Raw genomic sequence first — 144,179 nt, forward strand, 5'->3', positions numbered from 1 at the left:
AATAGCTTTTCAAAAGGCTCTTCAGAAAACTGTGTATTGTCACCACTGTGGACGGTCTCAAAGCATCAGGACGAAAGATGATTTGCTGTCATCTTACAGGAAATATCACATTACAATTCAGTTCTGTTCAGCACATTCTCTGTTCCCCATATGTGTTGCATTTGTTCTACAACACAAGCTTAGGTTATTTTCTTCCTCCTCATCTGATTTCTGCAAATTTACCCATTCATAATGCTGTGAATCCATAGTAGAGACATTAAAAAATTTTTTTAAAAAAAGGTGAAAATGCTTGAAGAGAGTGCAAGAGAACCCCCTCCCCCCAAGCTCTGTAGTTGGGGGCTGATGAGGATCCCAGAAATCAAGATGGTCAAGATGGGAATATTGCAGCTGTCACACAGATTTAGAGAGGACCAATAAACACCTTAGGAGTCATCTTCAGTCATCAGGGATGGGAGTGTTGCAGTTGCCGTGGTAGATGTGTACTGTGTCTTCGCAGCGGTAGTAAGACTCAAAGATGTCGCCGTAGCCATGCTCCCTCCACCAGGTGCACAGCTGTCGATTCCAGCCACAGGAGAGCGGATGAAACAGGTCCGGGTGCTCCATGCCGATCATGGTGAAGAAGTCCTGGTCGCCTAAGTGGCCTCGGAAGTGATACTGTTCCGCCAGCTCAGCCACTCGCTTTGGCTCCAGAAGCTGGTTGTAGAGCGCAGAGTGGCGCATGGCCTCTAGGTGTAGAAGCATGACCCCGCTGTTGAAGCCAGGCTTGCCATCTGGAGGAGGGTCACCCACTTTTGACTTGGGGTTCTCCTTGCGGTATTGCCAAAACGTGTGCCTGCAACACAAGTGCACATTGAAAGCGGAAATAATATGCCAAACACAAGCCTACCATTCCACACTATTCACCACACATTTTCGTTTCTCCGTTCTCAAGGCAACAGCAAGAAGCTCCTCTTCAGATTTAAAAAAAAAAAAAAAAAAAAAGAGACTCTTTAGGGACCTGAAGTCATCCCTTTGTGCTCCAAGGTTACAAGAAAGGATAGCAGGCTCGCTCAGCCTAAATCTCCTCCTATTTTTTTTCCAGTAAATTTAATTTCAAATATTCCCATTTAGGCTTTTGACAAAGTTAGCATCCAACAGGTATAAATAAAGAGGGGTCACAAGGGTTAATACACCTCACCAAGGTAGTACCACACAGGAGAAAACAAAATCTCTCTACAAGACCCTGGTACAAATATATACTCTACAGTGTTGCTAGAAAGTATGTGAACCCCATTATTCATCTATAAAGTATTAAAATAAACTTGTAAAATCTAAACCATATAAACACAGAATGAAGTAATGATGGATTTACAGTCATTACCTTACAGTCAGTCTTTACCTCTACCCACACATGGAACCGGTCATTACAAACCTATTACGTCACGTGAGGTTCACATACTTCCACGCAGCACTATACATTATATATACACACCACAGAGAGTTTACCCCCCATTAAAGGTCCTAATTCTTTCCTGAAAACTGTCTGGGAAGTGCTTTATAATCACATGCCCAGGTGTGGTAGCAAACATGAGCCTGTATCTAAAAAGGTTCCTGACCATACCTGACCTACACTCAGAAGCGATAAGCAACATATGATAAATGTTCCTGTTGTAACTTTTGAAATGCCAGTGTCTGTAAGGTTCCATCTTTCATACTCTCACATGAAGTGAAATACAGTGGCATATAACCTTCAACAAAAATTTGTCTTCTTAAGTTTGTGCCTCTAGTCTATGGGTTTTGCTAATTTTCCTTCTCTGCTTCCTGAAGAGGTTATCTTGTTTAAGCTTCTAATTTTTTCTGCTTTGTTTCTTGGCAGACGTTATCTGGTTTTTGTGTTATCCCAGTCCCACGCTGACTTCCAAGTACCACGGTGAGGGTGCTGGAGATGAAGCACTCTGGAGCACACACATTCTAACAGATCAATGCCCTTTCCTGCTGTCGATTCCAACACAGCTGGAACTCCCTGGACTGGAGAAAAGCACCACATCTGACTGCCTTCTGAAGCCTCCCAGATCAAACCTCCTTAATTTTGCATTCCACGGAAGCCGCAGCATCCTCGCAGACGCTCCACGCAACATCAGCACACTCCTGCGTTTCTTTCCGCTGCCCTAAAGAACCACCTTAAAGAAAAAGTGTGCTAAGGGTAATCATGCGTCCTACTTTCCATTACATTTCACAATTTGACAGAAGCTGCAGAAAGACTAGTCATGACCTCTGCTCAGCTGTGTGTGAGGGTGTCCTCCGTGAGCCCCTGTAACTGCACATTACTGTACAATGGCTCCTCACCTTACAAACACAACTGGGACTAGAAATCTGTTCATAACTAATGCCTTCTAACACCAAAGTCACTGTTAAAACCAAGTCAAAGTCAAACACAGATGTATCCTTTACTTTTTCCACAGATGTTCTGTAAAAACTTCAGATAAAGTTGTCTGTTGATAATGTTAATGTTGTCCTTTCATCCTCATCTTACTGTGACCTCTGATGTGCACTGGAGTGGTTCACCACCACCAAATGTGAAGTGGCTGGTATGAAAACCATCACCTCCAAGTCTGAGGTCATGGTCCTCTCCCAGAACAGAGTGGGTTGCTTTCTCCAGGTGAGGAGGGGGGGAGTCTTGCTCATAAGTGATGATAAAATGGGGCGGGAGACTGAAGATGGATCAGTGCAGTGCGAACAGTTCTTTGCGCACTGTGCCGATCAGTGGTGGTGAAGCAGGAGCTGAGCCTATGGACAAATCTACATCTCCATTCTCAGTTATGGTCACGAGCTTAGAGGACTGACTGAAAGAACAAGACTACAGATACAAGTGGCCCAAAGGAGGTTGTTCTGGAAGATCACTGGGCTCACTCTCGGACACTGGCGGAGGAGTTCAGTGAGCATGTCAGCACAGTTACTACTCCTCTGGACTGACAGGAGTCAGTTAAAGTGGTACGGGGATGTCAGAAAAATCCTGTCCTGGCCGGCTCAAACTGGAGTCTTTCCGGACATGTACCACTGGGAGGGGACACATTAACTCCATTTCCCCTGAACAAGAAGAATGTATCATCCATCCATTCATCCATTTTCTTGCCCGCTTGTCCTTCTAGGGTCACGGTGGCAACAGCGAGAAAGTATCATTTTGATGTGAATTGTTTGCTACCATATTTCACATTGTTTTCACATGCAAGCTGTATCACTACATTTTGAAGAATTACTGCAATAATAAAAATAATGAAAACCTAGTTTAATAAACTAAATGAATAAATGTTAATTCACCTTTGTGACACACGTGAGTCAAGTGCAAAAATTAAGAAAAATTCTTAAAGGCCTTAGAGAAAAGCCACACATTCCTATGTTTACATTCTTTTAGTTCTTTCCTTAGCTGGGAAATGTGCTTTTGGGTGCGGTTGCAAAACAGCAAAATTGAAAAGCAGTGATTCGTCAATAAATAAGCAGCCAGCCAGGCATGAATAGATTACTTTTCCTTTCCAGGAATAAATTGCAGGTCAGTTCCAGCTAAATATCTACAGAGTCAAATGATGACCAAAGCAGGCCATCCAACCTTTACCTTTTTTTTTTAAAAACAGAACCTAAACTCTAATGACCGTAACAGAATGACTTTTAGATAGAATGGATTAATGCTGAGAATTATTCACTATTCATTTACCACTGTGCTAGAGACAAAAGTGTTACGAGACAAAATAGTCGTGAGCAGCTTAAAGTTCTGTAAGCATGCTACCAAAAGTCGTAACTATAAGAGACAAGGATGCGCAGTTTTAAAACTTTCAGTAGCAGCGGTACCTGTCCGTTGGGTTCTTGCAATACTGTGCCGATCTAGGGCAATTCATTATACTGTTAATCAAGTTCAAAGTTATTTGGAAAACTTAAAGAATGTCACCTCCCCAGGGTATATGGATGTGTTCTACATTCACTGCAACTCACAAACACATAAATACCAGGTTTCAGGAAGGGATGCATTTGTTACTGGCTTTAGACAGAAGCACTGGATAAGCAGTAGAAAGTACATTTAAAATAAAATAGTAGCAGTAAAAAAAAAGCAAAATTATAAAGCTTTTAAACACATATGGTACTTGATGTAGAATTCATGGGATGGCAGATGGCCATGTAAAAAAGTGAAGAAAATTTGAACTGCAATCCACACCTCTGGACTGCTCTCGGCCAATCACACGCTTTAATGCTTTTTCAACACTTTTCCAATCTGATGTGCAAATTCAGTTCCTGCAAATAGCTTCCAGCAAAATCAGCACATCTATTCCAACTGTGGCACTGCCAAAGCCTCTGGCAGATACATTGGTAGATGGAGACCGAACTGCTCCTCTGCGAGATGCCCCTCTGCATCACGGCTGCAGCGCAACAACTATGTGGCCACCTGCTAGGATGCACTGCTCTGATGCCACCTGGCCGCAGATGCCCTGGAACATTTTCTCCCGGGATCTTCCTCGCCCTGATGGCACCCTCACCCCACCCGGGACATTAACTCACGGAGCTTTTTGGACACAAAATTGTGGACAGTGTGTGTCAACAACAGGTGGCGAGCACCACATGTCCTTCTCGGCACCTCCAAGCAGATCCAATTCAAAGGCAGCACCATCTGCATGGCTGGATGCGAACGCTTCACTCCCTCCAAGCAGTGGAAGGGGAAGCAATTGGAAAAAAGTAATTTCTCCTAAGTGAAGAGAAAATATACAGTATTTTCTATTATACTTGCTTGTGGCAAATGCCAAAATCAAGTTTTACTGAATGATACATACTTACTGATTTCCTTACTTATGATGGCAGAACAATAACTTCAGATTAACTGAACAAAAAAAATTCATACGAACAATAATTTCATTTTCATGCCATGCTTATTTTCACTTTCATTTCTAAGCCTTTTGTCTCCTGCTTCTTCCTTTTCAGACCCTCCAAAACTCACTTTTTCCACTTGATAATCTGTCCTCACCATGCATAAGTGAACAACCCGAAAAGAATGTCAACATAAAATAATTCATACGGAATCACAGAGTGGGGATCTGCTGTTATACAGGTGACTGCAGACATGAGCAACGCTAATGGTGTGCCACTTTTTAGAAGGTTCATCGCATCTCCAAAGATTGTATCCCTGGAATGTCAGGCACTTTCTTACTTGGTGTCAGCCAGAAACAACCTGACAGGTGATGGTTTGCAGTCCCTGTGCAAGACAAAATTTTCCTGCTCTAACTAATACGTGCATGTGGTTTGTACGAAACAGTACGTCACGCAGCAAAATAAAATGCTGCAGTCAGTATATTTCCCTGGTTACACTGTCTGTGAGAATGAAAGCCAAAATTGTATTCATTTTTGCATGGAGGAGGGATGAAATATTTTTGGCAGAAGAATAAAGGCTGATCTTGGAAGCACTGTGACTCCATGATGGAACTTGACCAATAATGGACAAGTGAAGCCATCTAACACCTTTCTTCTGCTCCCCTTCACAAGAGTACAGTTACCCAAAGATCTAAATTAATACTAGAATTGTCTGTGTATAAAATGCTCTTTATTAAAATCATTTAGAAAAAGCATTTCTCTCCTGTGAGGCCACTCTGGGTACTTCGATGCAAGACCTTCAATAAGAAGCTTCATCTGTCCCTACTGATCCACCCTGTAGGCTACCTTCACAAATACGTGATTGACTTGAAATATGCGGTCAATATAAAAGTTAAATACTCAACCTGCAGTGCAAGCTGAATGAGCTCTGGAAGATTAGGTCATGTTTTTGGATTTTCTTACATAGGGCTTCATGACCACCCTGCAAAAGAGAGTAACCTTTTGCCTTCGAGTTTGAGTACCATTATGCATTTAGCAGTATCAATTCTTTCTCCATATTGTTCTAACCCAGTTCTGTTTACTTGCAAAACAAATGGAGAGAGATTTTTTGTGCATGTGTATGCAAAGCATTTTCTTTAAAAATCATTTTTGTGCATGTACATGAAATGATCATGCAGCAAAGCATAATGCAGCATTTATTAATAAATAATAATGAAGAACTTGAACATCCTGCACTGTGTCACACGTTTGAGCTGTTGAAAATCCTGTATACATCCTTTGTGGAAGGCATTAACAGATTTTAAACTAATCAAAAAAAGGTGTCATCGATATCAAATTGAAAGGTCCAAAAGACAAAATAGTAATAACAATTCTCCAGCAGCTATCCCTGGGGTCAAGACTTTTAGGTTATAATGTACAAGTGTCAGCGGAATGGCTAAAGCAAACCTGGTTGAGGAAAGACTGCAATTTCTGGGGTGTGAAAACACACACAGAGAGACACACATACAATTTAAATTTGAATATCCAGAGGAGAGACCTTGGGACAGTTTATGCTAGCAATCCCCACTGGGCTGTACCAAGATGCATTCCAGCCAGGAAGCAGAAACTTGGTGTCTGGTTCTAATTATCTCATATCCTCCAAATATGAGCAAGGGACAGGATGAACTTATTTCTCAGAAGGCCTGACCTACCTCAGACTCTGGGATCTCATGCACTCTGCACACGAGCCCATCACAAATTTGCCCCGCAACAGAAGCACCTTCACAAGCTTCTATCTGATCGTACCTAAAAACTACAACTTGGTAAACAGTTTTTGTTGGTCACTCGTGACAAAACTCATGAAGCACATGAAGGTAAAAGCGAGAGCCATTCCAATATTAACAGATATATACTTAGAAAGTAATCATGAACACTGATAAGTGGAAGCTGCTCTGTGTGTGTGACTCTCACTGTTCAGGGCAGTGAATAGTTTTATTTAAAAAAAAATAAAAAAAAATAAATAAAATGAAATTCAAATACATTACACGTACAAAACTGAACACTAAAATAAAATGTTTCCAACATGTCCTACATGTTTACTACATGTAAATATCTGGTAGTTACAACAACTATTTTACATTTGAAAACATACAATTCTGATAGTTGGCCTTTTTAATTTGATAAATTCTTAAGTAGAATCTGGTAGCGTAGCAGTTAGAGCTACTACCTTTAGGCCCAAAAGGCTGCAGGTTTGAATCCCACCTCCAGCTATAGTATTCTTGACCAAAAGTACTTGCCCTACAATACACAAGTAAAATTACTCAGCCGAATAAATGGGTAAATAATTGTGAGTAGCTTAACATTGTAAGTTGCTTTGGAGAAAAGTATCAGCTACATGAATAAATGTAAATTTCTGTTGGTCAAGCATCTCCATCGTTACCAGCTAGAGGCACACAGAGTACAAAATATTCATTGCTGAGCTTGAGAACCAGATCTACTCAAACACAAACTCACACGGTGTGACAATCCACAACTCGTGGGCTCCCTGCCTACCTATAAGCTTTCACTTCTGAATGTTTTGGAACAGAACTTCAGAGTCAACAGTGTATTCCGGTTCTTGCAAAGCACTACTTACAATAACATCCATCTCTATCCCCATCTAGCGGTCACAAGAAAAAGGCCACTATCAATGAACCGACAAAGAAGCTCAGTTGATACTCAGTGAGTCACAAGTGTACTAAAGGAATGTATCTTTGTTGCATCTACCTTCTGGAAGTCTTCACAAAGCAAACAAACCTTGTGCCCAAGCAGGAGGTGGTGTACAGTTACAGCTGCTGTCTACCACCAGAACCCAGGTTTGAACCCCCCACCTCCTGCTATAATACCCTTGACCAAAGTATTCAAAATTCATACAGGAAATTTTTCTCTGCTGTATAAATGAGTAAAGTTGCTTAACACTGCAAGTTCCTTTAAAAAAAAAAAAAAAAAAAAAAAGCCTTCAAATCAATAAATAATGCAAGGCATGTAAATGAAACCATTCCTTTCTCTTTCATTGGACTCTAAAAACTAGCTCCTTCCAAAGATGTGCTTGCACGCCTCTTTCCATATGTAGCCGCAGCATTCTCACTTTTTTTTGCGCCCGGAGTCCCGGAGGAGGACAGGCTGCCAACAGACTGAAGCATAGAGGCGACGCAGGGCATCCTGTTTTTGCAGCCAAAACACTGTGACCTTCAGGAAATGAAATGTCTCACAGAGCAGTTTCCTGAGTTGCTCACTCAAAACTGTGTGGTACAAACAGAATCATCAGCACCCCACCCCCACTGCCACTGCCAACCAGGCCAATGGGACACACTGATCCAATGTAAGTGTTGTCCACATCCACTTTAGAGGAGAGAAAGGACAGCAAAACACATCTCTCATGGTAGCACTCTGCTTTCTCAGAAAATCGTGACCAGAAATAACAGACAAGTGCCACTGTTTCTATCCTAAATACGAAAGCTAATTAATATTTTTCTCCTCTGAAATAAAAGGTCCCTGATACAGAAACTTCGAGGGCTTGTGAGCAAGTGTTAAAAGGTGCAATAAGCATTGCTGGTACACCAGTATAACCCAGGACTTGGCATCTAAAACCATACAATTTCAAACTCTCGTATTTATGTCATTTAACAGCTCATCTGTGAACTGAGGTCCTGCCAGCTGGTATGTGTCAAATGTACCTGTACACAGGCTGCATCTCTCTGACAATCCCGATCACGGCGCCGGACGGAAAACTGTCAAACTCCTGAAACAGGTCCCTGATGTTACTCCTGAACTGTAGGTCCAAATCGAGCTGCAAGATGCACTTCAGGTCTGCAGAGAAATGTTAAAAACAGAGACCGATCAAGACTGGTACAACAAACAGATATATATATGCAAGCACTGCCAGCAACAACGTACCGTTGCTTGTCTATGACAATAAGTAAAATGAGCAGAAGCAGAAATAGCAGCAGGAACAAACAAACAGATGCAGTTACATTAATAATCTACAAATTCATTCTGTTGTTCTTTACACTTATTTAGCAGCTGTTGACCCCTAATAACTAGACTCCACTTGAAATAAATAAACTGGCCTACAGTGAGAAGTCATGCACTTTAAGTTTGTTTGTGAGTTTAAAAAAAACCCTACTTCTTATTTTAATCCAATAGACACCTCAATCAAGTGGGGCATTCATAATGGTGGTAAAAAGTGACCTTGGCGACTTTACCAAAGCAGACCAGACAAAAAAACAGATGAACTCAACTAATCTGCTTAACTAAGAACAATAGGACTGACTCGCAGATGGGACCCAGCCATTGCGTGCAGCTCAACATAAACCATGTGCTGTAAAAATAAACCATACCGAGATGCATGTACAGTGCGATTCAAAGTGATCCACACAATGCCTGAAAACTCGACAGTGCATAGCGAAAAAAGCAGAACTGTATTGGATTTTTTCGGTTGACTTTTCAACACTACACGTGTATCATGTCTCTGTGAATAGGAAGTGTTCCCATTTCAGCAGTTATTAAGGTAGCAAAGAGGCAAGCTGTTTGCCTAGACTGTGGCCAGGAGTAACACATGGCTCAGCAGGCCTTGAAAACCCTAGTCCTGATGACTCACAGGAAGAGGCAGACTCTGTAGTGAGATCCTGGATGTGATTCTTTCACCCACGTGGAGCAAGGAAAAACATTGCCAGTGCTGACCCAAACACTCACACACACACACACACACACACACACACACACACACACACACACACACACACAACTATACACCAATTAGCCAAAACATTAAAACCACCTGCCTAATATTCTGTAGGTCCCCTTCATGCCGCCAAAACAGCTCTGACCCATCGAGGCATGGACTCCAAGACCTGCGAAGGTGCCCTGGCGTATATGGCAGCAAGACATTAGCAGCAGATCCTTTAAGTCCTGTTAGTTGCAAAGTGGGGTCTCCATGGATCGGACTTGTTTTTTCCAGCACATCCCACAGATGATCGATCGGATTGAGATTTGGGGAATCTGAAGGCCAAGTCAACACCTTGAACTCTTTGTCGTGTTCCTCAAACCATTCCTGAACAATTTTTGCAGTGTGGCAGGGCATATTACCCTGCTCAAAGAGGTTACTGCCATCAGGGAATACCATTCCCATGAAGGGGTGTACGTGGTCTGCAACAATCTTTAGGTAGACGGTACATGTCAAAGTAACATCCACATGAATGCCAGGACCCAAGGTTTCCCAGCAAAACATTGTCCAGGTCATCACACTGCCTCCGCCGGCTTGGCTTTTTCCTACTGCATCCTGCTGCCACCTCTTCTCCAGGTACACGATGCACATGCACCTAGCCATCTACGTGATCTAAAAGAAAACGTGATTCATCAGACCAGGCCACCTTCTTCCATCACTCCATGGTCCATTTCTGACGCTCACGTGCCCATCGTAGGCATTTTTGGCAGCGGACAGGGTCAGCATGGGCATTCTGACCAGTCTACGGCTATGCAGCACCATACACAGCCAGCTGCGATGCACTGTGTGTTCTGAAACCTTTCTGTCACGGCCAGCATTAAGGTTTTCAGCAATTTATGCCACAGTATCTCTTCTGTGGAACTGGACAAGAAGGGCCATCCTTCGCTCCACACGCACATCATTGAGCCTTGGGCGCCCATGACCCTGTCACCGGTTCACCGGTTGTCCTTCCTTGGACTACTTTTGGTAGGCATTAGCCACTGCATACCAGGAACTCCCCACAAGACCTGCTATTTTGGAGATGCTCCAACCCAGTCGTCTAGCCATCGCAATTTGGCCCTTGTCAGAGTCGCTCAGATCCTTACGTTTGCCCATTTTTCCTATGTCTAACACATCAAATTCAAAAACTGACTGTTCACTTGCTGCCTAATATAGCTCACCCCTTGACACGTGCCATTGTAATGAGATAATCAATGTTATTCACTTCACCTGTCAGCGGTTTTAATGTTTTGGCTGATCGGTGTATGTATTTCAGCACTAATGTATAAAGGTTATATTTGTATAAATAGTTATTCTATTTAGTACCCAGCTGCAATAAAAAAAAACAATTTTCTTAGTAGGGATTTAAGAGTTTTTGTATTCATGTTGACTGGAAATGATGTATAATTAGCACTTCAAAAATGGGAGAGTATCTTCCACATACTGCTCTCGTAAACTTTTCTCAAAAAAGGCTATAAATGAGTTTCTCTGCCTCGCTGCTGTTTGGGGGGGGTGAGTAACTTTATAACCTGAAACTGACAGTTATAATTTTTACAACAGAACAGCACAAACTAACTTTCATGGCACAAAACATAAGGATTTTTCATTTACAGAGTTTGTGGTGGGGGGGCAGCTTCAGGGATCTGCACTTGAAACACTGTTTTTGACATTTAGGAACAGTTAAGTATCATAATTTAAATGCATTATAGTGATTGGGAAGCTGAATCCAACAAAAATCAGCTCACAAATAAAATCTACAACATTTCATTTTATTTAAATGAAATATCTTTACTAATGGTATTTTTCGTATGAAAGGAATTTAATCAACTCAATGTGAGCTTAAGACTCTAGAAAACAAAACGAAAAGCTCTCTCAGTACAGACAATGCAACTGAAGCAGCTTTCAGCAAGAATATCATGTAACTAGGACAGATCAGAGATTTCATGTATATTTCATGTAAAACTGAGTGTGCAGTATAGTCTTCATAATGCCAAAAACTGCAAACTAAAATTTCAAAGAAAAATAATGTGCAGTGATTTTACCAAAGTGCATTTTTTTTTAAAGTTCTGACATTTTGTTTTCATTCAATTTAAAAAGTTTGAAATGTACTATTAAAAGAGTACAAAATGTATAAACCAACAAGAACTTGACCAATGCAGGACACAAAGTCCCGCTGGCTGAATGAACAGGGGTGTGTGGGAGGAAGGAGTTTGAGCTCATAACAGGACAATTCGATACCCCCCGGAGGGACGGCATTGTGCCACGTGTCTGACCTACATCCGATTCGGCTACCGCCAGCCCTGTAGTTACTTTATGTGACCTGGCTGAATACAGAAAGTAGTACATCATCGTATGTTTTCATATTTATTTTTGTTAGTAGACTGAAGTTGCTTAACAAATGCTTCAAGCAAAATCCGTCTAAAAATTAGCTTCTTTAACATGTTGACAACAGTTGGGTATTTTGAATGAAGCAATTCACATCATGCACCTTTTCAAATATCCAACAGCAAAGCCCTGAGGGAATTGTGATCAGGACCTGACCCAGACAAGTTCTGGGCCTTAAGTCTAGTTGTTTACCCATTGTGCCCCATGGTGCACTATGTGTGAATGAGTGCGAGTCTATAAATAGCTATCAGAACTCTTACTGTATCTACAAAGAAGTGGTATTTAAAGTGCCAAAAAATACCTGTACCCCATTTAACAATGGCGGAGCTCACCTGAAGACATGATGCGGTGCATGGCCACAGACAGGAAGAAAATGGCATCGCTGTAGTAGGCCCCAGATCCAGCACTAAAGTGTTTCTGCATGGCCTCGACAATGGGGAAGAGCTTCTCGGTCAGAAGGGCCACATCGTGGAACACCACCTGCAAGAGCAGAAAGGCAGGAGCTCAGAAAATGTCACAAATTCCTCTTAATCACTTCTCCAGGAATGGCCTTGAAATGCTTGACACAAAGGATGCTGGGACATCTCCACAATGGGAACTCTCTAGGCAGCCCAGGATTCTACACTAACAAAGAAGTAAGTTACGACATATCACTGCCCACTAATCATGTAAACAGGAGCATTCAGTATTTTTTACATGGATCAAAATACCTTTATTTATTTAGCTGACACGTCTCTCCAAAGTAACTTACAACGATTTTCCCCATTTATACAAAAGGGTAATTTTTCAGTGTAAAAGTTCAGAGTACCTCAAGTCCTCCAGGGTAGAACAGCAAGAAATGAAGTTTCAAACCTATATCTTTTGAACCCAACATTGGTGACTACCCACTATCCTACCTGCTGCCCTATTTGAAAAAGCTTTATGCTAGACATTCAAATTTTTTATTTTTTTTTGAAAGAAATCAGAACAGCACATATATACATAGCCTCACTAAGTGTAAGTCTCTAGAGGGAATTTTTAAAGAAAAATTTAAAAAGAGAATTCCACTTTGCCAAAGGAGCACTCCTTCACCCGTTATAAAACACCATAAACAATGGAGTAATACTGGACAGGGAGGGAAATAATTTTCTCACGACTTTCTCCAAAGGTCAAAATGTCCAAAGCAGCAGCACATCTGGTAAACAGCCTGAGAAGAGTGAATTTGGACACAGCAGCTCCAGTGCAGAAGTGAATCCATGCCGAGCAAAGGCCCCCCGGCAATGTGGGCGCTTGGCAGAGGGTCACACTAGCCAGACGTCCCCCAGAGCGACAGGGAGCCCAAGAACAGCTGAAAGGAACAAACTGGTTTGCTGAAACCGGACTAGACCAGATTCTGACAGTTCTCCAACTGCTGTAAGACCAAAATTGACTGCTCTCATATGATCTGTACTCCTCACCCCTCTCAAAAGCAGTTCAGTCAACATCACAGATGTTAGGAGATAAACTAGTGCGCTCTGCTATACTCGGGCCATCGACTTCAATACTTCTATTAAACCAGTACCAACCGCAGCCCTCTCATATGATGGCTGGATTATCTGTCAGTGCAGTGCGTCACGGAATCTGCAGGACAAACTACAGTCCCAATCAAATAATGTGCTTCATTCAGAAGATTAGTACAAGACAACAACACAATACAGTAATCAAACATTACCAGTTAATCTGATTTGTTTAGGAAAAAATACTGTCAAGCACATTTTTTTGAACTATGCCACGTGAGTTTTCCAGCAGCACCACTATTTTTCTAGGGCAGCTGAAGATAATGCCCAATATTGTTAAGTGAACACGATAAACGTGTAAAGAAAGGTGCCTGAATGTTAATAAAGTCCAATAAAACAGTTGGACCAAGACACATACTGCCAACATTAACTGGCCTCTTCTGAGCTTCATGGATATGGTCATTCAGCTCCACGCAGCATCTGTATAACACATGCGTATGGTCTCAACATCTGCAGAAACAGCTCGCAACAGATCAAGGTCAGCTCAGGTAAGACAACCTAAGACATTGATACAGAATATAGCAGATGAAATCTATTTGCACGTGTCTGTAGTTAACATCAAGCCTAACCAAAGTAAAAATTCCTGAAATTTCACATGCAATACAAAATTTACAGAAAAGGGATAAAGTCTCTGGCATGTAAATAACTCAAAAAATAATACCTGGCACATTATTAAATTAGGAAGCCGCGTATCCTATGAAATATATTACCTTCTGTAAACAGAGGAAGCAGTTCACTTTTTCCAGAGAAAAGCGATAAATCTCTGTATATTCGGTTAAATAAAAGCAAAAGGATCTCCTTGTGCTCACACACCCCCCCCCCCCATGCTGGTCCTTGCTGCATATTAAAATTAAACACATTCATAAATGGAATATGATCTATAAACTGAATGTGTTAAAGAACTGCTGAAGGTGCACCATTTCAGTGCTTGATTGATTTGGTATTTTCCTGAAACAGATTAGGATTAAACCTCATCTGGATTAATAAAGGTCTTAATTTAATTGAGAAATACATAATGGCTCTAACAACCATTCAGCTGAAACAATGCAATGCAGACAGACAAACTGATCTTATTCATCTTCAAAAAAATTTCATCAAACACCAAAAAGAGCCCTCAGCCAACATATTCACACACACACATTTTCAGAACCGCTTGTCCCCTACGGGGCCACGGGGAACCGGAGCCTACCCGGCAACACAGGGCGTAAGGCCAGAGGGGGAAGGGGACACACCCAGGACGGGACGCCAGTCCGCCGCAAGGCACCCCAAGTGGGACTTGAACCCCAGACCCACCGGACAGCAGGACTGCGGTCCAACCCACTGCGCCACCGCACCCCCTCCCAACATATTCACTTAAACATTATTCAAATCTACAACGGGTTAGGGTTAGAGCTGCAGCCTTATACTCTAAGGACCCAGGCTGGTACCATAAAAACTACTGAGCTGTATAAATGGGTAAATCAGCCTAAGTAGCTTGACGGATGTAAACTGCTTTCGAGAAAAGCATGAGATAATAAATACATCTAAATGCATGTGCCGTGCATTCAATCAAAAGCCTATTAAACTATAATCAATTAAGAGATAGTCTGCAATAAAGACGACAAGCATATACAGGGGTACATGGGAACCAGTGCTGAAGAGCCAGGGTGAGTGAGTTTTCATGAGTTTGCTTCCTGATATTGGCTCCAGAATGGGGGAGGCTCATAAACAACAAGGACTCCTTATCCTGACTAAACGTGAAAAATCTGACAGGGTAAAGTGGGTTTTACGCTTCTGCACGTTAAGGGTTCTACCTTATCCAAGCACGATGAGCAATCTGTACTGCCTTCCATCTGTGCATGTTTGCATTACAAGCTGCTCTGAAACACATGCTTACCTACACATTATCAGAGGTTCTGTACCGAGTGGAAGTTAGAACGGCAGTTTCTCCCCTCTGTTATACTGTCATTCAGATTCTTTAATCGATTCCTTAACCATGAGAGTAGCTGCATCCCCCATACATGCATATGTTGAACATCTTGCTGAGAAGTAGATCGACTGGCCGTTGCCCACGTGCAGATCACACCCAAACCCTGAGCTCCGCCTCTGAAAACTCCTCCTCGCTATTCCATCATCTGTGGTCTCAGACACCTGTTTATATGAAAAATTCTGGCATTTATGAACAAGTCAACAATCACAAACCACTGCCTAACATGCCTTTCAACTGTAAGCTTAATTTTAGCAATACTGCAAAGAAAATACTTTTGGTTCAGCATTTTTTTTGCTAAACCGCACTAATACAAGAAATAAATTTAACGTACAGGAGATGCACCATACTTGGTAATTATACCATGGGCCATATTTATGTTTCCATTTAAGGCGACCATGTGACAGTCTGTGTGATTAGAGGAAAGAGACTGCAGTCAGGCCAGGCTGACTGTAACCATCTGGAGGGGTCTGCAGTTCTCACCATCCAACTGTAAAATTATCACCGGTCACCTCCCATATGTTCCGCTGCCCAAATCATGGAATTTTTATCTATGAAAGACACACTGCAACAGATATAAATCGTGGAGGTATACACCCCCTCTTCTGTGAATTATGATCTCACAAAGTATCCTTTACCCTCGTTGATAAAGGACAACTATCTTGCAAAAAATTACAAAGTGCCACCAGCAATAAACACTGAAAATATACAGTATAAGTACACTTCAGATCACTGAAGCAATGTTTAATATATCTGATGCAACCCTGAAATGTCAATTACATGTTCATTTCAAATCAGTTACACATCATTTTTTGTTGCGTAGATCAAGTATTTACGTGTTTACATATACTGCCTGAAAATAAGGAAATTTTTTTAAGCCAGACTTTAACACTGTCACCCCACCCCTCCATAAAAATAAAGATTCATGTTTCAATAACAGGAAACATTGCAACATTAATTTTTTCAAAGCAATGTGCTGGCTCCTGGAAACTGTGGTGTAAATATTTCTTGCAATAAAAGATATGATTTTTACTCCACTGTTACAATCGTAAAATATGTTTCACATTTACTTAATGGCAGCAAAACAGACATATGGATGGCTTGATTTTAACTCTCAAACAATGCAAAATGAGACTGAAAGGAGTGACAAAAAAAAGCCTGCTCAAGTCTTTCAACAGCAGGATGAAAGAACTCTTTCTTTTCAATATATTTTCCACTTTCTGCAAGCTTTTACGGTGAACCAAAGGTCATTTTTCCACTTTTGGTCCCTTCACTAGCATTACTATGTTAGAGATACTCAAGTTTCCAGATGCCCTACAGCATTTAAGAACAGATAACCCCTACAGCTGAGAGGACAGAGACGTTGCAAAACCGCCTATATGAAAATGGTCCTCATGCCCAACAGTCAATTATCAGCTTGAGGGCATAACGATTATGGATCTGGACTAATGACCAACAGACTGCAATTTCACATTTTTTAAGTACCCCTTTGAAAAGTACTTAACATTCAGAAAATGTTAACTATATAAACCATTAAAGTGGACAAAGCAAGGCACTTCTGATTCACTGTTGTTCATTCTACGAGCGTACAGCAAAAACCATGCTGCCATGGGTCCAGAGTGTGCTCTAAAACCACATTAACCTAAGTGCTTGTGCACCACATGGTTGAGGTAATGAGAAGAGGATTAGGAGACTGAATGCCACAGCCAGCCCTCATTATGCTCCACTGCTCCTGTCTCTCTGGGAGAGCTGGGCCTGCCTAGGGGGGAGAGATTATAGGTTAATCTATGGCTGTCGCTCCTTTCTGAGCTGAGCAAGGCAGCCACCAACCCAGGGCACACTATAAGACTCCCTTAAGGCAGCCCTTGGGTCAAAATCAAGAGTGTCATGGTGACACACTTCACTAGCCATGTGGTTACTGCCATACGTTGAAGTCTAAGAAAGAAAATTAGGGAACATTGTCATTGCATAAAGGATGGTCATTCAGTTTTGGGTGGCAAGGTGGCACAGCAGGTTATACTAGTGCCTCATAGTTTACAAGCTGGTTTTCAAAGGCAGATTTCCTCTTGGGGTTCTGGTTTCTCCCCACCAGCCAAAGGTGTGTTTCACGTGATCTGGTAACTCTAAATTGCCCATATTGTGCATATATATGTGAAAAAAAAATTAGTGTGTGACTGTCCTGTGATAGACCAGTGTCCTGTCCAGGGTGTAGTGTGGATCACGCACTGTGCTTCTGGGACTGTGGGATAGACTGTCCACTGGACAAGCAGTTACTGTTAATACTGAAGTTTGGTTTTTGAGATCACTCAACCTTTTAGTTTTTTTTTTTTTTTTAAGTACATCACTGCCGACTCATCAAAAAAAATTCCATAAAGACAACAGACATGGATAAATGTTGAGCAGAAAAATACTGCACACTCATTTGGCACAGAAAATCCTTTACCTTCTTATAAACAGCTACGGACAGAAAACCTCAAGAGGTTTCCAACATGTTTGAGAAACTTGTTGCTGAAACTAGAAAGGCTGCTTAAGATTAATCTTCATTTCATAACTGATGTGAACACTCCAGCTCCTGACCAAAGTCAGAGAACAATCGGAAGGTGTGGCCAAATATTTTCCTGCGGCTGATGCATCTTTAAAAATCACACATTAGCACTCTTAAACCACAGGAAATGGGTATACGTTTTCTAAAGCCAAGAGCGCCACCATGTGGAAGCAATTGTACTGGCCTGTACTGTACTGGCCTGTACTGAACTTGGTATGGTTCACATTTTCAGGTTATCTACATATTGTGATATTTAAACATCTTTGTATCCAATACTTTCTTAGTTTTTGAAGCAGATTCACGATTAAAAAAAAACAGGTCGTTGCAGTTGGAAACAAATCTGATATGTTTTCTTTACACAAAAGACAAAAAAAACAAGTTATTACCTTACCGAGAACCACAGATATGGACTGTAGCAGTGGGGAAAAATAGTGGAATCAGTGAGTTGATTCATTTTATACTACAGTCTCTGAAAGGTTCTGCCAACCTGGTGAACCACTTGCAACCCAATTTCAAATTAATCTATTACTGTGCATCTATTAATTTGTGTTATATAATTACATATTATTAAAGGGGCAGGTGGCAGGTCGTGTGTTGGTTAAAGCCACCGTCTTTAGATTTCCACAGCACAGGCGTGGATCACACCCCCACTGTAGTCCCCTTGATCCAGGTACTTGCGCTGAACTGACACAGTAAAAATTATCCTGTTGTATGAATGGGTAAAATCAGATTAAGTATTCAATAAATCTATGTATAAATCATAAATTTGAATGCCAGGATGAGATTGTTGTGTGGCTTTCTCTCTGGTCTTACCTCATAGTGGAAAGAAGCACCAGTGAGCAGTTCTGGAAGCATCTTCTCTGCAAGCCTTCGACTAGCATCATCGCTCACGAAGTGGAAAACAAGCACCTCTCTGTCAAAGAAGCTCCCATGTTTTACCATGGACCTCATAGCTACTTGGAATTTCTCCTGGAGGCCCCTGTTTTTGTTCACCTTGGTGAACATCATGAGCATGTGGTAGTGCTCAGCTCCCTGAGGCCCACTGCTGGCACTCCTCCTCTGGGTCTCCTGCTCCTCGTCTTTGGAGCCGTCTGCCTCGGGATGCTCCGGGCTGGCATGCAGGGGCGGGCTAGCGTCATTTCTGTTTGAATTGTGGCTGGCCTGTGACTGCTTGATGCGCTTTGTGGTGCTGGAGAAGTTCTCCCTCTCCGAGCCAAAGTAGTAGAAGGCGACCACAGCCAACGCAGCGCCAAGCAGCAGTACAACCTGGTAAGACTTGAAGGTCCACATCTTCTCCAGGATGTTCAAGCGGAGCTTCAGAACAGCCATGCCTTTTCACAGATGGGTGCTGGTGTCCCAACTCTGTAACAGAAAGAGGACAGCATAGTACTAACCTCCTTACAAGTGTCCCTTAATTTACCTTGCAATCCGAAGCTTGTCGTTTCAAATCCCACCTCCTGTCACCTTGCTCAGAGTATTTAAGAACTTGGTACAAGAAAACCATGCAGTTTAAATGGGTAAAAGCAGATGATAAAGCATTGTAAGTTATGTCTGGGGTCAGTTAAAGGAAAATTCATATTTTAAAAAGCCTGCAAATCAAAGACTTCAGAGTAAAGTATTCCAGTTATTGTTTATTCTCTTCTGAAAATCTGTCACTGCTGCTGCTGTCTGTTTTACTGTACAAGGTCAGTGGCTGGAAGACAAAAACTTCATACCTCAGCCACCTCAGAAACCTTGGGTCTGGATACCTACCTTACCTTTCACAAACAATATTTCTGTCTGACAGACATATTATTAGTGTTTTGTTCCAGAAGAATCCCACCCACATTTCTTTTCTGCTTTTCTCTCCACCACAGTTCCCAGTTGATAATTCCAATATTGAGTTATCTACTTGTGTTGTATATTATTAGTACCACATCCTTGTTTTTAGGATGGTATTAAAAGAGAAGAATGCTCAGTGTAAAACACAAATTCAAATAATAGTATTTCTCTCAGCATTCTGTGGCGCGTAAAAATGAACACGACTGGACCCGTCCCACCCATGTTTCACCCGTTTGAGTAATGAAAGCAGTCATCCAGCACACCTGAAACTGTTCCAGACTTTTTAGAATACCACCTAAGAAGAAATATGCAACGATAAACTGTTATGGGCTACCGACTGAAGGTATATCGCGCCTTTTCAAGCACGATGTACAGTCAGAATTGAGGTCTCCAGTGGAACTCAGGCGCGCCTCTGATTTGGCGCCTGCGCAGTTTGACTCGAGTTGCGCGAGTTAACAGCTCCCGAGCGCACTGACACAACCTATAAATTCCTCACGAATATGCAGACTGAAGCTATGAATTAATTAATAAACCTCCGATCAGCCTCTGCTCTCTAGAAGCTGATCTTATCTCACTTTACAGACGTTTCAAACGGATTAACAAAGTGGCTGGTGTCGCTGCCTACTCCTAATAGACAAGTAAAAGAGAAAGTTGCCTTAAAAAATCCAAATAAACCTGTTAATAATATGTAGTTCTAAAAAGACAGAGGCAGCATACCGCCCTCGCCGGGTAGGCGTCCATGTCTCGAACAAGTTTGAACTTCCGCCTACAATCCCCACAATCCATGGCGCGCTACAGAAGCGCGAGTTTACCTCTTGGATTATTTTAATTATTATATTTTCATTCGAGGAGTAGTGAATGGCTAGATTTTCACGAATATTTAATTAATTCACCATGCATGCACATTTTTTTTCAAGAAACAATATGGTTTGTCGTCAGAACCCGGAATTTTGCTGGCGTGAACGTAAGTGTTTTACAGCACTGCTAGCATGTAGACGCCGGTCAGAAAATATAGGAATTGGAACGCAGGCTCACACTCTTCAAACTGGATAAACAATAATGTGCCTTAAACGTCTAACTTCCAAACGAACTCATCTCATCAATCAGAGTGGCTGATGTCGTAAAATACGAGTACACTTTACGGCAGAGTTTCCGGATGCTTATCGTTGCTATAGGTGATTGTACGCGTCGTTCTCGTCGTGCTGCGCTGTGTTTACCTTTCAATGGCCCTTCAAACCTCTCTGCCTCTTAAGATATTTTTCCCGCAAGGCCCACTTTTTATTAATGTTATTGTTTATTCATTTTAGCTGACGGCTTTGTCCAAAACGACTCACCGCGTGAAGTTTTTGTATTTTGCATACAATGACTTACCCATTACAGCGGGGTATTTTTTAGCACATGAAGGTAAGTAACCATGTGATGACGTGTTGTTTCTTTTTTTTTGACCCTGGAAACGATCAGTCGGAGCCCGAAAGCAACACTGTCACGAATATCACCTCTGCTACATTTTTGAGTACTTATGACCCCGGGCCCTATTACCTTTAATACGTTATAATATTCAGTACATTTATTTTTAACATTGTAAATACATCTGCACGTTGAAGCTGCTTTCTGCCTGGATTCCAGGTGTTAATCTCATCAGTTATTAAAGCATGGTGACAGTTACAGATGAAGTCGAAAATATGTATTGTATCTCTGCCCCCATTATTGTTGCAATTGAATGCACTCATTGTATTTTTCTCTGGGATGTACGTTGCAATACATGTCAATGTCAGTGTGTATATTTTTCATGATCCATGTCAGGTCATTAAAATTGGGAGCAATAAAACACTGATTTATCTGAATGTCTAAAAATGTTTTGTTTCTCTTTGCTATGTGTAGTCATAAAAGGGCCAAGGAACATATGTTGATGTAGGTGTCTATTTGGTGTAAAAGCTGCCCATGAACATCAGAAAATCAGATGACATGGGAGACGTTCTGGCCTATGAAGCAGATGTGCTTGGGATGGTGAAGGAGGTACGTGTGCTCCCGGAACACCTCTCACACACACACAGTAGCACTTTTACTGTTCACCTTTATGCAACAGCTTTGGCCAGATGCCTTACAGTGTTAGATTATCTTATTTACTGTTACATTTCCATTTTATGCACAGTATGGTATTGTTGGAGCATTTCAGAGTACATTTACATTTATTCACTTAGCTGACGCTTTTCTCCAAAGCGACTTACGGTGTTAAGGTTACAATTATTTGCACATTTAGACAGCTGGGTAATTTTACTGGAGCATTTTAGAGTAAATGCCTTGCTGAAGGGTACTGCAGCCAGAGGAGGGGATCAAACCTGCAATTTTTGGATCCAATGGTAGTAGAGCTAACCACTATGCTACAAGCTGTAAGTAGCTTGATCAAAGGTGCTGCAGTAGGAGGTGTGGGACTTGAACCAGGAACCTTCAGAGTGCAAGATGACAACCTTAATGCATGTGCCATCTGCTGTCCCTCATTCACCCGTGTCTCTTAATCCTGACAATGTGTCTCATATTATGTGGCGTTCACATGAGATTGTTGAAAGAATGTAATTTCAGATCTAGTATTAAACACACACAGTGGCTGAAACTGCTTCTTCCAAGTTGGGTTGCGGCGAACCGGAGCCTAACCCGGCAACACAGGGCACAAGGCTTAAGGGGGAAGGGATACCCCCAGGACAGGACGCCGGTCCGTCACAATGCACCCCAGCTGGGGCTTGAACCCCAGACCCACCCGAAAACAGACACAGGCCAAACCCGCTGCACCACCCCAGTATTAAATATTTTCAGTAATTTTCTTTTGTGTGTCGGTTCTACCAGTTGTGTCGCTGTCTTCGTTACAGTACCTCAGCTTCGGTGAATTTGATGAAACAGTTAAGCTGTTTGAGAGAGAGTGCAAAAGCAAAGGAAAGCCTCCGCCAAAAATCTCAGAGAAGCTAGTGAAAGACAGTCAGACAACACCAATACAGGTATGCTTTAGATTTCAGGTCATAATATATAATCATCTTCTGCTGTTCAATTTGGACTGACATACTCATATTTTTACAGAAGAACCTGTTAAAATCTTTTGAAAATGGAGACGCCACAGTGTTCTTTGAGCTGTGGATTGAACACATTCCCTCTGATATTCGAGACGGTGACCCAGATGCTCAGAAATTGGAGATGTACCTTCAAATTCACTTTGCCACCTTCCCTTTGAAGCATTCTTTTGGGAGACCTGTAAGTTGCATGTACCCACAGTTGTTATTATTATTATAATTGTTATTATTATTATTATTATTACTACTACTACTAGTACAGCTACACCATTCTGGCTGTATTTGCCAGTTTTTGAGTAAAGAAACAAGTTTGCCTATAGATGGCCCCAGTGCTTCAAGCACAGCAATCCATGAAACGGGTCACTGTGGGAAAACATGCAACACCGACAGCGCATGTTGCCGATAGTCAAATTATGCATTTACAAAGATACAGACATTTAAAGTTCATTTATTGTTTTTAATGTCTTTTTTTTCCACTTATTGTTTGAAATTTCTACCTGTAGCAGAGTTAATGGAACCTGTACTTGTCTGCTGCGCTGAGAGGTATCCTTAAAACACATTCACATAGTATGGGAGCGTGGGACTGACTTTACCCTTTCCCAGCCTGCGTGTTTCCAGCTCCCACCTGGAATGTAGGAATGTTGGTGGTAAATAAGTGAAAATGTGTATCCTACAATGTCAGGTTTTGAATCAGTGCAAGAACAATGAATCTACTGCAGGCGAGTTTTATAACTAGTAGCCTGTGATAAAAGGGAAAGAAAAAAAAATGAATGAAAATTGATATTATTCCAGCAGCTTTCTCACTGTACTGCGCTTGTGTTTCCACAGGATACAGCTGTTGCTGAGAACAGCATGGCACGCTTTAGGCGGTACCTAGAGACCAAAGGAGGAGCAATTTGCAATACGGCCGAGTTTCTACGATTTTGCGCCCTTCCGTTTGTCCCCAATCCAGTGGCACATCCCTCATTCAAAGACCTTTTCCAGGTGTCTTATCACTCCACATTGCTTGCGTTAACTGAAATAACAAATGGTAACATGGTAGCTAAACACTTGGCAACAGTCAGAAGTAATACTACATCTCTACACATCTGTATTTTTTATGATTAAGCAGACACCCTAACTGCTGGAAATATGCATTCGTTATTCATTAATTGTCACTTGAATTGGGATATCAATGTTTGTTGTATTTAAAACATTCACAAATTCACCTTTTTTTTTGCCTAGGACTCTTGGATTCCAGATGTGAGAAGAAAACTGGAGGAGTTTTTATCGGCAAAACTAAACGTGTCCAGTACTCCGAGGCTACTCACGCTATACGTATCTTTAAGTTGCACTAACCGTTTATGCACCTTTCGGAAAAAAACTCGTTGATTTTGCCAGTTATGTATAGTACTTCATTATAATATCGTTGTATAAAGCCTTTGTTTAATCCAACAAGAGTTGAGAATTGTAAAGTAGAATAGCGGAGCTCTTCCAAGATGGTGAATACAAAGTATAACCATCGTGTTTTCGAGAAAGACACTAAATTGGCACCAAAATTCCTTGAGCAGAAAATGAATCAAACACAATAGCCGTCGATTCAGACTAAATGAAATACAGTTTCTTTCATGTCCTGTTGCTTGGTTGCTGATTTAGAGCTTTTAGAAAAGCCCTTTTCTGCTTCTTTTCCCTCAGCAACTAAACAGCTATTAGTATGCAAACGGCATCGTCATCTGTTGGGTCCAGTTTGGTGGACGTATTCACCCTAGAACACAAAGGGTCTCATATCTGCCTTGAAACCTGACGCTTCAGATGAAATCCCGTTATTATCCTGGAGCTCCAGAGCTTAACAAGGTTCAAGAGGCATGAGGATAAGAAAATGTGTGACATGTGTTATTGTGTTATTGATAATGTCGGTGTTTCTCCTTTGTCTAGTGAAAATGCCTCGAAAATTCCTCTTCAGCCTCTGCATGGAGACAGAAATGAATATATCATTACTTTGATTTGCAGTGGAAAGTTTTTCAAACCATTGTCACGGAGCGGAAAGCGTGGACTTTCGTTAAACATTAATTTTACTGAAATGTATATTTGCAAATGGGCTATTTATTCAGAAAAATTCCAAACTCTCAAAACCTGTTTCACCTTGCAGAACTGTACTGAAGTAGGGAGGGGGGGTCCGAGTTGTCAGGGTAATATTAATATTTACCCAGTGAACAGTCTGAATGGTTCTTTAACACCAGAATTACAGAAAGAGGGAGGGAAAGATAACAAAGGTGAGGCTTTTTTTTTTTTTTCCTTTTCCTGGAGAAAAACACTTATATGAAGTGTCCTTGCAGCCTTTGAGCCTTTTGTATGTTCACATGTGACAGTCTGTCATGCATGTGTACTTCAGCGGGAGTTGACGGTACAGGACACGCAGTAACTGAGCTGAGCCAATTTGAGCCAAGTTCATGTGACCAACCATTTCTACTGTTCCTCAGCATGTACTTCTGAGATCTGTGTTTCAGCTCCTGATGCAATGCTGAGTTTCTTGCCATGTTGAGGGCTTTTGAGGTGGTTTTTGTGTCTTGCGTGGAATCGGCTTGACGTCCCTTCCGTCTTCCTGCAGAGAAGATCCATCAGCTGCGGCAGCTGCTGGCCGAGGCCGAGAGGAGAGCAGCCAGCTACATGAGGAAGTTCAACAAGGCGCAGGCAGACTACCACAACCTCATCAGCATCACTGCCGAGCTGGTGGAGTCGCTGGAGGCCACTGTCAGCGGGAAAATGGTGAGCGCCACCCGCTGGCAGCACACACCCAGCGTATCCCCCCTCCCCGAGGTCTTAAAGTGGAGCCATAGTCTCATTTTTGCAGATCTCCCCAGAGTACCTTCAGAGCGTCTTCGTCCGACTTTTCAGCAACCAGATGAGGCAAAGCAGCACGCAGAGCATCGATTTCACCAGGCCTGGCACCGTGAGTGAGACCCCTGCCTGTGTTGCGTAAAAAAATGTTTTTGACACGGTGTCCCAATAATGACCAAAATGAGGTCTGTTTCAGCAAAATACATATGTTTTTGAGAAGTCGTACTCGAAAAGCATGCAGTAGCATTGTCCTCAGAGAAGCCTTTCAAGGTACGAAAACTTGCTTCTCAGAAATTGTGTTTACATTTACACTCAGCCCTCATGTAACGGGATCCCACACATATTAAAAATCACTGCAGTCCCTTATGAAAAGACATACCCTTCTTTGCACAGTCCGGCACGGCAGCATTTTTGCCAGGTACGGACGGGGTCATTTCGCTTTTGGAGCGGGTGACTTATTTTGTGCAGTACATCAGATGTTTTGGGACACGGAAACACACATGGTGTCTCAGGCCCAAAAGGTTCTTGTTCCTCATTTGTTGGTATCGGTGTGGCCATTACCTGGATAAATCTGCTGAATAAACCTGCACATTACCATGGACACTTTGACCACACGTGTACCACACTAAGAAATTTAACTATATATTCTAACTTCCTTTTACTGACAACCTCAAATTTTTTTTGCTATTATTCTTTGTTATTTATACAAGTACTTATTTTGGTATTTTGACATTTTTTCACCCAAGAACCTATTATCTTTATTATTATTCTCAAAACAATGCTATTTTGATGTCCTAGCAGTTGTGTAACCGGGTGATTTTAAATAATAAATTATCCCATTACGTGAGGAACGAGTGTATTTTCACGCAAGCTGTTGTAATGTTCCGGACAATATAAAGATAATTCTGACAGCCACGCTTTTCTTCTTAGTCCTGAGCAGGATTACTTTAGCAAACCGTCCTGGTTTATGTAACATATGCGAGTTGAAATCCGTCATAAGCGGATGCTGTACGAATAAGGTCGACGTGGCATAAATCCAGCTTTACCCCGATGCCTTTTACAGCAGCGTGGTTTACCGTACTGTTTGCTTTCTTCAAGGTTCATCGCCTTGTGTTTCTCCTTTAATCTTCACTGCCTTCTTTTTGTCAATGTCTGTCCTTGAAGGGATATTTCTCTATGAGCCCTTATGAAAATGATGATGGATATGTAAGTCGCTGAAGTTCTGTTGTTGTTTTTCAGTTGCCCTGTCTTGCCCCCCCCCCGCTACCTTTACCTGTACTCATCTGCTTTCCACTATAAACAGCCGCATTTCCTCCAGTCCCCATTAAAGTCCCATAGTTTGATAGGAGATGTGACCTCATTCGTGGACAGCGTAGCAGTTTTTGTCCGGTGGAATTGATCTTATCTTTCACATAGAATATTTTCAGGTTTTGTTTTTACATTTATTTGCTTTGTGTTATGGGTCAGCATGCATGTACCATCTTCTCCAAAAGTTCTCATCTTCTCCAAAACCACCCTCTTTACAAACATTTATACATCACGCTGTATAAAGCGATCTAGCCGAGAGAACGGTATTTAGCCACACTAGAAGGAAGGCAGTGATAAAAGGATCCTGTAACATCGTTAAAACTTTACAACACTCGCCTCATGTCTCTTTACTTGCGTAGTACGCAGTACACACCGCAAATTCTAAATACTGCTCATTTCTGTGAATGGTGAGTGTATTTAAAAGTCCTGCCTTTAATCCTTTATATGCCTAGATAATCACATCCTAGGCCATGTTTTTTAATTTCTCAAAATACGTATTAGAATGTATTTGAGCATTTATTTATTATGCAACATGTATGTTTAGGTTATACCAGTAAATATTACTGGTAAGTCTTGTATTTGTTGGCATGGCTTGAGGAAACTAACACAAATTGGTACATGGCTGACTCCCGGGATAGTAAATAGAATTTTTCATTGTGTACAGCTTTGATACCTAAAGCAAGGTGTCCCACTGGGATCAATACATTATTCAAAATATTATCGCACAATAAATGTCTATTTCATTGTACCTGGTTTTTACTGCACCAGAGGACCTACACATTTAAATAAAGTGGCTTTAGTTTTAGGGTTTCTCTTAAATGCAACTTAAGAAAGTAAAATTTCTTTAATAAAAAAAAAAAAAAACAACAAAACATTTCTCAGTTTTCTAAAATATGAGTCACAGGCCATGTGCTATGTGGTGAAAACAATGGTGAGCACTGCACACTAACCCCTGTCACTGGCTGGGTATACAGCACGGTTTTCCCGGTAAAATTCAGCATGCGCATCCCCAACTGCATGATGGAGAACGATAATCGATACACCAATGTATCTAACTCCAAATCCGTAATATAATATGTTTTATTTAATTAGCATGGTCTATGATTGATAAGTAAGGCTACTGCAGTGTGCTATGAGCTGGCACGTTTTGTGGAACACTCAAACTCATTTAAAAGAATTACTGTGTACAATATAAAGGAATCTCTTTTTATACACGTGAGAAAGTGATTCGCTCACATTCTCCTTTGTTTCCAGGCCTCCTCCATGCTGCGCGCCTCTGTGGCACCACAGTAAGTGAAACCTATAGGGTTAAGATAATGCAAGATAATGCAAGTTGTTTTATTGGGGTTTTTCATTTAGAAAATCCACAAGCGGATGGAACGTCAGAAGAGTCAGCACACTTATGGTTTGTACGTTCATTAAGGGAGCCAGATGCATTCTTAAACATTAAAACCACAGCTGATGCATTATAACTTTTTTAATGATGGATCAATTAGTAATTCACTGCCTTCCGTTGTGTAAACAGTTACATTTTGACAAATTAACTTTATTTTTTCTTATGTATAGGGGACAGATTTATTGTCATGGAAGTGTTTTCCTATAAAACTATCAAAAGTTGTCTTTTTTGCTTTTGACAGCTTGCCTATCGAGTACAGCGGAACCACGGAACTCAAACGCTTCTGAACTCGAACAAGTTGTTCAAGGAAAAAAATGTCGCAGAACTCAAACGAAATTTCGGAACTCGAACCGACGAACCTTTCAGGCTAAAACCTGTCGGACACGTGACGCGTCTTTTTCCCCGTAAAACAAAGGGCGCGTATGACTCGGTATGAGTCTTGTCTGAAAACTCCCGGAGTGAGCATCTCTTGCTGAATTGTGCTGTGAATTTCAATTTCCATGTGTTTTTGTGGGTTTTTTTATATCTTATATTAAATAAGTCATCATGGGTCCTAAGAAGTTACCAGTGAAAGCAATGAGCCAAAAAGGAAAAGAGTGAGTGAGAGCCACGATAGAGGTTAAAAAGGAAATAATTGAAAAACACGACAGCGATGTTCGCGTGGTTGATCTGGCTGCACAGTATGGAATGCCTAAATCTACGATTTGCACTGGGTTTTATACTTTTTACTTATGGTTTTAGCATCAGGTATGTATGTATGTATATAGGTTTAAATAGGCAATCATTTGGGGGTCTGGAACACATTAATCCAATTTACATTATTTCTTATGGGAAAAATTGATTCAGAAATCAAACGCCTTAAGTTCTGGAACAAATTAAGTTTGAGTTCTGAGGTTCCACTGTACTTTACTGAAACTTGATTTCATTGCACTGTGTTCTAAAATACATCCTCATTTTTCAGTTTTTATTTTGTTGTTCCAACATCCTTACTGCTGTAATGTTGAAACTAACTTTGCTCCTGTGCATTTTTGGCAGCACTGCAGCCTTATCATTCCAAAGACGGCCGAGTCGTGTGCAGCTCAATACACGCCTGTGCTTTTCCCACACTGCACGCTTAGGGAAAATGCTGAACAGTCTTTGAACGGTCACTGCTACCCCAGTGAGGTCATTCTCTCGCTGTTAGGAGGCTGAAAGACGTGCCGTTGCTGCCGTCGTTGGACTATGAGAAGCTGAAGAAAGACCTGATGAACGGCTCAGACAGGTTGAAGGCCCTACTGCTGCAGGCGCTGCGATGGGTAAGGGAACCCAGAGAGCTCCTGGAACTCAGTCAAAGAGGGAACAAAGCCGGAGCGAGGTTGCCTTCCCTCCCTGGACCCTCTCCCCAGAAGGGGTAGCCAAGTAGAGCAGATGGCACATCAAGGGCATACCAACTCAGCAGCCCAGCTTTCCAAATGTGATACACTGGAGCAGCAGTGTTTCCATGAGATGCTTGGACCGACCAGTTTGCTCTTTGAATCTTCAGGCAATGCCCGCAATTGTGTCCTAAGTGTTGCTGTGTGCCACAGTCCTGCTCTCCGGTGGGTCTGGGGTTCGAGTCCCGCTTGAGGTGCCTTGCGATGGACTGGTGTCCCGTCCTGGGTGTGTCCCCTCCCCCTCCGGCCTTACGCCCTGTGTTACTGGGTAGGCTCCGGTTCCACACGACCCCGTATGGGACAAGTGGTTCTGAAAATGTGCGTGTGTGTGTGTGTGTGTGTGTGTGTGTGTGTGTGTGTGTGTGTGTGTTGCTGTGTAACTCATCTTTTATGCATATGGTGACCGCACCACATGTAAACCTGTCAAGTTCTATGTACAAATTTTTGCTATGAAATGGAAAGCAAAGCTGGAGTTACGTAGACCTGGGTATCCCCCCCACCCCCACCCCCACTCCCATTGTGTTTGGCTCCCAGAGACTCACCCGGTCCCTTCAAGGGGAGCAGAGAGACACGGTGCTGGAAGCATTCATCAGCAATGACCTTCTGGACAGTCGCAGGAGTGGCCAGGTAAAGCAGAGGGCTGTTACAGCGGTACTCGGCTTCAGTTCCACTTACTTACAGCTTTGTACAGTAAGACAGTGGCCCATAAGTCTCTGTACTCCTACTTGCCAGTGGATCTAATGCAGTGGTTCCCAAGGCCATGGCCATGACCCGTATGTGGGTGCTCACCAGGGTTCCCTAAGTTAGAAATGACCATAAAGCTTTGCCAATTTTGAAAATATGCTCCAAGTACTGAGTTATGCAGTATTGTTAGGAATCGCCACAGCAAGGCTGCAAGCTCTACCTGCGTGCCGCATGCATAACTAGAAAAAAAAAATTACCCAGCTGTACAAATGGATGAATAATTGTTTGCAGATTAACATTGTAAGTTGCTCTGGAGAAAAGCGTCAGCTAAATGAATAAGTGTCAGTGTGAATGGAAATAACTGGAAGAACTTTCTAGTATAAATATAATCCATTTACTGCAGAACAACAGCAAGGCTCCGTGCAAAACAGTCAAGGTTTCCAGTCTCCAGTTACACCAGTTTACAGGGCCTATCGTATACCAGGAAGCAGCTGGAAGGACACTTCAACACTGGAGTCATTGTCCTTTGGCAGTTAGAGGATAACTCCTCCGCAGTACCAACAACAGCTCTTTTTCAACCCCCATTGTGTTTCTTTTATTTTATAAATGCCAGGAAGCAGGAAGTTGACATCATCCACGTGGACCAGCACTCTTGTAACCACTGAAAAAATCATGTCTCTGCAGAAGAGCGTCCTTCACCTGATGAAGTCGACCAGTGAGATTGTGAGGCAGTACGTGGCGCGTCTCATTAACGCCTTCGCCTCGTTGCCCGAGGGTCAGTCACACCACTCCTTTCTGCTTTCATACTTGCCACTTCTCACAATCCTTATTTCAACTGGAGGCAGCAGGTGGCGTAGTGTTTAGAGCGGTCACCTTGCACCCGAAGGACTCAAATTTTAATCCCGCCTCTTGCTGTTGTACCCTTGATCGATGTACTTACCCTGAACCGATACGGTAAAAATCACCCTGCTGGAAATACGGACAGATAATTTTAAGTTGCTTTGGAGAAGAAGGGTCAGCTAAAACAAATTAATGTAAATTAAGTGTTGAAAAATGTAATACGGGGAAAAAAAATTGTCAGCAAGTTGTCACCTGTACTTGTGCCAACTCTAATATTTCACAGGTTTAAAATGAAGAGGCATTTTATTTGACTTATTTGCTAGCTTTCCGAGCATTTTGGATTCATTTTGCGTTTTAGAAATGTTTTTTTACGCAGTGCTGGTATGAATAAAATGTGGGCTGCGGGTTAGGGGGCCACTTGTGCTCTGAACGGGCAAACGGCCGGCGGGATAACAGTAACAGTGCGTGAACCGTGTTCCGTCCACACAGGCCGCACATACCTCTCCCAAATCCCACCTCTGCTGAAAATCCTTGAGGGCGCCCTGGAGACAGAAGGGAAGGACTCGGTGGCCAGAGAGAACGTGCTCGGCGCCTTGCAGAAACTCAGTCTCAGGTACTCATTAACCAGCTTGTCCTTGACTTCCTCTGCTGCGCATTTCATTTGAAATTTTTAAGAGCCTACATCAAGTACGCAGCATGCCATCAGCCGAAAATTACGTAGGCATGAGGCATGTCCACGGAACGTGGCCGTTTTACAGCTTACCAAGGACGAGGAAAATAGAAAGTCACCGTTTTCTTCCTCTCGCAGGACATCTGGAAAGTTTTGAGCGAAATAAATGTGCACGCAGCTCTTTAACATCGTATCAGGTCACCTTTTGTGCGCTTTTCGATAAGATGGTCGGTCGGGTCGGAACGTTTCTACATTTACAAGTTCACCCTTCTAGCAGCCAGAAGTGTAGCCAAACACTGGGGGGGATTTACATCCAGGAAAACTGCAGGATCGTAAATGTGCTCACTGGGGAGTAACGTCTGAATTTTGCATCCTGTCTGTGTGTGTGTGTGCGTGTGTGTGTGTGTGATGTCAGACGGGCCCAGCAGTCGGCCATGATCGAGGACGGGCTGATTAGCTGGCTGGTGGACGAGCTGCAGAACTCGGACTGCCTGTCTGACTACACCCTGGAGTACTCCACAGCCCTCCTCATGAACCTGTGCTTTCGCAGCCAAGGTATCGTCGCCATGGCCGGCTGCTCCCCTGATCCTAGATGACTTTTTTATGACGAAAGCCCTCCCACGCATTATGTCTCGGTGTCCGCAGGCAAAAGCAAGTGCGCTGCGAACGCCAAACACATACTGAGCACTTTGTCGGACCTTCTGGCCCACGAAAACCACGAGGTACGTTTTTCCGAGGCAGACAAACGTGACTCTCAAAGGATGAAGCGCACATTTCTTTCATCGTTCACCGAATAGCGTGAGGCCGTTTAGATGTGTTTAGTACAAGTTATTTTTCCTTTAAATACTTCTCATTCACAGTTTAGATTTTAAGATAAAAGTTGATTTTTTTTTTTTTTTTTTTTTTGTTCAGTAAATAAAACAAGTCCAGCATAACTCCAGTACAATACATTCATCTATGATAAGAACAAGGTTACATACGGGCAGCAGGTGACGCAGTGGTTAGATCTGCTACCAATGGAACCCTGATTCGAATCCCACCTCCTGCTGTGGTTCCCTTGAGCATGACACTTATCTGAATTCCTACAGTAAAAATTACTCTGCTATATAAATGAGTAAATCGCTGCAAGTTGCTTTGGCGAAAAAGCGTCAGATAGAGAGATAAATGCACGCAAACATCTCTTGCCATTCTTTTTCTTTTATTGTCTCTGGGACTTTTCTATTCCTTCTAACCTGTCAAACACCATGAGCGTGCCCGCCCCAATCGTGAGCCCTGTGTCGGTCAGCTGAGTACTGCGAGCGCTTTCCTTTGCATGGAGAACTTGTTTCTGCTCCTGGCTGCACGCCCCTGTACCTCTGCCATCAGTTACAGCTGTGTGATGAAAAGGGAATGTATCGTAAGTCCTGGGGCAGCTCCCGACTGGAGTAATCCTGTTGTGTGACCGCAGATCCGTCCTTACGTGAATCGGGCCTTGTATAGCATCTTGGGTGTGCCTGCTATTCGGGATGAGGCCAGGGAGATGGTGAGTTCAGTCCCCACCCGGCGATTCATACCCATTTGAACCCCTATCAGCACCTTCACCTCCCTATCTCTCGTACTCTTTGTTAAGGGCCTGGAAGAGATTCTGCGCTGCTACAGCAAGGACAAAAACACCGAGTTCAGCCAGCAGATTGAGTTCATCATCAAGCAGATCAATTCAAGTGAGTCAGAGCACTCTTTCTTTATTTTAACTCTATGACCCAAAAAGATTAATTTATCAATCACCCGGTGCATTATGTCTCTTCTGCTTCTGTCTTGTAACACAGAGGAAATCTGCGAAGACAAGCCTGGGTCTGATGATGAAGATGAAGACGATGACGAAGTACGCTGCACATCACACCAGATCGCTGTCAGACAAATCATCAATAGATGTGTAATAACATCATAAATCTCTTCTTCCTTGGAGATGTCCGTTTCATTGTGGCATCAGAACACATCATTTTCTCCTATGTAAAGCTTTCAAAAAACTTGTGGTGAATAATCTCAGGTTACCCGCTTGTATCAACAGTTTCACTTTCCTTTTTTTTTTTTTAACGATACGCCAATGCTTACCGTGTTTTAACCGAATACTGAACATTTTCAGGTTTTTGCTCCTTTTAAACTGTGTGAACTTGTAAACACAAGCTGTGAGCTGTGTGAAACTGGCACAGAGGTAATTTCGCCATTTGTGTTTTGTAGGAAGATGTCATGGAGGCGGATATAGATAAAGACGAGGTTCTCCACCCGCAGGACGGGGAGCTCTCGGGAGAATCGCTGCTTACCACAGAGTACCTTGGGGTGGGGCTCTCCTTTTAGCACATATAGTGCAGCATGGTGAAAATTTCACATAGGAGTTAGACTGGAAGAAAGTAAAAACTTATTATTGTTCTAATATAAAAAGCCTTTTAAATAGTTCTCCCCATATTCTAATGACTGTGTATTTAACCATTAAGTACTATCATTGTGGTAATGTTAGCGCCTGTAGTTTCCCAGTCTTATAAATGACACAGCAACCTTATAAAACCAGAATTTGCTCTTACTGTTCCCTCAAGCAATACTTCTGCTGACTCTTTTATCTTAGTATTTGTAAATTTGGACAGCTGGTAGCGTAGTGGTTAGAGCTGCTGCCATTGGATCCAAAGGTCGCAGCTTTGATCCCCACCTCCAGCTGTAGTACCCTTGAGCAAGGTACTTACCCTAAAAACAGCTCCAGTCACATTACCCAGCTGTGTAAGTGGGTAAATAATTGTCACCTTATCACTGTAAGTTGCTTTGGAGAAAAGCATCAGCTAAATGAATAAATGTAATGTAAATGGACATGTGTGATCCCTGCGTGGTTGGGTTTCAGATCATGACTAATAATGTGAAGTCCAAGAGGAGGTCGGCCACGCAGCGAAGCCAGAACTTCGACGAGCCCCTCCAACGCCCGTTGACCCCAGGGTCGCGCCGATCCAGATACGTGACGTAAGTCCGCCTCCCCTCCTTTTCGGTACCACAGTGCGTACCCACATGTACGCATGCAGTGAATTATTGTCTTTGTCTCGTGGCAGTATCTGTCACCTTATTTGAGTAGAGAACCTCATAGTATGTCGTGCAGACCGCAAACGTGATGCCCTGTTAAGCTTATAAAGTCTTCATTTTTATATGCTACAGAAGTGTGTGCATATAATCATCAGGTGCTTATCGCTATACATAATAACGCTTGGTCCCCTTTCATTCAGATCTGTTATGCTTTTATAGGAAGATAAGATACGCTTCAGGCCAACTATGTACAAGGAATTTCACGTGGTGGTGCTCATTCAGTTACATTTAACACAAAGGTACTGCAAACAATACACAGCATGAAAGAAACAGTAACAAAGTAAGAAAGTTTGACGAAAATACGGTAAATACCATACAAACAGTACGTGCTTTTGCTTGCAAGCCATTGTAAAAAAAAAGTACCTTGAGTGGAACCAGATAAAATGTTCTGTAAATAAAACAGCGCTCTTGTAAATAAAATGCAGTTGCTGATAGACGCACTGACTGAGTCAATAAGAAACATGGTGCCTTGCATGAGAGTTGGCAATAGCAGTGGGACTAAGTATAAATAGGTGTAACCCTTTATAAAGAGTCATCCTCTAAATATTTTACATATAATACAGTACATTAGCTCAGTCTCCACTATTTTCCATTAATATTAGACCTTGATCAACCGGTAAAAATCCTCCTGTTCAATCAAGAGTGTAAATGGGTTATGATGTGCACATTGCACATGAAGGGGCAGTGGGGGAAAGCTGTATTTGTGCCTTTTGTTTAAGTCCTTGTGTCACTTTCCAAAAGAGAGGTGTTGGAACATGTGATGGACAGGGTGGGAAGGGACTGTGATGATCTTGCCTGCACACTGTCTGGTCCTGGATGTGTGGAGAACCTGGAGTTTGGGCAGCTTCGCTCTGCTCACCGCTGATACTCTACTCTCAGAAAGTAAATCCTCTGCTCCTTAACATGTTGTTGATGCCATCTGTGAGATGCAAGGTGTTACTGTCTGCAGGAATTTGAAGGATTCCACTCTGGTGACTGGATATTAGTGCTGTACTAGTCTGAAATTAAAACAAATCTATTCAAACACTGCAGCAATACGTTACTGCAGCAATACGTCAAGTAGCTGCCTGTGATTTAAGATATCTAACGATTTCCAGTTTTTTTCGTTTAATTTTTAAGGAAATGCAACATTATACAGATGTTTAGTCACTTCCGGGTACATAAAGATGGATTAATTTTTAGCCGTTACTGATGTTCTTAGTCCTCTTTTATGATATACCATAAACATGTTTGTACCCTTTGCTTTTAAACAGTTATAGTAATCAAGAAAATCACACTTGTGCGTTGTGTGTTTATCTTGGTTGTACAGTAATAAGACCTACTGTTCGGAGCAGTTGAGCTGACAGCAATATTCTTAAAAGTAGGTGTTAATGAGTCATTTAACCTGCAATAAATATATTGTGCAATAGAACCGTATTGTGGGAGTTTCAAAGCTTTGTCTGATTGATTTTTTTTCTTTTTTCCCCCCATTGTATTAATACATTTTATTTAATGTTACTATCGTATATAGGCTTCAACACCTCAAGACATCTTAGGATTCCAAAACAAAAAGTGAGAAAAAAATGCATTTTAACGCTGAATTGTTAAACAGTCTGAAGAGCACAGGATCAGTCATTTTCAACTGACAGAAGAATCAATCAATGTGCTTTTCCAACCATGGTCACTAGGTGTAATTTAAGGAAAGGTAGGAAAACGGAGAGGCTCCGAGCACCATGAGGCTATCAGATCGCAGCCAAGTCTTTTCTCCTCCCCTGGGCCCACCTTGCCATTTGCTGGCTCAGCTAATTAAAAGCATCTAGTGCATGGCGAACCCTAGGACTCAGGTTTGATTCAAAGACCGTGTCACATGCAGACTGTAGCCAGGAGCTGCTAGAGTGCAGACCACAATGGGCTCGTTCCCGTGGGTATTCACTGGGGGGTCGGTGCCTTCCATTCGCCACTCACGCTCAGGGAGAGCCGCTCTCCTGGCACCAGCTCTCCTGGACCTGCACTTGTGGGTGCGCGCTTGCTGCCTTGCTTTTGCTGTATGTTTTAGTCCACCAGACACCAGGTTCTTGTGGATGCTCCTTTCAGGCTATACCAGGATGAAAGATTACATCTAGACTTAGAACTGATTAAGAATTTTACATACATTTACATTTATTCACTCGGCAGATGCTTTTCTCCAAAGCGACATACATCTCAAAGAAATACAATATGTGCTTTACATTAGGAGAAAGACATGTGATTTTAAGTAAACTTAGTTTGTTTCTTTCCACTTCATGCACCGAAGTTCATCGCACGAGTAGGTGCATAAAACTCAATGGACGATTCCTGAGCACCTCCCTACAAATTTTTTTTTAAAGGTACACGAAATGTCAATAATTGTCAATAAAAATCAAGTCAATAATTGACTTTTAAAAAAGTCAATTATTGACTTGTGCGGAGATTACCACACTTGTGTTAAATGACATTTGAACAAAAAGGATGAAGGACTCGCAGGAATGTTTCCGAATGTTTTGTACCATGTTATGAGGACTGTTGCCAGTTACCGCCACGAATGACCCTAGCCACCATCCGAGGGTTCCGGAACTTCTCTGTGGTTAATGCACCTTCCCTCAATCCAAACAGTGACTCAGTGAGAGTGAATCCTAGAAAATCGCCTTATGCTTTTGGCATCTGTCCTTGTTGCTGTTGCCTAAGTGGTGTTTGCACTAGATAAGGCAGCATAGCTAATTTTATTAACTTAGTAGGCATACCTTGTTTTTCTAACGTGATTTGAGCAGTAGCAGCTTCCATGGTTTCTCCACTGTTGTTGCATGATTCCCTCATTATCTTAGGCATTTTTTGAAGAACAGCAAAGATCCACATGAGCGATGGAGGTGGGCAGAAAACTATGTTTCTAAAGTGATTCAGAAAGCTAGATTTTTTTTTTTTAAATGTTCACTTTCTTACAGCTGGGCGGCATGATGGTGCAGTGGGTAGTGCTCTTTCACAGTGCCTGAGTAAGAAGATATGGTTGTGGATATGAGAATATGGATATGGGTTGTGTTTGCTTGGGTTTTCATGGGTTTTCTTCCACAGGCCAGAGATGCATTCAAGTGAATTGGTGACTCTGAACACTATATTTAAATTACATTAAGAACGTATGAAAAACCCTGTCACACAATGTTTTATACAACGTAGTATTCATGCAATGTTAATTGATTATGCAGTATATCCTTATCGTTTATATAATACGGTATTGGGGGTTTGTGCCTTATGATGAAGTCAGCTTACAATGAGGTCGTTGGAACACCGTTGTAAGTTGAGGAGCACCAGTATTACACTTTTATTGATTGTATACTTTATAAAGCAAACTGAAAGTGGCCAGACACTGACAAATGTCCATTCCTTGCCTGTGTTTCCAAGATATGCTTTGGATCACGGCAATCCTGCACAGGATGAGCGGTTGAGGAAAATGTCTCACAGCAAATTTTTTAATTAATCATAGCTTTTTCTGAAGTCTTTACAGAAGTTTGCTCGTCAGCAAAGAGACATCTGTAGCTTTTCTGTACAGTATTTAGGAACAAAGACCGGCAGTTCCCATTGCATTTATAAGCGGAGGACCCAGTGGGCCTTGCTGCCTTGGCATTCATTTTGGATTCGTTTCGTCCTCATTCACCCCTCATCCTGCCTCGCTGTGCTCTGTGTTTCAGGAAGTCGCAGGAAAGCCACGACTGCGAGCGCCCCCCGATCCGCCAGATGGGCAGAGAGTCTCGCGGCAGCTCCCGACCCCTTACACAGTGCAGCAGCAGGCCCAGCGTGGCCAGCTCCTTCCACAACAGCCTGAGTGTGTGACTTACAAGCCTGCCTTACATAAGGATTCGCAACACCACCTGGCCGCTTTAAATATTATAGTTATATAATAATTTACAATGTGTGATTTGACCTTTTATATCTCATATTGTAAATATCTTCTCAAGTTCGGGAGAGACAAAGCCCGTCAAAAATCCCAAATTCAAACGGAGTCAGAAGAACAACCTACTGTTTCTGCTAGACTATGACTTAAGTAGTGTGTGGTGCTTTGGATAGCAAATGCATGTTAGAACTTAATTGGAGGAAACAGGAAAATATTAGTAATAATACATCATTTGAAAATTAAAAAATAAATAAAATAAAGCCTAAGAATGCAGGCAGCCCTGATTATCCTGTCTGCGCAGTACAGATACTACTGGGCTGTTTCAATGACTGATGGACGGTTTTGTAAAAGCACGATTGTGCAAAAATGAAGACCTTGCATTATGGTTTCAATAACTGTACCACATGCTCACTGTGTCCAAACCAGTTTAATTTCCGTCGATTTTAGCATTGACTGCGCAACTGAGCTCCTTTCTTTTTATTGCACCCTTTTCCAATATTTTTTACGCTTCTTTGATGTGGAGTCCCAAGCCCTCGGGCTTCTAGGAGCAAAGCGAAAATGCTCTTCTGTCTGGGCTGCAGTATATTGGACATGTTAGTTTTGCTCTCACCGTTCCTTCATACCGTTAGCAGCAGCATAATTCTGCTTTCATGGGAAAATAATACAAATTAGCCTTCATTTTGGGGGGGGGGGGGGGAAGCAACACACTGATATAAAATCTATGTTACTGGATAGTGTTTTTGGTCATTTCAGGATCTGTTACACGAATGCTGTAGACAGCTTCAACATCGTACTGTGACGTCGGGAGATAGGAAACAGCCGGGAATGTCTCGGCCGGGAGCCTTGAACCCGGGTTCTTTAGGAAAACGACCTAAACTGAGATTGTCCGTACTTTCCTGTCCTGCACAGCTATGGACTCAGAATGCGTACAGACCTCCCAGGAGTCGGGGCTGAACCAGCTATCTGAAGGGCTCCCCCTGCAGGCTCGGGATGAACCCATCGATAAATTCAGCGGGTCAGCTATTTTTTTATTATTATTATTATTATTATTATTATTATTGATGCCTGTGCCCAAGGTAACTTACATTATTGAATACACTGCACCAAGCTACTTATAATTATCTGTTGAGCAACACAGAGAGCACTTTTCACTTTTACACCCTCACATCTAGGACTTTTTTTGATAAAGCACATGATCTGAACCCAACTATAAACCTCGTTCTTATAGCCCTGTGCTGAACACAGGAGTATGTCTTGTGACAGAAGCAGTATTACAGCCTGTCACTGTCTCCTGTACTGGCATTCATGGTCTTAGCTCGGGGGTCAGTTGGGTTCAGCCCTGTCCGCGCGAGCCCACCCATGAGCTGGACACGTTAACCCAAGCAGACTAGATTCGGACCTTAAATCGGATGAGCTCCCATCATACTTGTCTCTCAAAACTTTGTAGGTACTGTTTCAGCAGGTGGTGTAGTGGTTTGAGTCACTGCCTTCCACTCAGAAGACCTGGTTTGAATCCCATCTTATACAATAGTGCTCATGCACAGTACTTACCCTGAACTAATACAGTACACTAAAGCGGTAAAAAATTAACTAGCTCTAAGTAGCGTAACATTGTAAGCCACTCTGGTATTCGCTGAACAAACCTGTGAGTTTATTCCTCATGTGAATTGTACTAATTGGTTTCTTCTCATATTAGTGTCGCTTGCATAGTACCGGGGTATACAGCAAACTAAACTGACAAAAAATGTTTGCTGTTCCTTTTTTTTTTCCCCTCAAAGTTTACAGTAATGTGGAAATGTAGACAGTCTTTTTTGTTGAAATCAGTTCATGAATGCATGTACAGGGGCATAAAAGAGAAGGAAAAAAAATGCAGGGCGATGAAAGGTGACGGCTTTATATTTGTTGACGTCTTAAAGTACGTTTTATTTAATGCTTACATGAGAATAAATCTAAATGCACTCTCCATACCAGCCTGTCACATTGTTGATAGCTATTTATTGACTGAGTTTAGTGATTTTGCAAGCTGTTTAAATTTTGTTGAAAGTCTTCTTTTATATTTGGTTTATGATGTTTTTAGCTATGCTGAAATGCTTGGATTCAAAAGCCAGTTTGAGATTCCAAGAACCCCGAATCCAGAGGCCCAGCAGTGCAGTAGGTCCAGCTCTACAGGGTCACTGGGGAGGAGTAACAGACAGGGTGAGAACTCTTCCCCTTCATCCCCAACACACACACACACATACACACACACTTGGTCACTTCTGAGAACAAATGGCTTTAAATGTAGGAGCAGATATGTCCATCTTATCCACACCCATTCCTGGAAACAATCTTTTATGGACCATTAGTACACTGAGTCACTCCTGCATAGTCGTGCTAGTGAATGCATTCATGTATAGTTTCAAATCCAGCTTCGGGCATGCAGAGTTCACATGTTCTCCGCAGGTTCCAAATCCGAATACATGCGTGGAAGAAGGCAATAATAAACCACTTCTCTACCCTCCGTTACCATGAAAAGCACAAGACCCTTACCATAGAAACCCTCTCTACTCTGCCCTACTCTATCATGCCATACTGTATTCTACCTTATGGTCCAACAGTACTAAATCCAGCAGGTTTCCCAGGTATCCTCGCAGTACTAAGTAGTTAAATAGTTAACTGAGCCTGTATTTGGTTTGTTACAGTACACAAAATTGAAAAAAATCGTTGCAGAGCAACCAAATTTTCTTAAAATGTCAAAGAAATGGGATATCTGGGGGAAAAAAGCATAGCATACTTAATTATGTGTTCAGTCATGGAGGTGAGAAAGCTGCTTCCTAGAACATCATAGTCCAGAGCATGTCAAACAGCCTGTTTTCATTATTTTCCTTTAAAGCACCTTCTTATTTGATCTTGGTTGAGGGTAACATACTGTGCCCTCCACTAATATTGGCACCCTTAGTAAATATGAGCAAAGAAGCCTGTGAAAAATTGTCTTTACTGTTTAACGTTTTGATCTTTTGTTCAAAAAATTCACAAAAATACTCTGCTCTCATGGATATCAAACAATTGCAAACACAGCACAGGTTCATCCAACAAAAAAAATATTTGTTAAATTATGTGTGCCCCAATTATTGGCACCCCTATGAATTCATATAAGAAAAATATATTTGAAGTATATTCCCATAGATATTTTACATTTTTTAGTACACCTGGGTGATTAGGAACAGGAAATTGTTCAACCATGACTTCCAGTTTACCAGGGGTATAAATATGAGGTAACACAGGCCAAATTCCCTTAGTCATTCATCACAACGGATAAGACCGAGGAATATAGCTGTGATGTACGGCAGAAGGTTGTTGAGCTTCAGAAAATGGGAAGTGGCTATAAGAAAATAGCAAAAGCATTGAAAATGCCCATTTCCACCATCAGGGCAATAGTTAAGAAGTTCCAGTCAACTGGAAATGTTACGAATCAACCTGGAAAAGGATGTGTGTCTAGATTGTCTCGATGCCCTGTGAAGGGGATGGTTCGAGTAGCCAAGGATCACAGGTGAAGAATTGTAGAAGTTAGTTGCGTCTTGGGGTCAAAAAGTCTCCAAAAGTACAATTCGACGTCACCTACATCACCACAAGTTAAGAAAAAAGCCTCTACTCTCATCCAGAAACAAAGTCGAGCGTCTTCAGTTTGCCACACACTACTGGAACTTCAAATGGGATCGGGTTCTATGGCCAGATGAAACTGAAATAGAGCTTTTTGGCAATAAACACCAGAGGTGGGTTTGGCGCACACAGAGAGGTAGCCATATGGAAAAGTACCTCATGCCCACGATTAAATATGGTGCTGGCTCTTTAATGTTTTGGGGCTCTTTTTCTGCTAGAGGACCTGGACATTTTGTTAGGATACATGGCATATGGACCCTATCAAATATTAACTGATATTAAATGAAAACCTGACCGCCTCTGCCAGAAAGCTTAAAATGGGCCGTGGTTGGATCTTCCAGCAGGACAACGATCCAAAACATACATCAAAATCAACACAAAAATGGTTTACTGAGCACAAAATCAAGGTCCTGCCATGGCCATCCCACTCTCCTGACCTGAACCCCATAGAAAACCTGTGGGGTAAACTGAAGAGGAAAATCCACCAGCATCGACCTCGGAATTTGAAGGATCTGGAGAGATTCTGTACGGAGAAATGGTCTCGGATCCCTTGCCATGTATTCTCCAACCTCATGAGGCATTATAGGAGAAGACTCAGAGCTGTTATCTTGGCAAAGGGAGGTAGCACAAAGTATTGACTAAAAGGGTGCCAATAATTGTGGCACACATAATTTAACAAAGATTTTTTTTTTGTTGGATAAACCTGTGTTGTGTTTGCAGTTGTTTGATATCCATGAGAGCAGAGTATATTTGTGAATTTTGGAACAGAAGATCAAAACGTTAAACAATAAAGACAATTTTTCACAGCCTTCTTTGCTCATATTTGCAAGGGTGCCAATATTAGGGGAGGGCACTGTAGGTGGACATGGTCCAAATTTGGACATGTGATTTACCTGAAACTAGACTGTAAAGTAGTCACATCCCATGTGCATTTAACTCAGCTATATGGGGAAACCCCACGTTTATTTCTGTGCTGCACTGTTAACCTTGTTTTGGCTTTTATGTAAATCCCTGCATATGCTGCAACTCCACTGTTACTGTTTCTTTTTTTTGGGGGGTGGCGTCATTGTCTGTAGCTTTCGTTCAGACGGCTGTTGGAACTGGTGAGTCAGAATACTTCCTTAGAGGAGAATTATGTGGCCCAGCACCTGGATGGAGGGGCCTAGAAGGAACAGCCCTGGAAGGAGCTGCCACACAGAGATGCTGTGACCCTCCGTTTAACTGCTGATGACACACTTTCCTGTAGAAGCAATGTGATGTAGGATGCCATTTCCTCTCACTGAAGAGCCCTTTTCTTCAAATACTAGAAGGGAAGAGCTGACATGTGTCAGTGCAAAAGCAACACAGAAATTGTGCTGTCCAGTCCTAGTTACAGCCCTGAAATATATACCATGACAGAAACTGAGCTGCCGAGTACTTCTCAAGTGTTTGCTCTAACTTGGTGCCACTTGGATAAGGGATTTACATTTTCTCATTTAGCATCTAAACAGATGCCTCTCTACAAATTGACTTGCAGGCTACCTACAGTTATCTACCCAATCTGACAGCTGTGTAATTTTTATCTGAGCAATTCAGGATAAGCACCTTGATCTACTGTACTACAGCAGGAGGTAGGATTCGAACCCGTGAATACTTAGACCAAAGGTGGCAGCTCTAACCACCACTCTTGCCTGTTGCGATAATTTTTGAGTGTCATAAATTGAATCTCTGATCTATGATCCGATCACATTTGTCCAAGCAAGTTACTGTATTACATTCAGTGTAGTGCAGGACAGTGATTTGTTCTGCTCAGCTTCCACTAAATGTCCCAAAAACCCCTTAAAAGTGCAGCCCCCGTCCGTCTCTCATTCGCTATTACGTACTGCACGAGTACCTGCAGTGACTCTTCATAGACAAAATTATTTTCCCCTTTCATCAGAGATCAAACTATGGATTTTCTGTCTTGACTTCAGAGATTAAGAGCATCTGTGACCCCAAGGTTAAGTGATAAATAGATTAATTTAATGGCTTGTTTCCCGTATGACACAAAGCATCTGTTCATTTTCTGATTACCGTGAAGCCTGTAAGATGTTTCTCTCTAAATGTTAGGAGCCAGATGCGATCAGAGTATACTTACTGACTCTCTATTGCATTTGGAAGGGCTGGTCTAATGAAAATGCATTATCACAACCCGGGCTTCTGCTCTGAGCCATATACCCCACTGAGCATTCATAGTATTTCACAAATTATTGTTGCCTTTAAAGCATCTCATTGTGGGTCTGTCAGAAATCGTCATGGGGAGATCCGTTAATCTGGCAGAACAAGGCGAGTGCGGCAGTGTCGGTAGAGGTGTGGACCGTGTTTGCATTTGCAGGTGCGGATTTATTCAAGGAACAAGCACTATGCTTTGTTTCCTAGTGACAGCTAAACTAGTGCGGTAACCGATACTCCAGTATCAGTTTACCGGAACCGCCACTTTTTTTTTTTTTTTTTTTGCACATTACTGTCTTTTATGCATTAATATAATTCTCAGTTTCTTTGTCTACAACATTCAGTACAGCAGACTTACAAGCTATAACATTTAAAAGCTTGTGTGCCGTTTGGCTTAACTAAGCAGTGTAAATAAGTTCTATGTAATTCACCCCTTAAATTTGGTAGTTTGAGAAGAGTATAACTGATGATGATCTTTCCATTATTTTTTAATTTAATAGCGATGTAATTGCTGTAGTCCTGAATTATTTTAGTATTCATCTTGATGATTGTACATTCAAAGTATAGTGTTGCATATTAAATCTGAACACCCTCCCCATTGCTTTTTCAGGAAGCCCACAATACAAGAAGTGAGAATGGGTCCCTCGCCAGGAACACCCTACTCCGCACCGTGATGGTCGGGTCACGGTGTCTAAACTGGGTCAATGAAATGAAGATGCCATCAGGGTCCACAGTGAGGAACAATATGTCAAATTTTCAGAAGTCAGAGGTCTTTCTGATCCTGCTGAATGAAATTTTGATAATGCAACACGATGTACAACAGTCATTCGTGATTATTGTTTATTCTCCGAGGTTGCTTGTACCACATGTCATCTGACTGTTGTTTTTCCCAGTTACGTCTGCCCTATAGGGTAGTGTTACCTTTTCATTGATTATTAATGATGTCGCGGTGCTGTTGAAACAATGTTTACGTTATGTCATTTTTTTTTTAATAAAGGTATCATCCTTCATCATTCGTGTAACTTTACCGTGTGTAATACATTAAATGCTGCAATTTGCACTGGGGTGATAAAACTAGGAACACTGTTGTGTTTTTATCTCACCTATTCTTAATCATGCATCATGCCCTTTGTTAAATACACCTTTCGTTTCATATGAATTTAACGCTTTGGGTACAAGAGTCTCAGATGTTATCTTTTAATTGAATTTCTGTTTACAGTGTTCTCTTTTAACTGCCAGAATCTCCAGGCTGTCTGTTCTCTGTGGAATTCAAAGGCCCTGCATCATCAGAAGTGGTTTTTCTTATTAATGTATATTTTTTAGTATAAAGGGAAATGTACATGTCAGCACAAAATGAATATTTGCATTATTTTAACTTTTTCCTCTATTTCCAAATCACTTTGGGTACTCTATGTGCCCACTCCATTTATAGTCCTATCCTTGATATTTACATTAAAAATAGAACTTTTAAAACTATTTAAGCTGTTTTTTGGTTATATCATTGCATACTAATGTGAAAGTTCATCTGCAGTCATTTCAAAATACACACATTTTCAGTTATTTTATATTGTAATTGTGTTGTTTTTGAACTTAAGTTTCAGTACAAAAGGTTGAATATTTATCATTGGCTGTAGCAAGTACTGTATCAAAATTTGCAGTGTTTTCATTTTTTGATCATGTTATGTTGATGTATTGCACATTATTTTTTTAATACGTGAGATATTAAATTGGTGTGAAAGTGGAGAAAAAAATGTATACCTATGTTGGTCTTCTGTGCCACTGCTTTTTTTTTTTTTTTTTACCAGTATTGCAAAAGGGAATTAGTAATGTGATTGATGTGATGTAATTTTTTCTAAGAGTCAGTCACTACTATGATTAATGATTAATAATTGCTGATTAATGGTTAATAACCCATGTGACATTGTATGAAAGTTGTTTCAGAATAGCATAGACCTGTAACCTGTTCTAGACACTAAATATGTACTTTTACCACATTACGTGTTATATGCTACGTTCCATCTTCATGACTGAGGGTCGGAGACCATTCGAGCACTTGACTTGGCAACAACACTGTGGTCACGTGTATATATGCGATAGAATCTCATTTGTCCAGCCTAAACGGGAGTGCAGGGTAGCAAGAAATCCCGACGATACCATATTTAACATGACCTGTATCTGAAAGTAGAAGATAAATTAGACCTGTAATGATTTAGGAAGCCATTAAAATTGTCTTTTCTTTTTTTAGTCCTAGGCCATAATGATTATTTCACACACATACATTGTCTGAAACCGCTTGTCCCAAGTGGGGTCGCGGCAACCCGGACCCTAACCCGGTAACACAGGGTGCGAAGCTGGAGGGGGCGGGCACGCACCCGGGACGGGACGTCAGTCCAGCCCAGGGCACCCCAAGTGGGACTCGAACCTCAGACCCACCAGAGAGCAGGCCCTGGTCAAACCTGCAGCACCAACCTGCCATAATTATTTCAATGTTTTTTAAATGAAGCCTAAAATGAAACCTGGATTCTCATAATACGTTTAAAAAAAAAAAAAAAAAAAAACCAGGCAACAACCTGCGTGGAGTAAAATGTTTAGAGAGGGGTGAACGTCACAACCGGATAAGTTGTCAATCAAAAGGAAACGTGCAGTGTGAAAAAGACAAAATGTGGGACTCCACAGTACGGAAGGTCAGACAATTGAGACTATATAGTACGATCCTACTGCCCGCATATTATATACACACAGACATAAACACAAATTATATATATGCACACACATACACAATGTAGTGTACCTGCTTTGCGGTACTATTACCCTACTAAGGAAATGGACCACAGCAATAAGAGGAAGGTGGCCCTGGTCGCTGATAGGGATGTGCTGATATGGGACATGAGGCTTTCAGAGGCCTGATGACACGGACCAGGTGGACACAGCTAGGAGTCCCGCTGCACAAACTCAGCATGACATACAGGATACAGTATATACTGACACCATAACAGTACAAACAGGATCCAAAAAGAAAGGTGGAGGTCAGACACGTGTACATCCAAACTAAAATTCCCACTGCAACGGCATCCAATTAATGACCCAATATGCGGGAAAATGGAAAAAAGTATTGCTAAATACCTAAACATACTGAGATGTCATTCCAGGAGTAGCATTCCATTCAACTACAATTTAATTTGCATTATTGACCTGACTAATAAGACATTTCATTAAACAGGTATATTAATTATGATCATGAAAATTAATTAGATGATCGTTATTGTTATCGTTAATTTAATCTGTCCTGTAGCTGAAAGCAGCGCTCAAGATGTTATGTGAGGCTTGCTGTCAGCAGGTGGTGTGTCTCTCTGCCCTTCCACACACCGTTCTGTCCTCCCAGAGCCGCCTTTTTGTTTTCACACAACACAGAGCTGTGTTTCCCTTCGGTAACACAAATCCAGCACATCCGACCCTCCCGTCCAGGGCTACTTCCTTACTATCATCGCTTGGCTGTTTGCGAAGTGCTGGCAGAATATCGACGGACCGGTGCACACATTGAGATTTGTAAATGTGAATCAGCAGAGATTAGTAACTTCCATCAAAACATATTTTCAATTATATGTTTTTTTTTTTTTTAGTGGGGGGCACGGTGGTGCAGTGGGTTGGACCGGGTCCTGCTCTCCGGTGGGTCTGGGGTTCGAGTCCCGCTTGGGGTGCCTTGCGGCATACTGGCGTCCCGTCCTGGGTGTGTCCCCTCCCCTTCTGGCCATACGCCCTGTGTTACCGGGTAGGCTCCAGTTCCCTGCGACCCCATACGGGACGAGCGGTTCAGAAAATGTGTATGTGTGTTTTTTTTTATTGGTTAATAACAGAACACTGGGTCACAGCAACTTATCGTACAGATCAAATGGTCATTTTTCTAGAGGAAGAAAATCACACATTTTGGCCTTATGTATATTTACAGAGGGAACTCTAGCTGTGGATTCTAAGAATAAAACATAATTATAACCTGAAGGTCTTCAGGTCAAAGCCCATTTTCCTGTGGTATTACCCATGCGCAATGTACCTGGTCTGAATTGATACAGCAAGAAGGCTCAACTGGATTAACGAATAAATCATTGTAGGGGACTTTAGACAAGGGCTATAACTTAGCATTATAAAGATTTTTATTTTTTAATTGTTATAATAATTAAGAATGTGCAGTGGATTTCCCTTAGAAGGCAGTTTCATTTTGGTGTACAAGATGTACTTGGCTATGCTCCGTCCCTCCAGTGTGACAGATGGGTGAAGAGAAGAACGGTCCAGTGTCTCTCCTCAATGTCATGAGGATCACTGACACTCAGTCAGCTACGCTTATCTGGACGCAGTGGTGTACCTTACCGGTAAATGTTGCCAATGCAAGAGTCAGCAAGTTTTATCCTGCTTTACTCCTCCAACTATGCCTAGACTATGTGTTCAGTAGCAGATCCCGCTCCTCTTATGTATGAACAAATTTAAATTATTATACTTGGCAGGGAGTTTGGTCGCGCAGTGGGTTGGACTGGGTCCTGCTCTCTGGTGGGTCTGGGGTTCGAGTCCCACTTGGGGAGCCTTCCGATGGACTGACGTCCCGTCCTGGGTGCGTCCCCTCCACCTCCGGCCTTCCGCCCTGTGTTGCCGGGTTAGACTCCGGCTCCCCGCGACCCTGCATGGGACAAGCAGTTTCAGATGGTGTGTGTGTGCTTACATATTTTAGCATCTGCAGCCTTTTTCTGCAAGCATATTCATCCAATAAGATCGCTTAGGTATTAGTGCTGCCAATTCGATGAAACTGCAACAGTCATATTACTGCAGCTCTAAATGGCCACAGAGTTCTTCAATCTTCAGTCTGATTTTCTGCCAAGACTTCTCCGGGACTGTATAAAGTTCATACTAAAAGCACCTGAAGGGCATCTGTTAATAAATGTCCCATGTTCAACAAATGCAGCCATAAGCTATTAGCAATATTGATCTATGTGCGCATGATAGTTCCTCACTTGCGTAGGCCGGTGTGCGATTAACCGCTTTCAGTAACCGTTTTCATCGGAAACCAGACAGCGGGGGGGTTGTGTAAGTGGCTCTTGCCATTAAAGAACAACAGCTGTCAATGCATAGAATATTACCTATATATAATGACTTCCTGCAGTGACTATTGCGAAGGAAGCACTTAAGGGAACTCCAAATTACATGCCAGCAGTATTCAACCCATGTCCTGCACGGCCCAAACCTCCCTTTCCCCAGCCTCGGCCTCCAGCTCCTCCGGGGGGATCCAAAGGCATTCCCAAGCCGACCGTGTGATATAAACTGCTGAAGAGACGATCAAGAACATCTCGACACCCATTACATATGTGGCCCCACGTGCTGAAACGTCACTTGGCCCCCAGCAGCTGCCGCTGTTCGCACAAATAAACGCTTAGAACAAGGTCACGATTTTTAACTTCCTCATTCTCGAGGAAGATGAGGGCAGGCCCTTGGGAGACATGCTTCTGGAAGGGTGGCTTAAGAGCAAAGACCACAGGTGGTAGAAAAAACTGAAGGTTAATGGGAGGGCCATTATGTGGAGAATGCACAGGATGCAAGAGAGCAGTTGGTTTGACTTCGGTACATTTGCTCGGGTCTGCGGGAAGGCCACGCCAGCGTTTTCAGCGCCGGGACAGTGGCGTTTGGCACAGTGCGGCGCGGCACCTGCGACGTGGCAAAGCGCCTTAGCGCTCCGCCGCAAATCCGAGGGGAAACTCAGGAAAACGGTGCTGAATACAAGAGGAAGCACATGGAAAGGAAGGCTCGGATGGCGCTCTGCAGGAAATGGATGGAGAGACGGGGGGAAAAGGAAGAGGGAATTTTGGAACGTGCGGAGATTAGCAATGACGTCATTCCTGTTTTTCCGCGCTGCTGCGGAGTCGCGCGCAGAGCCTAGGCTCAGCTGAAGAAATCATCAGCCAAACATCAGACCGTAAACAGACATTTTTGATTACATTGATATTTAACTCTAATCTGTTGAAAATATTCATCGTACGTTACATTTTAACAAGAAAGGATGTTTTCCTTGTACGAGCCCATATGAAACCTGTTGGCTCAACTTTCAAGGTCATGTTATTTCATACTGTATTCGGGAAGTGGATGACAAACATCTCATAAATGAAAGACGGAAGACGCTCAGGTTTTTTTTTATGCCCCCCCCCACTCAGTTGGGAGTAGGTAATAAACCAGGTTACTACCCTCAGTAGCTACTGATTTCTTGCAGCAGGAACTAAAATACTAGTGAATGTTGGCAAAGCTGGGCTCAGAACCTCAGTTGATGCAGAGACACATTTTCACTCTGCGTTTACATATTCGACGTGCTCTGTCCTATTGTACTACACCGAGTCACTAAACTGGATTTTGCTCACAGGAAAACCGCGAAAAAAGAAATTCCAACAACACAGATGAGTCCCAATCCCAAACATTCACAACCACCACTCTAGTATCACAAGTCAAGTAAAAAACAACTCAATTTTTGTTTATCATCACTGTTAGGCTGACTTTTTACGGCGCTGGGGTCAAAACGTAGCGTTAAATTCACTTGAGCACGCGCGGTCGTATTATTAGCACTGACTCAGCAAAACCTGAAGCCACAAACACTCATTTTAACAGGATGCGTTCATGCTTTTTTTTTTTTTTTTTACAACTTTTTAAGGTTCTGCTAGATCAGAGTACAAGTATGATCTTCGTGCAGTGCCAGTTTACGTGTGCTGACTGGGTATAGCACCTTTATTCATGGTAAAACACGAGCACAGAACACGAAGCACCACTAGGACGACCACAGCGCCCGTAGGGGCGCGAGCGCGAGCACAGGGTCGCGTGCTCGTTGCGTGTCCAGCGCGTCACGCGGCAGCTCTTTAAAACGCAGGCAATGGATTTTCGAACGCGCAGAGCGGCGCGAGACGGGGAGACGCGAAGAGGCGGGAAGCTTTTGCCATCACGTCACCGACCGGAGTGTAAATCAGCGTTTTGCCAGCGCGCAACACTCTACACTCTAAATTCAACACCCTACACTCTAGTGTAAACTGAACAGTCGAAGCTCTTCTTTTTTTAAAACCAAGTAACTGGACTCGTTACATCAAGTCAACCGACCGCCTGTGTCTGTCCGTTTAAGGTAAGATTTTTTTTTTTAATCATCATCGTTAACTGTTAAAAAACCCGCTTTGAATAGTCTGTTGACTCGCAAAATACTTCATTACAGGAGGATCGTAGAAAAAATGGATTGTTAATAATCATCATGACTTCCTGGAGCCAACTGCGCTGCCTGCTGCTCCGTTTTTACTTACTTCATCATCATGTGAATAATTACACATGATAAATCACGTAATGCTTTATATACGTGATTATACAACATAATTAAACAGAAAAAAAAAAGTGAAATGGTAATCATGTGGAAATTCTCACTCAAAGTCTCGTTTAGATTCCCTAAAAAAGCAACTTAATACATACATGATCATGGGATGTCCGCGCGGAACTAAGTTCCGCGCGCACATCACATGTCATGTATGTGTTAAACATTCATTCCGAATAAAATCTTGTGTGAACTAGATGAGCCAGTAAATATATTCACTTTAACATAAGAAAGATTCGTAATTATTAAAAGTGAACCCGGGGGGGGGGATTAGGTATCGTACAGCCGTGTGCATGTATATAATAATATATCTGTTCAAATAGATGCATTTCACCACTTTCAGTGTGTTTAAAAAAAAAAAAATACTGTAAATCTTTAGGAACTAGTGTGTTAAAGACTGTCCCGTCATAGTTACAGCCTTGATCAAGGTACTTGCACTGAACTGGTACAGTAAAAATTACCCTCCTGTATAAAGGAGTAAATAACTAAGAATAAACAAAAAGCATGCTTAGAATTTAAAAAAAAGTTCAGGAATCACTCAGCTGAACTCCCAGTTTATTGGACACTGAAGTGGCCAAACTGATGGATGGAGATGGAAAAAGTACTTAAAATATACTTAAATATTAATGAGATATACTGTATATACTTTCTCACTCTAAGGCATATATGTACACTGTCAATATCATTTTTCCATGTTTACTTTATGATTAACACACTGAGGGCAGGGAGGAGGTCATACAATCATGCTTTAATATTTTAAGAAAGGGGTAAAATAGGAAGAGTTATGTTAAGCCACTTTAGGTGCATAGATATGAAAGTTTTCTTTTTTTTAATATGGGATTGAAGATGGAAACTGATTTAAAAGGATCAGTTCTTTGCGCCAAATCCAGCTGCAAATGATCACGGAATAATTTTAATGAAATCTGTCGTGTTAAAATGAAACTCGGAATTTGTGAAATCTGCACAGGATTTCTGCCTTTTCGTGTTTACCTCCAAAGAGATATTACTGTTTAAGTGTGAATGTAAAAGGTAAACGTAAGTGTATTCGTGTCAGCAGTCAGAATCACGCAGAATAACTGTGTTCTTCTGTATCACTCTTTTGTATTCTTTTTCACATTTTTTCTTTTACATATTTAAGTAATCCTCAAGCACATGCATTTCAATAAACTATAGCTGTATCTGTGTTAGTATGTTTCATATTGACATTGAACAGATTTCAGTTTACATCTTTTAAGTTAATGTATGGCTTAGCATGAGGTTCTGCTTGGCTGACCCTTGTACGCCTTACCATTTTACTCCTTTATACAGCTGTACTGCACTTTTACCCATTAAAGTACTTGTTGAGGGCCACTGTGACATGGTGCAGCTTTCAGGTTCCACATTATGTGCCCTTATGCAGCAGCCTGAGCTCAGTTACATCCTCAATATGCACAAAACTACAGTAGAAAATGTGGTTAGGCATTTATTTCAAGGTTTTCATGATAATTTAGGCGTTAGGTCTTTATTCCAATTTTCATGATACGTAAGCACAGAGTAATGTCGTGTATTAGTGTGACATAATATTACGTGAATGAAGTAACTTTGTAAATTAACCCAAAAAAAAGTGTAGTTTTTCTTCCTGAAATTTAACAGTGTTGCTTTTTAAATCATAAATTTATTCCTTTATTCCTATTCTTATGAAGTAACCGAACCGATTAACTGATTCTCGCTTGTCTCTAGGATGTCCGTCAGGGACAGATGGAGGCTCTACAAAAGAGTGTGCCTGATGTTCCTCCTGACTGTGGTGACCCTCACTGTAGTCCACAGGGGCAATGTGGGCAGCGGAGCGCAGCTTCATCTGAACAAGTACAGCCGGCAGGGGGCCGCAGCCGAAAGACTCTCTCAGAGGAAAGGTCTCTACGGGGGACCCGAGAGGTTCTGGAAGGTCAGGAGGCACAGCCCACAGGCGACCACCGAAGAGCTCAGTGTGACGGAGTACAGCGGACCAAGCGTGTGGGACGTCACCATCTCCAACTGCACCGCGAACAACAACTTCACCTCCAGCGAGTGGTTTGCAGGCCTGGAGAGCAACTTCAAGCAGTTCCTGCTCTACAGGCACTGCAGGTATTTTCCTATCATCATTAACCATCCGGAGAAGTGCGATGGAGAGATCTACCTCCTAATTGTGATTAAGTCCATCATAACCCAGCACGATCGGAGGGAAGTGATTCGGAAGACGTGGGGGAAGGAGCAGGAGATCGGCGGGAAGAAGGTCAAGACCCTTTTCCTCCTTGGGGTATCTTCCAACGAGGCGGAGAAAGCCAACCACCAGAAGCTGCTGGAATACGAAGACTACATCTATGGAGATATCCTGCAGTGGGACTTTATGGATAGCTTCTTCAACCTCACCCTCAAAGAGACACACTTCCTCAAGTGGTTCTCAACGTACTGCTCTAAGGTGCGCTACATATTTAAGGGTGACGACGACGTTTTTGTGAGCGTGCAGAACGTCTTGGAGTTTCTGAGCAGCACGCAGGGCGACAGCCTCTTTGTCGGAGACGTGATCTTCAAGGCCAGGCCCATAAGAAAGAAAGAGAACAAATATTACATCCCACAGGCACTGTACAATAAGACACACTACCCACCCTACGCAGGTGGGGGCGGTTTCCTGATGGCTGGCCCTCTGGCTAGGAAGCTATATGGCGCCTGCGAAACCTTGGACCTGTACCCCATTGACGACGTCTTCCTGGGCATGTGCCTTGAGGTGCTCCAGGTCACGCCAATAAAGCATAATGCCTTCAAGACTTTTGGCCTTGTGAAGAATAAGGCCAGCAAACTGAATAAAGAGCCCTGCTTCTTTAAAAGCATGATAGTGGTTCATAAACTGCTCCCGCCAGATCTTATCGCCATGTGGGATCTGGTCAACAGTGACCTTGTCTGCTCACAGAAAGCGCAGTTCTTATAGCTCAAGGACAAGCAGCTGCATGGAGAGCACTACGAGGCCAGCGGAGCGAGGGGTGCGTAAACGGGAGCTTTGAGCGGACTCGGACGTGTACTCCTTTTCTTGGAGAGGACTGGAACGGTTTTAAAAGTGCTTTTTATTTTTTATTTTTGTCTATCATGTTTTTTTGGGCGGTGGGGGGGAGGATCATGGATCGAGTACTAACGAGGCTCACAAGTGACCTAACGAACGATTCCGCTGATGCCGAATACTCACTGACCATTGAGTGTTACGTTTATTTTAACTAATAATACATTGAAGTTCCCCACACACCTGCACTTGCTGTGCTGCAGGACAGTATCACTTTGGACCAAGAATGAACTTCCAAAAGCCCTTGATGGTGATACAGTAGTATCACAGCCCACGCACAGCTTTTCTACCTCATAGGTGTTGACAAGGGTGTTTTTCTCACTTTAAATACATTGTTTTGTTTAATTATCCCATTTACCCATAAATCATGCTGTAATTAAATTCAATTTTTTTAAAGCTGCGAAACACATCATTGAAGGACATGCCGATACGGGGTGAGAGCTCATCGTTGAAGCTTAAAGCTGCTCTGGGCTTCCTGCAGAGAACACACTGTAACTTAAATGCTGTTCCAATGCATTAGGAAACATCTGTATATTTAAGTATACAGATACTATAGTATATGAAGTTGTTTAACAATAGACTGAAAATGGTGTGAAATAATAATCATGAGTTGCACAAGAAAAAGGGTTTACATATTAAAAAAAAAAAAATTAAACATTAACTGTGAACAGAAAATAACTGCTGGTACATGGAGAAGAGATGTTAGTCTGACAAAAATGGGAGAATGTTCTATGTATAGTGTGTAGAATGATTGTAAATGAAAAATTTTAGAACTGAAACACATATTGTGTGGGCCAGCCAAGACTGTTAGAGTACATAATTTACGTATGAAGTAATTTAATTTTTGTAAATAAAAACCATTTAAATTATCTTTTGTGTTATGCTTTAGTTTTAAACAACTTAAGATTTTTTTTTTTCAATGTCTATAAGATCATGTCATACCTAACAACATGATTTTGAAAATGTTCCCCCCCCCAAGTTATTTATAGTTTTATAATTCAGACAGTAAATGTGACCATAACCACAGCATTGCTTCTGATTGCTAGGGATTATTTGTTATATTTACTAGCCAGGGAACGGCAAAATATAGTCACCTATTTCGAGTGTGTATCTTGACCAAGGGTTCAACAGTAAGACAGCAGGAGTGGGCTTTAAACTAGTAACCTTCACCCTACATGACAGCAGCCCTAGCCACTAGATTTGCTCCTGCCCCAATCCAAGCAATAACAATAAAATGTAAATAAGAACAATTAATACAGCATGGATACTATTACATTAATAGTGCTGTATTTTTATTAACTATTAAAAAAAGAGAAAAGAAATAGTTTATCCATCTGGTATTGCTGGACACTCTTCATCTCATATTGCTGCAAATTTAAGTTCAAATAAGGTAAAACGTACATGATCAGCTTGAGACATGTGCTGGAAATGACCCCTCGCTCGGATGGGGTAGAATTTTGAAGTCGAAACGTGAAGGCGGCGCACGGGGTCGCACGGAACTGTAAGGAGGAGCTGTGTTCCAAGCCGAGCTGGGGGCTCGGTGTTGACACACATCGTGACCGCGTGCGAGTTCGCTAGAGGGGAACCTTGAAGTTTGTGGTTTGCTGTCGGCAATTGGCGGACTGTTTGATTCTGGCGCGGGCAGCGGGACGCCACTCGGGGCTGCTTTTCACGGTTGACCTCGAACCGCTCTCTCTTTGTCCTGCTGTCGGGGAATGCAGCCCGGCATCCTCAAACACACAAAGCCAGCACGTTACCATCCCGGGCCTGGGGTCCTCTGTCTGCTTTCGACATCTTCCGGCAAAATGACTACAACTGTGTACTCGGGGAAACGTAGAAATTACATATTTCATGGTGTTGTTCGGATGACAGGAGATCCTAGAGTCGTAATGCACACATATAGACGCACACGCGGTATGTGTAATGTTACGCAGTGTAGGTGGATGCTCGGTATCAGAAATGCCGGGAAAGGTCAGCAAGAAGCGGGAGCACACCTGAGTAACGCCTGCGTGCGACAAACTGGACTGAAGAGTGAAATCAAAGCTCTCTTGTGATCCAGATGCCTCAGAGGAGATTCTAGCAAGTGTACTCAAACTTTTGACTCGCACTCATGAAAAAGGCCATCTGAGCCGAGGGCTTCGTTACATTTTGGCAACACGTTCAGTAAATGTTATCTGTAGTATTTTCACCTTCCGTCTCCTTCAGGCTGAACATTTCACGCAATGTGTGTGTGTGTGTGTGTGAGCTCAACGGGTCTTTCAAATAAACGTGTGCAGTGATTTATAGACTGTATATGGTGTGTTTTTTTTCGCCAAACATATCCCATTTAAGATTATACCTTAGTCATTCGTTCTTCAGAAACTGAAATTAGTCTGACAGTTCTCTCTCTCTCTCTCTCTCTCTCTCTCTCTCTCTCTCTCTCTCTCTCTCACACACGCACACGCAGCCAATCAGAGTCACCAGTTAACCTGGAACACGCGTGTTTAGACTGTGGAAGGGAAGGCCATGTGAACACGGAGAGAACATGCAAACTGCACGCAGACTGAGCCACATTCAAACCCGCAGTTGAGGAGCTGTGAGGCACCAGCCCTACACACTGTACCGCAGTAATGCTCTCACTGTGTCAGTTCCCTATTTAAAACACAGTCATACACTTCATATACCATACAAGACTTTAGATTTACACACACATCATCCGAAACCGCTTGTCACAGGCAGGGTCGCGGGGAGCCGGAGCCTAACCTGGCAACACAGGGCGGAGGGGACACACCCAGGACGGGACGCCAGTCCATCGCGAGGCACCCCAAGCGGGACTCGAACCCCGGACCCACCGGAGAGCAGGACCCAGTCAAACCCGCTGCACCACCGCACCCCCCTATAGACTGACCTACTTTACAATATATATAGTTTAGAATACATTCGGCACGCACTGAAGTTCACACACTAATTGTCCACCAGATCGAAGATGCGCGAGGAGCAAATCCATGTACGAACAGGCCAACGGTCCAGGTCTTGATGAGCGGCGAGAGCTGCGGTGTCACCATGTGACCAGCAAGTGGGATGTGATGTGTTGCGATGTGTCAGCGGCCACACTGAGAGCCCCTTCAGCACCCGTCCGCCCCCTTTCAACAGCCCTGACCCTCAAGGGCATCGCCGGCAAAACCGCCCCAGCAAACGACACCGGCACTTCGGAGCGTGCTGCCCACCTGACAGAATGGCTAGGATTCCTGTGGGGCCGGGAGGGGACGGGAGGGGCCCCCGGCAACAGCGACAGGTCCGTTTTAGCACAAACCTCAGGTTAAAGAACGGTTCCCGACAGCCTTCAATTCGGCACAGACACACTTATGTGAAACACACTTAATAAAATATAAAGCCATAATTAGTACAGCACTGGGTCAATCATCCATACATCAGTGGAACACACTCTCTCTGTCACTCACACACTATGGGTGAACCAGAACAGCATGTCTTTGGAGTGTGGGAGGAAACCAGAGCACCCAGTGGAAACCCACACAGACACGGGGAGAACATGCAAACTCCACATAGACTGAGCAGGGATCAAACCCACGCCCTCTCGCACCACCCAGGCGCCGTGAGACAGCAGAGCTACTCGCTGTAGCGCCGTGCTGCCCATTATCACCTCTGCACATCATCACATAATACCTGCCATACCTTTACCCTGTTCGCTGCATTTTTAACAAAGGGGGGCATAACTCACCAGCATGAGCTCAGCTGATCTCCAAGAAATGAACCAACAGAAACAGTAGCATTCATATTACTGAAATTATTAATAGATGAAAAGAAAGCGTTTCTGTTGGGCTACTGGTTTGTTAGGGCGCCACCTGGCGGCGGAGGGGCGCATATCGGGGCAAAAGGTGGTCAAAAGCCAAAATGTTGCCTCCGCTCCAAAACAACTATTGCAAGGAAGCAGTAAAACTGAACTCTCTTAGTTTGGCATTTGCATCACAGCAAATTTCTCAGTTCTTTCAAATTACTACATTGTTTCCATAATCAGCACTTCCAGGGAGGGGGAAGAGTTCTTGCGTGATGGGCAATGCTACAGACATGACACAAATTAACTTGGGTAAGAAAGTGTTCTGATCACCTCTATACATCTAATACTTTAGGTCTGCGAATTGAAATTATTTACATTTATCTGACACTTTTCTTTAAAGCAATTTACAGTGTTAGGTAGGATACTTACAATTATTGATTCATTTATAGAGCCAGGTAATTTTTACTGGAGCTGTTCAGGGTAAGCGCTTTGGCCAAGGGTACTGTAGCCGGAGGTGGGAATCAAACCTGCGCCGTGTAGGTTCAAAGGCAGTAGGGCTAACCACTATGCTGCCAGCTGTCTCATATAATAATAATAATAATAATAATAATAATAATAATAATACAATGCTGGCTAAACATACTAGTAGAATGACTATGAAGTATTCACTCAGCACGTACTGTGTTTCTTCACCAGAGTACACCATCAGGCCTCTGATCGCTGCCAGGTGAGATGTTCTTACCAAAACTACGTCTTGCACTATATTTTTCAGAGGAGTTAAGGGGAAAAAAAAAAAAAACACCTTTTTCCGCTACCTTCTCCCGTCTCCTATCCCAGCAGACCTTCGACAGGCGGAGGTCGCTCTGGAGTTCCTCGCTCTCGTTCCAACCCGAAGCTCCTTCACCGCACCGACCAGTTGGGGTGTTTCGCAGGATGTGATCGACACCTGCGAGGCGAGGTTAGAAACAGCTGCGATGGGCTGCTTGCGGATAAAAACCCTTCGTTCTGTTTATCTAAGCAAATTTATTGCCATGTTTTTGCATTTACTGCTGAGCGGAGGACTTGGGACTTTCCAAAAGTTATGGAGTTAAGCATGTGATGCTTCGGAGAAGTACGGAGCGTGCCTGCAATTTTTTCTATAATGTTCTGAGATTTTTTTTGATAATTGTCAAAGCAAATGAGGGGAAAAAACATTTGTATCTAATTTGTTGCTGTTTGGTTTTGTCATTCGTTGTGCGTCAAGCGCGTGAAGCATTTGGAAAGCATAATTTCGTTTAAAAGTATGGTGCCTGGTGCTGCTCTAATGCGATCGATCAAGGTGCCTCTAAGTGCTCCAGTAAACATCTTCTGGCTGCTGTGATTCTAAGTTGGGCCTACAGGTGGCGTAGTGGTTATTGACGCTGCCTCCAGACCTAAAAGTCACACATTTGAATCCCACTTCCTCCTGTAGTGCCCTTAAGTACTCACCCTAAATTGCCCCAGTAAAATTTACCCAGCTGTAGTAAATCATTGTATGCAGCTTAACATTGTCATATGCTTTGGAAAAACTGATAATAAATGTTATTTGAACATTAAAATAGATCACTATAAGCTGGAGTGGCCAAAAGCGGTGGGCAGTGAAACTAATACTATTCCACTCACGATGCGAAGTTTCCGAAACTTCTACAACTTCCGCAAGAGCAGTACGTATCCGAGTTAATTCTTTTTGTTTTATAACCCAGAACATTTATTACATATAAAATGGGTGTGGGGGCACATTCCCTCTAATACTTGTATTCCAATTAAGTATTACTTTCTTGGCCACCCATCCCTCATAAGTTGTGCCCTTAATCACAGGTGGGTGAAAGTATTACGAGGCACTACACGTTAGTAAAAGGTAAGCCATTCATTCTCTTACGTAAAGCTTATTGAGCACTTGTAGAACGAGCAGCAGGTGGCACAGCGGCTACCGCTCCACTTGCGAGCAAAACACCAGGGCATGAGTACTGGCTGCCACTGTTGCAACCTGAAGCACGTCTCTTACGGTGACACCAAAAAAACCAGCCACCTGTGTAAATAGGTAAATTGGTGTGATGAACTTGCTTTGTGATGTCAGCTAAATGAATAAATGAACACTTGTAGAAAATCTCGTTAGTTTTATTCGATTAATACATGTGAGACACTTCCATCCTAAAATAAGATTAAACAATGAATGCCCTCGGCATTTTACATTTCAGGAGATTTAACAGAATTCTTAGCCGACTTCCTGCGAAAGCTGCCGACGTGCAGCGAGACGGGTGAGCTCAGCGCCACCGCTCCCACGATGACACACTGGCGGTATGGGCACACTGTACCCCTTCTTCCTCAATGCGCTAGCAGAGCAGCGACTCCGCCCTCCCCAAAACATGACAGCAGACAGACAACCCGACTAAACACCCAAGACCATTGGGCCTATTTAATATTCCTCCCATTACAACATGCTTCGCACACTTATAAAACTTATGAATTTACAGCAAACTTAAAAAGGAAACAAACACTTTTTTTTACAAAAGGTAAAATGAAATATTACAAGTTGTCGCAGGTGAAGCCATGTATCCAACAGTATGTTCACGATGTAAGTTGTTAACATTTTATTTTACTCCTTTGGGAAGAAAAAAAAATCCTCATGAAGATCATGGGCACAGTTGAACATATCAAAATTCACAGTTCTCTTCAGCTATAGGGGTGAAAGCACGAAAGGGAGAGGCTAAAGCGCCCATTAGACTCGTAACTCTTCCTGGAATGTCCAAAAGGCTCTGTCGGCGCATGGAGAATTCAGGTGATTGAAACAGAGTCTGTTTAAAAATAACATCTAATCGTCAAATTTTATTTTCTTCCCCTGGGGTTTCGCTCCAAATCCACCACCTCTGCCACCTGTAACAGAAAAGAAGCAGGACATGCAGACAAAGCGATGATCATTCAACAAAGCAAGAACAAACTAACAAAAAAAAAAGTCACTGCACTACAAGAACGCAGCCTTACCTCCAAATCCTCCGCGGCCACCTCCACGGTTTCCACCACGCCCCCCACCTCTGCCAAAACCTCCTCGACCGCCTCTACCTCCCCCACGGCCACCGAATCCGCCTCTGCCGCCACCGCGGTGGCCGCTGTCGCCCTTTGGCTTGGCGTAGTCCAGGGTCACTTTGTTGCCGTCAATCTCGCAGTCCTCCATGGACTCTTTGGCAGCTTTGCAGTCCTCCTCACTGTCAAAGTCTACAAAGCCAAACCTGAAAAGCAGATTGGAGCACGTTAGTCAGCAGGAAACAATGCAACAGCACACTTTACAAATACTAGAGGCAGGGCTAAAGCCACACTCTTAAACCACTAAAATGTCAAATGCAGGTTTAAACGTGTTCCACAAGAGATACTGCCACCATCCACTGACTGGAGGCAACCGAAAGGTCTCGCTGTGGTCTCATCTCCTTCCCGTGCGAATCCATACACTGCCACCGAGTGGACAGAGAGGAGCTCATGAGAAGAGCGAGGTCAGGTGAATCCAACACCCAGGACAACGGATCCCTCCCCATACCCTTTAGATGAGCCCGTGTCCCTGTCTGTGACAATTCTGGCTGCAACAGCTCCTTCAAAGGCGTCTCTCAGCGTCTGGTCTGTAGTGTCCTCTGAGAGGCCTCTTACAAACAGCGTCTTTGTCACACCTGGAGGCAAAACGTCAGCAATTACCCCATATGTCAGGAAAATGTATACCACGCACGTAAAGCACACACACTCACCAGAGCTTCCTCTGCCGCCCTCTGATTTGCCACCGCTGTTCTGACTGAACTCCAGCCGAATTGCCCTGCCCTCAATCTCAGAGTTATTCAAGGACTCCAGGGCTTCCTTCGCATCATCGACACTCTCGAATTCCACAAACGCAAACCTGTAATGCGTTGAGAAAACAAGGATTTCCCCAAGTCAGGCTCGAACGGGGCAACAGTAAGTTCTGGTACTAGATGTGCCGAACAAAGAAAGGACCACGTCACTCACCCCTTCGGCCTTCCATTGTTCTGTGGTATTCTGATGGACACGGCCTTCTCAAACGTGCTCTGGAGCGTATCTTCTGTTGCGCTGTATGCCAGGTTGTTTACCACAAGAGTCTTGGACGCTGATGCCACAGCTGAAAAAAAGAGCAGGGAGCAATGAAGCGTGGCCATACTTCCTGGTGACCATGTGTTAAAACAGGAGGGAGACTAGATCAGTACTTGACTATCGTTTAAATCCACACAAAGCATCAGAGAGCAAAATTTGCATCATCTCTAGTCCAGACAGTTCTAAGAACCAAAAAAGGAACCGTGGTGCCTCCACTGCACCCAAAAAAAGAAACAGGTGAGAAAAAAAAAAAAAAAAAGGGAATAGCAGTGGAAAAACTACCATTCCTTCTGAAAGACTGAAGCAGCCCTTTGTACCTGGGGCCCTGCCTCCCTTCTGACTCTTCTCGCCCGTGAAGTCAACAATGATACAGCGACCCTGGACTTCTGCTCCCTGAGCTTCTTCCAGCATCTTCTCAGCAGCTGCCTCCGTTTTGAACTCTATATATGCAATTCTGCCAAAAGAAAGCGATTATTTAGTATTAATATTAACATGCAGAAAAGGCATTGTGAGGCAACATTAACAATACCCAATGTCTAACTCTCTCACCCTCTGCTGGAGCCATTATTTCCAACCGGTATTCTGATATCTACAGCCTCTGGAAAGACTTCTTTCAGATCATCCTGTGTTGCTGAGAATGACAGGTTCTTCACAAACAAGGTGCGTGCATCTCTCTCTGTGGACACACACAAGACACACATAATAATAAAAAAAAATCACCCGTCTGAAAACCCAGGAAGCCCGTTAGGCTTCTACGTGCTGTTAACTGGTACAACACTTGGGAGACAGAACACATACCTTTCTTGCCCTCCAAAGAAGTCTCTTTGCTTCTGGCTTTGTCCAGTTTGAGCTCCTGACCCATAAATTTCTTGCCATTGAGCTCAAGTGCTTTCTGCAGGTCCTCTTCGGAAGCAAAGTCCACATAACCAAATTTCCTGGGAATGAACAGCAACTCCGCGTGACTCGTTGAAATGCAGAGATACACCTTTGCAACAGTGTAGCCTACTGACTTGTTGCATTCCTCCCATCAATTACATTAATCATTTGGCTCTGTAAATGTGTGCCTGGATAAGTTTCACAGCATGCTTCACAACTTAGACCAACAGTAAGTCGATGATACAAAACTTCCCCACAATTACTGTAATAGCAGGATTAGATGAATATAAGGCAGTCCGTTTAGTTCTAACACTCACTTTGACATTCCAAGTCTAACATCCTGAACTTCGAGGTTCTTCTTGGCGAAGAACTTTGACATTGCCTCCTTGAGTTCGTCAAAGTCCTTTCCTGGGTTCAGATTTCCAACAAACAGACAGAAGCCTGCAGAATCCAACAGTTCCAAATGATTAATCAGGTACACTGACAAAACAAATGTGCCTTAAACATGGGTTATGTATACAGGAATCTGAAAGCCAGTGCATCACTGTGATTCTCAATTTCATACATACCTTCACCCTCTGATTTGGCTTTTTTAGCTGGGGGAGTACCCTTCTTAGATTCAGCCTTCCTCTTCCCAGGAGTTACCACAGGTTCTAAGAAAACATTTTATTTTTGCAGTTTTCCAATAAAGAAGTGAACACAAAGGATGTGAAGAAATTAATCTTACTTTCTTCCCCTTCTCCCTCCTCATCATCGTCGTCATCATCATCATCTTCATCGTCATCATCGTCTTCTTCTGACTCCTCCTTGGCTTTCACCAAGCCAGCTTTCTTTGCCTTGGCGGCAGGAGCAGGTGCTGTGTCCATCTCTTCCTCAGACTCTGCAGGAACACAGACACTTAAGTTCGTCTTATACTTCAAATTTACTCTGATAAGTTAAGACACTTGAAACACATCAGATCTATAAAAGTGACATCAGACTTTCAGAATTAAGTCCCAAATCGATCATCATGTGTGAATTACACAAATGTGAATACCAAACTATAAAGCAGCCAGTTGTGAACAAGACCACGCTTATTTCACACCAAGGACCTTCGGGAAAAGTCACCTTCGTCGTCGTCCTCATCATCGTCATCATCCTCATCCTCCGACTCTTCCTTGGCTGGAGCTGCCTTTGCTGGGGCACCCTTTGCAGCAGGCTTAGTCGGAGCGGCCTTCTTCGGAAGAGGAACTTCTTCCTCGGATTCTAGATGGAAAGAACGCTCGTAAGCAAAAGCTGACGGTCTCACTGAAATCTAAACAGTGAAAAACTAAAATACTCACAAGGATATATTGAAAACAAACTACTGTGTCAAATGACCACCAAGCAATTCAAGAAATGCTAAAACACCAACTTCGTAAAAAAAAGTGCTGTCCAACTGCAAGACACGTTTTAATGACAGGTCAGAAAACAAATTAAAGACAGCTAACATTTAATGTGCTTCCCCTTCCTTTCAGATTTGAAATTCACTATTACTTATGAATTTCGATATTGTTTTTCACATCCAAACTAGTACATAGATTTTAAATTTTTGTGCCTAATTACTACATGTATTAATACCAGTTTAAAACTACAATTTTTAAATGTTGCCCCCACAGAAATGATCACCTCACTTGATTGTTACTGCTCAACCATATGAACATACCATCCTCCTCTTCATCATCGTCGTCGTCATCATCATCATCTTCGTCGTCCGATTCTTCGGCCTTCACAGGAGTTGCTTTTTTGGGCAGCGGTGCAGTCTTTGCAGGGGTAGATTTTCCTTTCTTAGGAGGTGGGGTCTCTTCTTCAGATTCCTCCTCTGAGAAACAGTCCTCAAGTTATTCACTAGAGAGGTTGCGCTAAAACAGCTAACAGACAACACTAAATAATAAAGCAAAGTGCTGTTCATGTGGCACTCCAAGACCAAACAAAACCTGCATTCCAAATCATCTGCATTTTCATTGCAATACTACTACTAGTTTATTTTTATTTACCGAGCAATCCAGCACAAAGCAAACATGTGAACTGAACATATTTGGTACTATTCATTTCATTCCATACCAGAATCATCTTCATCTTCGCTTTCTTCCTTCTTCTTTGCTACTTTCCCATTTTTAGCTGCTTTAGCAGGTTTAGCTGGAGCCGAATTCTTCTTGGAGACTACCTTTGGTGGTGCCTGTAAAAAAAAATGTTAACATCTCAATCACTTCTATTAAAAAAAAAAAAAAAAAAAAAAAAATCCATAATCATCTTAAAGTCAATTAAGGATGCTTTATTCCTCCACGTAAGAACATACCTCCTCATCGCTGTCCTCCTCCTCCTCCTCCTCACTTGACTCCTCTTCCTCCACTTCTTTTGGAGGTGGTGGAGCCTTTTTTTTAGGAACTTGTTGCTTTTTCGCTGCCTGCGTGCACCAAAACACAAGAAGTCAGGTGTCATTAAAAAAAAAAATTAACATCTCTTCTCCACTATTTATGAAAAGGCACACATGGCACGATCTTAGCACGTGGTGTGTCTCAGGATCGTCCCCAGCATTCTGAAGGCTCCTGGTTCAAATCCCTCTCCTACTGTAACAGTAACCTTACCCTGGAACTCACCCTCAATAGACCATCAGATGTTCTAAAATATGCCCGACAGCACTCGTTGCTCAAAGTAAATCACTCGGAGGTTGGTGATTTAACACAAAGGTGCCAAATCATCAATGTTAAAGTAACACGCTGTCCGCACACGTGCGAGCCGCTCAGACCACGTGGGTCGCTGCCCCCACGCTCGCGGGCCCCACGTGCTGCGCGCGAGCCGCGTCGGGGCCTACCGCGCCTGACCGGGCCTTTCTTTCGAGGACATTTTCACGCACAATGTCTTGTTTTCACGGTTAAATTACAGAACGTTCGGTCGGTCACATTAACGATTAAGAGATTTTGTCGCGAAAGGTGTACGACTCGGCCAGCGAGCCTGACGGAGTTATCGAGTGCGGAAGTTAACTTAGTTTGTTAACTGTGTGTGTAATCGATTGATGGCCGCTTAAGAAAACAGCGAGTCCTGAAAAGTGGACTTTGTTTCTTTTTTTATCCAATTTAAAAAAAATAGTATTACCTGATATAAGGAAAGTATTTTAGCAGAGCGAAGAAAAACACAGGAAACGGCTGCGAACACGGACTGGCTGCATGCATGGCCATTTTGAGGAGAGTCCCGAGGAGGTACGAAGGAGGCCAAACATGGCGGATAAAACAGGTCGAGGGAAAACGCAGCAGAGATGGAGGATTCCAGTTTTTTTTCCCCACAGCAGATCAGCAGAGCGAGTACATACAGTTAACGACATTGAAACCCACATTAGGACGTTTCGTGTAAAAGCGTGTCGATCCGCGGACTGACGAAGCAGCACGCTTGCGACAGGCTAAGTGCTACATGCTAACACGTTTTCCCCTGTGCCACATTAACAGGCTGCTGAGGGCAGCGAAGATGTTCTCGTTTTTTTGTCGACGAAAACAGTCGCGTCGGTTCTTACCTTCGCCAGTTTAACCATGTTAGAGCGCGATGTGTCGTCGAAACGAGAGCGACGTCGGATTAAAGACGGTTTAAAGAAGGATCAGTGGTGTCCACGTGGCCCAGCCCACCCTACGCACCACACTACACTGTCGACACAAGAAAGAAAGACTGCCGCGCGCTGTGAGCGAGCAGGGCTTACTTCTTCCACCCGCCCCCCTTCCGTTCGGCGTTCGCTCCGCCCCTCCTACACACCCATCACGTCCAATCGCGCTGTGAATATTTGCATAAACCCTACGCAATGGCATCATGGGAGCGCGCGTGAAGAAACAAACTAGTTCTGAGCTCTGAACTGATATAATGCTGTATGTCTTATAAAATTTTGTACAAACTTTAGAGGCTTCCTACTTATTCTGTAATTGTACATGTTTTACTTCAATTTTAGTTTACCCTCCAGCATACGAGGAGTAGCAGCTCCCGGCCATACAGTTCATAAAGGGATAAATACGGGCGGTGGAAGTTATTGCCCAAAATGGCTGAAGGCAAACAAATGCCGTGTTAATACACTTACTGTTCTGTTGTCTAATTTTCTACGATGCACGTAAACATAAGATAGGCTGTACCTAAGTGAAGCCTGAGCGTGTATTTACACCACGTCGCTCTCTGCCACCACGTGCTGAGTGAGCACGAGGTCTCATTCTCAGCCTTCTTTCTTTTCGCTTAACGCCTGAGTGGAAAACGTGCTCTCTTTGCATTGTCCGCTGCTCCGCACATATGCCCATATCTATAATATAAATTATAGAGATACCAATGTTAAACACGTGTATTCTCAGCATGGTTCCCGGCTGAGGGACACAGCACGAGCTTAGGAACACACGGCGCGGGCCATTTTACGATGCATTTATATAATTCACCAAAAGCCTGTAAATTAATAGCAAACATTACCTTTATATTGTTCTAAAATCTGAAAGTTTAAATTTAAAATTTAAAATAATTTCCTTTACAATACGTTCCTATTGGATAATTTGCATAAATTCAGTCTTCTACACGGTGGGGCATTTTCGCACTTGACATTACTGTACATTTCCGTACGACCACAGCTGTAAGTCAGAATTTGGAGGCGGTGTCGAACACATAAATTTAATTTAACGAGTGTACAAGTATCGAGTATGTTTGCTTTTCTAACGTAAACATATAATGGTGCCAAAGCACGTACAGAAACAGAAAAACGCGCCCGCACCATAAACCGTAACGAGCTGCTTTTACCGAGAAAAACTTTTGACGACGGTGTTGATAAAATCTGTTTCACTTTAAACTCTAGGTGGCGCGAAACTCCACGAATTGGGATCATGTCTAACTGCAACTTCAAAAATTAATACTTTATTGTCTTTGTATGCAATACAATGAAATTTTGTGTGGAAACCCTCAGAAGACCAATGCAGAACTAACGCTTAAACAAACAAACAAATGAACGAACCAGAATTACACCGAAACTTCTGGAGTCCTTAGACCTTAGCAGTATTTGAGGGGAGAAGTGGATGTGGGGGGAGCAATGGAGGCGCCTGGGTTAGAGTTAGGTGACCAGTTCTCTCTGGCTGGACAGGGAGGGTGTGATGGAGGCCACAGCTCTGGGAAAGAAGCTCTTCCTCAGTCTGTTGGTGCGGGATTTTATCGTCCTGAAATATTTTCCAGACTGGACAGGGTCAAACGGGGAGTGACCGGGGTGTGTGGTGTCCTTCATGATGATGGGGTCCACACAAAACCACCCCTTAATTGTAAAATACCACATTTGTTATATAATGAGACCGCAGTAAGGAAGGTCTTATAAGCATTGTATTGTAGCACACATTAAAACTTGCATTACAAATGTCAAGCGCACTGTTTTGTAACGCTAAAATTTAGAATAATCACTAAAAGAACATCGTATTGTATGAGTAGCCTCCTGTACACAATTTAAGACCTCCTTTATTGTTCTTGATGATCTCCATGGTGGCTGAAGTTGTAGTAGAACTGATGCTTCTAACAACCTTCTGTACACACCTGACTTTCCCTTCAGAAAAAACAGTAGCTTCTGTTATTTTTTAATGTAATTAAGAAGGTTTTTTTCTACTTTATACTTCAGCTGAGAGGACAGTGTTTCAAAAGAGGGAGTTTTGTCCTACACTCTTTGATGATACTGCCAGACTTCTTCCTCAGTCGCCTAGCATAGGTAGTGTCCAAGTTGGGGAGCTCCACCCCAACGATGTGCTGGGCTGCCTTCACCATGCGATGCAGAGCCTTTCGCTCGGCGGCTGAACCACACAACGGCGCAGTTAGTCAGTATGATCTCAATGACGGTCCTGTAAAAGTTTAGCATAAGTTTCTGTGAGAACTTCTGGCCCTGTTTCAGCTTCCTGCAGAAGAAGAATCTTTGTTGGGCCTTTTTGACCAGGTGTGAGGTGTTGCAGGTCCATGTCAGCTGCTTTGACACATAGACTCCAAGGAACTTTAGGCTTTCCACGCTTTCCACTACTTCTCCATGTATGTGGAGGGTGAGGTGGTCTATCTCCTTTGTTCTCCTGAAGCCTAGAACCATCTCCTTTGTCTTAGCGGTGTTGACAACCAGGTTGCTGTCCTTAAACCACTCAGCCAGATGTTCCACCTCAAGCCTGCAGGCCACCTCCTCATTGTCTGAAATTAGCCCAGCTATCCTGGTGTCTGCGAATTTAATTATGGAGTTGGAGGTGTGGAGGGGGGTGCAGTCGTGAGTGCAGAGTGTGAAGAACACGGGGCTCAGCACGCATCCCTGTGGGGTTTAGGATGAGGGTGGAGGAGGTGTGGCTACCAATTCTGACTTCGTGTGGTCAGTTTGTGAGGAAGTCCATGACCAATGAACACAGAGAAGAACCTAGGCCCAGGTTCTCCAGTTTGCTGACCAGTTTGTGAGGGATAACAGTGTTAAATGCAGAGCTAAAGTCCATAAATAGCATCCTCACATAACTATTTTGTTCCTCGTAAGTGTGTCAGAGCGGTGTGGAGAGCTGTTGTGATGGCATCCTTTGTGGAGTGGTTTGCCCGGTAGGCAAACTGGTGCTTATCCAGATCAGGTGGGATGATAGTTCTGATGTGTGAAAGCACGAGTTTCTCAAAGCACTTCATGACTATGGATATTAAGGTCCCTGGGCGATAGTCATTCAGACACCTTGCATTTTGGTTTCTTGGGCACTGGAATGATGATGAAGGATGGAGGCATGTTGGAACAGCAGCTTGTTGTAATGAGAGGTTGAATATTTTAGTAAGTATCGCACATGCTTACAGCACCTGGCCGGACACTCCACCTGGGCCTGTTACGTTGCCTACGTTAACTTTCCTCAGGGTGGTCCTCACCTGGTAGTGCTATAGAACCAGTGTCGACTCTCTGGCAGGTGGGTTGATGAGTGGAACAGACCCTCTGCTCTGAGTGTCGAAGTGAGTAAATAACTGGTTCAGAACGTCAGGCAGTTTGGCATCATCCCTGGGCAGCAGACTAGTGATCTTGCGGTCAGTGAGCGTCTTGATGCCGTTCCACACGCCGCGGGGTTTGTTGTTGTCGAATTCATCCTGAATGAGCTGTTTGTACTTGTCTGCTTTCTCGATGCCCCTCTTGAGTTTCCCCCGTGCTTGTTGGTCACCTGACCTGAAAGCCGCATCTCACTCCCCGAGTAACATCATCACAGTGCTGTTTATCCGCACCTTTTGGTTAGGAAACAGCTTTATTGTCCTTTTCTGTGCAAAAGTTTATATATCCTAGAACTGATCTAGCATATTCCTCAAGGTCTGCTACCTCTGTAAACAAATCCCAGTCTGTGTTGTCAACGCAGTCTTGCAGCATTGAGGTAGCTTCCTCAGACCACACTCGTACTGTCCCGATAGCTCGTTTTGTTCAGCAGATCTGCGGTCTGTCAGCTGGAATCAGAGTTAGGGAAATATGGTCTGATGGTCCTCCATGTGGAGATGGGATTGCTATAAATGCTCCTGGGATGTTCGTGCAGATGTGGTCCAGGGCGTCGTTCTCTCTTGTTGGGAAATTCACATTTTTTTGTGAAATTTGGGCATGACCAATTTCTTCGATTAATTTACTGAAGATGTTATTGAGCTGGGTGAATAATTGTCGGTAGGCTACTCAACATTGTAAGTTTCTCTGGAGAAAACTGTGACGTAAATATATAAAACGATTTATACAGTGGGGTTTTTTTGTTTAACTGGCATAATTTCAGAGTAAGTACCTTGCTCATGTGTAGTACAGCAAGAGGTGACATTAAAACCTGCAACCTTCAGGTTTAAAGGCAGCAGCCCTAACCACTACACCACCGGCTGTCCCGGTCATTTATGACTTATCAGGTATTTTTTTAAAATCATAAAATCATAAAATTACTTTCTATTAACGTTTATTTATCTGATGTGCTCATTTAAGGCAACTTACAATGTTAACTAAAAATATGTACGAAGTGTCTTATTTGTGCTTTATTCATACTATTTCTTTTTAAGCCTAGTGTATGCTTTTGATTTCATTTGGGTGTGACAATACCAGTTCACCTCACAGGTAATACAGATAGCGTAACCTTCTTTCCCATCATGTAGTGATGATAGTGAAAAACAAAGGTTTAATTTATTTAGAAAAAAGAGAAAAAAAATGCCTGAATGATTTTTTTTGGTCCTATTTGCATTTCCTGTAGTCTTGTCTTTTTGTTGAATCCACGTAGTGAGGCGCTGTGCGCTTTTCGACCACAAGAGGGCAGTGTTGTCTCATAAATCATAATCTTCATCACCATCATCATCATCATCATCATCAATGTGTTTGAAACCCTATCACAATAATTTTCATTAACTAAAAGTACCAGTTCAGTATGGGTATGTTTAATTATTTCTGAAATATGCAATGTGTGCGTGTATCAACTTTTTTACATTTGAAAAGATTTGTTATTTCCATTATTTAAAATAGAACTTCAGTGTATGAAGCTGAATAACTATTCAAGTTGGGTTCACTAACAGAGAAAAAAGAAATAGAATCCAGACCAAAAAAGCATTTGAATAAACAAAACAAAAACCTTATCCTGTGGTACACTTTTCAGAATTTTTTCAGGACATTTGGTTTCATTGGCCCAGATTACAGTAAGTCTGGTGCAGCTTTCATCTGGTTCTTATAGGGACCACATCAAACTGAAGAACAAACCCTTTCCTTTGGCTGCTTGAAGGGATCTTCACACTTTGTCATGGTCACATGTTACACATCAAATGAGTGGAACATACGGTCATCTTCCTTTTTCGTTGAATTCCTTTTTGCAAAAATTGTTTGTATATAATTAAGATGCTTTTCATGTCTGCGTTCTGCGTGTCTTCCACTCGGTGGGCATTTTCGCACTTTTATCATTATATTTCCATGCCACCAGAGCCGTGCGTTAGAATGTGGAGGCAGTGTCAGAGCAGCTTTGGTTGTTGTGTGTTAAAGCTGACCCAAGAATGTCCCGTGGGTGGCTGCTACTCCTCAGATGTGTGACACTGTCCCAAGATTTCCCTTTGATTGTGGTACACTTGTAAGCCCTTCATGGGTATTTATACCTCACTATATGAGCCATTATTTCAGAAATGTGTACAAGGTCTTTGATCGGATTTGGGTTTCAAAGGAACGTCAGTGTGATTTAGAAATACATGTTCCTTCCTTGGGCAGGGCGGTGGTGTAATGGGGAATCCTGGTGCCTCTCAGCTGCTAGGTTGTGGGTTTGACTCAGGCCCTGCTCTGTCTATGAAGGGTTTGCATATTTTACCAATGTTTCCATGGATTTCCGTGTAAGATCCAAGACATGGACTGGGTACTCTAAATTGCCCTTGTTGCGAGAGAGAAAGGTACTATTTCCAGGGTTTACCCTGCTCAGGGTTGCATGCTCCATAAGGTAAGAAACTTCTAAATCAACTCATTTGCCTTGCTTACATTTACATTTGTTCATTTAGCTGATGCTGTTTTCCAAAGCAACTTACAGTGTGAAGGTGCTTACAATTGTTTACCCATTTGTACAGTTGGGTAATTTTACTGGAGCAATTTATTGTAAGTACCTTCTTCAAGGGTACCACAGCCGGAGGTGGGAATCAAACCAGGGACCCTACTTATTTGGTTTTCTTTAGCTTTACATTTCTCTGAACTATGATGTTTAAGTACAAAAAAACTTTTTGTTAAATCATGACATAATCTGACTGTTTAGTGCATGTATCTTAATTTGTCATTTTTAATAACCTGTACAGTAACTGGAGTCATTGCTGTGAAACTTCTTTGCCTCAGTGCTGCCCCCTGGTGGTCAAAGGGTCCAACAACTAGTGCTGATCAAGGACATTGATTACAATTGTCATTCTTCTTTCATTTGCTTTAATCCAAATCCCCTTACAGTTTTATCGATCTGAACATTTGGGTGATATTATGGATCAGTTTAAGTAAAATTCAGTGTTTAAGGGTGCTTCTCAGCAATGGGTTTAAACTGCAGCTTCAGAAACCTCCCTTTAATCCGAAAGCTATAGTGCTGTTTAAAGAACCATTAGTAACATTTCGTAATCAGAAAGTTGTGTAATAGAAATTATTTCTTGAAGAAAATGTAAATTAAATTTGAATATTCTACTTAATGTCTTTCTACCATAAATTAATGCCTGTTTGCAATGTACGGTGAGGGCCCTTAATGTAAATGCAAGGTTAATGTATCGTATGTACTCTTATTCTAATTCTGTGCTGCAATGAGAAAAACATTGGTGGCCTAAAGGTCATTTAAAGACTCATATTTTATAAAAATGTATTGCACGTTTTTGGTAAAAAAAGCTTGTCTCGTGTGTGCGTTTATGGACACCACGCGTATTAAACTGCATATAAGAGAAACTACATTGAAAATGACATAAGTGTTTTTTTGGGTGTCTCATTGGCATTTGAAAAGTTAGACCGAAAGTCACAGTGGATCTGATCCTGGAAGAAACTTGGAAGAGACTCAAAAGTGCATGTGGAATGTTTCTTTTTTCTAAAACATTTACAGCTTTTAAGACAAAAAAAAAAAAAAAAAGTTACAAACATAATTGACCTGCAGTTTACATCCATTCCAAAATGTTACATAAATAAAACTCAAATTTATAAATATCTCTTCTTATAAACATATAAATAGTTTTTAAACATAAATACATTTATGCAGGAATGAAGTACATGAATGTACAGCAGCAGCGACAATATACAGCTTTGCAGTTTTCCGTTTCTACGCCGCTGTCCGTCGTCAGGCGACGCGTGTTTTCATCATAAGTGTTTTCATAGCGTGGCCACGGTCTTCGGGTGACGCCGATCATGGTGGTCTGTTTGTACACACACTCTGTTTCGCGAGCAAAGACAACGGGTTCCTCATGCGAAGACCAACTAAAGCAAAGTTGTCTAAATCCATTGTCCACCGGAAGCCCTAAAAAAAAATAAGACGGGAAGAATATGAAAATTTTATCATACAGCTGCATCTATAAAAGTGTTTTTGTAATGATGATTCACTCAGTTCACCTTTCTACCATTGTATGCCTAAAAAAAATGTAAAAAAAAAAAAAAAAATAGCTGTCAGACTGTGAATGCCAGAACTGAACCCAGGTAGGAGTTGCCCTACTGATGACACACACTCACACACACCAGACAGTTACTCAGGACCGTTGTCCCGTGGTGTTTCTGACACGCTACCAGAGTGCCAAGTACACGTCACCAATTTTCTGAAACCTCGGTAGTGGTGACACTACTAACTAACTAACCCTAACCCTAACCCACCAGTTCATCTGCTGGGGCCCATAATCACCCTATGAAAAACGTTTGAATTTTAAGAAACATTTTTGGAATTTTTTCCCCTAATATACTCTGAAAAGCATGCAAATAAGGAACAACCTGTTGACGAAGAGGAGAGAAACGTATAAAGGTACCATGTCAATCATCATAATATTTTTCCAGCCTGTATTTGTACCAGTGGGCTCAGCCCTACTGTCATAATCTCATTATTAATAAGCCCCACCTTGGGGGGGCGGCAGTTACTTTATTATACGTTATTCAGTGTACAGCTTAATCAGTGTCAAATATTTGCAGCCTCCTTAAATATTTAAAATATTCAGCAACACAGCTTCGCTGTTTTTGCTATAATTTCACAGGGCAGCAGGTAGCACCTTCTGAGTCAGAGGTTGCAGGTTCAAATCTCACCCCCAGCTGCAGTACCTTGATCAAGGTACCCATCTTCAAGCAGTCCAACAAACGTTACCCCGCTGTAGTATAACATGGGTAAATAACTCTAAGTTGCTTTACAGGGAAGCAGCTGCTACATAAACGTGAATCAGTCTCTTCCTTTCTTTTCTTGGTGCCCTTTAATAAATGGTATTGCAATTAATTCTGATTTGCTCTTTGATTCATTGCTCTGTAGCCGTTGCATTCGAGATACCAGTAATTATTACTTATATTGTGAAGAGTTAATTCAAAAAGGAGTTAAGTGCAAAAATTAATGCTGCATTGTGTTAAATGAAATAAGCAGTGAAGGAGAAGTTTGGGTCCAGCTGACTGTTTCACCTGCTGGACACACTGTCCCCGAAAGCAGAGGTCATTGCGCTCTCACGCACATCGCTGTGGCCCCTAGCCGCTGCTGGACCGCAGGAGGGCCCCTTAAGATGTCTCTACCTTAAGAGAGCAGGTGCTCCAGAAAGTTCCCCCGTGCGAGGGGTGAAACTGCGGTCACGCAGGATCCAGCTGTGCTCACCTCCGTGCGTCCGGCACGTTCTAACAGCCCATGCCGCTGATCGTGCCTATCCTGTCCATCTTGTGTCCGAAGCAGCCGCCGCGGGACGTGGAGCCTCCCTTCTTGGTCCCCACTTTGTGTTTCCGCAAGCCGGGCTGGTCGTTGAGGATGCGGGACCACATGCCCTTGGCGCGTGTGTCCAGGCGCAAGTCCCGCAGCAGGCGTGCTCTTGACCTGATGTTCTCCAGCCTCCTGTCCCGCTCGCCAGATGCCAGGTACTCGGACAGCTCCTCTCCCAGCAGATCCCTAAGAGACTGGACAGGGACATCAGCTCATTGACACCTGTCCTTACCATAGTAGAGTCCTGCATCTTCCTCCTCTCCACCTCTGTCACCATTTACCGAGACAGTCGAGCACAATGTCGCCTTAATCAAAGGTCCCAGGTTCGAATCCCACTGATAAACTCACCCTGAATTGCCAGGGGAAAGTACCCTACTTTATAAATGGGTAAATCAGTGTGCGTCCTGCAACGTCGTAAGTCGCTTTTGTAGAAAAGTGTCACACGAACAAATAATCAACATAAACATATTCGATCCCCTGCTGCGGTACCCTTGAGCAAGGTGCATACCCTGATTTACTCCTTTTAAAAAAAGGAAAAAAAAAAAAAAACCCAGCTTTGTACATGAGTTAATCATTTTAAGTTGCTTAGTGTTCAGAATCTAGCACTGTAAGTCACTTGGCATCAGCTGAATAACAACAGCAATAATAATAATAATAATAATAATAATATTCCATCCCAGACCACAAATACAATAACTCATAAGACCCCCGTGATGCAGCATGTTGGTCTGGGCCGAGGTACAGTTACGCAAATGGAGACGATGTGCGTTTTGGTGAGGTACGTGCGCGCGGAAGAGGTAAAAGTGCCCTTTGTCGCCGACTGCCCCTTGGCCGCCAGTCCTCGGCCACCGCAGCGCGCGCCTTTAAAGAGACAGGTGCTCGTGTGGCCAGTGAAGGCCCTTCAGTGCTCACCTTGACGGTAAAAAAAAAATAACCTGTACCGGTACCGTCACTTTTAAAGTCCGCTTGACGCGCGGGGGCTCTTGAGTTGAGGTGCGTAAAATCACCGGGTTTCCGAGTGTCGGCTGTGCGAGGAGCGCGTCGTGCGCCTCCACCACCGCGGATCGACACGCGGGACAGTGAGTGCCGTGTAAGACCGTGTAAAAACTACTGTGACTGACCCCCCGCAGGGGAACGACTGGGGTCCGGCGGAGCCTTCAGTAAATAATAGTGAATATCGTCGCGCTCAGTCCCGGCACTTTGTGGAGTTTAACACGCGAGATCGCGGCGTGTCAGAGTCAACGTGGGGCGCGTGAAGAAATGAGGAGCCCGTGATCAATAATTTGCCCGATATGTCACCGCCTAAACTAAGGCTCTTCGGGTCTGTGGAATATAACGGGTAACTTACTAAATAATGAATGAATTAATCGATTTTTGAAACTTGGACACGCCGGTTTTGCGGTTCTTCCTGAGTCAGGATTGGGAGTTTGAAGGATTTCCCAGCATCGCATCCCAGGCTGCGTGTTATTCATCATGATATATCGGATCCCCCCGCCTTGTCTTACTATGATTTACTAGTGTGAAATACCACCGGCTACAGCAATTGCCCAGATCCTTCATTCCTTCTGTTGTGATCAAAAGTGTTAATTGATACTCGATCGGGGGAATATGAAAATATGATCAACGGATAGTGGACACACACACACACACACACAGAGAAACAGGCAGACAGGTTGCAGTTCACAGCTGAAAGATGAGTCCGTGGATGTATTCATCATGCAGTAATAACAATCATGATAATAATAATAACAATGATAATAATAATAAAAAAGTCATACCTTCTGCTGTGTCGGAGTTAAACTAGGTTTCGCCTCTATGCTCAAGGAAAGCAAGGTGATCAATACTCCACAAGCCACCAGATGGGAGATATTCATCCTGATCGAGCTGGTTGCGGCTCAGTCCGTCTGCTGCAGGCTCTTCTCCTCCTTCTCTCCTCCGACCCTCCATTCTCTCTTTTATAGCGCGCGCGGCGCCAGTGACGTCATGACCCTCCTACACACACCTTGCCAACTTTTCTTCTCCGTTTCTTCATCACGATGATAATGGTGATGACGATTATTATTATTATTATTATTATTACTATTATTAATATTATTACTGCTGTTATACTACAACAACAACTAATAATAATAATAATAATAATAATAATAATAATAGATGGTTATTTAGCGGGCGCCTTCTTGTCAAAGACGACTTAAAGAGTCAGATAATAATCTTTTCAATGATTTACCCGTTTATACAGCAGCTGTTCAGGGTAAATACCTTCATGGGGGGTACCGCAGCAGGGATGGGGTTTAAACCCACATTTTCAGGTGCTTCAACCACTACGCCCCCTGCTGCTTTGTTTAGTTAGTTGTCCGATGTGTCTTAGTAAATTGTGTACGTGGTTCGGTGTCACGTCCCCAGGAAACAAAAGGATGAAAGTTTACAGTCCTGTAGAGGAATTAAAAGATATTACTGTCAGCTCGGAGCATACATGTTACACTTCTCTGTGTCTATTGAATAACTCAGGTTTTGCTACTGAAAATAGGGCATTTCAGTATTACTTTTATTACTGGTCAACACACTATTGCATTACATTCAATAGGCTAAGGGCAGAATGTTCTAGAGCTTTTCTCACTGCTGATTTACTGAACGAATTTATTGATTCTGTTGTTAAACATGTTCGGAACGTTCAGTTTTTTAGTGGCTCTAGATGAAATTGGTATAGAAGAATTCTGCTGCTTGTAATATGAAATCTATCTGACTGCATTCAAGTAACTGTCTGGGAATGGCAATTCCGTGTCGTTGAGAAAATGCTAAGTTTACTGATTTTTTTTTTAAAATGACAGATTTAGAAAATGGGATCAACATTATCCATGAAATCAATCACTACATAAACAGACAACATGTTACGAAACACTGCCAGCTTGACCATGTTTGTTATTCTTTAAAGATAATTTGATAATCCTGTATTTTATTGAACAAAAAAGATGGCCATACAATATTGTAAAGGCCAAAAGACCTCAGGACTCTACCTGGTGTTAAACTAGACCTTTGCTTCAGGTGATGTGCATAAAACATGAACAGCACATGGCGTAATACTTTTATAAAGGGCATTTGTTTTTGTGTCAAGGCTAGTTGTGCACAGCTGTAGTTTTTTTCTGCGTTTATGATATAACACCTAAAGGACCAACGTGATTTTACATGTATATGTAGTAAATGTTTAAGCAAGTCTCATGAGTCCCACCAATACGTTTGTAGAACTCCATAGAGATCAACTGCAAGTATATTTTTCGGACCCCCAAAGCCTGACAGGTTTTCACGTCCCTCTGATAATATAGTGCACATAATCATAATTAGGTCCAGCTTGGATGAGTATACAGTATGAACGTGTGGTTTTAAGACCAGTTTAAGACTGCTTAAGGGTGGAATGTTAAGAATATTAACACACAAATTAGAGCCTTTATTGAAATGGAAAAAGTCCTTGTTTTCTGCTACAAACGAACGAGCGGCTGAAAGGGAGAGCGTTCCTCGAAGGGGAGAACCGTTCGCTTCGGAACGCCAAGTGGCAGTGTTTACTGCGGTGAAATACCAGCGGAGTGGAGAACTGGACCAGATGTGGCTCTGTCACTGGAGGCTGAAGGACATAAACTGTGTCTCCAGTGCAGCACTTGTGTTTTAGGTTATCCCTCAAGTTGTCTTACTTCATTTTATAACGCAAGAAAATTCAGTTGTACTGGATATAAATATTTCAACAGAAATGGTTGGCTGGTTTAGCACACGCCCCCCCCCCCCCCCAAAGTTAATCACTTTCACACTCTTTGATACATTAATTAGCTGTATAACTCATGTTTGACCCACATTATAAGTTACAGGCAGCCGACTATTGAGTAGCTCACTATAATAAAAATCAAAGTTCCCTGCCATCAAACCCCCGGGTTCAGAAGATTTTTGCTGTGGTGTTCACTCTGTGCAAATGGACAAGGTTGAACTGTGCATTGGCTCTAGGAATACCAAGGACTTTTGAATACCTGTGGACATGATGAAGTAATTTTCAGTGCACTGCAATGATAAAATACAGTATTTATTATAGTTCAAGCATGCTTCCTTGGCTGATGTCTCAAAGTGTCAGTGTCCACTTGTTGCCCGCTGTCACAGCGTAAACCTGACGTCTCATGTTAAGTATCGTGACGGGAAAAACCAGTTTCAAATCACACCCGGCGCCATCTGAACGCTGCATAATCTTTTAAGTCAACACTTATAGTTAAAATTTACGGAAATGCCGAAGCTGAAGGTTTCAGTCAGGGCCATGGATTGTCATGAAGAAGAACACTGTGGTGGTGGAAATAGATTCATACGAATTCAGACATATGTGAACCACTGCAGGAATGTGTAAGAGGTAGTCAAACAGCTTCTTGTAGGAAAAAAGGTTTTATTCCCACTTACACCAAAAAAGAACAATTCTTTGTCAACTGGTTATCAATAAAGATGACCTGTTTTTGGTTTTCGGCATATTTCCGAATATTTTTGAATTAAGATATTAATATTAAGGTTGCTGTTTTATATACTTCTGCACTCTTGCTTCTAATTAAGAGCACTCATATTAGGAGATCTCACCTTTAAACTCACAACACAAAACAAGCCATCAGAAGCTCATTAGGAGAACAGAAAGTTAATAATACGAGCCTTAGTAACGTTCAGCACCACGCAATTTAAATGGACCGCACACAGCATGGCTTCTCCAGCACATCTTACTTATTTTCTAGTTATGTGCCTTTTTCCAAGCATCTCTCAGAAATCTTAATTTTTTTTAACCATAGTGCTCACAACAGTGGCTCCTAATGGCAAAAAAGAAAAAAAAAACTTAAAAAAGATCCTGAGATGACCGAAAAGGCAAAATAAAGCTTTATCCATCAGTTTAGGCTGAAGGGATAAAACTTCACTAATCTTGAAAGAGAAATACATCATGAAAGACTTTGTGTGATTTAATTTACTGTTCATTTTCACAAACAGCTCAGCCGAAAGGTATTATAAACGACTATGAGAATTTCCTTATTGGACACTATTCTCTTATTCCGGACCTGGTTTTGAATGTCATTTTCTCAGTTTTTAAAATGTGAATTTTAAATGCAACTTATATTACATTCACTCATTTAGCTGATGCTTTTCTCTAAAAGCAACTTAAAATGTTAAGGTGCTTACAATTATTTACCCATTTATACAGCCGGGTACTTTTATTGGAACAATTTAAGGTAAGTACCTCGTTCAAGGGTACGACAGCCAGAGGACGATTCAAACCTGCAACCTTTGGGTTCAAGGACAGCAGCACTAACCATTTTGCTACCAGCTAACCCTGCTTTAAGAGCTTGGACTATAGATAGTTTATATTAATAGCAATTAAGGAATTCCTTTTTGAGAATTCACCGTACAAGTAGATTTTCAGGAAAAAATGATCCTTGTACAAGTAAAACCTATACCGTTACGCACTTAATGCAAAAAGCTGAAAGTTTAAGTGGACAAAGATAAAAATATTTTTTCACTCTTTTTATGGCCTACGACATAAACTTTTGAGGATCCTGTTCCAGTTAACTGGTTTTTGAGTTCTGAATGCCACATATTATAATATTATAATCCCAGCTGATCGCAGTTGATTCACTGTGAAGTCTGTATTATTCCTGTCCCTTTCCTGTACTGTAAGTAAATCATCATTAAAGGCAGAACAGATCTTCCAGTGTTCTGCTGTACTGTTGTCGTGACAACAAAGAGTTTGAGGAGAGTTCTCTTCGAAATCTAGAATCCGTTTACAGCACTGGGTGGAAAACGATTTGACGATATGCTTTTTTTTTTCCCCAGACACTGTGCGTTGTTCACATCTATCGCAACGACAGATTTCGTTAGAAAAGAGCGGCGTGATCAGAAGTCAAAACTGAGAAATGCCGTGAGTTGATGGAGTGCAGAGATGTTAGGCTCAGCAACCTCAGCATTGTTCTCAGTGACAGCAGAAGACACAGAAAAGCAATCACAACTCTCCGTGTTTGCTCTGCGATGGCTTGGGTTACTGCTGCATGCCCTGTGCTTCAGGGATAGGCTTCTGACCACCGCGACCCCCTCACCACTTTACATCTGTGACCATTAACGTTCACATTCATTCTAATCATTAAATGCCTTTATGGGAGAATTTAGTGTTGCGGTGTCACCTTGGTAATGCTTTGATATTCAGCACTTTGTCAACGATCATCTTATCGCGTACAAAAGGGGCAGTGTCACTTATGTCTGTCATTCCAAATACACTATATGTTTCCGTATTATTTGTTTGTATTTGGTCAATAAATAATAGGCTTGTAAAGGGAATGTCGAGACAAAGGAAAGCCTTGCTATTTTCAGTGAGGGCCACATACAGTACATATTTTAGAGAGTATCTGAATTGGATATCATTGATACTCTGGTAAAGTTTTATGCAGCTACATCGGTGCACGCGGTGAAAGTACTTAAGAGTCACACCTCCGCAACTATGTCTCTTTCTCCTGATGTAATGCACGAACAGTATTTTCTATGAGATGCACTTCGCTTTGGAGAAAAGCGTCTGCTAAATTAATAAATGTAAATATAACCTGGTAATACACAGTTACCTAATTATTGATCAGGTGAGTAAATATTTTCGGCATTGTTGGAGGGAAATTAAAACAGATAAATAATGATGTTCTTTTTTTGGACACCTAAATCGCATCTGCATAGTGGGAGAAACACTTGGACATTTTGCATATTGCATTCCAGCTGTACACATCAGAAGAGTTTGGTTTAATCGTAAACAGATTTCGAACAGGTACTGTAAGTGGGGAAAGTTTCACAGGAATATGTGCATGGAAACAAAGGCAGCTGGCAATAATGGGGGAATTAACAATCCAACGGGGTCAGGGTTTCGAGTGAAAAACAACAGCGATGTTCTCACGAGGGTACATGGTGCCGCTTTGCTGGTGCCGAATGTGGGCACACATACACACAAACACACGCTACACTACCGCAAACACCACCTAGCCACATGCATGCAGGAAAATCTTTAATTTATCACAAGCCAAAGACACATTCTTTTTACACCACAAGTGTGGGATATTTTTTAATTTTCTTTTTGCCCATATATAACGATATTACAAATTTTTCCCAGTGACATCATAAAACATATTAAAAGCATTCTGAAACTCTGACCTCAAAATGTTATGTGCATAATTTTTTTATAAGCTTTGTAGCCTTCATGTGGTGGAAAATCAGTGAAACCTAACGGGATGGTGAGTGGATGTTACCAACAGAGGAGCTGCTTGCCCATCCTAACCAGGGTAATGTACCCCTGCCACTAGAGTTTAGCAAAAGAAAAACTATAAGTTTGTTACAGTACTATAATAACTGTTGTATTACTCTGGGATTTTAATCCATATTATAGTAAAATATTTCACACATGGCACAAGCCAGCATTCGGTTGTTCAGACTGAGGAATGGAGCGCTGATGTAAGAGGTCAAGCAAGTTATTTTCAAGGCTGCTTAATGGTAAGGAAAGTTGTTTTGTTCCACATAACATTAGGAAATGTCCGTTGATCAGGAAGCCTGTGAATATTACTACATTTATAAACAGGATGCTGATCATCACTAATAGTTATTACAATCAAATTTAAGCCTCACATTATATTGAAAAACAATAGCAGTAATATAGATGAGTTGACATGAAACAATATGGAGAAAGATGAAAATATCTCAAAATTAAACAAATTATGTTTTTATTTTCAGCAAAATTGACTTGCTTTAGTCACTTTAATTTTTGCTTCATATCTGTATCATCATGCTGCGCACAGGAATCCAGGGACAGGCAACGGTTGTTGGATCTTTGTTTGTCGTTCGAGGGGCGTACGCTGAAACCAGAGCCAGGAGGGTGAAAGCAAAGGTCGAGTAGCTGGGTAAGGAGTCGGGCAGCCTCTTTATAACCTGTCTTCTGGACTGGATGCAGGTGTGTTTGTTGGGCACACTTTACGACACGGTGAACTGGAACTGTGTGAAGAGCCCATCGGGCCTGGCGAGGGTTAAGCCTGCGTGCAGACTGGAGGTACTCAAGGTTGCGGTGATTGGTCAGTACTAGGAAGGGATGCGTGGCCCCCTCCAGCCAGTGCCGCCATTCTTCCAGAGTCAATTTGATGGACAGCAACTCCCTGTTTCCAATATCGTAGTTCTCCTCGGCTGGGGAGAGCTTGCACGAGAAGTAGGCACAGTGATGGAGGTTGGGAGGGGTCACCCTGCTTCTGAGACAACACAGTCTCGACCCCCACTACGGAAGCGTCCACCTCCACCACGAAGGGTAAATTGTGGCCTGGGTGCTGGAGGTTGATGTAAGCTAGTCTTTGAGCTCCCTGAAGGCGTGTTGGGCTTCTCTGGTCCATGCCAGGTGAGCCCCCTTACCTGCGGGAGGGGGCTGCGATGGAGCTGAACCCCCTGATGAACCGCTGGTAGAAGTCTGTGAAGCCCAGGAACCACTACAGGGCCTTCACATTTTTTGGGCTCAGCCACTCCAACACAGCCTGAACCTTCGTGGAATCCATGGTTACGTCTTCCCTGCTCAGGATATATCGGAGGAAGGACACCTGTGGCTGGTGAAAGAAGTATTTTTCCCCCTTAACATAGAGGTGGTTTTGGAGGAGCCGTTTCAGTACTGCCCTTACCTGCCGCACGTGCTGTTCCCAGGTATGAGAGAAAATAAGGGTGTCATCTAGATAAACTAGGACATAGTCATTGACTAGGTCGCCGAGGACACTATTTACAAAACCCTGAAACACAGAGTGCACTTGACAAGCTGAACGGCATAACGAGGTATTCGTAATGGCCCAGGGTGGTGCTAAATGCCGTCTTCCATTCATCTCTCTCACGGATCCGGGTCAGGTTGTATGCACTCGGGAGGTCGAGCTTGGTAAAAACTGTCCGACCATTCACCCGTCGTAGAGTGGCTGCGATCGGGGTAAAGGATGGGGGTACCTGACTGTGACGGCATTCAACCCCTGGTAGTCTATGCAGGGGCGCAAGCCCCTGTCCTTTTTGTCAATTGAGAAAACCTGCCGAGGACGGAGACGTGGAGGGCCGGATGATGCCTACGTTGATGATGCCTCCGTGATGTAGGCCCTCATGACCTTCTGTTTGAAGAGAGAGAATACACCCGACCAAAAGGCGGCAAGGCACCGGGTAGGAGGTCTGTGGTACAATCCCATAGCCAGCGAGGGGGAAGGGCCACCACCCAGGCTTTGCTGAACACATCACTGAGGTTGTGATACTCAGGGGCAATCTCCACTGGTTGTGCTCCTTCTGGGCTCTCTACGGAGGGGGCTCAACAGGGGAGGTGCAGACAAGACTGTGCACATTGTGCACCCCAAGAGACCAATTCTCCGGTGCTCCGTCAGAACACCGGGTCATGCCAGACTAATCAGGTGGAAGCCCAAGATGACAGGAGTGTCGGGGGATCTGATTAGAATGAACTCAAGCTCCTCTTGAGGACATGCCCTGACCATCAGGCGCAGTGCCTTGATGCACGATTCCACCACTCCGGTTCCCAGTGGCTGCCTGTCCAGCGCACTGATCTGTAATGTGATGTCACAGTCCCGCTCGGGGACATCATTAGCCTTAGCGCATCCGGCATCCATAAAACACCCAGTTGCCCCAGAATTCACCAATGCACGTGTACACAGCTGGTTCCCCTCCCAGGCTATGACCACCAACACGGTTAGCTGTGAGTCGGACTGATGGGGCGTACTAACCTTGAGGTCCTGGTGGGCATCACGGCGGGGGACGAACCGTGTAGGAGGTGCAGAAGTGCACAAGGACGCCATAGAAGCGGCACAGCCTATCCTGGAACCGGCACCGTCTCTCCTCGGGGGTCAGCTGGCCGTGTTCAATCTGTATTGGGTCCGGGCTTTCCCCCAAGAGTTCGAGGACTGGCGTCCACTCCCTGGCCAGGTTATTGATGGTAATTGTGGTCTCCACAAAGCGGTCGACAAGAGAACAGTCGGGGATAGGCAAGGGTCATTGAATCTTTGTTCGAGGGGGGTACGTGGAAGCCATAGTCAGGAGGGCGAAAGGAAAGGTCGAGTAGCCAGGTAAGAAGTACACCGGAACAGGGAGGTAAACAGGGTGAGGACTGTGGAGCAATCACAAACAAAGCGCTGCGGTTTCTCAGAGAAGGTTCAGTGATCTGGAGTGGAGCATCCAGGCAGCCTCTCTATACCCTGTTTCCTGGATTGGATGCACGTGCAGTTGCTGGGCATGCGTTTGGGGGTGTGACATCTATCTATCTATCTATCTATCTATCTATCTATCTATCTATCTATCTATCTATCTATCTATCTATCTATCTGTTTTATTCATATTTAAATATTACTATCAATACCCATCATAAAAGTTGAACTATAATGAATTAGTACTTGAACAAGTAACACCACTGCTGACATTTGCATTTGCAATAAATGAATGGGAAGAGCAGAGTAGCCTGGTTTTATCTTCTGTGGTTTGTTTTTGGATCTTAACTGGTATAACTGGTAATATCCCTTACACATTATAAATAGCCCTTGTTACTATACCAGTGTACAGTGAGTGCACGGTCACATTGCAGGAAATAATAAGTGCTGATCCAGCGCATTTGCGCTATTGAATGTTACTATTTCCATTCCAGGTAATCATTTTATAATTATTATAAAAGCATTAATCAGTTACTCTCCCAGGACTTAAATCGGCAAGCTACAGACCAGAAGTGCAGTTTCCTTTCCAGTGACCTACCTGCTGTGCTGTGCATGTGTGCTCAAAATCCCAAACTGCTGTGTGCTTTGCAGTTCTCACACCACTACCACAAATTATTGGTTTTTGCAAAGTTTTTATACTTTGGTTTGGTATTTAGCCTTGCTTCCCTTTTTTGTTATGCTCTTAAATAGATGTTTTAAAAGTCTGGGTGGCACAAGCTCATATAAAACAGGAATCCAATGTGGTATAAGGAGGAGAAGACTCATGTAAGGGGTCAACCAGGTTATTCTGATCGCTCATGATGGTAATGAAACTGATGTCCGAAATAACATTAAATAAATTACCCCTGGCCAGTTGTGGTGTGGAAGGGAACTAAGGATGACAATAACTCAAGATTTACAAAAGATATCTAATCTCATAAAAAGGCAGACCTTATTGCTTATTAATGAATTGCTTTGCAGATCATGTTTCTCTGATATTTTGTGCACAGCTTCTTGGTTTCTATAGATATGCCTCACTCAGATCTTCTGTAGCAGGGCCACTTTTGGGAATAATCTTGATGGAAGATGGTAAATCATAGTATCACTAAAGCGATGAAGATGGGCCTGCGACATTTCCGAACGAGAACGACACTTAACAAGTCACAGTACTGAGCTTAGCAGGTTTGCATTTAACCAAACTGAGCTAGCATGACCATATTAACAGTCTTTACAATTTTTCAGGGCACGAACTAAAAAAAAACAATTATAGGTAAATATGCACTGAAACACGAATTGTTCTTTAAGCCGATTGCAAAGAGCAAACAGGAAAAACATGAAAATTCACATAGAGACTGTGTTTTCTCAGTTTAAATGGTCTGTAAATCCATGAAATGTTTGTCGTAATGTCTGAGAAGTGCTACTTTTATTAAATGATGTAACAGCTCACATCTTTCTAAACTAGAAATCCAGAGCTACATGTCTCTGTGAGCTATTTTAACCCAGTTTTGATCCTAAGACAACAGTGACTAGGAACGCATGTCATAAATGGAATTCAAAAGGTTAATTGCAATTCCTCAGTTATTACAACACTTTTATTGCCACTGAGCTGATTTTTTTTTCATGTCTATATTAAATCCCTAAATTTAACGATGAGAAGCAAGTGTGACATGCTTTTTTTGACATTGTATTTCATTGTTAATTGTATAATGAGAAACAGAATGAGGAAATAAACACAGGATTGCAAAAGAGTTACTGCGACGATTACAACCTCTTCTTCCATAACATTAATTTATCCATCTTCTTAGCACATCAGCAATGAAATTAAAAATCACGTAACTTTGACGTTCCCCAGATTTAAAGTTCAATTGAATTAGGTTGTATGGACAGCGATTATTATTGTTGAAAATAATTCTCACATATAAATCTTACATACAAGCATTTCAGAGACACCCTGACATTCTTCACTTTTGCACTGAGGGAGTAGAAGTAAATTGCTTTATGCATATTTATTTTGTGTCATGTATTACCGCAGGTTAGTTAAGACATATTATCCTGAGATGACAAAATCACATGCTCGATGCTATAATGGAGGAGAGCAGCACACACAAGAACACACAAGCACACCGTGTGGTTGAGACAGTGCCTTGGAAGTGTTTGTCTTGCTATAGTTGTCATATGCTTTAATGCCCCTGAAAGGTGTTTATAATGCCTCTGGCTACTAAAAGCAAACAAAAGGGACATAAAAGGAATATAAAAAAGTGACAATGGGAAGAAAGGGCAAAGTATGTCATAGACAAAACAGTTTAAATGTATTCTCTGCAATTTCTGTACATGTTTTTGTGCAATTTATAGTACGCATTTTCTGTGATATGAGTTGCGCATATTTCAAAGCTCCGCTGCGCTCACTGTAAGCATCGGAAAAGTAACCTGAACGGAAATGGGGAAGCAAAGTACTTTCATATAGGAAAAAAGACATAAAATGCATTCCGAGGTGCAGCCGTGTGCCCTCTGTGACTCCTACTGACAAGTGAAAGGGAAGAATGAATCAGTAATGGTACAAAACGAACATTCAGTTGTTCAGTTGTTCTTTTTTCAGCGTTGGCCAAATTTATTGTTCTGTAGCTTAAAGTTCACTTTGCATCTGCTAACATATTAGTCCTACGTTTTTAAAATATAAATCACAGCATGTAGTTAATGGAATGGAATCACTTTCTCCAGATCTCAGAAATATCAATAAATCAAAAAGCCAAATGTTTTAAACAAATTGGGTTACATATTAGCAGTGTGCTTTTAACATCTGTCCCCTCCTCTGGATTTTAATATCGAGAACTCTGGTTACTAGGCTGTTTTGGAAAGTATCTTAGGACGTCTGCTAATTTTAGAATCCTTTACGTAAGGTAACAATTTACATTCCAAAAGTAGTATATCTGAATCCTGCTCCGAGTATCTGAAACACAGTGTGCCGCTGGAATAAGTCTGTTGGACCCAGTGAGCAATCTAAATGTGGTTAAACCATTTTGACGGTGTAATATAAATACTGTGTGCAGTTACGCATGTCATTGATCGTTACTTGAAGACATTCAAACTTTTCTCGCAGGGACCACTGTAAATTAGCTCCAGAAAGGGTCATGGAGTATTCCTGTCTTTCTTTCAGCATCTTGTAAAGATTTCACGGGTTGAAAATGAAACAGAGCAAAGATGGCACACATTAATATAGGGGCTGTAGAGGGTCCTCTCGGCCACTTTCTCCAGGATGTGCTTTTCGATCAGATTCAGAATGGATCCTTGCAAATGGATCTTTGGATCATTGGGGAGAGGGCATGGTTAAGCTCCTGCTTTCCAAGTGATTTGTGAAGGGTGATTGTCAACATTTGTCAGGGTTTGTTGCAGAAAATTGCCATGATTGCTTAATATTTGAACAAACCCAAGTCTACCATTACATTGCTCCTTAGTACATAGTTTGTATACATTTACATTTATTCATTTAGAGGCTTGCAGTGTTAATCTACCTACAATTACCCATTTTTACAGCTGGGTAGTTTTTACTGGAGCAACATAGGGTCCAGAGGCAGTAACTCCAACCACTACGCTACCAGCTGTATATCATGTATGTATATCATGTATATAATGTGCTACGGTGTATAACGTGTTTGATAACTGGTGCGTTTTGGGACTGGGGCAAGGAGCAGGAAGAGGCTTACTCAGCACCTACGCTCATCTCACAAGCCCTGGCTTCACTAATTTGCCCAGCTAATCTGAAATTTGTGGTTAACTCCATTGGGTTTGGTCATTCTGCTCTGCTCTTCTATTCAAGACTCTGCTGTCCAGACCAAGTCATGTTCAACATTAAATTAGCTTAGTTCATGACCTTAATGTTCTTTTGTGGGAGTTTAAAATCCTGCTCTCTTTATGTCATGGAAAAGAAGGCGATTGAAAAAAAAAAAAAAATCATCCAATATGCAATATATCTCCTTGTTTTTGTCCTGTATCTTTGCATATGGTTGGTAATATTTAGCCCTATTTGATACTGATCCAAACTGTACTCTTCAGGCTGGGTGGTGCTGCTGTATTTTCAGAACTTTCACATAACATCTCAGTTTTCTGGGATTTTAAACAAAACATATTATTTCTTATCAGACATGTAACCCCTGAAAAACTAATGAGAAACAGTTGATTTTCTGCACAATTGCTACCTGGTTAGTGAAGAAGGGTTTTTGCCTTCAAATTTCTATTTCTATTTCTACTGTCTGGAAATCTGAAGTAATTTCTACCTGATGTGCTCCAGAGAGGTCGTCTTCAATGTGTGCACTTACTCTCAGTTTGTGTATGTTGTAATTAAACTGAAATGCACTGAGTTTGGTGCTATATTATAGCATAAACATATACTATAAAGTAAAATGCAATATTTTCCAACATTCATGTTTCTTTTATCATATTGTTCCACTGCTTTTCTTTTGGGCTACTAATACTTGCATCTTTCCTGTGGTTCTAACCCCTGCCTTCTGCATTTGGTATCTATAACTCATTTTGCTAGTGAATTTATAGTTGCCTATAACCACTGCAGCCTTTGTTGTGAAGGTTGTTTTGCAGGGACCGCATGGACATTTTGATGAAAAGCATATTGTTTTACAGGGAATCTGAATGTACTTGTGCAGAGGCTCTGCTGCCTTAACCCCATTTTACAGTAGGAAGGACTGAAGCTTCTGGAGGTTAACCGCTTTGCTGGGATGACCAGTTAAATAGTGGCTGACTTGGGAAGCTATTCAAACCCTGCATCTCCTGGCTGCTTCCACAGCAGGAGCACCAAGAGACTTCCCATGGAAAAGTAGTTAAAGTAGCCTGGGCAGTGATGATGAACAAGTTTCCATCAGGTTTCCTCAGTGAGATGGTAGTTTTCATGTAGTCCTGTAAACAGTACAAAAAGTCAGGAGTCCAATCACACAGGTCACGGGAGATGGCTCCTTCACCTGCACTTTCCGTGTCAGCAACATTTCATCATTTTAAAATTGCGTGGCTTCTGTACAGTGTACCTTGTTACTGTGTTGAGTCTCAGTTGCCATGCTAGCTAATTTTTCCAATCTTTCTCCTTGGCAGCCATTCTCAAAAGCGTCTTCAAGATGATTATGCTGGACCATGCAGGAGAAAGGAGGTCTTACCATTCACATAATAGCTGGGGATCGTGGGTTCGTGTCGCACCTGGGTTGTAGCATCAGACTCTAGGGGCAGCCCCTGGCATTATGGTTAGAGTTGCAGCCTTGCACTCAGAGGGCACAAGTTTAAATTGCACAGCTTTGCTCTAGGTACTCACACCATTAGAAATTACGGTGATGCATATCAGTGGGCCAAACAATAAGCTGTCTTGAAGAAAACCACCAGACAAACAACAATATCAAGTTGTTAATGCATTAGCTTTTTTCACTTCATTTTCGCTGTAGTATTTGTAAAAGAAGAAGGAAAAAGCTGTAAAAAAAATCAAGTTTGCATAACTATTAAGGAGCACACATACAAAATATTAATAAAGATCCTACTATGGTTAATATCTTGAAATTGCGGTATGTTCTTTATACCAATAAAGAAGCACATAATTCTTACATAAAGCACATTTTGGTTAATATTTTATGACACACCTTACGTCTTTTTTAGTGCGAAAAGTGAGTGAGAAAAATGAATTATATACAATATTTCCCGAGTCCACTATATACATGTATATATTTTTAAAACAAGGGAAAATGATATTCATGGACAAACAACAGTGAGTGAGTGCTTCACTGGGACAGATCTGCTCTTTCACGATATACAACTAAAAACCTATTCTTGGCTTAATGAGGCACTTTCAAAATTTAGAATTTGTTGGTTTATTTCTGCCATTAATTATTATACTGATCAGAGTCTAATTTTGGTGCAGATGGTAGCCACAAAACATGATTGTGTTTGTAATTTGTGAACACACCTAAGTATCTCCCCAATGGCAGGAAAGCTAAAAAGCTAAATGTGAGCTATCCTTTTCATATTCCCTCCAGTTTGTAGTTTCAACAGTACTATTGTTCTTTTCAAGAATTAATAATTTTTCAGCAAAAATAAATACCATAAAGCTTCACTTTGGGAAACAGTCAGGGCACTATTAGACTTTTTGAGCTAATATTGATAATATTAACCCCCTTATTTTTTATTTTTTAAGCGACCTTTCTAAATCAATGAGCTCATTTCACGGTCAGGTATGACATCCTTGTAAGATCACTTTATGACGGAATCAATCTGGAAAGCAGTGTGATGCAACGAGCAGATGGATACAGACTCAAGGGCGTGTCTAAAAGGGTGGCACGGCCTGGCACCGCCTCCCAGAAATCCGATTGGTCAATCTCGTGCCTCCCAACCGGCATTGGGCTAGAGTACTGTCAATCTAGAAATGCCCAACACCATTGGATCAGAGCGCTGTCAATAACTGCATGATTTGCGATGCGGAATCACAGTACCGCGTTCATCAGGAGGAGAGAGACACGACTGAAGCACAGACCGCGTTTCTGTTAGCGGTATCAACGCATACAGTTATATATTTTAAAATATGTGGACTGACTGGGGCGTTGTCGTTCGCAGAGGTGAACTCCAGGTAACAGCAACAGTGGTGAATGATGTAGCCCACCGACGGCGGAAGGCTACTGAAGCCTCCAGTAAAGAGGATCCATGCTGCAGCTCCCCAAAGTCCCATATTACATAGCTAGTTTAGTTAGCTTAGCTAACGTAACTTCGGCACACTAGTGAATAGCTATTACTTATTCGGCAGCGGTGCACGACCAAATAAACAGAAAATAGACAAATATTAAAGTCTTTATCTGTAATATTGATTGATTATATATATTATATATATAAATTATTATAATACATTTATATATATTTCTGGTCGAATTTTCTGATTTCCCTCTTCATGCCATGGCTGCATGGCTGCATGCGTGGGGGCCCCCTCTGAGTGAGTCTGGTTCTTGGTCCCCAGGCCAGGCTGTGCCACCTCATTTTAAAAATCACGGAATCGCCCCTGTACATATTAGAGACACTCAATTCAATTCAATTCAGTTAATTTTTGTAGAGCGCTCTTCTCACGCAGTGACACAGAGCGCTTTAACACAGGCATAAGGGAAGAAAAACAAAGACAGCTGACTACCACTGTCGTAATATAATACATTTATAGGGCTGTAAGTATGCCTACTGGCTACTGAGGAAAGGAACGAAAGCTCCCAACTGAAAATCGAGGGAGAAAAAAACTTCTGGGGGTCCAAGGGCCAGTGGCTGCCCACCCCTCCTGGGCATTCTAGATTAAGTAACAGTTCTAAGTCGGTTTCCAAGTAATAATGATATTGTTGCTATACGGTAGGTTGAATCCCCAGCTCAGCATGATGTGTCTCGTCCATCATGGCAGTTGGTCATCATCTTCAGCCAGCGTGGGATGCATCTGTGACCGCTGGCCCGTCTCCTCAAGTCTCATGTAGGGAGACAATGCTTAACAAGAAGAAAGAACAGTTAGAAATTTGTAAGTTAAACAAGTCAGTTTAACATGCATTGCTTTTCGAGGTGGAATGCCTGAGTGAGCATGTAAATCTTTAGTCTGGATTTGAAGACAGAGACAGATGGGGCATTTCTCACAGTAACCAGTAGACTATTCCACAGTTTAGGTGCTCTGTAACTAAAGGCACAACCTCCTACTGAGGTCTTCTTGATCACAGGTACTTTAAGGTCACGTGCATCCAATGAATGAAGATATCGTCCTGGGATATAAGAATCAATAATCTCACAAAGGTAAACCGGAGCAATGCCATGTATGCCTCATAGGTCAAAAGTAGGATTTTATAATCAACTCTAAATAATATAATCACTCTAAATGCGACCGGGAGCCAATGCCACGATTTAAGTACCGGTGTTAAATGGTCATACTTTCTAGTTCTAGTGACAATTCTCACAGCAGCATTTTGTACCAACTGTAGCCTGGATACAGTCTGGTATGGACAACAGGATAATAAAGCATTAGAGTAGCCCAGCCTGCTTGAAACAAAAGCATGAACCAACTTCTCAGCGTCATGCCTACATAGGAATCACCCTATTGCTGTAGCATAGGCATTGGTGTCTGATTTGTTTAGTTTTCTTGAGTGCTGTTCCATGTTAGTTTAGACAAAACCGTTGCATTTCATTTGACTATGCAAGCTATGAAGCAAAATAACAACATAAAAAAGCCATTTAAGATACACAGGGCAAGATGTTACGCCCCATGCGTGTATTACAACGGCTGTACACAAGGACCCAGTCCAACCAACCTCTGAAGCCACAGAGAGCAAAATCCAACATACCTCTCCGTGACTCGAGATCAAGAACCTTAATTTACCTCTCTAGCCAACACAACACCATTGCATTTTATTTGAGTGTGCAAACTATGAAGCAAAATAACAACATATCAAAATATACAGTATATAATAAAACAACTAAAACGAAAAAAAAAATCCGTTAACTAAAACTGAATATGATTATAGAAACTGCAGCATAACAAACTTACTGTGTGGAGCAGACATTTATTCAAGACTGGCACGAGTTGACTTTTGTCTTTATTATTAGTCGCTGTACAGGTTTTAAACTCATATACTGCATCTGCTGGTACGCTGAAAAATTAAGCTATAGAGACGTTGAAATGGGTTATATGAACTACGTTAAAAAAGTAAATGTAAGAAAATATTTTGCAGATTTCTTTTAAAAAAAATTCAAGTTGAGCAAAGTTATGTCTTACCGGAGAGGATCTTTTTTCTGTTTTGTTTGTTTTCAGTTATATTGTTATTTTTGTGTTTGTTATTTAATATCCCCTCCAGGGTTTATTCACCTCGTCCTGGAAATGTGTCTTTCACATTAATGGACTGTGGAATATATCTTGGATGACTTCATGTGGGTTTTTTTCTTTTCTTTTTTTGTTTTCATATGTTCCATGAGTCATTTCTAACGCGTCCTACAATAGCTTGTGCAGTCAGGGTCTGGAGACCACAAAAAATTGTTTCTAAGAACGCCTTTTTTATTTGGTTTGCCAACGAAGTAAATACTTGAGGAACGGAAGGGAAACCTTTCATTGACCGGGTGAGCGGGCAGCTATAAACTTGGAGTCCCCCCCTTTACAAGACATGGGACAGCCATCAGTTTGGGACAGGCTTTCCAAATTATTGCAATCATTTGTCATCACATTAGCAACTGGCAGCTGGCCTCGGAAATGGCAATTGATTTTTAAAACAGCGAGGCTTGGATCGTAAGCACTAGATATAGTTAGCCTCTTGCTAAAGAGCTGCTTGAAGATGGAAAGACACTGTGTCTCCTTTGACTCCTAGACCTAATTTTAACTGGCCTTACCTCACTCCAAAAGCAGTCCATTGCTAACTGTTTCACAGAATTACCTTTTGGCCTCCTTAGATATAAATGTGGCTGCAGAATTCAGGGGCATTGCACAACTGAGAAAGCCCTCTTTCCTCTTTTTTATTGCTCTTGTGGGTCTTGCTGTCCACAGATCTGCCAACACAATTGATTTCTCCTGTGTTCTCGTTCTGAACACAGCCACCGAGTTCTATTTGCTTAATGTTTTGTTTTTTGTTTTTAATGTGCTTTCATTTGATAGAGGCCCAATTTTTTATTCTTGTCTTGCCAGTTCAGCACATTAGTTATTTAATATTTTGTTCACATAAATCCATTTGCACAAAAAAGGTCTGTGCATGTATATAATGTGTTTAAGTAAATTTGATATGCAGGTTTCCCATTCTTTCCAGCTTCAGAGAAACTCAGCAGTTCAGGTGCTTATGGAAGATGAAACAGTTCAGGTTCCTCACAGTGCTGGAAGTGTGCATTGCCTGGCGCTTTTGACACATATTATAAAAAGAACTGCAGCAAATCCTAGGATATTGCTCTGATCAGTAAAGTACAATTATTTCTGACCGCAGGGCACAGACTCCTTATAGGGCCGAACAGTACATCTACCCAGGCTCTTAGCCCATGGTTCAAGCCATTCTCACATTTTTGAATCCAGTAAATAACCAACTCTCTGGAAGACTTGCCAGTATTTGTTTCTGCTGTAGGGTGCTGCTTTGTTTGGACAAGTGTAAATAAGTGAAGAAGTTTAAAGTTACATAAATTATTGCTTTGCCACTGGCAACAAATAACTCATTTGAAACTGCAGGAAATGTTCTGGCACAACTGTGCTTTTATGTCAGTCAGTTCTTTGGTAAGTTTTATAAACAATTTTTGTAAATTGTAAGGTCCTCACTAAATGGTCAGTGCCGTAGAAGCAATTCATGTACTCCCAAAATAACAGTAGCAATGGAAAGAAAGATATTGCAGTGAGAAGGTTTTATCATTGTGCTGGTTGTCAGCAAATTTTTTTTTTTTACTGGGATCTTACCACGCTGTGGTATTAGTTTTTTACAGAAGGTGTGGGGGAATTGGTTTAAATGGAGCTAATATTGAAAAATAAAGCTACAGTCAGTTTCATTTCACACACCATTACTACTGACTCATTTCAGCTGCACACCATGCCATGTTTTTTCATAAATGTATTTTATATTAAAATAATTTTGATTCCGCACCTTCATCAAGGGTTTGACAGAACTGCTGAATACAAATATAACACATTTTTAATATTGCTGAAGAGTATTTAACATAATTTCCACAAAATTTGTAATTCATTTTGAAATTTCTTTTGAAAATCATGAAAATCTTTCTACATTTTCTAAAATTATCCATTTGCATATAATTATCTTTTAGAAACAGTGATTTAAAAAAATACTTCTCTGTCATGCCCAATCCTAATGATGGTACTACAATGTGCACAGCTTTTACATATATCAACAAGTTATGTTAATACTGGGATTATGTATTTTTAAGCCCTATTTGATATGCTGTTGTGGAGTTTATAACTTTGTCCATTACCGATGTCATGGAGAACACCGTGTTCTCGGTCGTAGGTTTTAAGTCTGTATTGCCTATAAGTTTGCCTGGGTCTGAAATTATTACTGAAACTGTCTTTTGTGCAAAGGTGGGGGGAAGAGAAAAACAAGACTGAAAGTAGCTGAATTCATAATTAGCTGTGGAAAAGTTCCTAACAAGTTTTGATTTCAGATCTGATCACTTTGGAGCTACAAATTTGAATTCTTGAGCTGTTGATTTGTCCTGTGGATGCCCTGTTAGATGTCATGTGCAAGATAAATTAACTGAGGTGGTTTTGCTTCAGGAAGGAGAAGGCAGTGGATACCATGGACATGCAGTCATCTTGGAGGAACAGTTCTGTCTGGATTATGTAGCATGGTAACGGCAAAGAATCCAGGCTTTCTTAAAATGTTGGCAAGCTGGAGGTAAGAATTTCGAGAAGTGTCATTAGCACTGGCAGCAGGAAGCACAGGCCATTCTGAACATGGCAGCATTCAGAGCAGTACGTGTTGAGGTAAGTACTCACATATTGTCAAAACCACACATTCTGAACGAGGTAATGGCAGAAGAGATGAACAGTATGATATGAAATCATGTTGCCACATAACTGTCTGTTCTTTCTGTTCCTCCGTGGAGTTGAGCAAGGATGCGGAGCTGCAGTCGATGACCAGCATAGACTTGTACTCATTCACATGTTATCGCACTTCTTATTTCTCTACTTAAAACCTGAAATTAGCAGCATTTCATGCACTCAAGAATGACTGTAATTCACATATGACAGTGCATATCACATTTAGTTTACTCTGGGTCTTTAAAATTGCGTGGAGGTCACAAATTGAAATTATTTTTATTAGATACATCTGAAGTGTCCTGGGTAAACAGGAAAGGAAGCAAGGCTTTGTCCTGAGGGGTCCCATGCTGCTCACAGCAGTGTTTGACACTCTGTAGCCCTGTAGCCTTACAATGGGAGCACCTTTACATATTGATGGAAGCTTCTATTAAAATGTTGAAGTGTGGATACGGCTTAGATAAGGGTGTCCTACTATTCATCGTTTGAGTCGCTTCTCATTTTGCCCAAAAAAGTCAATGCTTTATGGAACGTTCAAATCAGTCATCTGTCCTTGGTGTTAAGACGGTGCTTCATCACTCTTAGGGCTGTTACTTGATTGGCTGGTGCCTTTCCTGCCAAGTCGTAGACAACGGAGGGTCCTGGCTGCAGACCATGTTCTAGGTAGCATGTCATCTCCGTGTTGTTTCCTGTCTCCCTCCGTCCTCCTAGAACGTCTCCCTTCAGCAGCTGACGGGTTTGCTTTCCCACCAGGCATCTCATCTGGACCCACTCGTCCGGGCCAGGCAGCTTCTGTGCTGCCAGATCTTTGAAAACTTAATCTGCCAGTTGCAAACAATGCTCGTCTGTTCCTTCAGCTACCTCACACTTTTGTTTTGCCTTTTCAAGATGCCGAAAACTTTGTCAAAGTGCCCAAGGCGATGGTTTTCTTTTACTGGTTTCCAGTGCATTAATTACCAATCTATTCTGTCAGTCTAGCACTGAGGTGTTTTTGTTTCGAAAAGGAGATTGTGCCAGCAGACAGGTTATGTCAAATACTTCGGGCGAAGGCATTTTGTACGCTTGTACACCACCTGAAGTCGGAAAGCTATTAAGAGAGAGACACCCGTGGAGTTTGGTTTTCTTCTTGTGTGATCTCTTGTGGAAGTCAGTTTATGTTTTTGCTCTAAGAAAGGAACTTGGCTCTGACTAATGAAAAGATGGATGTTCGGGGGAAAATCCCCAAAGTACAGTAGCTGCCTTGTGTGAAACACACAGATTTGTCCACAATGGATCAAAACTACTTGCCCCTTGAAAATATGCTCTAATCTGTTGACCATTTACATGCGTGTTTTCATTTAGCTGATGCTTTTCTCCAAAGCAACGGTTGTACCCGTCCCCACCGAGGCACACTCGCACCCCCATTTATACATCTGGGTAATTTTATTTAAGTAACTTCAGGGTAAGTACCTTGCTCAAGAGTAGTACAGCTTGAAGTAAGACTTGAACCTGTAACCTCTGCACCCAAGGGCAGCAGCTCAAACTATTGTACTACCAGCTGCCCCAACCACCAAAATGTTTTAATTGATGGAAGTGCTTTAAAGTATTTTGCTCACTTATTGTGACTCATGAAATGTAACATCCAAACTTGTGTATTCTCCTGCATGTTTGAAATGATTTGCAAAATGCTGTTATTGAAATATAACTTTCTCCACAAAACACGTCCACATACTTAATGCTTCTACGTACTAATGACTCAGTGGGTGAAGTAGTGTTTCAGTCCTGCAGTCCCACTCCTGCTACTGTAGATCCAAGTACTTACCTTGAACTGACGCGGCAAAAAATACTCTGAATAGATGCCTAAATTGTTGAGACCTCTCATTAAAACCCGGTTCAGCGATATGAAGGAAACAGCGCAATGGGAAAACACAGTGGGGGCACCACCTATTAGGACCACCCGATATGACCTCCGACCCCATTCCCGCCCATAAATACACCCTTCCTCATCAAACACGCCATTTCACATTTAACCTCCACAAGATGTGGTCACACCCTGACGATGCTTCCAGCAAGAGAAGCGAAACGTCGGCACCAATGTCCCATACGCGGTGTAATCCAAAAGAACAAAACCTCCAGTCAGTTGACTATAATCGCGGAAGCCTATGGTTTTTGATAACTAATTGTGACCTTAACATTGTAATTGGCTTTGGGGAAAAGCATCAGCTAAATGTGATTTTCATGTGCACAACACTTTTTGGTTGTTTTATCCCATTTTTTCATGATCTCTGTGACAATGAATATGATGCCTTTGAACAACAGCGAGAGGATGAGCACTACATAGAGCATGAAGGCTGTACCTCAGCCTCATTCGGGTCAGGACTGGATGTCCATGCTAATTTCCTCACGCGTTGTTTTACATTTGTTGACTTGGTTTAGGGCTGTTGCAGGATTTCCACTCAAGTCACGCAATGTTGAATTTTTTTTACACACAAATCTTGTGCTAAGTTCTAATTCAGGAAGCATTTTTTGAATGATATACTCTGTCTTTTTACATATACATATACAAGTGGTCAAAATACAATTTGCTTCTTAGATGCAAGATGAAAATTATATTCCTAAACTAGATGATTGGAAACTTATAAAATGAAAAATCATCTTTTTATATTTTACAGAATATATGACATGGAAAAAATATTTTTTTCTGAAAAAAGTTGTATTTCCCATTGTTTTAAAGTGGTTGTTGCAGTCGGCAAGTGTTTGTGGTACTTAAGCCGCAAGTATCAAGGTTTCAAAAAGTATTGCAATATTTACACATTTTGCTTTCTTTGTATTTATAATTTATAATTGTATAAAAGAAAAATTAATCATCTGCTTTAAGTAAAAAAAAAATCAGTTTGCTTCCTGATTTAATTAATGTTTTTGCATTTTCTCATTTTCATTTTGCTCATTTCAGTGTGAGTCAGAGTTTTGCAGCTTAGGATTGAAACACTGAGTCAGTGTCTCCAATTAAAAAGTGCATCAAAACAAGCTTTTACCAAATGAGCTCATTCAGTAATTGCGGTTCTTAGTTTAAAGATATGACCGGATTTGGGCAGGGGCCTTCTTATTCTCAAAGGACTAATTCCTTCCGAGTGGTTTGTTTGTAGAGTGTTACTTGTCCTTAATTGTCTCTTAATTTTTTAAATTTTCCATCTAGTTTCCGATATATTCTTGTACACACAAAGCCAAGCTCCTTTCAAAGAAAAGGAAATTAAACACACCCTCTGTCATCTTTCTTTGTGCTCTCAATAAACCTATTGCCCGGAATGCTCATTTTATTGTAGGTTTTAAACAATTTTTTGTTTACTTAGCTTTACCCTTCGACTCCCTTTTTTTGACTTGCCTCAGGTCCTGTTTGAAAGGTTGTTAGATGTAAGGTTATTTAGCTCAAGTCTCCATTTTTATTAATGTCGGATTAATGCCCACTATTTAAAGATCAACTTCCAGGATATTATGCAAGACGTGTACCACAAAGTAAAAAGTAAGCTTTTGTCATGATCGTATGGTATGGAACTTGCCACAAAAAAAAATCAAGCCTTAACTTACTAATTTTATTAGTTGTTTTTGTCGGTAAGAAGTAGAAAGTATGTACCTTCAAATTTATTCTTTTTAGTAGATGGTTTTTCCAAAACAAAGCACAATTCAAGGTGTTAAAGTGCAGTTCTCAGAAGACAGAGCTGTAGATACAAACATCAGACATGTCTGTCGAAGCAGATTGTTTTTGTTACCTTTTTTTTTTTTTTTTGCTACAGCACATTACATGAGTAGCTACCTATAGTATCAAGAGTGAGAGGTCACTCAGTTGGTCTTGCACTGTTGTGATGCACTATTAAAATAGCTTTCAGGAGGTTAGCGGAAAAGTGGATCCAAAAGAGATGAGTTTCAAGACCTGCCTTGAATGCTGGAAGGGATTCTGCAGTTTTGAGGGACAGAGGGAACTAGACTAGATTCTGGACCCTCTGTGAGTGGGACCATGAACTGGCTGAAGCTGTGGCGGCAGGGCGGGGTGGGGTGCCCTTGTGACAACAGTCACTGCATTATTTACAGTAAATCAATTTTATGTATTTTCTACACTGTGAAGAGGCATTCTCTTCCTGATCTTAGTTTCTTGAAATGCCCCATTTTTAATAAAATGGCTTTTTTATGTTAAATTCTTTTTCCATATTCCTCTTTTCTCACTTGTTGATATAAGGCTGAATAGCATAGCTGACAACAACAGTGATGTATGCCATTAATCTGAAACTAGGTACTTTGATCAGCTTCAGTTATATTTACCAAATTTCATATGCCAGCCAGAGTTCAGACTGTCTGTTCCTGAACACATAATAAATGGAACTTGCTGCCTGTTTACATATCTGTTGAATTCTGCACAATTGTCCATTGATTTGAGTCACACATGTGGAATATGTTACCTGGGACGAATTATGGAGTACAGATTTCATGGGAGCTCCAAAGTGAACATAGTTCTTCATGAAAAGCTCAATAAACCACATGATTTCATTTAATGAAATAACAGAAAACTTCATACTCGGAATATTTTCTTTCGTACAAAATCTGAAATTTTCACATTTTTTCCAGTTAAACATGAATACAATAGAATTGCGGGGGGAAAAGGATATTGAAAGTAAATGGGTCTTTGGAATGCAAAAGTAGCAACTCTAAACATTATGCTGCCAACCAACCCACAACAGAAAGCAGCACTACACAAAACAGGTACTTATTTAAATGAACAGGGCAGTTTATGTCCTAGTATTATACCACAAATGCTTAAGCTTTTACTTAATTTTGCGGAATTTAACTAAACAGGAATATATTTTTTAAAATCTGTAAATATTTTGATTTTGTATAACAAAGGAAAGACGGATAATATTGATAAAAATCTTAAGTAACTGAAATCACGAAAGTAGGCAATGAAGGGAATTAGCAGCGCATTTTTTTTTGGTTAACATTTCCTGTTGGAAGGTGTTTAGAATGAACTTGTGCACATTGTACTTCAAGCATTTTGTTTATATATAAATTTCTGTAGTTTTCATTTCCAGTTGAAGAAAAGTCCACAATCAAATAGCAGCTTTTTTATGTTCTGTTTGGACAGGGAGTGACTCCTACATGTACAGTCGTGTCAAACACTGTTTTGTTGATAACCTTTAAATTGCAAGCTTTTTTGCTGTAGCACATACCACCCTGGTTTAAGAGTAACTTAAACTGTTTCTTTTTATTTACTTTTATTTCTTACAAAATCCATAAATATATAAAAATATATCACAAATTTAATTTTGTCTATACAGTTAGGTGATTGGTGCACAATTTGGATACATTTAGTGTGTGATAATGGCAGTTACAATGCTTAAGGGCAGCTTTTCAGTTTCTCTTAAGGTGCCGTATTACATTCTTATTGTATCTTTACAAGATACTCAGTATGTCAACATATAACAAGTAACTTTGTCCTTGTATACTTTGTCTAACTTTGTCAGAATAATGACACTCGCTTCCTATTTCTCATGTGGTTCATCGTGTCTGAAACTTTCTCATCGAGTCATGGTATTTCAGTTGCAGCTGCAGTGTTGTGGTCATAGAGATTGATTCTGAATAATGGTATTTTGCTGCATGATCTTTGGTATCGGAGAGTACTAGTTCAGGATTAAACTTTCATAACTGATAGCCTTTTTTGGTTTAAAATTCACAGAACACACAGTGAGTCTAAGAAAAGAGTATTCTCCCTCTAGTCTCAAACCAGCTGCCTAATAAAAGTGCAAAGCAGAGCCTTAATTTAAAGCAGCTGGTCATTATGCTGTGCACAGAACTGCCACAGGATATATATTATGAGTTGTGTATTATGTCTAGCCATTCTGCACTCCCAACCTCTGCCAGCTCACAAATAGAAGAGCATTTCTTGTAAACTTAAAGTCACCCTTCTCAAAAGATTTGACCTTTGTTTTTTTGCTGCAAAACATATACTGCTTGCTTTTTATTTAATTGAAAATACCACTTTTAACCTAATCAGTTCCAATATAACTTGTACTTCATCATTTCCTAAGTTAAAGACATGAATGAAATATATATTTTAAATTGCATGAAACATCAGCAGCAGAATTAATTTTAGTTACATGTGATGATGTTTATTAAAAATAACCAGCAGGGTTGTATTTCTTTAAAAATGCATCTGTAACACACCAATCAAGTCACAACTGCTCTTTTTTTCTATACAGCTGGCAGGATGCCTGTAGAAATTTTAATTTTTTACTTATTTTGAGAAGCTGCAATTAAAGAGAGGAAAGGATTCATATGCAGTTTTTTTCTGCAATTTTCTATTGAATTTAATCAATTTTCAACCAATATGTACAAGTTACTTTCCAAACCCCCCAAAACTGCTCACAATCATCCTCCACAACCATGCTCAGGAAATTCATCCTACCCACTTACAGTAACAGGAAGCTAACAACAAGGATTTGACACAGATGCTCTGAGAAGGTCATTGAATCAGTCAGACCGATGCACTTTTTGTTGAGTTGTATGTTTCTTCAGAGAAAAGCATCTGCAAGATGAATAAATGTAAATCTAAATATTTAGTTGTTGCAAATTTGTTTGACATACAGTGCATTGTGAAAAAATGAATTGTCTTTCATTTATGAGTCAAGTGTGCAAAAAATTTTGTAGAAAGACTTACCATGTTATAGCCATTTCAAGTTTCAAAATAGAGTTTGTGTAGTGCATGACTCTGTTCGGGAATTCATTTTATTGTGGATGAATTCTTTTCTTCATCAAATGCAATGTGGGACCGGAGCGAGGAAAGTCGATGGCAATTTCGTTCCACTTTGAAATTTGAAATGTCACTATCCACTGTCTGGAATAGGAAGGAGTAATGGAACAATTTGCTATATGTAATTACAGAATGATGAAGGAATTTTAAAACAGATGCTAATTGAATCCTGGCACCCTGGATGTTTATAGAAACCCAATCATTTGTCTTGGACTTTGAACCATTTCAGAACCTGTCAAGAAATTCTAACTTCTACGGATAGCATTATTTAAAGTTTTGAAACAACTCCTTCCAGCAGGATCAAAAAAAGATTCTTTCCTCATCTTTGACTGTTATTAGAGTCACATTATTTATTTATTTTCTGTAAATAAGTAAAAGGTCCAAGTTGTCATTGATATGAACAGATTACTTTGGAAATAGCACTAAATATTATACTCTGAGCATCTGAAGTCAGACTTGGCTCATGACTGAACATTAATTGTTAATCTGGCACTTCCAGTACAATCACTTCTTTCATGTGCTGGGTTTCCTCAATTGCTTCTTGTTCTTCATGCAAGCTGACAGGTTGGAATCTGTTTCAGTATTACGCAATGCATGTCAGTAGTGATTAATTAATCAAAGCACTACAGATACTGTATGTGGACATTTTTTTGGTATGCATGTGCTGACACATCCACTTCCAAGATTTCTTACATGGAAAGAAAAACACTTGTTGAATACCTTATCAAAGTTGATGTCATGTTCACTTACCTGACACTTTTCTCCAAAGGAACTTACAGTGTTAAGCTGCTTACAATTTTTTAACCATTTAATTAGCTGGGTAGTTTTTACTGTAGTAATTTAAGGTAAGTTCCTTGCTCAAGGGTACTACAGCAGTAGGTGAGATTCAAATTTGCAGCCTTCGGATCCCAAGGCAGCAGCTTTAACCACTACAGTATCAGTTGCCCCTATCTACCAGCTGTTCATGTTATATGTCTTTTTTAAATGAAAACCCACATACAAGTAACCCCCATTATAGGGACCTAATTAGTTCCTAGAAACAAGAGTCCAAGAGTTTACCAAGAGTCTGTAAACAGGGATGTCCTTTGCCATTATTTTAAGCGGGGGGAAAAAAGATGCGTTCTTGAAATTTACGGACATGCCCAAATATTTCCACAAACACCCTCCAAACAATTATTAAAAACAGTCCCAGAAACACTAATATAGTTATATATAATAATTTGAAATAATAATCAAAACATCAGTATAAGATGTTAAAAATAATCAAATGAACAAGGGCTAAACTAGGAAATTTATTTTTCACTAACCTACGTGTTTGTAAGTACGGGTAAATATACAAAAGACACATACGGTATATGTACATTTCTTTACTTAGCAGACACTTTTCTCCGAAGTCACATACATCTCGGAGAACCGTACAAAGGCTGTATTACATAAACGGAAGAGATTTGGATGAGGACACGTGATTCTTGAGTGCAGTCAATTTGTCACGTACCACAGTATAAACCGGCATAAATTACACGAGCAGCTGCGTATAGGCTTTTCCATCATTAAACAAGTTATTTAAGTTATTAAACGCAACATATACACGTTTGTTGAGCGCGTACGAGATCAGCGGAGAAGTGAGTCAGAAAGACGGGACTGCTGAGACTTCTCTTAAATGTAAAGAGCCATGTTGACAGCAAAAAAAATTTAAAAAGGAAAACATTTGTCAAAACTGTAATAACTTGAAAAAATGTAAAATTAAGAGGTCATCATACATTTTTGAAAAGTCTGTGTCTGATTGGCTCATGACCTCCATATCGCCAGGGAAACGTCTGCCTCAGAAAAAAGTACCACTGTCTGGGAGCAGTCTGTATATTGAACATGGGCACAACTTTTCGCGAGCCGTTGTACTGAAAATCTTTGAACAGGGAGTCCGTATACCGGGATTTGCCTGTAATTATACTTCCAAAACGCATCAAAGGATACCAAACAAAGTGTGTGTGTACGCACGTGTGCGTCTGCTTTCATGAGTGTTACATTGCCTGAAGTACAAAGTTTGAAAGTGAACTGAATTTCCATTTTTGTGCAACTACTGATGAGATCAAAAAATGACACGTCTGGTGATCTGCAATGAAGTTTCATAATTTAAACAAAGAAAAGGATGCATTTCCTCTTTGCAGATGAGCACGGGGTCATGCACAGGGCTTTGAGAGACGCAGCCCTGTCTGCAGAGATTTCTGTCATTTTACATCATCAGATGACTCCCCTGTTGAGTAAAGTGGGAGTGAAATGAGGTAAGCCCCAATACGTGCTTTCTGACACTCTGCACAGAAAAACAGAGAACATGCGTTGGGAATTATTCACAGCTGGCGAACATTCCCGTCATAAACACGGCTTCTTGCTCCCCGTGTTTACATTGTTGTAATAGTAACTAGTGCATGAGCTGCACTGATGAGTCACATTTAGTTGGTTGAACCTGACCAACCTTACAGCCCGGGCATGTTGAGACACTCTCCCTTTCAAATCGGAACTATAACTTTCAATTACAAATCCAGGGCAAAAGAAATTACATCTTGAAAAATATTTACAGAGGCATGCACCAGCAGTAAGGAAGAACCAGTTGTGGGGGACTACAGGTTTAGTTCTGACCCAAGTTTCATATTAATACGGGCATACCTCTGTTGGAAGACTTCGGCGTCCTGGGCGCATGCACCGGGATTGGGAAATTCACCATGGCGACCCTGGTCTGTAAATACGCAGTGCAGGTACTGCATGTGCCAGTGCTTCCTCTAAGTGTTGAACTTTCCTGGAGCACGAGCAGGGCAAAGCTTGTCCCTGAATGTTCTGGGTAATAGCAATTAACTTCCCTGTGGAAGGAGGAAATCTGTGGGTCATATGATACCGGGAGTATCCATTGACAACATAACCGAACGCTCAAGTGGCCCCTGTAGCCGTTCCTCAATGACCGAACCCACAACCTGATGCGGGACAAAATAAAAACGAGTATCAATCAGGTGGTTCGCAAGATAAAATGAGTTTATTAGATGTCGCTTGCTGTAGAAAACCTGCCTTGTATGACTCCAAAAGTTTACCAGCTAGTATTGCTAAGAAAGCCCTACAGAGGGTGGTGAAAACAGCTCAGGGAATCGTCGGCACACAGCTACCAGCAGTCCAGGACACCTACACCACATGCTGCTTTTGAAAAATGATGCGCATCGTGAAAGATCATAGTCACCCCGCACGGGCACTTTTCTCTTCTCTGCCACCTGCAAAGTGGCTCGGGTCTATTCGAACCCGCACAGCTAGGTACAGGGACAGCTTGTACCCCACTGCTGTAAGAGTATACGAGACTAACCAATGTGCCACCTTTTGTAACTAGAGTTGGACTGCTCCTCCCAAGCACATTGGTAAATTACACTGCCACTTTAAGCGTCCTCATTCTCATTCTCTCGTTCTGAGTTCTCTGGCTGTCAACTGGTATTATTGTTATTACTGTTATCATTATTTATCGCTATTGCTGTTGCACTACTCACTGTCATTGTCATTGTTTTGTTTGTGCAGTATGTCTATTGTCTTTGTCCATAATCTGTGGAGAAGCATTCAGGAAGAATTTCATGATACTTGTACGCTGTACTCGTACCCATGACAATAAACTTGAACTTGAACTTGAACTTGAAGATGGATTCCAGGAAATAAATGTGCTTTGGTGGAACCACCTGAACTGAATGGATACACTAGATACACGGGAAATACAAAAACACTAAAGTAATAATAGAAAGAGTTATGCTTCTCTGTAAAGAAGTGATGAAGTATGCGTTTTGTTCTGCTTTTTACATATGTTAAAGGATTTAAAATTCTTACAGGTTATGTAATATGTTGCACCATAATGGTAGGAACCTTAGCAATCCAATGGTGACCTGACGTTCACACATCCTGTTTGAAGTTCATTCACACGCAGCACCCAACCCGTTAGCAAAGCAGTGCGCGTTCAAAAGCCTCGCCAGAATATACAGTAGATGAATAGAAAGGACTGTGCTGCCTTTTTTCAATTTTCTCTTCAAAAAGCTTCATTCAACACACATTTTTAAATTTATACGGTTCTGCAAGATACTTAAATACGTGTATCTGTGCTCCATCGGTAGTATATTGTACATGTGACATTACGGAAATGTATACATGCAGCTAATAGGTATGTAAAATCAAATTTTCTGTCCTTTTTAGCCATTCTGTTGTGATTTACTCCTTTTATGTATCTGTGTGCGCACGTACTAGAACTGTAGCATTCATCTGAAAGCATAGCGAATCACAGTGTTCGGATTTCCCTTTTGTTTGAAAATTTCTTTGCATATGCAGGAGCTCTCCAGTTGTCAGTAAATATAACGGAGAGAATGAGAGCAGAGAAAACCAAAACTGTTACCCCTCATTTCGGCCTAAGTGGCAGTTCCTCGGTGTGGTCTGCCACATGTGTTTCAGCTCGCTACTCAGAATTTGAGAAGTGCACACCTGGGACGGCGCGCACATGGCTCAGGAACAGCTCCTCCGCCAAAGCAAGCAATAGATATTTCCCGTTAGTTCACTCTGCTGCCAAGATTCCCTTTCTTTTCCCCTCTTCTTCCTCTCCTCCTCCTCCTCTGCAGGGCCTAATTGGACGTTGTCATATTACTCCACAATAGATGTGAGCTCTCCTGTCACAGACACTTACCAGTGAAAACTTCCTGTAAGTGGAGGCTGCCGTCCCCCCGCCCATGTTTATTTATTTAAACAGAGGGCGGGGGGCTTAAGAGGGTTGACAGTACTGTTGAACTCAGGGCTTTGAAGCAGCTATTTCCCATGGCCATCGGGTGACAAGAGTGGTATTGCATTTAGGAGGTGGTACCCACCCATAAAGCCAACACTTTTCAACCGATTGCGGGAACTTTAGCTTTGGGAGTGGATGTGAAGATGAGCAATGATTCTACCAGGCCACCATGGAAAGAATACACACACACACAGAAACCGCTTGTCCTAAGCAGGGTTGTGGCGAACCAGAGCCTAACCCAGCAATATAGGGTGTAAGGCTGGAGGGGGAGGGGACACACCCAGGACGGGACGCCAGTCCATCACAAGGCACCGCAAGCGGGATTTGAACCCCAGACCCACCAGAGAGCAGGACTCGGCCAAGCCCGCTGCGTCACCGCGCCCCCATCTGGAAAGAATACGTTGAGGTCAAAATATATTTTGCCTTTTACCGCAGATGAAGTGTATACTTCTAAATAACACTGATTCTTAACCCATCCATTCACCTATTATCATTAACCACTTTTTTAATTTAGTGCTGTGGTGGTTCAGAGTCTATTCTGGGATCACAGGGCAAGAAGTTTTGGGTAAACGGCGGACAGGATGCCAGTCTATCGCAATTATAAACTCACTCACGCTACAGGCAATTTAGAGTAATCTTTCCACCTGTAATGCAGCTATAAGACAGCTGATAGCATAGTGGTTAGAGCTATTGCCTTGGGACCCAAAGATTGCAGATTCAGTCCCCACCTCTGGCTGTAGTACCTGTGAGCAAGGTACCTGAACATTCCTCCAGTAACATTACCTAGCTGAATAAATAATTTTAGGTAGACTAACACTGTAAGTTGCTTTGGAGGAAACACACACTGTCTGAAAGCACTTGTCCCAAGAGGGGTTGCAGCAAACTGGAGCCTAACCCAACAACACAGGGTGCAAGGCTGGAGGGGACGCACCCAGGATGGGATGCCACTTCACCGCAAGGCATCCCAAGCAGGACTCGAACCCTAGATCCACCAGAGAGCAGGACCCAGCCAAGCCCACCACGCCACCATGGACCCTTTGCTTTGGGGAAAAGCGTCAGCTAAATGTAATGCATGTCTTTGGTTAGTGGGAGGAAGCCTACATAGACACACACTCAACTGGATTCTAAGCGACATCTGAACAAATAGCCCAGGAGTGGTGGGGCACCTGTGCCACAAACCCACCCTGATTATTAATCCTGTACCAGAAATCAGGCCATGCAGTGGTTCAGTATATTTCAGAAATGTGTCACCGATGAGGTCATTGCAATATGGTTGTGACTCACCTGAGTTCACATAAAGGAGTGTAGCAACAACAGAAATAACCTGTGCAAAAGGAAAAAAAAAGACCAATTATGAATATGCTTATTGTAAAAGGAATCCATACATGTAACCTGTGAAAACTTGGGTCAGAGGAGTTATGCTGTTTTATGTTGCTGGATTATGTTTTGTTATCCAAAAAATAGTAATTAATGAATAAATTATTTTTTACACTATGGGAAAGATATTAAAATACTTCTGTAAATAATTATATGTGTTGCATATTTATGTACAAGACAGTAATGTAAAATATTTAAGCATAATTAGTACTTTTTAAACCCATACACAGACCACCTACGTACATAGCCAGTTTATAGGGGAATAATACAACACCCAGGTAACTCTGTAAACTCCCAAAATATGTAGAGCCCTCTAGTGGAGTATAACAATTATATCTAAATATTAATTTTATTACACCTACAAAATGGAAATTCAGATCATTTGTGTATAATTACTTCCACAACAAAAAATATTTAAGAATTATGTGATGATTAATAATGTTACTGAAAGATATTTTAATTAATCTGATCTGATAGTGGAAGGAAGTATTTATTACTCCATAATCTTCACATTTTTGTGTAAAATTGACAAAAGGCTTGATTTAAAGTTTTGGAGAAGTCTTATTATTCACCTTATTTAAAAAAGTTAATCTTTCTTGGTGTCTCAGTTGTGGAGACAATCAATGAAAACGTATTTGGTGCACTTCTTCCAGGCTGAGCACATCTACCCCAAAACCCTGACTATTCATACCATAATATCGTTTTAAAAAAGGCATGTAAACAGAAAAGTATAAAAGTATACTAGTTGGTGCAAATATAGCAAAAAACTTGCACCAACTTTTATATTCTGTTTCCGTGTGATGGAAAATTTGATTTCAGATGGCTGGTACCTCTGTTTAAACTTTAAACTCCCAGAATGGTTATGGATGGTAAAGTAGACACACATAACCAACATGTAGAGGTGTAATCCAAAGGTAAAATGGACTTCACATCTCACTTTGTTGCTCAGATATAAGTCAATTTGTCGTATTTATTTGTTGGTGCACATTCATGATTCATACAGAACTCTTGTCCCGACACTTGACAGGGTGACTGCTTTAACTGTAACAAGGACTTTGTAGAGGTAAAGTCCTCCCTGAGGGTACAGCATCTATGGTATTCAACTTTTATTGCTTAATTTGAAATACTTAAGAAATGAACAATGGATTAACAAATTTAATCAGTGCTCTGCATGTATAAACACAGAATTTTTGTAATACTCAACATATTCTTCTTGACTTTCAGTAACGCCGATGGTTTCTTAGACTTTATATGCTGCAAAAAATTCACCCAGCTGTTGGAACCTGTTGTTATTAGATGCTTCATGGCCATACATTAGGTTATTTCCATGTGTTTGTTTTATGGAGCAATTCAAAACTTATACAAGCTCTATCTCATAGTGTTTTAATTTTTTTGAAGAACATGTAGACTCATCATTATAACCTAGTGGACTGTGTTCTGTCCCAAAGTCAACCTAGAATAGGTTGCTTTCAATCCAACGTACTGGATAATAAAGGCTTTTTAAAGTGTTCATGCTGAGGTTCAGTGGAGGGATTCTGTTTAAATCAAAGCACAGGAGGTCAAGTGAGTTTACAGATGGTTAATTTAGCGAAGACTTCATCCCCCAGTAATTATCTGAATGAGAAAAAAGAGGACATGGGTCATTTACTGAGGCTGGCAGGCCCTTTGGATGGTGAGATAATATTCTGATCTTTGACTTTTTTGGTTATACCACCTTTGTTTTTGTCATTAAGGGAGTTCTTCTGGCTACAATACATGACACGAAACACTCCCAAAATGAAGGTCATTATGAAGAATATTTTCATTGCAACATACAAATGGAAGGTTCTGGAGCATTCAGACTGATATTGTTCTTTTCGTCGTACCGCATTGTTAACTTGCTGCAACATAATTTATCATTGGATTTCTATGGATACAGAAAAAGCAGACAACCAGGGTCTTCAGTGTTTTGAAGGCTTTAATAATTTTGTGTCAAGAATTCCCGGTATCTAAAAAAATGTGTTTATCATGAATACTCTTGTGCCTTTATAATAAATTAATGGTTTTAGTTATTAAATTGAAATAAATCTGTGATTTTAGGTAAATAATCACACACACACACACACACACACACACACACACACACACACACACACACACAGACTGAAAGCGCTTGTCCCGAGGCGAACCGGAGCTTGACCTGGCAACACAGGGTGCAAGGCTAGCGGGGGTGGGGACACACTCAGGACGGGACGCCAGTCCATCACAAGGCACCCCCAGCTGGACTCGAATCCCAGACCCACCAGAAAGCAGGACCCGGCCAAACCCGCTGTGCCACCACACCCCCCTTAGGTAAATAATGAAACAGTTTAATTGTAATTAATTGTTCATTACTATTCTAGTTAAAGATTACTATTTCGAGCATGGCTTTTACGTGTATGAACTATCCACGGCAATGTTCTACCCTCTGACTTGCATTATATTATGTATTATGCCATATGTTATACATTTATTCCACAACGTATAAAGTTAGGTTTTTCAGATGATGTGTGATTCTAAATAACTCATGCACAGTTTTCTAATTCTTTGCACAAAAAGTAACAGAATAATGTGCACACAACATTCATTTACGAAAACAGGTTTCCAAGGCATTTTAAAATGTTTGTGGAAGTAATTATCACTTTGTAAACTGTTTCTAAAAATATCTTTATTACTAGAAGTGTAGAGTCCAGTTACTCTGATGTGAAAATGAGTTGCAAAGGGGCACAGTTTTGTCGACTTTGACACTAAGCTTTGAGCATTGCAGTTTTTTGGACATTCCTGCTTTTAAGACTTTATAATACTATATCAGGTGGACGGTCTGCTGACATCTGATTTTCAGGTTATCATAATGAGTGTTTAATGTGCAAATATGGCTCATTCTCTTTTCTGACTAAGTGAGTCGACTTCCTTCATGCCGCCATACCATAAAAGTTTCTGTTTTTGGTGCAGAACCCAGCTACTGGACACCTAAACTCCCACTGTGTGGTGTAACACAAGTTAACACACACACACACACACACACACACACACACACACACACAGTCTGAATCGCTTGTCCCATTTGGGGTCACGGGGAGCCAGAGCCTAACTCGGCACCACAGGGCATAAGCCTGGAGGGGGGAGGGGATACACCCAGGACGGGACGCCAGTCCATTGCAAGGCGCCCCAAGCAGGACTCGAACCCCAGACCCACTGGACGGCAGGACCCAGTCCAACCCACTGCACCACCGCACCCCCCCCTAAGTTTAAACATCTTTGTTTTAAAAAATTTAAGTGAAAAATTCCTTGAAAAGGAAAGGTAATTTATCCAGCAGACACTGACCTTGCATGAGTTATTGCCCATTATAACATAATATACGCAGTACATCACTCGCTTATTCATATTCGATTTTTTTAACTGCTTGTCTTGTCATGGCAGTCTGGAGCCTATCCCTGAACCACAGGGTATATGCAATATGTTTTAGGTGTTTATCCAGTATATAGTACATAAAGTGAATTTTAGAGTTCAACAAGTCAGTCTCAGTGATGATAAGATCGACAACAAGGGTGACCACTGCACTGCTCCTGATAAGCTTCTTCAAATGGATCTCCAAGGTAAGCATCATGTCTTTAAAAGAAGCAGTAATTACTTCCATACCCACCCTCTGTGTGAGGGGAACCTAGCAGTTACTGCTTTTCGAGCCGTTTGGGCAGATAAAAGTTAAAAAAAAATGGAGGGGGGGGTTTGCATTAGGTCTTTCCCCTTTGTTTTATCATAACAAGACCTCCTTGCTCTGGACAGGCCAGCTTTCGTTCCTTGAGATTAAAAATGATTTTGAACAAAATTGCCTGCTTGTAATGATTAGCTAAAACCTGTTTAGGCCTTGGCATGGGCCTCGGCGCTGTTGGCTTCTGGTAGAGCGTTGATAACTTGGATACAGCAGCTACTTTTGTGTTTCTTGTTTCTCCTCCCGAAGATTTGGTGTGTTTTCGTTTTTCGCTACTGATTTTTGTTGTCTGTGGGAATTACAATATAGCAGAAGAGAATAAACAGTGAAAAACATTACAGGCTTACCACAGTGATTGTTAGGGGATGGGATCCCCTTTCGGTGTCCATACTCAGAGACGTGTTGGAGCTTTGCAGCCCGTATAGGTATTTTTTGTACGCAATTACTGTAATTTATACTATAATAACTTATAAATATAATTAAATATAAATATAAAATGCAATTATTGAGCTATATTGGACTCCGAGATTGTTTATAATTTACCTCTATTTAGCTGACGCCTTTGTCTAAGGTGGCTTGCGAGTTAATGTAATGCAATGTAAACAAATAGTTTTCCCATTTTTACAGCTGAGTATTTTTACTGGAGTAATTTCGGTAGGAGGCTTCAGAGGGATGTGGAAATTGAGCTGGGGACTTTGAGTTACCAAAGCAATATCTTTAACCACTACAGCATCCTCTACCCCTCATTAGGGTGCTCGTTTTCATTGTACTGCTAACTGAAGGTGTTTTTTTTTTTTTTTAACTTGCCTTTCAAGATCAACTGAAGTACTATAGTGTGCAAATACTATTCAGACTTAGATTTTATTTCATTTGATTTTTTTTTTTTTTTTATAATAGTGTTGCACTTCCTGATTGGTTTAGCTGTTTTCTTGCACGGGCACTTTTCCCCCTTCCACTTATCACTAAAGCAGCTCCCAGATGGCATCAGAGTTACAATGAACTGTGAATTATTAAAAGCAAGGGTCACATCAGGCTTTATGTTTTTTTAATAAGGAGCATTTGAAGTAATATCATCAGCTTCGATTATTCGTCAGTTACCTGCTGAGTTTCAAATTGCTCATACTGGACGCTTGGAAAAATGGCAGTTTCCAATGTCTGTTGGCTGTAATGTGGTAGAGTTGCTAAAGACTGTAAAACTATCGGTTATGCAAGTTTACAAAAATCGCTGTCTTGTTGCTTGATTCAATAGGCTGGAGAATTTTGTAATTAACACTTTAATTCTTAGTGAGACAACTTGTCAGTCAGTGTAGTGATTGTGGTTAAATTACCCAATTTCAGTTAAGGTATAATTTAGCAAATGCATACAGTCAGGTGCTCTCTAAGTCACTGAGCAGTGTGCATTAGTCATACTGGCCTTCAAAAGTTTTTCAAGGGTAGAATGGTTCTCCTTTGATTCTGCAATGTGTGTATGCTTGCTTCTGGCTAGAAAGATCAGTGCTTCTAAGTGGGAAAAAATAAGGCTGCATTTGATTTATGGAAGGATGTGACCTAAGAGACAAACCTATACAAGTGCATATTGATACACTTACCCAGAAAACATCAATAACATCTCGTCGGTGGGAACTTGGAATTAACCCTGATGGGAAAATTACCACTGATTCATAAAGATTTCCCCATGTACCAAGTGTGAAAGGTGAATCATTTGAATCCATCCTTCGACAACAGGAGAAATTTGCCTAAAGAACACGAGAAACATGGTCAACGAAAGGGGGCTGCTTGGCCCGTCATGCTTGTCTGGTTAGGAAACTGTTTGATCCAAGAACCTCATCAAGAAGTCTTAGAATATCTTCTGGATCTGCAACCATTATATGGCCCAGTAATTTGTTCCATACCACCTCGGACTTTGGAAATCTCTCGTCAGTCTAGTGTCTGCCTTCATTTAATTCCCAGGTAGTCTCTCTGTGGTTTGAATCAGCTGAGAAATGGGCCAGAAATAGAAAATCGTACTGGGAAAGCATAACCCTTCAATTTTTAAGTGACTCATTCTTGATATGCAATGTGTAGTAACTCCACACTGAAGGTTAGATTGTGTTCCTGTTTCGCTTTCAAATATTTTTGAATGTTTAAATTTGTTTTAAAATTTATATATACAGTATATTTTTATTTTATTGTAGCAGCGAGACACTGTGACTTTGGATCTCTTCTGTAATCTAACGCGCTGACGTCATCTTCGCCGTACATGAAGCAACTTTCTGAAATCCTTTCTTTCTCCTGAAGGGATGCCAGTCCTTTGTGATCTGGATGTTTTCAGTTGTCCGCCTCACAAACAGCTCGCACATGCACACACAGACCAGACATACACACCGACATTTTAGGATTACGTGTCTTTGGCCATTTGCCTCTGACAATTACTGCTTTGATTTGCTTCAGAAAAGCTTTATATGAGGGTTATATTTCCAGGAAAACACTACTATTCAGAAGCATTATTTAGATCACGATTATCATCGGAAAGGGTGTGTCTTAGCCAGCCTTTGCCAGTCATTACATACTCTAATAGCATTACATTATGTATTATCTTGAGAGATGATTTAAACGTTCTCGAAGGTACAGACACAGTTCAATAACAGCATTATTTAGCTACGTTATTGTCACCACTCTATTGTTACTGTCGTATTTTATGGCGTAACCAGGATTTACCTGATTTAACATTAGTTTTATAACCTGAAAGGCGCTCGGGGTTTAGCGCTGTCTGACCTCAGCAAGATTATACTATTTATACAGCACGACTTAATATTGCTTTTGCTTATGTATCTTCCTGGAGCACTAAGACATGCTTCCAGACCCTTCTCATGAGTGGTCCTATATCCTGCAGCATCTTTTACTTGACAAAGGGATTATGACTTCCATCTTCACTGTTGCCATCAAGTCAAAGTCGACTCATAGCTATCACTCTCGTGATGCCAATGGTAAGCGAGGGAACGGAAGTGCTTTGCCATTGCCTTCTTTGTGCATCTTTTCAGGGTGCACCTGGAGGGCAAACTTGCAAGCTACACACACACCCTGTCCCGGACTCATCCATCTGTCCTTCTCTATCGCCATTATAAATTACCCTTTGTCCAATCTATGACTTTCTGTGCTGCTTTCTGAGTGAAGTACTCTTTTGGTCACAATTTTGTATTTGTAACCCAATTATTAGTCTAAATGGCAACATCCACAGTCAGAAGTCCCACGTCTATCGATAACCAAAAAGCAAAGCTTATTATAAGTTTAAGTAAAATTATTTGTTTTCAGCTGAACAGGAGGCTTTTTTACTAAGCTTTCAATGTTTGGGTGACATATACATTTACATTACATTTATTCATTTAGCAGACACTTTCCTCCAAAGCGATGTACATCTCAGCGAAGCATATACTGTAGATACATTCAGAAAACCATTGACTCCAATGTTTATCTCGTTGACAAAGTTTGTTTAAGGTTTTCAAGATTTCGCTGTTTCAGTCTCTAAAAAGAAGCATCCCAAGCAGTCACATTTATGTAATGTGGACTTTTCGTATTTGTAATTTAAAATTTATATGTAGCTGAAATCCTACAGTCCATCCATTGATAAAAAAACGTCTGTGGAGCACTATATTGTATTTCCATTTTTCACTTTGACATTCCTTTTGAATTATGTCTACAAAATATTTCCATGCTGTACACCAACAAACTAGCTGTCAAAAATACACCTGCGCTACCACTGTTTTTACAACGTGGTTTTCTTTGGCCTGAAAAGGTTATAAAAATTCCTAGAAAAACTTGGTGTCCACTACAGGAATATCCATTACACACCAACTTCAGAAAAATCATGATGGTAACACATCATGAAACATACTCTGACAGTTGCTTACTATGAAACTTGCTAACTTTGGAGGTGATAGAATATGACACGGGCACAAGGCTGAAATTTATACATCACATGCTGTCCAGTACATCTTAGCTTATAAAATCAATGCATCGCTCATTCATGATTGTTAACCACTTGTCTAAGTCAGGGTTGTTGCGGGCTGGAGCTCATCGCAGAAGCACAGTATTCTGGACTTGTCAGAGTACGCCACAGCCGTTAAAGGGTAATGTCATGGCTTGGCTTCGTGAACGAAGATTTAGGAAGGGGAGTGCCCACGTCTGCTGCAAGCTCGCAGGTGGCTGACGAGACCAATGTGGGACAGGCAGGTCCGGCCGCGGCGGCTTCAGGGTGCTGCCGAACGATGTCGTCGTCTCTGGGGTCAACATCAGATGACCCTTACACCTGGACCGCCCGTATGCAGGATCAGAACTGCGGCTTCCAGTGTCATCTTCAGCCTGCCGTTTTGCCCCTTTTCCCGTCGCTGCAGGGCTTGATGATGTTGCTCGTAGACGTGGGCGTGCCCTTCGAGCTTGGGCAGTGGAGGTTTTAGGCGGAGTGCAGTGTGCGCAGTACTGGGCCCATCCTTTATACCTGGGGTTCATCTGCTATGGCCTAGCAAGCTGGGATGGTAACAGCAAGGTCCCCAGGTTGTGGGTGTTATATCGGAGTGTCCTTCTCCTAGATGGATGGCCTGACAGGGCTAACGAGCTTCATCTCCCTAAGTTTTGAGTCAGAGTTGTCCTTCTCTTAGGCTGGCTGCCACCCAAGGCTAATGAGTCTGATCTACCCAGGGTTAATGTAAAATTTACCCGAAACACATGGGAGAAAACCAGAGCACTTGGATTTTGAAACGCTATGGCTTACTGGCATGAATGTTTCAGTTCTTTCTGTTAAATACAATTTAATGTATGTATCTTTTATTCCAAGTCTCTTCACAGAGTCTACTCCAGCAGCTCTTTGTAGGAAATTTCTAGGGACGTCTTAGTTGTGTTTTAAGTATGAGAACACTGAAAGTCTTTCATAGATTTGATAGAATTTTTCTCAGAATGTTACAGGATACAAGTTTACTGGAGCAACATTCATTTGACTACTGACAAGGCCTGAAGTATAAAGCTCAATCTGCATTTTCCTAGTAAATTGATTGTCTTTATAGTGACCCAGTTATGTTGTGTTTACTATAATAATAAAGTGTTATGGCTCTAAACAGTCTGCTGCTTTTAGCAGGTTTTTCACATCTCTGAATTTTATTCATCGTACCCAAGGCTCTACATCAGTACCAAGTACAAAGATGCATTCGTCTCTGGCATCTAACATCTCCTTGTTTAATTCTTTTAAAAAAAACAAAGAATGTTTATTTTGTTGACTAGAATAAGAGCAAAATGGCACATTTTTTCGGGTGTGAAGTCAGTCACAATTCTAATTGAAAACAGTTACCCATGTTTTTTAAATACATCTGAGAATCTGGGATTAGAAACAGTCTTGCTGGAACTGGCATATGGCTTCAAGGAAGTTCTGTTGGATAGAAATCATTATTTAATACTGAAATGCAATAGATTATAAAGGATAACAATAAAGTTTCAATGAACAAATGAAGTAATGAAACTTTATTAATCCCAGAGGGAAACTGTATTTCAGCATGTAATTTACAACATACGTACATGCAAACATACATATATGCTTTGAAGAAACAGAGATAATTCAGTTATTTAGATAAAATAACTATTGTATTTACACAAGCGCGAGCTGAGTATTGCCAGGTGGTGCAAGGTGTAATGAAGTAGATCAGAGCAGTACTCAGCGCACACAAAACTCTTGGACCTTCTGAAGTCCATCACCACCTCCTTGGTCTCTCCAATGTCGAGCAGCAGCCGGTTCAGTTTGCACCACTCAGCAAACTCCTTTACTAGATTCCTGTCCTCATGTTCCTGCCCATCCTACACCCAACAACTGCTGTGTCATCTTAAAACTTCTGCAGATGTTTGGCACTGGACAAAACTGTCTACTAAGTCAACAACTAATAGAAATAATCATCTATCTACAAATACCGGAGTGACCTCAGTGTAAGGTGATTCCATACCTTTCCCATTTATTTAACTGAAAACCATAATATAAAGAACACGTTGCCATGTATTGAATGTCTCACTCAGGGCAGACATTAGAACAGATAAAAATTAGTAATTATATGTCATGTAGCCATGTTCCTTGAAAAGAACAGTGTGAACTGGTTAAGGGAAACAGTGAAAAAGGTCATTGACACTGTGTCAAGATGGCTAACTGGTAGAAGAGACCATTCTGTTTCTATTAACACTCTATTCAAAATAAAGAGGTATTTCATGTGAAGAAGCTGTTGATATAGGGGGGAGTGGTGGTGCAGTGGGTTTGGCTGGTGCCCGCTCTGTGGGGGGGTGTGGGGTTTGAGTCCTGCTTGGGGTGCCTTGTGATGGACTGGCATCCCACCCAGGGTGTTTCCCCTCAGTCTTGCGCACCGTGTGTTTCCTGGATAGGCTCTGGCTTGCCGCGACCCCGTTCAGGACAAGCGGTCGTTGACGTTGGTTGGCTGGTGTTGATATAGTCAATGTCAGTGATTTATTAAAGTAGATAAGTGTTTCTCATTCTAATTCTTTGCAATGTATTTAAAATGAACCTGGGATGTTTGGGTGCAGGTCCGAATCTGGTTCAGTCCGTTTTCCCCATGTCTGCATTTTTTACCTGGTTTCCTCCCGCATTCAAAGACATGCCATTTGGGTGGATTGGCAGCGCTGCGTTGCCCTTTGTGAGTGTCTGCATGTGTGGGTAACCTATGATGAATTGGCATCCCATCCAGGGTGTACCCACGCTTGTGCCCACTGATTCCAGGATAGGCTCTGGACCACGAAAACCCTCACCAGGACCAGCGGTTTGCAAAAGTGAATTAAATGAAGGAGTGAATACCCAAGACAAATTTTTTTGCAAATTGATGAAATCTGATGAAAATCACACGGTGGAATATGTTTTTGACTTTGACTACTTAATACTTACTGTTCTGTTTTATATGTGAACATATATTATTGCAATCGTTAAAGTTAGGTATTATTTTTGCTTTCCTGTCTACACCAAACTCTTTATTTGCACAAGAGACTCAACAGTCAGCTGTTAAATTGTCCAGATGTTTGATCCTGATCATGAGTAATTCCTGTACGGGGTTCCCCCCTCCGCATTTGCCAATGTGCTGCACCACATCCACTGTACCTGGAAAACGATACGAATGTGGTCACCTTACGCTACGACACGCCTACATTAAAGGGTACTCCATTGCATGGACCCAGCCATGATGGTGAAATTTTCCAGCAGACTTCCATCAGCCCTTTCTGTTTTGCTCAATGTCTGCAAGCGCTCAACATTTCTTTTGTTTTGTGTTTTTGCTCGATGTGCTGGAAAGAATTCGCACTCAGGATTGACCCAGCTTTCACCAGAGTTCTCGATGATTCCTTGTCTTATAAACCACTCCCAGATGGAATGTAACTTTTATTAATATGCTTTCCTCATTATTTAGAACTTTACTTGTTTGGCTCAGAGTTCTGTTCTTAAATTCTGTTCTGTTGTTTTCAAAAGCACAGAAAGAAATGGCTTAACATTATATCTGTGGGAAAGTCCAAAGTTTAGGAAACACTTGATGATGGAAACATATAATGCTTGTAGAACCAAGCCACTCTGTACCAAAAGTTATAACTCAGTTTTATAATGTTGCCTATTATGATACAACCAAGGAAATACATCAGGAAACTGGAAGCACACCATCATGTTAGAAAGGAAAAGAATCAGAGCACCAAAAGAAAAAAAAAAAACACAATTGCCTACAGATTCAAGTAAATGCAAAACAAGGGCAAAGGGTTACATGTCAAGGTCGTGCAACACCCTCTGAGGACTTCGAAAAAGGGGACAATATCTTCCAAAATTCATCATGATTATTAATGATGTTGCTCAAAAGTTAACTTTTCTAAAGGAATTTAGCTATTCATTTGAGTCAACCACACACTTACAAAGGGAAATAAAGCATAAAATACATTTTCTTATGAAATATCCTAGAATATTGAAATAAATTCCAGAACTTTAACAAAAACAACTTTAACTGCTCTATTCCTGTTATATCTAAACTTTCTGCTACAAATACAACAGATAATCAGATGACCTTTACTATGAATTAAATTCTTTTTCAACATTATATGAAACACACCCTCCCAACATGTAACAGAACTTCAAGCCCTCACATAAACAGGTGATCATGATCAGCAAGAACAAATGGAAATGGATCTGATCTGATGCAACAGATCAGATGATTGTAGGCAGGTGGAGCTAGTTGGTGAACAATAGGATCAGCTGGCCCTGGTACAGATGATTGCTGTCAGATGGGCCCAAGCGGGGGAAGAAAGCACTCGGTCAGAGTGTGGCGAGATGGTTGCCATCAAGTGGACACAAAATGCCATGATGTCAGAGTGAGTCAACTACCCCCAAGTCAGGCTGATGTAATGCCCTACCGTACAGAGGTCTTTCAACATGTTAACCAGTGACAGGTGCCATGGTATGGTTCAAAGGTGAGCAAATCCACTCAGAAGAATCTTTGCCATTCAGAACACTTGTCATGGACCAGTGTTTAGTGCTTCTTCCAGGAGTGGGAGGAGCTACACAAGGCTGATCTTTCATTTCACATAATGTTCTTGTCCTGCATCAAGGGTAATATGATATTTTTTGCATTTATTATTATTTTAACTTCATGTTATTATCATATCTTGACCTGAGTCTGTGAAATGTTGTATCAAAATTGTTTTTTAAATTACTTGGATGTTCAGTGTTTACAGTAAAAACTGTTTACAAGTCTACTTGTATGCAATTATTGAGGCTTTGATATTATTATTATTATTATTATTATTATTATTATTATTATTATTATTATTTATTATTATTTTTTTTTTTTTAATTTTGTAGTTTATGTTAAAAATGAAAAGGCTATTCTTAGGTTAATCAATGATTTGTTTCATATGAAATCAGTGTTTTCAGAGTTATAAATGTATCTATAAAACACAGCAAAAATCAAATCTGATCTTCCAACAAAACTAGCTATTGTCAATTAAACTGACTAAGTAAATAAAAAAAACAAATAAAACCCCAGTCATCTCGGTGTTATTAAACATTAACTCTATGACAGATGGCTTTGTCATGGAGTGAAGAGATGTCATCAATGGTTCACGGTTTATTCTGAAATTTATTTGTATGATTACACAAAAGTAGTGTATTTACAGTGCTGCAGTATAGTTGTTTAGATAATAATAGGTCACTTTGCAATCTAAGATCTAAACATCTTTTAATTCATACAGGTGAAATGATTCTCAGAATTATATTCACTAAGTTGTGCATACGCACAGAAGTAATGTCTGCACCAATTTTTAGAAGCTTGAAAATAACAGAACTTAAATTCTTTTTTTTGCAAGAAGTGACCTCTCCCAATAACTCTAAAAAGAAATTGGGCTGTGCAGGTGCTCAGTCCCTATAGCTCAGCAACACGTAAACACCGAGAACTTGTTAGTAATGCAGACAGAAAGGGATGTATGATAGTCTTGTATTTCACTCATTGTCTCCAGTTTATCTGGGGTTGAGGAAAAAAGAAAGTACTGGTATTCTTTGCAATGGATTGACGTTCCTCGAAGGTGTCAGCGCTCAGTGATTCTAGGATAGGCTCTGGTTCACCGCAACCCTGCTCGTGACGAAGTAGTTATTGAAAGTGGATGGATGCATTGAGCAACTGATGGTTTCATTTTTGGCTCTAAACGGGTGTGTAAAAGTGCTCCTTTTCATATTTTAACTTTGAAATGAGGCCAATAATCTAGTGACTTCCACTGAGCTGAAAACCCCTGTTCATTCAGCCATACTCAAGACACTTGTTAAATGTTGATGGCTTCTTGCCATGAAGTTTGGCACTTGAGAAATAAATTGTTTAGGAATGATATGGACGTATGTCACATGACATCTCTTTTAAACAACCAAGATACTCTGGTGGGCAATTGTAAAGAGAACACACTGTTTTCCTGGCTGTGGCAATTTTAAATTACCAGCACACATGGCAAGAGGGTTTTTGGGGCCACTGGCAAGAGAGGCTTACAAAATCCCTCCAAGATGAGTCTAGTGGTGGTTCATTTTCTTTGGGGGCCGGAGGTTGAATTATTTCAGCATGACCTCAGCAATCTGTAGACTAAATAACTTGTGCCGAGAGCAGGTGCCACTCTGCATAGTGTGAATTTTTACAGTGTTAAATGAGGTTGCAGTGCTGGACTTGATGAGAGTGAATTTTTTTTAAATTAATTAATTTTTTTCCTCCCCCCACAATAAGCTTTCCCCCGATGTCCATTGTGTTAAAAGCACTACATATTTATTTGAGTCTTTGATGTTATAAAGGAAGGAAATGTTACCCCAGTCATTCACAAGAGGGGGGGGGGGGAGGCAGACCCTTAAATGCTTACATTTCATTTTTCATTGAGAAAAAAGGAAACCCTTCCAATGAACTAATGTTTCGGTGACTGTGAAATCAGCTGGGTTTATTTTAAAGCGGTCCTCTATTTTTGCAGTAATATGTGCTGATTATTTCATAATGTTAGTTTTGGAAATGGAGGAGTGCCCTGCTGGATGAACCATCTGCGTGCACACTATGGACTGGGACTTGCTTTATTCCAAGAGAAGAGCTGCAGGCTTGGCCCTCTCTTTGTGTCCCATGTATACACAAGGGGGTGTGCATGCAAACCATCCTGCAGAAACTTCACGTTTCAGGCATGTTCGTACAGGATGTAGAGATGAGCAAATCATATGTCTGATGCAGTCTAAAGAATAAAAGGCAAAAATCTGTGGCTTAACATATGCTATATATTCATGTACTAGATAAATTATACCAGTCCAGGCACCAAATACTAGATGGAAAACAATCAGGGTGGAAGAAGACCCAAAAGCGTTTTTTTAACCAATACACCAAATTTCGAATGTTGACTGATATATCGTTGTTCCTCAGGGAGGGGTGGGTGTCAGGGCAGAAGTCATCTCTTCGAACAGATGGTGCTGGGATGTGCTGAGTGTTCCTGGAGCATGCTGCTTTTAGTGAGCAGCTATTTAGGTGGTCCAGCGGTAAGTCAACAACCGATGAGGTCTGCACAGTGTAGTCGATTCTCCCTGGTGCAAGATAGCTTGTGTGTTTATTCGTTCTCATCAGGACACTTCTTTTTAACCCCGAAAAGACATGAAATGGTTACGGGTAGCTGAAATTTAACTCCCTCGGCTGCGGGGAGTCTTCAGTGAGGTGGAGCTTCTGTTACACGGCGGAAATGTTGATGGCCTTACGATTGGCCTTGTACTGTTACACCCATCCTGGCCATTGGGCACATGAGAGGGCTGGATGAAATGAAGACTGCTTCTTAAGCACGGGGTAGTATGACAAATTCCAGTCCGCTGTAGTCTCAGCTGTCACAGACTGCAGGATGTCCAAAATTTCACAGCCATCCCGCCACACCAAAAATATCATGGTGTCAAATGTTTATATAATCAAAGAGCATTGAGCAAAAAAAAAAAAAAAGTTCTCAGTGTAGATTATTGCTCTGTATCTCTGGACTTCTCAGTTAGTGAAAAAGGTGAAATTAAGCCGTTGAGTGTAGCAGTGGCTGAAACGGCACGCTATTCTCATGCAACATGATACAGGGAGTCCTGCGTTAAACCTTTTAATTTCCGCCCCTTCTTGTTCTCAGGAAGCTAAGTTGCAAGTTCAACGTGAACTGTTTTGTGAAAGGAAGGAAAGTACCGCTCGTTCTCATGAGCCAGTGTTTGGGGGGAGAAAAAAAAAACGAGCACCCGTCTTTAAGATACATTCTAGGTAATCATTTTCAACTGCAATTAATAGGTTAACGAGAAAGAAGGAACAAAACAGAATTGCCTTTTAGGTAATGCAAACCTGCCCTCCTGTATCATAATAACACCATTGTGGTCCATCTGCTGTCAAGCTCCAAAGAAATTTTTTTTTTTTTGGAAAATTTTTCCTTTTCAGTAGTTCACCATGAACAAATTATGTAATTCTATCCTTTGAAGACCTTTTTTAAGGTAAGAGTTCTTCCAAAATGCTGTATTAATCTGGCAAAGTACAATCCTTTTAACTAATATGCTACTGCTGTATTTCAGCCATGCAGATACTACTCTAAATTTTAAGTAGCGGAGTGACTAGAGGTGGAGATAATGAGCCTGTGCTGAGCACTGTCAGACGACAAGAGATGATCCTTCACATGATGTAGGTTACAGTTTACTGAATACGCATTTTATCCGGTCATACAATTCTGTTTTTTGGTGGTTCAGTCAAGTTAATTATTGGTGGCAGAGGTCAGCGCTTCCAGATTTCACATATTAGGACCAACTGGGAGAACACATGCATTTGAATAAAAATACTGGACATAATTAAGCATATGGCTAAAAATATTTACAATGGATTTTTGGCAATTAATTACATGCACTATTTGCTATCAGGTGAAGGTAGTAATATACACTGAAATAAAATATTGGCTTGCAAAGAATACTGTCCGCTGCTGAGCTTTTTTGTGGTGTTGAATAATATTTCTAGAGCTAAATAAAATGTATTAATGTCTCAAACTACAAGTGATCTTATATAACCTCTGTCCTTCCTCTTCATGCAATGACGCATGGTTTGTTTGTGACCTCCTCCGCCCCCCCCCCCCCCCCCCCAATACCTGGCAGTGAATACTCTTTCACTGGAGCTTTTTTGTTGTGTATTTCTGTAATCCTTTATAAAATTCCTGTCCCATTATTTTGTGCATTCACATAACCAGCCTGAGCTGGTGCCAGTGGATGGGAGATAAAGGAGTGAGAGTCAAGGGTCAATGAATGAATACAGTTCTCTAGGTGAGCTCAGTAAAAACTAGTGAAGAGAGCAGATGAGTGGTAGCAGGTTGCTCATGCTGGAGGTGTCGGCACACGAAACGGGCAAGTGATGGGCCATAATTTTACCTTCCGCAATACGGACACAAGGCAAGGAATTTGCCACGTCGCTGTTCACCATCGCAGGATGAACAACAATGCGAACCATACCGGGATCCTTCACCTCTTTTGTGATGAAACAGTGAAGGGGATGTTTGTCTTCTGAGGGACTGAAGAAGTATCAGAAACAGCCCCCAGATACATCTAACTTTAAAATATTTGCAAGCCTCTGGAGTTTGTGTTATGACAACATAAACGGCAATTCGTTCATCCTTAGCTGTCTTGCGTAATTTCTCAAGTTTGGTCCGCACGCCTTTGTTTTCATCACAACATACCTATTTAACACAAAAGGCTTATCTTCTTTGTGATCTCATTTGTAGACCCGTTGGTAAAATGCTTCATTTTGTAAATGAAAATGACCTTATAATACTGTTATGGTATATAGCAGTCAATACCATGGTTACATACAAATAAAGCACCAAAATAAAATTGCAAAGACTGTTTAGCTGAAACTACACGTAGAGAAAGGATGACACAGTAAATTAAAAACATTTCAGGGATGTTTTTATCATTAGACATTAGCTAAATGTTTCTGTTACTAAGGAATAGAGTTGGCATTAACAAAATGATTACTGTAAATTGGGAAGAGATGGGGAGGGGGGGGTAATTGGTGTACATTTACGATGGGGGACCAGATCAAGAGTAAGGGGTCGAACTAATTGCCAAATGATGGTTATTATTATTAAAAAAGCTTGGTGGTAACATTTTCTCAGGCCCTCTTCTCCTAGTCGAGGTATGGGTACCGGTAGGTGTCACTTACTCTGTTTGGTATAGTATATGAGAATAGTACAATTTGTGACCAGTTTATACAGAACTCCCCCTGCCCCCAGGTGGTTTGATGATGATGGTAAGCATCACTTCTGACCTCAGTATGGTTGATGCATTAACCTTCAGATGCATTCAATTTGCAGCCTATCCTATAGACTGTATTTTCAGCATGGTACCTTGAAGGAGGACTAACATATCTTTAAAAATGTTTGGACACATTCAAGAAGTATCTGTGAATTTGACTTTTTTTGAAGAAAAAAAAAATGTTCAATGTATCCGTGTCTGGCAATATACCTCTTGGAAAAAACCATCTCACGAGTGGAGGCTCTCAGAAAGCCAAGATCTGAGTGCACATCCCTATGGGAGCGAAAACCAACCCTGCGTGTCCTCGACACGGTACCTTCCCTAACTTTTGTGTACCAGTGTCCTGGGTTCTCCCTCAGCTCAAGCATGTAAAGTTCCAGGCAGAATAAAATGTGCATTGTGTGCTTGACAGAACTTCAAGAGTAATACAGCTCATCTTTTCAGTGCTAATCCGTCTAAAGCGACTTTCTGACTTACTGAACCGACTACTACTGGCCATCAGAAGAGCACCGAATTCAAAACTTGCCCTTTGTGCACCCTATGCCTACTTGGGCTCCGACAAAAACATTTCCCCTTTTCGCTGTCGCAGTGTGAAGAGTCCAGCTGGGTTCGTCTTAAAGGCTTTGATGTGTTCATATTTCTACGTGCCTTTGGAATCTCATATGGCAAGATGTGAAATGTGGAAAAAGTTCCACTTTATTAACTGTTTTGATGACCACGGAGGTTTTTGTTGTTATAGTGAAATGGGAGAAATGTTTACGTTCATGAAAGCACATATGTTTCCCATGCCAAGATTTTGCATTACTGCACTCCTAACTACCTGTGTTAAGTTCTTCTAAACTACGATGGTAAGGATAATGAATATCAAGTATGAATTTTTAGAAGGCCTTAATATGCAGTGCTTTCCATCCCAAGTGTACCACTGTAATACTATTTTTTTTCCCTACTGGATGCCATTCCTTCAAATTCCCTGAAATATTTAACATAAAGCAGTTACATTAAATATGCCTTTTATTTTCAAGCCACCTTACATTATGTTTTATGAATGAGGGAGGGGGGGAAAAAGAGCATTTCATGATCAGTGGTCTTTATCCCCAAAATAATGAATATGGAATAAATTATCTGATGACATTTTAGATATCATTGCCAATATATGCAGAAACTGTAGGTGTCTAAAAAGGATACATTACATGCCACCCACATGAGCCAGATGCACAAACATAAGGCTAGTAATTTTATCCACTTTGTTTCTGAACGTTTCGTGCGTAGAAATCATTGACTTGTCCTTCTTTTCAAATCTAAAGGAATAATTATCTTTCTGTGTCGCTGACATCTTGTTCCTTTTAGTCTCAGAAAAATGTTTTTTGATTCTAAGTTCCTTTGGTTTTCTTGTGTTTAATTTAAAACGATAATATCGTATATCATGCATTATGCAAGCTTGGATTTTCCTCTGACCCCAAACACTTCGAACACCTGTTGAGGTGTAATAAGTCACTTAATTTGAGCAAATTCCACACTTTGAATCTGGCCACTTGTGGAAAGATCTTTGACAAAAATTTGATTGTAATGGGCAGTTCTGTGATGCTAAATCCTGCATGGACACACTTCATTCTAAGTTTTTTTTTTTTTTTTTGTGGGTCGTATACCTGAATCATCAGTTGTGAATGATCATGCATCCCATTACAGTGATTCGGTGTCACCCACAGGTCAAATACTGCCTGAGAATACTGAGCCAGCTATCCACCTGATTTGGAAGGGGAGAACATACAAACTAACAGTTTGGGTTACATTTAAACCTGTAGCCGCTGAGCTGTGAGATGAGTGCTACCAGCTGAACCGATGTGTAGTTTACAGTATTGTCCTTCTTGCTTGTGAGTAATTTTATCAAAGACCAGCTTCTTTCTTTTACTATCAGTAGCCTTTCATCAAATTCTATTTTATAAGAAACGGAGTACAAGGAATACCTCAATGATGATGTATAAGTTGCCAAACTTTGTCATACCAGTATATTGAGAAATACTTAAACTAGGGTCCATACTAATATTTTAAAAAGTTCGATGCCCAGAATGAATTCAGGGAAAATGATATTCTATGTAGTATGATTGCCATGTGGGTAAATGTGCTCCTCTTCCCCTCCAAACTGCTGAGTCCTGCTAAACATTGAAGAACCATGTCCTTTAAACCCATTTCTCTCCCCATCTCCTATCTGCATCATAAAGTTACACTACATTATCTGTCTCAGATAAATCTGTAGTCCTTTTAATTATATAGCCAGCTACTTGTGTAATGTGAACCAGCAAAAATGGTGGTACTGGACAAACTGAGAACTGTACACCTGTATTTCTCTGTGTGCTGGCAAAATGCACTTTTGTTTACTCTGAGTTATACATTGCTTGGGAGAAGAGCATCTGCTGAATAAATGTAAGTGTAATTTGATCATCAAAGACGCAGAAAGGCGCAAGGCACAGACAGCCTTTCATATGAGTGCTTAAATTTGTGAGATGTAGGTCCCTTTGGGGAAAAATATTTGCTAAATGAAATGCACTCCAGCTTAACCTGTGGTTATTGGAATCCAAATGAAGGAGTGAATCATTGCTCACGGCCACATGAATGTGGTGTTTTAAGTGCTTTAAATCAATGGTTTATGAGGATTCTTCATGCAGTGCATGCTCCAAGAAAGCCCTCCTGCAGAAGTGTGCACCGCTGTGGCTTTTGCCCTTTGTTGTCCCTTATCTATGAGGCAGTGCAGGAGGAGAGGCTGCATGCGGTCTTATCTAGCACTTCTAATTTCCCATGTTTGTTTCATCTCTGACTGTGACTGGATGGAAGAAAAGTGGCCTTTTTATTTTGCTGAACATCTCCTGAGGATTTGCTATTTGAAGTTTTTAATTTGATTTACTGATGTTTTTCAAATAAGCCAGGAAAAGCTTTACTTTGCAGAAAATATTTTCAATTTATGGTACCATAAAAGATAAACGAATCACTGTCCATCTCAGCTCAGACATTCAAGTGGTTTTCAGGAGTTATCGCTAAGGTAGCCGGGAAAATCGTGTATGATGTATTTCAGTGAGCTGACGTTAGTTAGCGGGAGAGCAATTAGTAATTTCAATTAACCTTTAAAAGGCGTCCGGTCTTCGATGAAGCCCGGTGACCTGCTGACATAAATCCAGCCCTTTGTTGAAAGCACTTTCAGAAGATGGAGAATGGAAATGAGGACCTGCCTGAAAACTATGAGTTTTTGAGAAAATGATGGTCTGGACCTTATTTATAATCTATTCTTAGACCCTTCATCCAAAGCTTGTATACTTGACTTACAGGCCAACGAATTGTACGCAGCTGGTCAATTTGAGAACCAAGAGATAATGAAAATGCTTAGTTATAACAAATCAGGAAAATATGTGAATTTTTTTTCTTTCTCAAAGAAATAACATGTGCTAAATGATCTTTTCTGTCATTGACAAATGTAGATGGTCTAATGAAACCACTGGAAAATGAGTTCTAGTTTCAACACAAAAATTGAGCCCAGGCTAAGATTGGCACCTTCCGTAAAGATACTTAATGCCCTCAGAAAGGGCATTCATCACTTCCCCAGTGCTGATGTTAGGGTCAGTGGGAGCTCATAGCAGTGACTCTCCAGTGGTCAGGAAGTGTGACAGGTGTTGTAGGGAGTCCATGTGCCTGGGATGATATCAGCTGTATGGTGAGCACAGCTTTGTCACAGTCACCCTACTGCCATTAAGCAGCTGCCATCCAGAGAGACAGAGGTTGCTCTGGATCATTAGCTGTGACAGTTATGCAGTGTGCATGTTAAGCACACTCTTTTTCTTTTTTTTTTTGAGTTTCAATAATGCTTTACTGTTTCAGATGATAGTACATCACACTGACTACAGTAAAGATTACAGGCTTCTCCCACAAGGACATTTACTTTCTAGAACAGAACTTTTTTAAAGCCTTGGTGACATTGAGCATCTTCTAGAGATCTGGACTTTTTAATCATGTAAAACCATCATCTAGCCCTAAAAAAATAGCTGAAAGGAAAGCCTTACTTATCAGTTTAAAACCTGTATGCTTTTTTTTTCGGTTCGCTTGAAAGGCAACTTCGTTAGGAATGACTCTATGTAACCTGATTTTATTGTTCATTGATCGCACATGATGCATTATAAATAGTTAGGCAGAGAGGAGTTAACAGACTCCATCCATTCATTTTCGGTTAACGGCAGCCGAAAACAACAAAATAAAGAAAACAGATAAGCGATGAAAGGGAAAAGCAAGAAAAGAAACAAGAAAAGGGAGTATCCGGGGGCATGGGGGCGCAGCGGGCTTGGCCAGGTCCTGCTCTCTGGTGGGTCTGGGGTTCGAGTCCCCCTTGGAGTACCTTATGACGGACTGGCGGGACGTCCTGGGTGTGTCCCCCTCCCCCTCCGGCCTTCTGCCCTGTGTTGTTGTGTTAGGCTCCGGCTCGCCGCGACCCCGCGCTCGGGACAAGTGGTTTCCGACTGTATGTGTGTATTTTTATGAGTGTATGGCCAAAGACCCAGTTGTGTTCAATTGTATTATTTTTTTTTTCTGTAGGCCACAGAAGATGTCTGATAAAGCACGTACTGTGGTTTCAAAACTGAAAAGCACTTATCTTCTCTGTAGTGTCAAATCAACAATTTCTTGTTATCAGTAACTGTAGAGTGTGTTTGTTTTCAAGCCAATTACTATGAAATCATTGTTGAAGTGAGTCCAGCCACCAGGGTCTGACAGCCACATGGCCTGGGTAAGGAGGGCACTGGCCCACCAAACCACTTCCTAATGATCCCAGCATGTTCCAGTCAATTGGACATCCAGCAATCTCTCTCTTCTCGCTCATTCTCCCACACAGAAGCGATCCCACAAGCTCACCCCTCATGGCTTCCCACAAATGCAGTTCATTTCATTCATTAAGCGCTTGGTTTGGGCTATTCATACCGTAGATATGCATCGCTGCAATGTGAAACACCTTAGACTTTCATTTTATCCTCTTTTCCACGAACAGGTTACTTCTCTGTGTACTCTAAATTTAGCAAACACTTATGCTGCGGTTAGAGTAATGAAATTGCGTCAAGTGTTTGCTCTACATGTGACTTGAAGCAGTAAATCAGTGTGAGCGGTTCTGCACGTTCCCTCTTGATTTGATGTAGGTGGCTACCTAAACAGTGCTTTCCCAGAAACCGCTCTCGTTGATTACAAGTTTTGATGTTTTCTGTACGTGTGCCTCAAGCAGATGCTAGCGATTATGGGCACTGCCGAGCACTGATTGCCGCCGCCACCCCCCCCAACCCTGCTTTGTGTTTGTGAAACAACCAAATCGGATATGGATGGCTCTCCCTCAGTCCAAACACATTACGCAGCATGGAGAAGGAAACCCGCCATTGTTAATAACTGCAGGAGTCATCAGGTGAATTAACGCTTACCTTGAAAAGACTCTTGCATCAAACCGTTCTGCCTCTAATTAGGATGTTCTTGAGGAATTGCACATGTGTTACTTCGGATCCCAGTAGGATCTAAAGAATAGCTTCATAAATTATTGTAGAGTCACAGCTCTAGAAATGGATAAAAATGTAAGCTGATTACATGGTTTGGTTATTTTAGCTCTAGTATTAGGTCCATGTGCTGCTGGGTGTCAGAGCATATGGTTTGGTGTCAAAGAAGTGTCTGCAAATTATACTTGAACCTTGAAAGCTGTCCTCATGGCTAAACACACTTTGATAAAATAGTGACAAAAAGAATCACCTAAGGAATTATGGCAGCTTTGAGATGATCAGTACTACAAAATGTTAGACGCAGAACGTTGAGTTGTTCTGATGATTTGTCTTGGCTAGAAATTATATTTATGAAGCTTTTAAACGTGTCACATGGGCCTTATCTGCTTATAAATTCTTAGTCTAGGAACAACGGGTCATATGGTTCCACAGATACTGTCAGGAGGGACTAGGGCAGCTGTTGCTGAACTAGGCTTGAAGCTCAAATTTTTAGGGGTTCTTCAGTAAAACAATAAGTTTTAACATGTCATCGATTATTATTATGCACCGCACCGCACCACACACACACACACACACACACACACACACACACACACACACACACACACACGTACATACGTTGTCTGAGCCGGAGCCTAACCCAGCCGCAAGGAAATAGACCCACGGGGGGACGTCAGGCCGTCGCAAGGCATCCCAAGCAGGACTAGAACTCCAGACCCACTGGAGAGCAGGACCCAGGCAAACCCACTGCACCCCCCCCCCCCATGTAATACGCACCTTTCAGAAGCAATTCTAAGTGCTGCTGTCACATTATTTTGGATTGCTGGAATGTTCTCACTTCCTTTCATAAAGAAATTACACCCAGTGAGATTGCGTCAATATGGGTGGTGTGGTACAATGAGAATGCTTTTCTTCTATCGAAAAGTCTCAAATGGAGACAACAGTACGTGAAGGAACACTGCCATGGTACAAACATTGCTCCTCATCTCTGTCCGTTTCTCAAAACTAGGGTAAGAAGTATGTCTGCCTTTGAACATGTCCTTCTCAGTTCTTGTATATATTATGCAGTAATTAATGACTGTTTCTGGGACAGGTAATATTTTTTTCTGAATATACCCAACATGCAGCTCAGTGCTTCTACATTGTCACCTGTAATAGTCTTAATTTGTTGATCAGACCTTGCATAATATGTTTAAAAATATCTAAAGTGGAATTGCATATTAATTGTTGTTTTTATTTGTATATGTGTATTTATTGATTTACACATTGTGGTTTATAATGAGAGCAACGTGAAAATAAATGGGACTGTGGTGATGCAGCCTGATGCTTTGTGGTTTGGGACAAGGATTCATAATAAATGTTTGTGGTTCATACGCTGCTGCCTGCTATTGCTGTGGCATCCTTTCTGTGGAAGTACCTGCTCGGAAATACTCCGCTAAAAATATCCACTTAGGATGCGTTGGATAAAACTCTCAGCTAAGTAATAAAACGTTGACCAGTGCAACAACGTCACGGTACTGTGTCCTCAACAAGAACATCATTTACGTTTTCCGATATCAAAAGTCACAAATACATTTTCACGTTGTTTAGAGACTGAGCGACACAATGGCATAAAGGTAAAGTGTTTTAGGTGAACTTGTGCTTCTAAATTGTGTGTGTGAGGAGAGAGAGAGAGAGAGAGAGAGAGTGCCCTTTGAACAGGCATCCCATCCACGGTATACCTTGCTCCATGTCCTAAGCTTCTAAATTCCAGAATAGGTTATTGACGACCTGCAGCGGACAAGTGGTTATTGAATGAATGAATAATTGTTTATATTTTTTAAAATATTCATTGACATGTTCCTGTTTCAACTTATTATTCCAGGGTTGATTTATTCAGTTACTTTATGTTTATTAAACTTCAGCTGAGACAACACAGTCGGCCTTGGATATAAGAACACGTGTAATGTATTCATTTATAACTTTTGACGTTATCTACTTCATTCCTGTGTTACTTATAGTATAGACTAAATATTGGGACTTTGTTTTGCTGCCTATGGGATTTGCCTTCCATGACATCAGTCTTGTTTTCAGCTGCAACGATGGTGTGAAAATCAAACATTGCTTATGGAGGGCTGTCTGGAATAACCGCACAGGTGGGTCGGCGTTTCGAATACCGACGTCTATGCAGCCATCGCTTGTGGTCTATTCTCAAATCACAGCTCAAGAGGAAAGCCCGTAGTCGGTCACAGATGTCCGTGACAAAGAAAGTCAGAGTGATAGCTGTGCACCGTTTTGTCACGTATACAAGCTGCCAGTGGAGTCCGTTCATGTTCTGAATGCTTCCACGTGGATTTAAAAATATGTCCTTCAATTATAATATCGTAGCCTCTCCCAAGCTTGAGTTGGGGAAAATGCATTGCCAATTGGTCGTGCTAAAACTGTCAAAAACATTTAGCAGTCATTTATATTTATCTGTATCAGAGCTTAATGCTAACCCTCAGGTCTGTGTGCCGGCAACCGGCATAGCAACTGAGGGTCCATGATATAAATACATTTTGGCCTTTTAGTGAGGTCTCAATTTGACTGTAGACAGTGATGAATTTAGGGCGTTAACAAGTATTTCTCTAAGCAATACTGTGCATTATGCTGACAACTAGGAAGTGAAAAGCAGTAAAACAATACCTTTGAGTCCTGAGCTATCACTCAACAGTTACAACCAATATGCACACATATCTGCTGAGATGTGTATCGCTTTGGAGAAAAGCATCTGCTAAATGAATAAATGTAAAAGATATTAAGCACAGCAATCACATGAGGAACAGGTAAACACCAGCCAAAGCAAACTTGATCAGGCAGGCAAGGATTATAGCACGCACTGACAGAAATGTGACAATCCTCCAAGGCCCAAATTCTCTTTTTTTAGACTTGTGTAAATGGATAATTGATTGGCTTGATTGATTAATTGATTGGTCACAACAAGTGTGCTGGAATCCTCTAGGTGGCTCCATGGTCTCTGGTTGTCACTCATAGTATTGCTCCCAGAGGATGTAACAAATATTTTCTGGTTTTTATAACAATTTCAAGGTGTTGGGAAATCTGATTAGAAAACACAACTTTTAGGCAAGTTCTAAAACCTTCAGTAGCAAGAACGGTGGTGTTGCACTAAGCGTATTTTGAAAATCATGTGTTTGTATCTGGTTCTCTCCATCTGTTGGTGACTTGTCGCTTTTGACAAGTTTTGCTAAATGTAAATGTATCTCTTACAGCAGACTGACATTCATGCTTAGTTGTTTCGGGGAGCATGTGTGACTGCTCCTATACAAGTTCCTGTGGCTCATGTTGCATGATGCGTATTTCCATAAAAGTTTAATGGTCCAATTCTTTCACAGCTTTTTCCGTTTTTTTTTTTTAAGTACTGTATACAGTTCCTTTAGGCTGGTTGTGTAAATACAGGTTGTATTCACTTTGCATACAGCAGTTTCAGAAAATGGCTAATGCGAAGGAATGTCCATTAAAAGTAAATGAATGACAATATTTGTAACTTCAATGTTTGTAAAATGAGGATCGAGTGCAGGATTCATAAAAAAAAGACACTCTTGGATTTCGAATGTTTTGTTGTCATTATAGTACAAAAATTTTACGCCTGCTTTCATAAATGAATATTGTAAATTGTGATTCTTTATACAAATATGATGTTGGTGATGAAATAAAGTTAAATTTTCAATGACTTTATGTAGGTATTTTCACATGCAACCTATTCATAGGACACATTTCTCATGGCAAAACTGACAAATGATAAAAATGCCACCTTCTTTCAAACTTTTCCCAGATTTTCTTCACTGCACTTATACATTAGCTATGTAAAAGTAAAATAACATTTTCTGGCTCTTCCTGAAATCATTGACATATTTTCCTCATTCAGCTTGCTTATTTTTTTATTCCAAATAGATTTCCCTACGTGCACTTCTTGACTGCTGCGTCCTGGAACTTTTGCTTCTTTTATTTCTGAAAGGAAGAATTGTAATTTATTCATCAGGTCTTTAAAGTATTCAAGAAAGTCTAGAGATTCATTGGGTCTGTAGAAAGTCTGGTCTTTTTGAAAGAAGAGGAGGGAGAAAGACGGGGGGAACCTTTAAGTTAATGATCGATGAGGTGGCTTTCTTTGACTTCAAAGGTATTGAGTGCCATTTTCAGCATTGCTTTTTTTTTTTTTTTTTTTTTTTTCTCTCTCCTCCCCCCTTCCCCGTTCTCTTAGTGGTTCCATGCGGCACGTGACCTGACCCAACCGCCAACAGGAGCCATTGGGAAGGGTACCCCCACTGGTGCCGCCGAAAGGGGCCGAACAATGTCACTTTCACCGAGGCTGGAGTTTCTTTCAATGGCCATTTTTGTTCCCCTTCCCTGTGGTTTTTCTGGCATCTTGTTTTATTGGTTGCTGCTCACTATGATGTTGGGTTCCCACCCCCCCTTCAAAATAAAGCCGGCGATAATGAGACGGCAACTTTTCAGTGTATGCCGGGAATATGCGTAGCTAATCATATCAGAGGTCACCTTTCCCAGCATCCAGTGCATGGTCTTTGGCATCTGTTTTGTGCCAGGGTTGAATGATGTCACACACTGAGACCTATTCACATAGCGCCTAATCGAATCGCCCTGCCTGGTATTCTTCAGCTCACAAGGCCGCGTTCGCGTCGGGAGTCCTGGAAGGTGTGAGAAAGTGCCCCCTGTGTTAATGCCCCCTCTCCATTGGTGTGAGCAAGCTTTAGCACGTGGTGTGTCTGAGAATGGTTACCCAGGGCCTCATGTTTCACTCGTAGTTTGTCTCCCAAAACACCCTTAAATTAATTTAATTTTGCAATATCAAATGCATTTTTGATGATTTCCTTTTGTTTATTCAGCGCTTGCATAGTTTTCTCTAAATTCGGTTGCAGTTTGAGTATTACTGCGTGTAAACAGTTTTGCAAAGAAACACATTTTTTACATCTAAGCTCCGCTGTTTGGATTCCATCAGTATCACTATTAAACATGCAAAAATTCATTAATTCATTAATATATTACTGATGCTTTACTTTAAGCTTGTACATTTAGCTGCTTAGATTTACCCAGTTGAACAGTAAATTATAAATTAATCCCGGGTAAGTACTTTGACTGGCTCTACCACAGCAGCAATGGGATTTGAAACCAGGTTCTTCATTTCCAAAGTGACAACAATGGGACCAGCAGCCTAAATTCCTTTGTATACATGCTTGTAAATACACACACCACACTTTCTGAACCGCTTGTCCCATACGGGGTTGCGGGGAGCCGGAGTCTACCCGGCAACACAGGGCGTAAGGCTGGAGGGGGAGGGGACACACCCAGGACGGGACGCCAGTCCGTCGCAAGGCACCCCACGCGGTACTCGAACCCCAGACCCACCGGAGAGCAGGACCCGGTCCAACCCACTGTACCGCCGCACCCCTTGCTTGTATATACAGAATTATTTTAATATTTTTCTATTAATATATGTAATTGATATCTTACTGTTCTATCATATAATTATTAGTAGATTATTATAGTATTGCACCTTTGCAGTTGCAGATTCAAATCCCACCTTCTGCTGTAGTAGCCTTGAGCAAGACACTGATCCAAAACTGCTTTGGTAAAAATTACCCGGCTGATACATAATTGTCACTAATGTGGCATTCAGTTGCTTCAGGGAAAATGTTGTATGAATATACAGTCCACATATCAGTGTACATTTACAGTATATTTATTATATTGTATGTGTTATATGTGCGTTGGTCCCATTCCGGATCTACCAAAGGGTGAGCAGTGTCAAAACTCTTGGCAGCCTGGCTTTTGTTTTATTTTTTTATTTTTTTTTTTCCTCTATGTGTTTTTCATTTTAGCAGCAGCTTTCTTCCCAATAAGATTAACAGCACAAGATACTTGAGATTTTTTTTTTTAATAGTTTGATTAATTTTATGAGTGATACACATCAGATGATAAGCATGCATGTATGGGCAAAGGTGCAGAGGAAGTCTTTGATGGTGCTGACTCATGAGTCCAGGGTGCCTGTCTGCTTGTTCTGTAATGATTCATTTTGAAAACAAAGTTGGCAGGGGGTGATGAGTGGCAGGTGAGGGCTCTCTTCAACAGAAACTGTGATCAGAAGTTTATAGTTCCGATAATTTCTAAAAGGGGGGAAAAAAAAAAAAACTAGCTGAAGTATTTAAATTCATATGAAATGCTTAAGAGTATATTGCGGAAATGGCTCCTGTTAAATTATTTTAGAAATAATTTAGAAAAGCTAAAGGAATAAAGCTCGCATTTCAAAGTAATACTATTACATTCAGAATACTTTGTTTTATGAACTGTTAATGATTTATTTTTGTTATGTTGACCTTTTCTTATGATGCCGTCTATGTTTACTGCCTATAGAAGCTGCTTGGAAGCCGACGGAGATGAAGGGAATGCAGGTGCCTTATGAGAATTCTACCATAGCAATATAGTTGAATTTTCTTTTTTTTTTCGCAGTCAAAAGCACCATGTTCAATATACTGTAATGCCTTAAACCTTAATTCCCTGTTTTAAACGTCAGATTTTTAAAATGTCCAGATAGTTTTTCCATGTGGTATAAATACATTACTGTAAAGTTGTGTGTTTTGAAAAGCCTGATTTCTGATGTTCAATGACGCAATGCCACACTTTCGGACTTTTATTGCTGAACGTCTACTGCTGCTGTTACTGCCCCATAATTTTTCCATGACATGGAAAGCTTTAAGTCAGAAATAAAGGGTGGAAGAAAGCAAGCATTCTTAAATAGGGAAATACCATACAGCTTATGTCCATTGAGTCCAAAATATATAGCAAAAAATATATAGAATATGTACATGAATATTAATATGAACGTATGCACATGGAGTATGTGTGCATTTCAGTACTCTGCCAAGATTTCTTACCTCGCAGCATTTTGGAGAACACCTTGATGCCACGTCATCAGTCATCTCTTCTAAAGAAGAAGAAGGAGAAATGACAGAAATTCCTTGTTAGTGTAGAGAAATGTAAATTTATTCTTAAGAAGCAATTTTATTAAGGATGACATTCCTGTTAACCACACACTGTAAGGTCTAGAAGCCTGGGGGGCTTTGGAAGTGAAAACATACACTGCTCTTCACGGTGTTTTACCTAGTGTGACATCTTATAATGGCGCCCTAGGATTACAGATCAGAACCAGGTGACTTCTAGGGTGCGAAGAGAAGTGGCTGAGAAACACATGGCTCTGTTTTCCATACTTCATTTCATCTTGCAGATTATGCAATGAGGAGAGGAACATCCTGGTGCTACACAATCGCCTAACTGCTTTATGGAATTTGAGCTAAACCCCATATCTGTAAAGAACATAACTGGTGTTAGTGCTTATGCTTAGTGTACACACGCAATGTCCACAACTGCTTCTCCCGAGAAAGGGAGGGGAGGAAGACGGGACATACATCGCAAGGCACCCCAAGCAGGACTCAAACCCCAGACCCACAATTAGCAGGCAGTGACCAAACCCGCTGTGCCACCCCTGTGCTCAGTGAAGTCACGTTGCTAACGTTCCTGTGTCTAAGCTGCCGCTTCCGAGCTGTTCCATTTACCAGCAGCAACAGGTATTTTAACATTCACTAAAATTAGTATATGTAAGCTTGAAAACAGATGCACACCCTGTTTCTGTTTCTCTCCTAAAGAATGCTTTAGGACCTTTGTGATGGGCATTAGCGCAAATACGCCGTAATGGCTGGAATACACACAGTGTGGATTTTTTACATAAACCCAATTTTCAGTTACTCGATATTTCCTCAGATGTTTTCTCTCAGGCAACTGGGACCGTTTAAGCTTCCAGAGCAGAAAACGGCTCATCCCAGCCATGTCTGAGCCGTCCACAGACAATTAAAATCTGCAGGTACCAGAACAGCAGACTAGCCTTTCCAGTCAATTAGGCACATTATTGCAGGGATTATCTGGGGTCTTGCTGAATTTCTAGTTTGAAGGAAACCCTTGGAAGACTTTTCTTTATTCACCTAGATAGCCTTCAAACAGTGTGCTAAGCAAGACAAGACCTTAAAGTCTAGCTTCTGCCTTTCGAAGAAAGACAGGAGATACCGAAGGGGGAATAAACCAGTTGTGTCACTAAGCAGTTTATCAGTCTTTATCTTGTCTAAGGAATGCCCTCAATTGTCAATCATATCTATCCGTCCATCCGTTTTCGTTCATTACTTATGCTGACCGGAGTCGTGGTGGTCCAGAGATTACCCCAGAATCCCTGGCCGCAGGGCTAAGGGGCCTACAGTCTGGAGAGGAGGGCAGCATGTCAATCAGTGTTAAGACAAAAGCATGTGTTCTCAGGATACTAAAATAAATCATCCTGGTATATAAAACTATAAATGATCTCACTTGTGCAATATGACCTATTCCATACTGCTCAAATTTTATGTATCATTCACTTTGGGCAGAAAACAGATTAATGCTGAATGCCATCTCTTTATTTTTACAAAAAGGAGTGAATAATTTTGGAATTGTCACCATACACACACACACACACACACACATTTTCAGAACCGCTTGTCCCATACGGGGTCACGGGGAACCGGAGCCTACCCGGTAACACAGGGCGTAAGGCCGGAGGGGGAAGGGACACACCCAGGACGGGACGCCAGTCCGTCGCAAGGCACCCCAAGCGGGACTCGAACCCCAGACCCACCGGAGAGCAGGACTGCGGTCCAACCCACTGCGCCACCGCACCCCCGTTTTTTTTTGGGCCGCGGGCGACGGGCAGAGTCTTTGAACCGCCGCCCCCGCGCCGCCAATCCCGCCGCGGGCGGCGGGAAAGGTCGGGCGGTCGTCCAGGCGAGTAGGTACCCAGGGCGGGCCGGCGCGGGGACGCCCCCGACGCCTGCGGAGCGGGACCGCTGTCACCATACAGTAACCATTAATTCATATATACAGTTCTATCCAGACAGTAGACTGTGCTTTAAGAGTACAGATAAAACAAATACTGAACAAAAAACAACCTAACGAACACCAACCACTGACCAACTCTTATAATGTAATTTCTAAAATTTAAGAACAAATGTCAAATATAGGAAATTGTCAATGCAAATGTTCTTCAAGGTGACAGAAGGAGGATTAAGTGATGAAGTGGGCACACTGTAGTACAAGAGAGTCAAGTAACGTCAGTTCGAATGATTCTTATGCAAAACCAATTTAAAATCACTTAAATATTAACTTTTATAGTAACTAGTAACTTAGTATATGAGTGAAACAAGTAATTAATGTATATGAAGAGCACAAACCAATAACACTTGCCCAGGCTTTTACAAAAAAAAAACAAAGTTCCTCATAACGTCAATTAATTTAAGAAATAGTTACATTAAAAATTCATAATAATTGAAGGATTCATAAAGTTTGCTGATTAAATAGACATAGTTGCTTGACCACACTGGTACAATAGTACATTTTAAATGTACCATATCAAAATATTCAAGAGCAGAATATTAATACAAATGTTCATTACCTGAACTGGAAGTGAAAGTGGGTCTTGCAGAAAGTCAAGAATCCTAAATATACAGGAAGGTAGAGAAAATAATGGTCGCAAAAGAAGAAATCCTTCAGAGAATAAAGCGTGAAATTCTGTCATTTGTTTAATCATGATTGAGCTATAATTAATGAGAGGTTTGAAATATGCGAACAGTCTTTTGGGTTCTTAAACGTCCTTGGGCGTTGTATGTTTTCAGACCTGATTCCTCCAAAATACTGCTGCTTAGTACCATACCAAACATCTATTTTGTGATTTGTGATCCATGTTAACAGCACATACATAAATTGTCATGCCATTTTTTTTTTTTTTTATTTTAAACCTTGACATCACATGTCTGAATGGCTTTCATTACCTAAGTCTAAAGTGGGAGAGGGTGTAGAATGGACTCCATCTCTATAGAATTTCCTTCTAATTAAATTAAATTATAATTGAATATTACAGTTCCATGCAGATGAGCATCTACGCTAATCATAAACACTGCTAAATTAATTACTAAAGTAAACTTTTTAAATGGGGAATTTGCTACTTGAAACATCTTCATTGTCTAAAAGCAATAAATTAAATTCTTGGGTGTTCTCATAATAACATATTGGAAAAGATATATGGTTTAATGAAT

At 41.4% G+C, this 144,179-nt stretch overlaps 5 protein-coding genes and 1 non-coding gene across 10 annotated transcripts; 2 read left to right on the forward strand and 4 right to left on the reverse strand.

The window, feature by feature from the left end:
- Positions 1-373: 373 nt before the first annotated feature.
- Positions 374-20,548, reverse strand: xxylt1 (xyloside xylosyltransferase 1). Of its 2 annotated transcripts, none has more exons than XM_018756967.2 (5): positions 20,520-20,548; positions 18,795-19,343; positions 12,268-12,415; positions 8,523-8,655; positions 374-832 (listed from the first exon to the last, which is right to left on the reverse strand). In XM_018756967.2, the coding sequence occupies exons 2-5, from the start codon at positions 19,308-19,310 to the stop codon at positions 436-438; spliced, it is 1,194 nt and encodes a 397-aa protein (XP_018612483.1). In that variant the 5' UTR covers positions 19,311-19,343; positions 20,520-20,548; the 3' UTR covers positions 374-435. The 2 variants fall into 2 exon arrangements, with proteins under 2 accessions (XP_018612483.1, XP_018612485.1); XM_018756969.2 differs by lacking the exon at positions 20,520-20,548 and adding an exon at positions 20,066-20,182.
- Positions 20,549-20,972: 424 nt separating this feature from the next.
- armc9 (armadillo repeat containing 9) lies at positions 20,973-45,736 on the forward strand. 4 transcript variants are annotated; one of them, XM_018757341.2, is made up of 26 exons: positions 20,973-21,206; positions 21,684-21,818; positions 22,667-22,792; positions 22,872-23,042; positions 23,690-23,845; positions 24,086-24,178; positions 25,089-25,113; positions 25,449-25,606; positions 25,692-25,790; positions 26,843-26,884; positions 28,241-28,275; positions 29,566-29,677; positions 30,329-30,421; positions 31,163-31,253; positions 31,808-31,931; positions 32,404-32,543; positions 32,634-32,710; positions 33,436-33,510; positions 33,598-33,688; positions 33,794-33,900; positions 34,206-34,304; positions 34,855-34,970; positions 38,765-38,898; positions 39,877-39,982; positions 41,045-41,163; positions 45,407-45,736. In XM_018757341.2, exons 2-26 carry the CDS (start codon positions 21,744-21,746, stop codon positions 45,427-45,429), a joined length of 2,487 nt encoding a protein of 828 aa, XP_018612857.1. In that variant the 5' UTR covers positions 20,973-21,206; positions 21,684-21,743; the 3' UTR covers positions 45,430-45,736. The 4 variants fall into 4 exon arrangements, with proteins under 4 accessions (XP_018612857.1, XP_018612859.1, XP_018612858.1 ...); XM_018757343.2 differs by having other exon boundaries at positions 33,794-33,849; XM_018757342.2 differs by lacking the exon at positions 26,843-26,884.
- Positions 45,737-51,685: 5,949 nt separating this feature from the next.
- b3gnt7 (UDP-GlcNAc:betaGal beta-1,3-N-acetylglucosaminyltransferase 7) lies at positions 51,686-55,832 on the forward strand. The gene is made up of 2 exons (XM_018756946.2): positions 51,686-51,931; positions 53,888-55,832. Exon 2 carries the CDS (start codon positions 53,889-53,891, stop codon positions 55,110-55,112), a length of 1,224 nt encoding a protein of 407 aa, XP_018612462.1. The 5' UTR covers positions 51,686-51,931; position 53,888; the 3' UTR covers positions 55,113-55,832.
- A 5,584-nt stretch (positions 55,833-61,416) lies between these two features.
- On the reverse strand, positions 61,417-67,693 carry ncl (nucleolin). The gene is made up of 16 exons (XM_018756868.2): positions 67,520-67,693; positions 66,311-66,418; positions 66,076-66,190; positions 65,678-65,833; positions 65,101-65,238; positions 64,721-64,873; positions 64,563-64,646; positions 64,311-64,434; positions 63,916-64,052; positions 63,667-63,793; positions 63,435-63,571; positions 63,016-63,145; positions 62,763-62,908; positions 62,561-62,687; positions 62,014-62,258; positions 61,417-61,905 (listed from the first exon to the last, which is right to left on the reverse strand). The coding sequence occupies exons 1-16, from the start codon at positions 67,535-67,537 to the stop codon at positions 61,844-61,846; spliced, it is 2,007 nt and encodes a 668-aa protein (XP_018612384.2). The 5' UTR covers positions 67,538-67,693; the 3' UTR covers positions 61,417-61,843.
- Positions 64,943-65,011, reverse strand: LOC114911107 (small nucleolar RNA SNORD82). The gene has a single exon (XR_003797887.1). It is a non-coding gene; the product is annotated as a small nucleolar RNA SNORD82 (small nucleolar RNA).
- Positions 67,694-74,640: 6,947 nt separating the features above from the next.
- On the reverse strand, positions 74,641-78,260 carry nppc (natriuretic peptide C). Its single transcript, XM_018757134.2, has 3 exons — positions 78,122-78,260; positions 76,245-76,537; positions 74,641-74,930 (listed from the first exon to the last, which is right to left on the reverse strand). The coding sequence occupies exons 1-2, from the start codon at positions 78,215-78,217 to the stop codon at positions 76,265-76,267; spliced, it is 369 nt and encodes a 122-aa protein (XP_018612650.1). The 5' UTR covers positions 78,218-78,260; the 3' UTR covers positions 74,641-74,930; positions 76,245-76,264.
- Positions 78,261-144,179: the final 65,919 nt, after the last annotated feature.

The sequence above is a fragment of the Scleropages formosus genome, chromosome 8 (genome assembly GCF_900964775.1).
Source record: "Scleropages formosus chromosome 8, fSclFor1.1, whole genome shotgun sequence".
NCBI lineage: Eukaryota > Metazoa > Chordata > Actinopteri > Osteoglossiformes > Osteoglossidae > Scleropages > Scleropages formosus.

Coding starts and splice junctions, on each gene's coding strand:
- xxylt1 (XM_018756967.2), bottom strand. CDS start 19,310: ATGGCTGTTCTGAAGCTCCGCTTGAACATCCTGGAGAAGATGTGGACC. Junction 8,656..12,267: donor GCACCGCATCATGTCTTCAG/GTGAGCTCCGCC, acceptor ATTTCTCTGCAG/ACCTGAAGTGCATCTTGCAG. Junction 833..8,522: donor GAGATGCAGCCTGTGTACAG/GTACATTTGACA, acceptor CTTGTGTTGCAG/GCACACGTTTTGGCAATACC.
- armc9 (XM_018757341.2), top strand. CDS start 21,744: ATGAACATCAGAAAATCAGATGACATGGGAGACGTTCTGGCCTATGAA. Junction 30,422..31,162: donor ACAGTCGCAGGAGTGGCCAG/GTAAAGCAGAGG, acceptor ATGTCTCTGCAG/AAGAGCGTCCTTCACCTGAT. Junction 31,254..31,807: donor CTTCGCCTCGTTGCCCGAGG/GTCAGTCACACC, acceptor CCGTCCACACAG/GCCGCACATACCTCTCCCAA.
- b3gnt7 (XM_018756946.2), top strand. CDS start 53,889: ATGTCCGTCAGGGACAGATGGAGGCTCTACAAAAGAGTGTGCCTGATG.
- ncl (XM_018756868.2), bottom strand. Junction 65,239..65,677: donor CGATGATGAAGAGGAGGATG/GTATGTTCATAT, acceptor CTTTCCATCTAG/AATCCGAGGAAGAAGTTCCT. Junction 62,688..62,762: donor GGGCGGCAGAGGAAGCTCTG/GTGAGTGTGTGT, acceptor TTTTGCCTCCAG/GTGTGACAAAGACGCTGTTT.
- nppc (XM_018757134.2), bottom strand. CDS start 78,217: ATGAATATCTCCCATCTGGTGGCTTGTGGAGTATTGATCACCTTGCTT. Junction 76,538..78,121: donor TAACTCCGACACAGCAGAAG/GTATGACTTTTT, acceptor GTCCCTGTCCAG/TCTCTTAGGGATCTGCTGGG.